The following is a 129,009-nucleotide window of genomic DNA, read 5'->3' on the forward strand; positions in this document are numbered from 1 at the left end:
TTCAAGAGAATTTTGTCAGCTTTCAGAATATATGGTCAAATTGCCGATTTGAGTTATTAAAATGGTCGAAATGATGAAAAATCCAAAATTTCGACCTAGGTCAAAATTTTTAAAAAACTGAATTTTTTTCCAAAAATACATATCCAAAATGGGTCTACTGTGGCTTAAAAGATTCACAAATGACTCAGCTTGCCTTTTAACCTATACATATGTGTTAATTGTACATATATTTGTGTATAGGAAGAAAAACCTAGGTTTACCCAAGGTATGAACAACACAAAAACACACTAAAACCTACATAAATTCTACAATTCTTCACCAAATTCGATCAAACCTAGTCTAAATTCAAGAGAATTTTGTCAGCTTTCAGAATATATGGTCAAATTGCCGATTTGAGTTATTAAAATGGTCGAAATGATGAAAAATCCAAAATTTCGACCTAGGTCAAAATTTTTAAAAAACTGAATTTTTTTCCAAAAATACATATCCAAAATGGGTCTACTGTGGCTTAAAAGATTCACAAATGACTCAGCTTGCCTTTTAACCTATACATATGTGTTAATTGTACATATATTTGTGTATAGGAAGAAAAACCTAGGTTTACCCAAGGTATGAACAACACAAAAACACACTAAAACCTACATAAATTCTACAATTCTTCACCAAATTCGATCAAACCTAGTCTAAATTCAAGAGAATTTTGTCAGCTTTCAGAATATATGGTCAAATTGCCGATTTGAGTTATTAAAATGGTCGAAATGATGAAAAATCCAAAATTTCGACCTAGGTCAAAATTTTTAAAAAACTGAATTTTTTTCCAAAAATACATATCCAAAATGGGTCTACTGTGGCTTAAAAGATTCACAAATGACTCAGCTTGCCTTTTAACCTATACATATGTGTTAATTGTACATATATTTGTGTATAGGAAGAAAAACCTAGGTTTACCCAAGGTATGAACAACACAAAAACACACTAAAACCTACATAAATTCTACAATTCTTCACCAAATTCGATCAAACCTAGTCTAAATTCAAGAGAATTTTGTCAGCTTTCAGAATATATGGTCAAATTGCCGATTTGAGTTATTAAAATGGTCGAAATGATGAAAAATCCAAAATTTCGACCTAGGTCAAAATTTTTAAAAAACTGAATTTTTTTCCAAAAATACATATCCAAAATGGGTCTACTGTGGCTTAAAAGATTCACAAATGACTCAGCTTGCCTTTTAACCTATACATATGTGTTAATTGTACATATATTTGTGTATAGGAAGAAAAACCTAGGTTTACCCAAGGTATGAACAACACAAAAACACACTAAAACCTACATAAATTCTACAATTCTTCACCAAATTCGATCAAACCTAGTCTAAATTCAAGAGAATTTTGTCAGCTTTCAGAATATATGGTCAAATTGCCGATTTGAGTTATTAAAATGGTCGAAATGATGAAAAATCCAAAATTTCGACCTAGGTCAAAATTTTTAAAAAACTGAATTTTTTTCCAAAAATACATATCCAAAATGGGTCTACTGTGGCTTAAAAGATTCACAAATGACTCAGCTTGCCTTTTAACCTATACATATGTGTTAATTGTACATATATTTGTGTATAGGAAGAAAAACCTAGGTTTACCCAAGGTATGAACAACACAAAAACACACTAAAACCTACATAAATTCTACAATTCTTCACCAAATTCGATCAAACCTAGTCTAAATTCAAGAGAATTTTGTCAGCTTTCAGAATATATGGTCAAATTGCCGATTTGAGTTATTAAAATGGTCGAAATGATGAAAAATCCAAAATTTCGACCTAGGTCAAAATTTTTAAAAAACTGAATTTTTTTCCAAAAATACATATCCAAAATGGGTCTACTGTGGCTTAAAAGATTCACAAATGACTCAGCTTGCCTTTTAACCTATACATATGTGTTAATTGTACATATATTTGTGTATAGGAAGAAAAACCTAGGTTTACCCAAGGTATGAACAACACAAAAACACACTAAAACCTACATAAATTCTACAATTCTTCACCAAATTCGATCAAACCTAGTCTAAACTCAAGAGAATTTTGTCAGCTTTCAGAATATATGGTCAAATTGCCGATTTGAGTTATTAAAATGGTCGAAATGATGAAAAATCCAAAATTTCGACCTAGGTCAAAATTTTTAAAAAACTGAATTTTTTTCCAAAAATACATATCCAAAATGGGTCTACTGTGGCTTAAAAGATTCACAAATGACTCAGCTTGCCTTTTAACCTATACATATGTGTTAATTGTACATATATTTGTGTATAGGAAGAAAAACCTAGGTTTACCCAAGGTATGAACAACACAAAAACACACTAAAACCTACATAAATTCTACAATTCTTCACCAAATTCGATCAAACCTAGTCTAAATTCAAGAGAATTTTGTCAGCTTTCAGAATATATGGTCAAATTGCCGATTTGAGTTATTAAAATGGTCGAAATGATGAAAAATCCAAAATTTCGACCTAGGTCAAAATTTTCAAAAAACTGAATTTTTTTCCAAAAATACATATCCAAAATGGGTCTACTGTGGCTTAAAAGATTCACAAATGACTCAGCTTGCCTTTTAACCTATACATATGTGTTAATTGTACATATATTTGTGTATAGGAAGAAAAACCTAGGTTTACCCAAGGTATGAACAACACAAAAACACACTAAAACCTACATAAATTCTACAATTCTTCACCAAATTCGATCAAACCTAGTCTAAATTCAAGAGAATTTTGTCAGCTTTCAGAATATATGGTCAAATTGCCGATTTGAGTTATTAAAATGGTCGAAATGATGAAAAATCCAAAATTTCGACCTAGGTCAAAATTTTTAAAAAACTGAATTTTTTTCCAAAAATACATATCCAAAATGGGTCTACTGTGGCTTAAAAGATTCACAAATGACTCAGCTTGCCTTTTAACCTATACATATGTGTTAATTGTACATATATTTGTGTATAGGAAGAAAAACCTAGGTTTACCCAAGGTATGAACAACACAAAAACACACTAAAACCTACATAAATTCTACAATTCTTCACCAAATTCGATCAAACCTAGTCTAAACTCAAGAGAATTTTGTCAGCTTTCAGAATATATGGTCAAATTGCCGATTTGAGTTATTAAAATGGTCGAAATGATGAAAAATCCAAAATTTCGACCTAGGTCAAAATTTTTAAAAAACTGAATTTTTTTCCAAAAATACATATCCAAAATGGGTCTACTGTGGCTTAAAAGATTCACAAATGACTCAGCTTGCCTTTTAACCTATACATATGTGTTAATTGTACATATATTTGTGTATAGGAAGAAAAACCTAGGTTTACCCAAGGTATGAACAACACAAAAACACACTAAAACCTACATAAATTCTACAATTCTTCACCAAATTCGATCAAACCTAGTCTAAACTCAAGAGAATTTTGTCAGCTTTCAGAATATATGGTCAAATTGCCGATTTGAGTTATTAAAATGGTCGAAATGATGAAAAATCCAAAATTTCGACCTAGGTCAAAATTTTCAAAAAACTGAATTTTTTTCCAAAAATACATATCCAAAATGGGTCTACTGTGGCTTAAAAGATTCACAAATGACTCAGCTTGCCTTTTAACCTATACATATGTGTTAATTGTACATATATTTGTGTATAGGAAGAAAAACCTAGGTTTACCCAAGGTATGAACAACACAAAAACACACTAAAACCTACATAAATTCTACAATTCTTCACCAAATTCGATCAAACCTAGTCTAAATTCAAGAGAATTTTGTCAGCTTTCAGAATATATGGTCAAATTGCCGATTTGAGTTATTAAAATGGTCGAAATGATGAAAAATCCAAAATTTCGACCTAGGTCAAAATTTTTAAAAAACTGAATTTTTTTCCAAAAATACATATCCAAAATGGGTCTACTGTGGCTTAAAAGATTCACAAATGACTCAGCTTGCCTTTTAACCTATACATATGTGTTAATTGTACATATATTTGTGTATAGGAAGAAAAACCTAGGTTTACCCAAGGTATGAACAACACAAAAACACACTAAAACCTACATAAATTCTACAATTCTTCACCAAATTCGATCAAACCTAGTCTAAACTCAAGAGAATTTTGTCAGCTTTCAGAATATATGGTCAAATTGCCGATTTGAGTTATTAAAATGGTCGAAATGATGAAAAATCCAAAATTTCGACCTAGGTCAAAATTTTCAAAAAACTGAATTTTTTTCCAAAAATACATATCCAAAATGGGTCTACTGTGGCTTAAAAGATTCACAAATGACTCAGCTTGCCTTTTAACCTATACATATGTGTTAATTGTACATATATTTGTGTATAGGAAGAAAAACCTAGGTTTACCCAAGGTATGAACAACACAAAAACACACTAAAACCTACATAAATTCTACAATTCTTCACCAAATTCGATCAAACCTAGTCTAAATTCAAGAGAATTTTGTCAGCTTTCAGAATATATGGTCAAATTGCCGATTTGAGTTATTAAAATGGTCGAAATGATGAAAAATCCAAAATTTCGACCTAGGTCAAAATTTTTAAAAAACTGAATTTGTGTTCCAAAAATACATATCCAGTGGGTCTACTGTGGTTAAATAGATTACCATGGTTGTGGTACCTAGCTTACCGTGGTTGTGGTTACCTAGGTTACCATGGTTGTGGTAACTTAGGTTACATGGTTGTGTGTAACCTAGGTTACCATGTTGAGTTACCTAGGTTACCATGGTTGTGGTAACCGAAGTAACCACAGTTGAGCTTACTAAGGTTACCATGGTTGTGGTAACCTAGGTTACCATGGTTATGGTAATCTGGGATACCATGGTTGTGGTCATCTAGGTTACCGTGGTTGTGGTAACCTAGGTTACAGTGGTTGTGGTTACCTAGGTTACCATGGTTGTGGTAAACTAGATTACCATGGTTGTGGTAACCTAGGTTACCATGGTTGTGGTAACCTAGGTTACCATGGTGGTGGTAACCTAGGTTACCATGGTTGTGGCTACCAAGGTTACCACAGTTGAGTTTACTAAGGTTACCATGGTTGTGGAACCTAGGTTACCATGGTTGTGGTAACCTAGGTTACCATGGTTGTGGTAACCTAGGTTACCATGGTTGTGGTAACCTAGGTAACCGTGGTTGTGATAACCCAGGTTACCGTAGTTGTAGGAACTAGGTTACCATAATTGTGGCTACCTAGGTTACCATGGTTGTGGTAACCTAGGTTATCATGGTTGTGGTTATCTAGGTTACCATGAATTTTGTCAGCTTTCAGAATATATGGTCAAATTGCCGATTTGAGTTATTAAAATGGTCGAAATGATGAAAAAACCAAAATTTCGACCTAGGTCAAAATTTTTAAAAAACTGAATTTTTTTCCAAAAATACATATCCAAAATGGGTCTACTGTGGCTTAAAAGATTCACAAATGACTCAGCTTGCCTTTTAACCTATACATATGTGTTAATTGTACATATATTTGTGTATAGGAGAAGAAAAACCTAGGTTTACCCAAGGTATGAACAACACAAAAACACACTAAAACCTACATAAATTCTACAATTCTTCACCAAATTCGATCAAACCTAGTCTAAACTCAAGAGAATTTTGTCAGCTTTCAGAATATATGGTCAAATTGCCGATTTGAGTGATTAAAATGGTCGAAATGATGAAAAATCCAAAATTTCGACCTAGGTCAAAATTTTTAAAAAACTGAATTTTTTTCCAAAAATACATATCCAAAATGGGTCTACTGTGGCTTAAAAGATTCACAAATGACTCAGCTTGCCTTTTAACCTATACATATGTGTTAATTGTACATATATTTGTGTATAGGAAGAAAAACCTAGGTTTACCCAAGGTATGAACAACACAAAAACACACTAAAACCTACATAAATTCTACAATTCTTCACCAAATTCGATCAAACCTAGTCTAAACTCAAGAGAATTTTGTCAGCTTTCAGAATATATGGTCAAATTGCCGATTTGAGTGATTAAAATGGTCGAAATGATGAAAAAACCAAAATTTCGACCTAGCTCAAAATTTTCAAAAAACTGTTTTTTTCAAAAATATCCACAATGGGTGTACTTGGAACCATGGTTGACAAGTTACTAGTTGAGTTATAAGTTACACTGTGGTACGTTACGATTGTGGTAACCCAGGTTATCATGGATGTGGTTTATCTAGGTTACGATTGTTGTGGTACCGAGGTAACCACAGTTGAGTTCACTAGGTTACCATGGTTGTGGTTATCTAGGTCACCATGGTTGTGGTAACCTAGGTTACCAGGGTTGTGGTAACCTAGGTTACTATGGTGGTGGTAACCTAGGTTACCATGGTTGTGGTAACCTAGATTACATGGTTGTGGTAACCTAAGTAACCATGGTTGATAGACCCAGGTTACCGTGGTTGTAGAAACCTAGGTTACCATGGTTGTGGCTACCTAGGTTACCATGGTTGTGGTAACCTTGGTTACCATGGTTGTGGAACCTAGGTTACCATGGTTGTGGTAACCTAGGTTACCATGGTTGTGGTAACCTAGGTACCATGGTTGTGGCTACCTAGGTTACCATGGTGTTGGTAACCTAGTTACCATGGTCTGTGGTAACCTAGGTTATCATGGTTGTGGCTATCTAGCCTACCATGAATTTTGTCAGCATCAGAATATATGGTCAAATTGCCGATTTGTGTAATTTCAAAAAAAAACCAAAATTTCGACCTAGCTCAAAATTTTCAAAAAACTGAATTTTATTCCAAAAACACACTCCAATATGGCTCTACTGTGGCTTAAAAGATTCACAAATGACTCAGCTTGCCTTTTAACCTATACATATGTGTTGATTGTACATATATTTGTGTATAGGAAGAAAAACCTAGGTTTACCCAAGGTATACACAACACAAAAACACACTAAACCTACATAAATTCTACAATTCTGCACCAAATTCGCTCAAACCTAGACCAAACTCAAGAGAATTTGGTCAGCAGTCAGAATATATGGTCACTTTATATATGGTAACTTTGGCCTCATGCTTGACCTTGACCTCTAACTCGACCCCGACCTTGACCTCTAACTCGACCTTGACTTGACCTCTATCTCGACTTTGGCCTCATTCTAGACCTTGACCTCTAACTCGACCTTGTTTTTTGACCTCTTCTCCGATTTTGACGTCGTTCTTGACCTTGACCACTAACTCGACATTGACTTTGACCTCGACCTCGACTTTGACCTCTTTCTTGACCTCGACTACATTCTTGACCTTGACTTTGACCTCTTCTTTAACCTTGGCATTGACCTCGACCACTTCCCTAACCTTGACTTTGACCTCGAACTCAGCCTTTACCTTGACTTAGACCTCTTCCTTAACCTTGACATTGACCTCGACCTCTTCCTTAACCTTGAATTTGACCTTGACTTTGACTTCTATCTCGACTTTGGCCTCATTTTTTGACCTTGACCTCTTCCTTAACCTTGACTTTGACCTCAAACTTAGCCTTGACCTTGACCTCTATCTTGAATTTGACCTTGACCTCTAACTCGACATTGACTTTGACCTCGTTCATCACCTTAACTTCATCTTTAACATTGACCTCGACCTGGTTTTTGACCTGTACCCCATTTTGACTTCATTCTTGATTTGACATCCACTCCGATTTTGACCTCATTCTTCACCTTGACTTCATCCTCAACATTGACCTCGACCTCGACTTTGACCTCTACCTTGACCTCAACCACATTCTTGACCTTGCCTTAATCCTTGACCTCTTCCATAACCTTGACTTTCACTTTGAGATACTTCCCTAACCTTGACTTTGACCTTACCCTGACTTAGACCTCATTCTTGACCTTGACCTCTCACTCGACCTTGACTTTGACCTCTTCCCCGATTTTGACCTTATTTTTCACCTTGACTTCATCCTCAACATTGACCTCGACCTCGACTTTGACCTCTTTCTTGACCTCGACCACATTCTTGAACTTGACTTTATCCTTGACCTCTTCCTTTACCTTGATTTTGACCTTGAACTACACCTTGACCTTTACTTTGACCTCTTTCTGAACCTTGACATTGACCTCGACCTCTTCCTTAACCTTGAATTTGACCTCGAACTCAGCCTTGACCTTGACTTTGACCTCTATCCCGACTTTGACCTCATTCTTGCCTTTAACTTTAACTCGACCTTGACTTTGACCTCTACCCTGACTTTGACCTCATTCTTCACCTTGACTTCATCTTTAACATTGACCTCGACCTGGTTTTTGACCTCTACCCCGATTTTGACCTCATTCTTGATTTTGACCTCTACCCCGATTTTGACCTCATTCTTCACCTTGACTTCATCCTCAACATAGACCTTGACCTGACTTTGACCTCTTTCTCAATTTTGACCTCATTCTTGACCTCGACCTCTACTTCTACCTCGACTTTGAACTCATATATGACCTTATCCTTAACAATGACTTCGACTTTGACCTCATTCTTAAAATTGCCCATTTAGACCCAGCTCAAAAATTTCGAAAAAACTGAATTTTTTCCAAAAATATCCCACTAATTGGGCTGTACTATGAAGAACCATGGTTGTGGTTACCTAGGTTACTATGGTTGTGGTTAATAAGGTTACCACAGTTGTGGTTACTGAGGTTACCATGGTTGTGGTTACCTAGGTTACCATAGTTGTGGTTACCTAGGTTACCATGGTTGTGGTAACCTAGGTTACCATGGTTGTGGTAACCTAGGTTACCATGGTTGTGGTAACCTAGGTTACCATGGTTGTGGTTATCTAGGTTACCATGGTTGTGGTTACCTAGGTTACCATGGTTGTGGTTACCTAGGTTACCATGGTTGTGGTTACCTAGGTTACCAAGTTGTGGTTCTAGGTTACCATGTTGTGGTAACCTAGGTTACCGTGTGTTGTGGTAACCTAGGTTACCATGGTTGTGGTAACCTAGGTTACCAATGTTGTGGTACATAGTTACCATGGTTGTGTACCTAGGTCACCATGGTTGTGGTACCTAGGTTACCGTAGTTGTGGTTACCTAGGTTACCAGAATTTTGTCAGCAATCAGAATATATGGTCAAATTGCCGATTTGAGTGATTTAAATGGTCGAAATGATGAAAAAACCAAAATTTCGACCTAGGTCAAAATTTTTAAAAAACTGAATTTTTTTCCAAAAATACATATCCAAAATGGGTCTACTGTGGCTTAAAAGATTCACAAATGACTCAGCTTGCCTTTTAACCTATACATATGTGTTGATTGTACATATATTTGTGTATAGGAAGAAAAACCTAGGTTTACCCAAGGTATGAACAACACAAAAACACACTAAAACCTACATAAATTCTACAATTCTTCACCAAATTCGCTCAAACCTAGACCAAACTCAAGAGAATTTTGTCAGCATTCAGAATATATGGTCAAATTGCCGATTTGAGTGATTTAAATGGTCGAAATGATGAAAAAACCAAAATTTCGACCTAGCTCAAAATTTTCAAAAAACTGAATTTTTTTCCAAAAATATCCCACTAATGGGCCTGTACTATGAAGAACCATGGTTGTGGTTATCTAAGTTACTATGGTTGTGGTTAATGAGGTTACTACAGTTGTGGTTACTGAGGTTACCATGGTTGTGGTAACCTAGGTTACCATGGTTGTGGTAACCTAGGTTACCATGGTTGTGGTAACCTAGGTTACCATGGTTGTGGTAACCTAGGTTACCATGGTTGTGGTAACCTAGGTTACCATGGTTGTGGTAACCTAGGTTACCGATGTTGTGGTTACCTAGGTTACCATGGTTGTGGTAACCTAGGTTACCATGGTTTTGGTAACCTAGGTTACCATGGTTTTGGTAACCTAGGTTACCATGGTTGTGGTAACCTAGGTTACCATGGTTGTAGAAACCTAGGTTACCATAATTGTGGTTACTAGGTTACCATAGTTGTGGTAAACTAGGTTACCATGGTTGTGGTAACCTAGGTTACCATGGTGTGGTAACCTAGGTTACCATGGTTGTGGTTACCTAGGTCACCATGGTTGTGGTAACCTAGGTTACCATGGTTGTGGTAACCTAGGTTACCATGGTTGTGGTTACCTAGGTTACCATGGTTGTGGTAACCTAGGTTACCGTGGTTGTGGTAACCTAGGTTACCAATGTTGTGGTTCATAATTTGTTACCAGGTACAGTGGTTACTAAGGTACCATGGTTGTGGTAACCTAGGTTACCATGGTTGTGGTTTCTGAGGTTACCATGGTTGTGGTCACCTAGGTTACCGTGGTTGTGGTAACCTAGGTTACCATGGTTGTGGTTACCTAGGTTACCATGGTTGTGGTAACCTAGGTTACCATGGTTGTGGTAACCTAGGTTACCATGGTTGTGGTAACCTAGGTTACCATGGTTGTGGTAACCTAGGTTACCATGGTTGTGGCAACCTAGGTTACCATGGTTGTGGTAACTAAGGTTACCATAGTTGTGGTTACCTAGGTTACCATGGTTGTGGTAACCTAGGTTACCATGGTTGTGGTAACCTAGGTTACCATGGTTGTGGTAACCTAGGTTACCGTGGTTGTGGTAACCTAGGTTACCATGTTGTGGTAACCTAGGTTACCATGGTTGTGGCTACCTAGGTTACCATGGTTGTGGTAACCTAGGTTACCGTGGTTGTGGTTACCTAGGTTACCATGAATTTTGTCAGCTTTCAGAATATATGGTCAAATTGCCGATTTGAGTGATTAAAATGGTCGAAATGATGAAAAAACCAAAATTTCGACCTAGGTCAAAATTTTTAAAAAACTGAATTTTTTTCCAAAAATACATATCCAAAATGGGTCTACTGTGGCTTAAAAGATTCACAAATGACTCAGCTTGCCTTTTAACCTATACATATGTGTTAATTGTACATATATTTGTGTATAGGAAGAAAAACCTAGGTTTACCCAAGGTATGAACAACACAAAAACACACTAAAACCTACATAAATTCTACAATTCTTCACCAAATTCGATCAAACCTAGTCTAAACTCAAGAGAATTTTGTCAGCTTTCAGAATATATGGTCAAATTGCCGATTTGAGTGATTAAAATGGTCGAAATGATGAAAAAACCAAAATTTCGACCTAGGTCAAAATTTTCAAAAAACTGAATTTTTTTCCAAAAATACATATCCAAAATGGGTCTACTGTGGCTTAAAAGATTCACAAATGACTCAGCTTGCCTTTTAACCTATACATATGTGTTAATTGTACATATATTTGTGTATAGGAAGAAAAACCTAGGTTTACCCAAGGTATGAACAACACAAAAACACACTAAAACCTACATAAATTCTACAATTCTTCACCAAATTCGATCAAACCTAGTCTAAACTCAAGAGAATTTTGTCAGCTTTCAGAATATATGGTCAAATTGCCGATTTGAGTGATTAAAATGGTCGAAATGATGAAAAAACCAAAATTTCGACCTAGGTCAAAATTTTTAAAAAACTGAATTTTTTTCCAAAAATACATATCCAAAATGGGTCTACTGTGGCTTAAAAGATTCACAAATGACTCAGCTTGCCTTTTAACCTATACATATGTGTTAATTGTACATATATTTGTGTATAGGAAGAAAAACCTAGGTTTACCCAAGGTATGAACAACACAAAAACACACTAAAACCTACATAAATTCTACAATTCTTCACCAAATTCGATCAAACCTAGTTAAATCAAGGAATTTTGTCACTTCAGAATATATGGTCAAATTGCCGATTTGAGTTATTAAAATGGTCGAAATGATGAAAAACCAAAATTTCGACCTAGGTCAAAATTTTTAAAAACTGAATTTTTTTCCAAAAATACATATCCAAAATGGGTCTACTGTGGCTTAAAAGATTCACAAATGACTCAGCTTGCCTTTTAACCTATACATATGTGTTAATTGTACATATATTTGTGTATAGGAAGAAAAACCTAGGTTTACCCAAGGTATGAACAACACAAAAACACACTAAAACCTACATAAATTCTACAATTCTTCACCAAATTCGATCAAACCTAGTCTAAATTCAAGAGAATTTTGTCAGCTTTCAGAATATATGGTCAAATTGCCGATTTGAGTGATTAAAATGGTCGAAATGATGAAAAAACCAAAATTTCGACCTAGGTCAAAATTTTAAAAAACTGAATTTTTTTCCAAAAATACATATCCAAAATGGGTCTACTGTGGCTTAAAAGATTCACAAATGACTCAGCTTGCCTTTTAACCTATACATATGTGTTAATTGTACATATATTTGTGTATAGGAAGAAAAACCTAGGTTTACCCAAGGTATGAACAACACAAAAACACACTAAAACCTACATAAATTCTACAATTCTTCACCAAATTCGATCAAACCTAGTCTAAACTCAAGAGAATTTTGTCAGCTTTCAGAATATATGGTCAAATTGCCGATTTGAGTGATTAAAATGGTCGAAATGATGAAAAAACCAAAATTTCGACCTAGGTCAAAATTTTTAAAAAACTGAATTTTTTTCCAAAAATACATATCCAAAATGGGTCTACTGTGGCTTAAAAGATTCACAAATGACTCAGCTTGCCTTTTAACCTATACATATGTGTTAATTGTACATATATTTGTGTATAGGAAGAAAAACCTAGGTTTACCCAAGGTATGAACAACACAAAAACACACTAAAACCTACATAAATTCTACAATTCTTCACCAAATTCGATCAAACCTAGTCTAAACTCAAGAGAATTTTGTCAGCTTTCAGAATATATGGTCAAATTGCCGATTTGAGTGATTAAAATGGTCGAAATGATGAAAAATCCAAAATTTCGACCTAGGTCAAAATTTTCAAAAAACTGAATTTTTTTCCAAAAATACATATCCAAAATGGGTCTACTGTGGCTTAAAAGATTCACAAATGACTCAGCTTGCCTTTTAACCTATACATATGTGTTAATTGTACATATATTTGTGTATAGGAAGAAAAACCTAGGTTTACCCAAGGTATGAACAACACAAAAACACACTAAAACCTACATAAATTCTACAATTCTTCACCAAATTCGATCAAACCTAGTCTAAACTCAAGAGAATTTTGTCAGCTTTCAGAATATATGGTCAAATTGCCGATTTGAGTGATTAAAATGGTCGAAATGATGAAAAAACCAAAATTTCGACCTAGGTCAAAATTTTTAAAAAACTGAATTTTTTTCCAAAAATACATATCCAAAATGGGTCTACTGTGGCTTAAAAGATTCACAAATGACTCAGCTTGCCTTTTAACCTATACATATGTGTTAATTGTACATATATTTGTGTATAGGAAGAAAAACCTAGGTTTACCCAAGGTATGAACAACACAAAAACACACTAAAACCTACATAAATTCTACAATTCTTCACCAAATTCGATCAAACCTAGTCTAAACTCAAGAGAATTTTGTCAGCTTTCAGAATATATGGTCAAATTGCCGATTTGAGTGATTAAAATGGTCGAAATGATGAAAAAACCAAAATTTCGACCTAGGTCAAAATTTTTAAAAAACTGAATTTTTTTCCAAAAATACATATCCAAAATGGGTCTACTGTGGCTTAAAAGATTCACAAATGACTCAGCTTGCCTTTTAACCTATACATATGTGTTAATTGTACATATATTTGTGTATAGGAAGAAAAACCTAGGTTTACCCAAGGTATGAACAACACAAAAACACACTAAAACCTACATAAATTCTACAATTCTTCACCAAATTCGATCAAACCTAGTCTAAACTCAAGAGAATTTTGTCAGCTTTCAGAATATATGGTCAAATTGCCGATTTGAGTGATTAAAATGGTCGAAATGATGAAAAAACCAAAATTTCGACCTAGGTCAAAATTTTTAAAAAACTGAATTTTTTTCCAAAAATACATATCCAAAATGGGTCTACTGTGGCTTAAAAGATTCACAAATGACTCAGCTTGCCTTTTAACCTATACATATGTGTTAATTGTACATATATTTGTGTATAGGAAGAAAAACCTAGGTTTACCCAAGGTATGAACAACACAAAAACACACTAAAACCTACATAAATTCTACAATTCTTCACCAAATTCGATCAAACCTAGTCTAAACTCAAGAGAATTTTGTCAGCTTTCAGAATATATGGTCAAATTGCCGATTTGAGTGATTTAAATGGTCGAAATGATGAAAAAACCAAAATTTCGACCTAGGTCAAAATTTTTAAAAAACTGAATTTTTTTCCAAAAATACATATCCAAAATGGGTCTACTGTGGCTTAAAAGATTCACAAATGACTCAGCTTGCCTTTTAACCTATACATATGTGTTAATTGTACATATATTTGTGTATAGGAAGAAAAACCTAGGTTTACCCAAGGTATGAACAACACAAAAACACACTAAAACCTACATAAATTCTACAATTCTTCACCAAATTCGATCAAACCTAGTCTAAACTCAAGAGAATTTTGTCAGCTTTCAGAATATATGGTCAAATTGCCGATTTGAGTGATTAAAATGGTCGAAATGATGAAAAAACCAAAATTTCGACCTAGGTCAAAATTTTCAAAAAACTGAATTTTTTTCCAAAAATACATATCCAAAATGGGTCTACTGTGGCTTAAAAGATTCACAAATGACTCAGCTTGCCTTTTAACCTATACATATGTGTTAATTGTACATATATTTGTGTATAGGAAGAAAAACCTAGGTTTACCCAAGGTATGAACAACACAAAAACACACTAAAACCTACATAAATTCTACAATTCTTCACCAAATTCGATCAAACCTAGTCTAAACTCAAGAGAATTTTGTCAGCTTTCAGAATATATGGTCAAATTGCCGATTTGAGTTATTAAAATGGTCGAAATGATGAAAAAATCCCAAAATTTCGACCTAGGTACAAAATGTTTGCTAAAAGACATTTTTTTTTCACATTGTCAAACCAGTTATCAAGGAATTTTGTCAGTTCAGTTATGGTAATTGCCATTTGGTATTAGGTCGATGATGAACCAAAATTTGACCTAGGTCATTTTAAACTGATTTTTTTCCAAAAATATACCATGGGTCTACTGTGGCTAAAAGATTCACAAATGACTCAGCTTGCCTTTTAACCTATACATATGTGTTAATTGTACATATATTTGTGTATAGGAAGAAAAACCTAGGTTTACCCAAGGTATGAACAACACAAAAACACACTAAAACCTACATAAATTCTACAATTCTTCACCAAATTCGATCAAACCTAGTCTAAATTCAAGAGAATTTTGTCAGCTTTCAGAATATATGGTCAAATTGCCGATTTGAGTGATTAAAATGGTCGAAATGATGAAAAAACCAAAATTTCGACCTAGGTCAAAATTTTTAAAAAACTGAATTTTTTTCCAAAAATACATATCCAAAATGGGTCTACTGTGGCTTAAAAGATTCACAAATGACTCAGCTTGCCTTTTAACCTATACATATGTGTTAATTGTACATATATTTGTGTATAGGAAGAAAAACCTAGGTTTACCCAAGGTATGAACAACACAAAAACACACTAAAACCTACATAAATTCTACAATTCTTCACCAAATTCGATCAAACCTAGTCTAAACTCAAGAGAATTTTGTCAGCTTTCAGAATATATGGTCAAATTGCCGATTTGAGTGATTTAAATGGTCGAAATGATGAAAAAACCAAAATTTCGACCTAGGTCAAAATTTTCAAAAAACTGAATTTTTTTCCAAAAATACATATCCAAAATGGGTCTACTGTGGCTTAAAAGATTCACAAATGACTCAGCTTGCCTTTTAACCTATACATATGTGTTAATTGTACATATATTTGTGTATAGGAAGAAAAACCTAGGTTTACCCAAGGTATGAACAACACAAAAACACACTAAAACCTACATAAATTCTACAATTCTTCACCAAATTCGATCAAACCTAGTCTAAACTCAAGAGAATTTTGTCAGCTTTCAGAATATATGGTCAAATTGCCGATTTGAGTGATTTAAATGGTCGAAATGATGAAAAACCAAAATTTCGACCTAGGTCAAAATTTTCAAAAAACTGAATTTTTTTCCAAAAATACATATCCAAAATGGGTCTACTGTGGCTTAAAAGATTCACAAATGACTCAGCTTGCCTTTTAACTATACATTGTGTTAAGTACATATTTGTGTATAGGATGTGGATTCTAGGTTACGATTGTTGTGGATACCGACGTAACCACAGTTGAGTTCTACTAAGTTTACCATGGTTCTGGTTATCTAGGTTACCATGGTTGTGGTAACCTAGGTTACCAGGGTTGTTGTCACCTGGTTCAGTATGATGGTGGTCAACCTAGGTTGCCATGGTTGTGGTAACCTAGATTACCATGGTTGTGGTAACCTAAGTAACCATAGTTGTCGACCTAGGTTACCATGGTTGTAGAAAACTAGGTTACCATGGTTTTTGCTAACTAGGTTACCATGGGTCTCGTGGCTTAACCTAGGTTCACCATGCCGCTTGCTGGTAACCTAGGTTACCATGGTTGTGGTAACCTATGTTACCATGGTTGTGGTAAACCTAGGTTACCATGGTTGTGGCTACACTAGGTTACCATGGTGTGGTAACCTAGGTTACCATGATTGTGGTAACCTAGGTTCATCATGGTTGTGGTTATCTAGGTTACCATGAATTTTGTCAGCAATCAGAATATATGGTCAAATTGCCGATTTGAGTGATTAAATGGTCGAAATGATGAAAAACCAAAATTTCGACCTAGGTCAAAATTTTCAAAAAACTGAATTTTTTTCCAAAAATACATATCCAAAATGGGTCTACTGTGGCTTAAAAGATTCACAAATGACTCAGCTTGCCTTTTAACCTATACATATGTGTTAATTGTACATATATTTGTGTATAGGAAGAAAAACCTAGGTTTACCCAAGGTATGAACAACACAAAAACACACTAAAACCTACATAAATTCTACAATTCTTCACCAAATTCGATCAAACCTAGTCTAAACTCAAGAGAATTTTGTCAGCTTTCAGAATATATGGTCACTTTATACATGGTAACTTTGGCCTCATGCTTGACCTTGACCTCTAACTCGACCCCGACCTTGACCTCTAACTCGACCTTGACTTTGACCTCTATCTCGACTTTGGCCTCATTCTAGACCTTGACCTCTAACTCGACCTTGTTTTTGACCTCTTCTCCGATTTTGACGTCGTTCTTGACCTTGACCACTAACTCGACATTGACTTTGACCTCGACCTCGACTTTGACCTCTTTCTTGACCTCGACTACATTCTTGACCTTGACTTTGACCTCTTCTTTAACCTTGGCATTGACCTCGACCACTTCCCTAACCTTGACTTTGACCTCGAACTCAGCCTTTACCTTGACTTAGACCTCTTCCTTAACCTTGACATTGACCTCGACCTCTTCCTTAACCTTGAATTTGACCTTGACTTTGACTTCTATCTCGACTTTGGCCTCATTTTTTGACCTTGACCTCTTCCTTAACCTTGACTTTGACCTCAAACTTAGCCTTGACCTTGACCTCTATCTTGAATTTGACCTTGACCTCTAACTCGACATTGACTTTGACCTCGTTCATCACCTTAACTTCATCTTTAACATTGACCTCGACCTGGTTTTTGACCTGTACCCCCATTTTGACTTCATTCTTGATTTTGACATCCACTCCGATTTTGACCTCATTCTTCACCTTGACTTCATCCTCAACATTGACCTCGACCTCGACTTTGACCTCTACCTTGACCTCAACCACATTCTTGACCTTGCCTTAATCCTTGACCTCTTCCATAACCTTGACTTTCACTTTGAGATACTTCCCTAACCTTGACTTTGACCTCTACCCTGACTTAGACCTCATTCTTGACCTTGACCTCTCACTCGACCTTGACTTTGACCTCTTCCCCGATTTTGACCTTATTTTTCACCTTGACTTCATCCTCAACATTGACCTCGACCTCGACTTTGACCTCTTTCTTGACCTCGACCACATTCTTGAACTTGACTTTATCCTTGACCTCTTCCTTTACCTTGATTTTGACCTTGAACTACACCTTGACCTTTACTTTGACCTCTTTCTGAACCTTGACATTGACCTCGACCTCTTCCTTAACCTTGAATTTGACCTCGAACTCAGCCTTGACCTTGACTTTGACCTCTATCCCGACTTTGACCTCATTCTTGGCCTTTAACTTTAACTCGACCTTGACTTTGACCTCTACCCTGACTTTGACCTCATTCTTCACCTTGACTTCATCTTTAACATTGACCTCGACCTGGTTTTTGACCTCTACCCCGATTTTGACCTCATTCTTGATTTTGACCTCTACCCCGATTTTGACCTCATTCTTCACCTTGACTTCATCCTCAACATAGACCTTGACCTTGACTTTGACCTCTTTCTCAATTTTGACCTCATTCTTGACCTCGACCTCTACTTCTACCTCGACTTTGAACTCATATATGACCTTATCCTTAACAATGACTTCGACTTTGACCTCATTCTTAAAATTGCCCATTTAGACCCAGCTCAAAAATTTCGAAAAAACTGAATTTTTTCCAAAAATATCCCACTAATTGGGCTGTACTATGAAGAACCATGGTTGTGGTTACCTAGGTTACTATGGTTGTGGTAAATAAGGTTACCACAGTTGTGGTTACTAAGGTTCCCATGATTGCGGTTACCTAGGTTTCCATAGTTGTGGTTATCTAGGTTACCAAGGTTGCGGTTATCTAGGTTACCATGAATGTGGTTACCTAGGTTACCATAGTTGTGGTTATCTAGGCTACCATGGTTGTGGTTACTGAGGTTACCATGATTGTGGTTACCTAGGTTACCATAATTGTGGATATCTAGGTTACTATGGTTGTGGTTATCTAGGTTACCATGGTTGTGGATATCTAGGTTACCATGGTTGTGGTTACTTAGGTTACCATGGTTGTACTGTGGCTTAAAAGATTCACAAATGTCTCAGGTTGCCTTTTAATCGACAAGTAATTTCTAAACATATTTTAAACATGCACAATAATAAAAAAATGGGATGTAGTTTGTATTTAATTTTTTGTGCTGTTTAACTAAATGTTATGCAATGTGTTATATCATATTATATTATTTAAAAAAAGAATATTGTGTTTATATAAGTGAAATAAACTCGCTTTCTTCGCCAACGACCATACCACGTTGAATACACCAGTTCTCGTCCGATCACTGAAGTGATCACTGTGCGGCCGGCTTCCGCGCGTCAGTCTGGACCCAGACCAAGCAATCAGAATATATGGTCAAATTGCCGATTTAAATGATTTAAATGGTCGAAATGATGAAAAAACCAAAATTTCGACCTAGGTCAAAATTTTTAAAAAACTGAATTTTTTTCCAAAAATACATATCCAAAATGGGTCTACTGTGGCTTAAAAGATTCACAAATGACTCAGCTTGCCTTTTAACCTATACATATGTGTTAATTGTACATATATTTGTGTATAGGAAGAAAAACCTAGGTTTACCCAAGGTATGAACAACACAAAAACACACTAAAACCTACATAAATTCTACAATTCTTCACCAAATTCGATCAAACCTAGTCTAAACTCAAGAGAATTTTGTCAGCTTTCAGAATATATGGTCAAATTGCCGATTTGAGTGATTTAAATGGTCGAAATGATGAAAAAACCAAAATTTCGACCTAGGTCAAAATTTTCAAAAAACTGAATTTTTTTCCAAAAATACATATCCAAAATGGGTCTACTGTGGCTTAAAAGATTCACAAATGACTCAGCTTGCCTTTTAACCTATACATATGTGTTAATTGTACATATATTTGTGTATAGGAAGAAAAACCTAGGTTTACCCAAGGTATGAACAACACAAAAACACACTAAAACCTACATAAGTTCTACAATTCTTCACCAAATTCGATCAAACCTAGTCTAAACTCAAGAGAATTTTGTCAGCTTTCAGAATATATGGTCAAATTGCCGATTTAAAGTGATTTAAATGGTCGAAATGATGAAAAAACCAAAATTTCGACCTAGGTCAAAATTTTCAAAAAACTGAATTTTTTTCCAAAAATACATATCCAAAATGGGTCTACTGTGGCTTAAAAGATTCACAAATGACTCAGCTTGCCTTTTAACCTATACATATGTGTTAATTGTACATATATTTGTGTATAGGAAGAAAAACTAGGTTACCAAGGTATGAACCAACCACTAAAGGCTACTAGTTACAATTTTCACTTCGTACCTGTTAAACTAGGAATTTTGTGCTTTCAGTAATGTCTTACAAACCACATTGAGTTTACAAGTTACCAGGTTGTGGAACCTAGTTACCAGGTTTGGTTATCTTTCAGGTTGTGGTCAAGTTACCGGTTTGGTATAGTTACATGGTCGAAATGATGAAAAATACCAAAATTTCGACCTAGGTCAAAATTTTTAAAAAACTGAATTTTTTTCCAAAGATACATATCCAAAATGGGTCTACTGTGGCTTAAAAGATTCACAAATGACTCAGCTTGCCTTTTAACCTATACATATGTGTTAATTGTACATATATTTGTGTATAGGAAGAAAAACCTAGGTTTACCCAAGGTATGAACAACACAAAAACACACTAAAACCTACATAAGTTCTACAATTCTTCACCAAATTCGATCAAACCTAGTCTAAACTCAAGAGAATTTTGTCAGCTTTCAGAATATATGGTCAAATTGCCGATTTGAGTGATTTAAATGGTCGAAATGATGAAAAAACCAAAATTTCGACCTAGGTCAAAATTTTCAAAAAACTGAATTTTTTTCCAAAAATACATATCCAAAATGGGTCTACTGTGGCTTAAAAGATTCACAAATGACTCAGCTTGCCTTTTAACCTATACATATGTGTTAATTGTACATATATTTGTGTATAGGAAGAAAAACCTAGGTTTACCCAAGGTATGAACAACACAAAAACACACTAAAACCTACATAAATTCTACAATTCTTCACCAAATTCGATCAAACCTAGTCTAAACTCAAGAGAATTTTGTCAGCTTTCAGAATATATGGTCAAATTGCCGATTTGAGTGATTTAAATGGTCGAAATGATGAAAAAACCAAAATTTCGACCTAGGTCAAAATTTTCAAAAAACTGAATTTTTTTCCAAAAATACATATCCAAAATGGGTCTACTGTGGCTTAAAAGATTCACAAATGACTCAGCTTGCCTTTTAACCTATACATATGTGTTAATTGTACATATATTTGTGTATAGGAAGAAAAACCTAGGTTTACCCAAGGTATGAACAACACAAAAACACACTAAAACCTACATAAATTCTACAATTCTTCACCAAATTCGCTCAAACCTAGACTAAACTCAAGAGAATTTTGTCAGCTTTCAGAATATATGGTCAAATTGCCGATTTGAGTGATTTAAATGGTCGAAATGATGAAAAAACCAAAATTTCGACCTAGCTCAAAATTTTCAAAAAACTGTTTTTTTTTCAAAAATATCCCACTAATTGGGCTGTACTATGAAGAACCATGGTTGTGGTTACCTAAGTTACTATGGTTGTAGTTAATAAGGTTACTACAGTTGTGGTTACTGAGGTTACCATGATTGTGGTAACCCAGGTTATCATGGATGTGGTTTTCTAGGTTACGATTGTTGTGGTTACCGAGGTAACCACAGTTGAGTTTACTAAGGTTACCATGGTTGTGGTTATCTAGGTTACCATGGTTGTGGTAACCTAGGTTACCAGGGTTGTGGTAACCTAGGTTACCATGGTGGTGGTAACCTAGGTTACCATGGTTGTGGTAACCTAGATTACCATGGTTGTGGTAACCTAAGTAACCATGGTTGTGATAACCCAGGTTACCGTGGTTGTAGAAACCTAGGTTACCATGGTTGTGGCTACCTAGGTTACCATGGTTGTGGTAACCTAGGTTACCATGGTTGTGGTAACCTAGGTTACCATGGTTGTGGTAACCTAGGTTACCATGGTTGTGGCTACCTAGGTTACCATGGTGTTGGTAACCTAGGTTACCATGGTTGTGGTAACCTAGGTTATCATTGTTGTGGTTTTCTAGGTTACGATTGTTGTGGTTACCGAGGTAACCACAGTTGAGTTTACTAAGGTTACCATGGTTGTGGTAACCTAGGTTACCATGGTTATGGTTATCTGGGATACCATGGTTGTGGTCATCTAGGTTACCGTGGTTGTGGTAACCTAGGTTACAGTGGTTGTGGTTACCTAGGTTACCATGGTTGTGGTAAACTAGATTACCATGGTTGTGGTAACCTAGGTTACCATGGTTGTGGTAACCTAGGTTACCATGGTGGTGGTAACCTAGGTTACCATGGTTGTGGCTACCAAGGTAACCACAGTTGAGTTTACTAAGGTTACCATGGTGGTGGTAACCTAGGTTACCATGGTTGTGGTTACCTAGGTTACCATGGTTGTGGTAAACTAGGTTACCATGGTTGTGGTAACCTAGGTTACCGTGGTTGTGGTTATCTAGGTTACCATGGTTGTGGATATCTAGGTTACCATGGTTGTGGTTACTTAGGTTACCATGGTTGTACTGTGGCTTAAAAGATTCACAAATGTCTCAGGTTGCCTTTTAATCGACAAGTAATTTCTAAACATATTTTAAACATGCACAATAATAAAAAAATGGATGTAGTTTGTATTAATTTTTTGTGCTGATTAACTAAATGTTATGCAATGTGTTATATCATATACATTATTTAAAACAAAATATTTGTTATATAAGTAAATAAACTACGTTTCTTCGCCAACGACCATACCACTTGAATACACAGTTCTCGTCCGACACTGAAGTGATCACTGTCGGCGGCTTCCGCGCGTCAGTCTGGACCAGACCAAGCAATCAGAATATATGGTCAAATTGCCGATTTGAGTGATTTAAATGGTCGAAATGATGAAAAAACCAAAATTTCGACCTAGCTCAAAATTTTTAAAAAACTGAATTTTTTTCCAAAAATACCTATCCAATATGGCTCTACTGTGGCTTAAAAGATTCACAAATGACTCAGCTTGCCTTTTAACCTATACATATGTGTTGATTGTACATATATTTGTGTATAGGAAGAAAAACCTAGGTTTACCCAAGGTATAAACAACACAAAAACACACTAAAACCTACATAAATTCTACATTTCTGCACCAAATTCGCTCAAACCTAGACTAAACTCAAGAGAATTTTGTCAGCATTCAGAATATATGGTCAAATTGCCGATTTGAGTGATTTAAATGGTCGAAATGATGAAAAAACCAAAATTTCGACCTAGCTCAAAATTTTCAAAAATATCCCACTATTTGGGCTGTACTATGAAGAACCATGGTTGTGGTTATCTAAGTTACTATGGTTGTAGTTAATAAGGTTACTACAGTTGTGGTTACTGAGGTTACCATGATTGTGGTAATCTAGGTTACCGTGGTTGTGGTAACCTAGGTTACCATGGTTGTGGTAACCTAGGTTACCATGGTTGTGGTAACCTAGGTTACCATGGTGTGGTAACCTAGGTTACCATGGTTGTGGTTCTAGGTTACGATGTTGTGGTACCAGGTAACCACAGTTGAGTTACTAAGGTTACCATGGTTGTGGTAAACTAGTTACCATGGTTGTGGTAACCTAGGTTACCATGGTTGTGGTAACCTAGGTTACCATGGTTGTGGTAACCTAGGTAACCATGGTTGTGGTTACCTAGGTTACCATGGTTGTGGTAAACTAGGTTACCATGGTTGTGGTAACCTAGGTTACCATGGTTGTGGTTACCTAGGTTACTCATGGTTGTGGTAACCTAGGTTACCATGGTTGTGGTAACCTAGGTTACCATTGTTGTGGTTTTCTAGGTTACGATTGTTGTGGTTACCGAGGTAACCACAGTTGAGTTTACTAAGGTTACCATGGTTGTGGTAACCTAGGTTACCATGGTTATGTAATCTAGGATACCATGGTTGTGGTCATCTAGGTTACCATGGTTGTGGTAACCTAGGTTACATGGTTGTGGTTACCTAGGTTACCATGGTTGTGGTAAACTAGATTACCATGGTTGTGGTAACCTAGGTTACCATGGTTGTGGTAACCTAGGTTACCATGGTGGTGGTAACCTAGGTTACCATGGTGTGCTACCAAGGTAACACAGTGAGTTTACTAAGGTTACCATGGTTGTGGTAACCTAGGTTACCATGGTTATGGTAACCTAGGTAACCGTGGTTGTGATAACCCAGGTTACCGTAGTTGTAGAAACCTAGGTTACCATAATTGTGGCTACCTAGGTTACCATGGTTGTGGTAACCTAGGTTATCATGGTTGTGGTTATCTAGGTTACCATGAATTTTGTCAGCAATCAGAATATATGGTCAAATTGCCGATTTGTGTGATTTAACTGGTCAAAATTTAAAAAAAAACCAAAATTTCGACCTAGCTCAATATTTTTAAAAAACTGAATTTTATTCCAAAAATACCACTCCAATATGGCTGTACTGTGGCTTAAAAGATTCACAAATGTCTCAGCTTGCCTTTTAACCTATACATGTGTGTTGATAGTACAAAAATTTTTATATAAGAAGAAGAACCTAAGTTTACCCAAGGTATGTCCAACACAAAAACACACTAAAACCTACATAAATTCTACATTTCTGCACTAAATTCGCTCAATCCTAGACTAAACTCAAGAGAATTTTGTCAGCATTCAGAATATATGGTCAAATTGCCGATTTGAGTGATTTAAATGGTCGAAATGATGAAAAAACCAAAATTTCGACCTAGGTCAAAATTTTCAAAAAACTGAATTTTTTTCCAAAAATACCTCATCCAATATGGCTCTACTGTGGCTTAAAAGATTCACAAATGACTCAGCTTGCCTTTTAACCTATACATATGTGTTGATTGTACATATATTTGTGTATAGGAAGAAAAACCTAGGTTTACCCAAGGTATGAACAACACAAAAACACACTAAAACCTACATAAATTCTACATTTCTGCACCAAATTCGCTCAAACCTAGACTAAACTCAAGAGAATTTTGTCAGCATTCAGAATATATGGTCAAATTGCCGATTTGAGTGATTTAAATGGTCGAAATGATGAAAAACCAAAATTTCGACCTAGCTCAAAATTTTCAAAAAACTGTTTTTTTTTCAAAAATATCCCACTAATTGGGCTGTACTATGAAGAACCATGGTTGTGGTTACCTAAGTTACTATGGTTGTAGTTAATAAGGTTACTACAGTTGTGGTTACTGAGGTTACCATGATTGTGGTAACCCAGGTTATCATGGATGTGGTTTTCTAGGTTACGATTGTTGTGGTTACCGAGGTAACCACAGTTGAGTTTACTAAGGTTACCATGGTTGTGGTTATCTAGGTTACCATGGTTGTGGTAACCTAGGTTACCAGGGTTGTGGTAACCTAGGTTACTATGGTGGTGGTAACCTAGGTTACCATGGTTGTGGTAACCTAGATTACCATGGTTGTGGTAACCTAAGTAACCATGGTTGTGATAACCAGGTTACCGTGGTTGTAGAAACCTAGGTTACCATGGTTGTGGCTACCTAGGTTACCATGGTTGTGGTAACCTAGGTTACCATGGTTGTGGTAACCTAGGTTACCATGGTTGTGGTAACCTAGGTTACCATGGTTGTGGTAACCTAGGTTACCATGGTTGTGGCTACCTAGGTTACCATGGTGTTGGTAACCTAGGTTACCATGGTTGTGGTAACCTAGGTTATCATGGTTGTGGTTATCTAGGTTACCATGAATTTTGTCAGCAATCAGAATATATGGTCAAATTGCCGATTTGTGTAATTTAATGGTCAAATAAAAAACCAAAATTTCGACCTAGCTCAAAATTTTCAAAAAACTGAATTTTATTCCAAAAATACCACTCCAATATGGCTCTACTGTGGCTTAAAAGATTCACAAATGACTCAGCTTGCCTTTTAACCTATACATATGTGTTGATTGTACATATATTTGTGTATAGGAAGAAAAACCTAGGTTTACCCAAGGTATACACAACACAAAAACACACTAAACCTACATAAATTCTACATTTCTGCACCAAATTCGCTCAAACCTAGACCAAACTCAAGAGAATTTGGTCAGCAGTCAGAATATATGGTCACTTTATATATGGTAACTTTGGCCTCATGCTTGACCTTGACCTCTAACTCGACCCCGACCTTGACCTCTAACTCGACCTTGACTTTGACCTCTATCTCGACTTTGGCCTCATTCTAGACCTTGACCTCTAACTCGACCTTGTTTTTGACCTCTTCTCCGATTTTGACGTCGTTCTTGACCTTGACCACTAACTCGACATTGACTTTGACCTCGACCTCGACTTTGACCTCTTTCTTGACCTCGACTACATTCTTGACCTTGACTTTGACCTCTTCTTTAACCTTGGCATTGACCTCGACCACTTCCCTAACCTTGACTTTGACCTCGAACTCAGCCTTTACCTTGACTTAGACCTCTTCCTTAACCTTGACATTGACCTCGACCTCTTCCTTAACCTTGAATTTGACCTTGACTTTGACCTCTATCTCGACTTTGGCCTCATTTTTTGACCTTGACCTCTTCCTTAACCTTGACTTTGACCTCAAACTTAGCCTTGACCTTGACCTCTATCTTGAATTTGACCTTGACCTCTAACTCGACATTGACTTTGACCTCTACCTCTTTGACTCTCTTCACCTTGACTTCATCTTTAACATTGACCTCGACCTGGTTTTTGACCTGTACCCCGATTTTGACCTCATTCTTGATTTTGACATCCACTCCGATTTTGACCTCATTCTTCACCTTGACTTCATCCTCAACATTGACCTCGACCTCGACTTTGACCTCTACCTTGACCTCAACCACATTCTTGACCTTGCATTAATCCTTGACCTCTTCCATAACCTTGACTTTCACTTTGAGATACTTCCCTAACCTTGACTTTGACCTCGAACTCAGCCTTGACCTTGACTTACCTGACGCCTCATTCTTGACCTTGACCTCTCACTCGACCTTGACTTTGACCTCTTCCCCGATTTTGACCTCATTTTTCACCTTGACTTCATCCTCAACATTGACCTCGACCTCGACTTTGACCTCTTTCTTGACCTCGACCACATTCTTGAACTTGACTTTATCCTTGACCTCTTCCTTTACCTTGATTTTGACCTTGAACTACACCTTGACCTTTACTTTGACCTCTTTCTGAACCTTGACATTGACCTCGACCTCTTCCTTAACCTTGATTTTGACCTCGAACTCAGCCTTGACCTTGACTTTGACCTCTATCCCGACTTTGACCTCATTCTTGGCCTTTAACTTTAACTCGACCTTGACTTTGACCTCTACCCTGACTTTGACCTCATTCTTCACCTTGACTTCATCTTTAACATTGACCTCGACCTGGTTTTTGACCTCTACCCCGATTTTGACCTCATTCTTGATTTTGACCTCTACCCCGATTTTGACCTCATTCTTCACCTTGACTTCATCCTCAACATAGACCTTGACCTTGACTTTGACCTCTTTCTCAATTTTGACCTCATTCTTGACCTCGACCTCTACTTCTACCTCGACTTTGAACTCATATATGACCTTATCCTTAACAATGACTTCGACTTTGACCTCATTCTTAAAATTGCCCATTTAGACCCAGCTCAAAAATTTCGAAAAAACTGAATTTTTTCCAAAAATATCCCACTAATTGGGCTGTACTATGAAGAACCATGGTTGTGGTTACCTAGGTTACTATGGTTGTGGTAAATAAGGTTACCACAGTTGTGGTTACTAAGGTTCCCATGATTGCGGTTACCTAGGTTTCCATAGTTGTGGTTATCTAGGTTACCAAGGTTGCGGTTATCTAGGTTACCATGAATGTGGTTACCTAGGTTACCATAGTTGTGGTTATCTAGGCTACCATGGTTGTGGTTACTGAGGTTACCATGATTGTGGTTACCTAGGTTACCATAATTGTGGATATCTAGGTTACTATGGTTGTGGTTATCTAGGTTACCATGGTTGTGGATATCTAGGTTACCATGGTTGTGGTTACTTAGGTTACCATGGTTGTACTGTGGCTTAAAAGATTCACAAATGTCTCAGGTTGCCTTTTAATCGACAAGTAATTTCTAAACATATTTTAAACATGCACAATAATAAAAAAATGGGATGTAGTTTGTATTTAATTTTTTGTGCTGTTTAACTAAATGTTATGCAATGTGTTATATCATATTATATTATTTAAAAAAAGAATATTGTGTTTATATAAGTGAAATAAACTCGCTTTCTTCGCCAACGACCATACCACGTTGAATACACCAGTTCTCGTCCGATCACTGAAGTGATCACTGTGCGGCCGGCTTCCGCGCGTCAGTCTGGACCCAGACCAAGCAATCGGTTACGATGTCATTATTATTTAAAATGTTTAAAATTATTATATTTATGTAAAATGTGTATTATTCCGTAATCATGAGCCACTGTATAAGATTCAAATAAAAAACTCTGTTCTTATCAGCTTAACATCTGATACACCTCACATCGTGGGGTTAAACTAATTTTTTCAAATTGGTGGAGAATTTGGGGCTTGCTCCTACTGCACCGCGGGTTGACCCGGTATTGCAGTACCACCGGGAACGGCCCAAATAAACGACCAATAATTTTTATTATATAAATTATAATTGATCATTACAAAATGCGAAAAACCAAAAGTATTTTGGAAAAACCCAAAATTATTTAGCAAAATTCTAAATTATATAGGACAACTCTAAAATAGTTGGATTTGTTCAAAATAAAAAGGACAACTCTAAAATAGTTAGATTTGTTCAAAATACTTTTGGACAACTCAAAAATATTATGAAAGAGTCAAAATCCATAAAATAATTGCAGCTACAGGCGTTGTACATTTAATGGTTTTTGATAACTGTAAATTGTTTCGTTTTCCAAAATAAATGTAGTCTTGTCGATGAATATGTTTAAATCGCAGTATAATATTTTGTTCTAGACTACAAAAATGTTTTGTTTAACACAGTACTGTAGTAACTAAATTTGAAATAACAGCTGTCGTTAGTTTTCAAAATTATCGTCACATGCTTATGCAGCAGCAGCCTAAAAATATAAGAACAAATGACTTCCAGTTATTTTGAAAATGAAAAAGTGACGCCATGGAAATCAATATAATATAAAATACACACATGACACACTTATTTAAAAACGAATCCTTACAGCCGACATTTACTTTTGTAAAATTGAATTCAACTTCAAAAAAATTGTAATCACTTAATATGCTTACATGTAGTGTACGTCGTCGAAAATTCGAAATGCTCCCTAGGTAAACATTTAAAATTTCAGATTTAATAATTACTTTATTTATTTGTTGCATTGCAGTATGATGTAACTTGTTCAATAATTGTATCATAATATACTTTGCCATGATTCTTAATAATCAAATCTCAAAATTGTTTCATCAATACATTGTTCAACACATCAGTATGCCCATTTATCTACAAATAATGTATTAAGCAAATTATTTTAAGCGTGCATAATATAATATTAATGTGATTTAGTTTGTATTGTGAAATTTTATTTTATTTTTTGCGCTGTGGAAACTAAATTGTACGCAGCGTGTTTAGAATCGTGTAATATTAAAAAACAATAGCTATAGTATTGTGTTTAAATAAGTAAAACAAACACAATTCATCCGCCAACGACCATACCACGTTGAATACACCAGTTCTCGTCCGATCACTGAAGTTAAGCAACGTCGGGCGTAGTTAGTACTTGGATGGGTGACCGCTTGGGAACACTACGTGCCGTTGGCATTTTTTTGTCTTTTTTTTCAAAATTATTCACTTAATTATATTGTTAATTATGATTTTTAATTATTGTCGGTACAACAATTGGAACAAATATATTGCTATTGATGTATTTTAAGAACAATCTTTAATTTTATTTGCCTTTGCCAAGTTCCAAACTGGTTTCAAAGTTGTTTGAAACTTTGGAGGCCATTAAAAAAATTCTACAAAACATATACACATATTTTGGGTTTCGTTCCAAAAAAAATATGCGAAATATTGTTGTAGAAATAAATGCAATTTAACTTAATTTCGCAGACAAATAATAGAACTGACAAAAATTGAGAAATAATGAAATAAAAGACGGAAATTAAACAAAAAGCATTAGAACGTAACAATAAATTTATTATTTACATTTCTTTAGTCATTAAAATAAAAATAAAATTATAAGCTCTCGTTGTGTTCAGTCAGTACAACTTCATCTACGTCCATCGCTTCCATTTCGTCTTTAATTTCGTCCTTCGATTCGGTAGTTTGTATGCTAGCAATTCTTTGGACTACCATGCTTGTGTATTTGTTAAAATCGCATCTAAGAAAAAAATTTTTAAAAATTAATATTGCATCGTTTTAGGCTTGTTGACCAAATTTTGGTTTTAAAGACAGACTCTTGGACAATATTTATTAGCTTAGCAATTTACAAAAAGAATAATTTGTTTTACTTACACTTTAGATAAATCTGTATATCTCTTTGTTAAATTTTTGTGTAACATTAAAATAACAGTTGGATGAGGTTGGTGGGAGTTTATTAACGACTTTATCCAGCGGACATAAAATTCTATGTGTTGTGTAGTTCCAGTCGAAATGGCTACATGTTTTAACATTTTTTCTATGTACAGCTTAGGCAACGAAAGAACCGTTAAATCGACTGTAATTTTAATAAATATTAAACACACATTATATAAAATAAATTGTTATTCTTATATAACTCTTTTGGTACTCACTATCTTTTGTGGGTACAGACTCGAGCACTTCGGTAATTAGCTCGGGTTCGTTTAGGCGTAACGCCATCATCAGTGCTGCAAAATTTTAACTAATATTAATAACGTCATTGATATTCAAAATATAAATTTTACTTTTTTTATAAATTAGATTAAGCAAACAACAGAAAATGAGCCACATTTTTAATAGGTAGGAACACTGGTTTTCGACCTGTTTAAATACAAGTGGTCATTACCGTCAAACAAGATGCTGATAAGCGACGACAATAGCATACCACAAGTCATGTTAGACTAAGTATTTTTTATTTTTTGATAATTTGTAAGATAATGTGTCAATTAAATTTACCGGTTGCGTATTCTTTTTCAGATAATTTTTCTTTAGTTGCAGTCGGCGTAATACCGATTTCCAGTTGGAATGGATCGAACACAAAACCACTGTCAAGAGAGTACACCAAAACACCTTCTGTGGTCGCCGCAGCCCATGATAATCCTTATGTCGTAAAAAAAATTACATATAAATTATAAATTCCACTTTTTTGTTTTGTTTTAAATCTTCAAAATACCTGTAGGAGAAAACTTAACGTCAAAGACGTTGATCTCAGGTTTGAATGTCCTCGCTGCTAAATCACCTTTGTGCACACCAGGTAGTTTCAATTTTACGTTTCCGCCTTCTCTCGATTCTCTCTGTTCGACTAAATCTTTGTTTCCAAATTCCGTCATTTTACGCCGATTGATAATGTCCTACCAAAAAGCAGTACCAATCGAATAAAATCAAAAAGTTAAATTGGTCTGTTAAATTAAATATGTACTTACGAGTACAGCATCGAATGACTGGTTTTGCGTAATGACAAACTTCTTAATGAGAATCGCTTCGGCGACATTATAAATACAAACATTTTTTGATTGGCCGCCAGCTATAACAAATTGTCCATCGGCCGAATAACAAACAGAATTGAAAGCTCTGGAGGAATAAAACAGTTATAACAATTATTATAATACAATCAATTAGTAAGGTAATGAGTATATACTTTGCTTGGAGATTTTTTTTTGCCGTTATGAGATCGGTATCACTTCGGCCACTACCCAAGTCGTTTCTACCTTCAATGCTTCCTATTTGAGTCGCTGTTCGAACGTCAAAGAACAACAATTGGCCATCCAGCGTGGCCACTACTACTTCTTTGCCGTCAGGGCGAAAAGTGACACATAAACCTGAACGGTAATATGCAATTAGCATCGATATAATGTAATAAAAATGAACTGATTAAAATTACCGTCAGCAAATAACTGTATAGTTTCGTGGTCTGAAGCATTTTCAACTGCGTTCCAAATACGTAATGTTTTATCCCAACTCGCTGATACTAAAGTAGTACTGGACATCGTAGGACTAAATGCCAAACTTACTATAGGACCTTCGTGACCGGTTAAAACCTATAAAAGCATTTTGTAACTTCTTCAAGTACACATTTATGATAATATAAATTAATTACTTCTAAAAGTCTGCCAATTTTCATTGACCAGAGATAAGCCTCAAACACATCTTGTCCACCAGCGGCTACAAACTCTGCAGTAGAATCAATGGCTAAACAAGCAAACTGCACTGGTCGCGGTGATACAAACGTTCTGAAGTTACGATATCTGCACAAAAATTGTTGGATGAAATCAAAACTGTTACGATAAAATTATAAATAAATATTTTACCTGACTAAATCAAAAGCTCTCACGGTACCGTCCAACGATGCGGACACAATAAATTTTTTATTTAATGAAAATACGACATCTGTAATCGAACTTGTATGTTCGGAAAACGTTACAATGCAAAATCCTGTTTGAGTATTCCACAATTTCACCTTTTTAAAAATTAACATTTGATCATTAAACAAAATGGCCCATTTATATTCTCGTTATTCAAAAAAAGTTGTATTTAATGATATAGACAATGTATGGAAAGATTACGTTAAATAATAAACACATTATTTTATCACATAGTTCATAAACAATTTATGAGTAGATAATAAATTTTAAATTACCGAAAATAGTAATTAATTGTTTTATTTTTTTATGTAGAAAATATTATGTAGTTTAAAAGAGTTATCACAATTCATTTTTATTTTATAATGCACAATTTTATTTGAATTTATTAAGTTTTTTATCGGTTTAAAATTGTAAACAAATAATATAATCCTCCGTTGGAAAAAAATTTTAATATTTCAAAATAAATTTGTAATATATTTTTTTTTATCAGAAATTTAATGTCTCATAAATATCGATTACAAATGTTGTCAATAAATTAATAAACTCCTCCATTTTGTAACAGACTGAGGATCCGTTCCTAACAACCAATCGGTTCAGTTAAAATAAACAAATGTATACTTTTCCGTCTTCACCGCCGGTAACAATGTACATCGAATCTGGCGAGTATGTCAAGGACGATATTTCGGAACCGTGAGCTTGTTGTTTCATAACGTACGTTTCACTTTGCCATTCCCACACCAACAGTTGACCGTGCCCTTCACAGCCTAACGCGACCCAATCACCGGATTCGTTCAACGCTATCGTACTGATACTGGTGTCTGAAATACTGAAAATGCATAACAATAGTAGTACCTGCTATAAAGAAAATATAGAAGACAAAATGAAATTACTAAAAAACTTACTTCAACGAATGAATAAGAGATATTCCAACGGTTTCGAAAATTAAAAATGATCCGTTGTTAAAGCCAGTTATGAGCACTTTCGTTTTTTTATGATAATCAGCTGCGGTCAATTTTAAATTACTATGTTCTTCTTTTAAATGGTCGTTAAGATAATGCCGTGACAATTTCGATAACTTATTAATTCATTTTCGTTCCTGTTTAGTGTTTGGTGGTTTTTCAGTTTTCCTGCAATTCATACAAAGAAATATTGTTATTAACGACGCTCTTTTCAAAAAAAAATATGAAACATAACTCAGTTTGACCTAAGGACGCTGTTCTTGTTTAAAAACTGCTTTCTTGGGACGATCCTATGTGGTTCATAGTATCAAATAGCAATTAAAGTATTTAATTCATACCTTCTCGCTCGGTTACAAAACGCTCTTGATCTTCTCCTTTGGATATATCAATATCGTCCTCACTATCTTCATCCGTTTTTGATTTTTTACACAATTTTAATTGGCTTTCGTCAGTTAACTCTTCCAAGTCCAACGAACAGTGCCATAATGTTAAATGGCCATTCCTGGATTAAAACCAAAAGCATTAAATCCTGATAGTAAATTATTATTAAATTTTAGTCTCGCATACCTGCTGAGCGCCATTAGGTCTAGAGAATGTTGTTCAAAAAATACGCTCACAATCGAGTCCGTATGTCCCGTTAGCGAATAAGGACGAAAATTATGGTAATTTTCTAATGTGTACAACCTGACTGTGGCGTCTTTGCTGCCCACCGCAAATATACTTGAAGGGGAAAAAAGTTTTTACATTTAGATATGTAAGTATTATGTATTTATTTTTATATATTAGTAATATTAAATATTATATAAATAAAATATAAAAAATATAATGGGTATGTGTTTATATAATATTAAATAAAATATATATATATATATATATTTAATGCAATATTATATCTCTTGGGTATTTTCCTTACCGGGAGTCGTCGGTCCATGCGACAAAGGTTGTATCGCCAAGTAAATCGCTGAAGACGCGTTCCAACGCAAACTGATTAAACTGGCCAATGAAGTGACCCGGCGTTTGCAGTATGAAAACTAAAATAAAAATTGGTTTTACTTGAATGCAAACGACGTAATAGACTTTTCGAAATACCTTTATTCAGTTTACAAGCGGCTATATGTTTTCCATTGGGACTGAATTTTATGTGAAGTACTTTATCGTTAAAACGATACTTGTGGATAACTCTATTGCTAATTAAGCTAATCAAATCTGCTTCTCCGACTGAAAAAAAAAATGCCAAAATTGTAACCACAGATACTTTCAAACCCTTCAATAATAATTACCTTCGTTGACGGCAAACAAGAGAGTTCCGTCTGGAGATACAGCGATCTGCTCATAATTGTGTGAACTCTCTACTGGTAAGGTAGACGACAAATTGCTAGTTAATACAATAAACAAAAAAATTTGAGTATGAGAAATAAAATAAGTATTTAGTCGTCAACCATGAGGGACAGCTTACTTTTTTAAATCGTACTTGGATATACGATTTCCGACTGGACTTACAACAGAATTACCATCTGGTGAAAACGTTATATTTCCTTTTCTATACACCGTTCCCAGGACATTGGAAAACTAACAAAACATTTACAAAACTTATAAATAAACAAATTTTCTATGTATTATTTCACTTGCAATAAAATACCTGATAATTAAATCTCATTTTGTATAAATTGTAATATCTATAAACCACTACACTTTACCGTAAAATAATATAAATAATGCAAGCGGAATTCAAATTTAATATTTATTATTTTACATAAAAATAATAATAATACAACATGGTTCAAAACACGTGTGTAGCGGTGTGGACTGTTAAATGTTCAATGATAAGAATAATCGAGATCGAATGAAATAATCGATTATCGAAATATTCGGTTAATCGATTATTATAATGTCTGCACAAGTTACAAAATACAATAAGTGAGATTACTTAATATTGAAAATTATTTTAAAAATGTAACATGTATTTAACTTGGTTGTTTAATTTAGCTAATGAAAGTAAAATATCGCACAATAGTTGTAGTACCTTTGTGTTTTATTTTTTTAATTCTTTTAACTAGGTATAATAAGGACCTTAGTAGGTACATAATTTTACCATTGAATTAATACAAATTTGTTTTTATTCAATGATTTTACTTATAAGTTCCACTGTAGAGGAATAATTATAATTGACATTTGTATTTGTATACAAATTATCTGTTATGTTTGAAAAATTAAGTGAAAACCATAAAATAATTTTCAAGCCTAGTCTTCTGATTTTAGTTTATTTCAAAATCAATATTGAACAACTTACTATTGAATTTCAAAACAACTATTATTCGTAATGCTGCACAAATTCCGATTTCCAACAATTTATTCTACACAATGATAACACGATTTTTGGAATAAGAACCTAAGTAAATGTATTTTTTTCTGAACCCGAATATATTCTCAAGTTTGCTGCTCAGTCAGTCATTATTATCGATTATTATATTTTATTCGACAATCGGTTAATAACGTTAAGATTAAGCGTAAGCGTTATCACATTTCGCCATTGTTATCAGTAAAATTTAAGCATTTTACATTTTAATATTATGAGTTATTTGGCATTACAAAATTATTTTTCTTAATTATTACCAATAATTTATAAAACAACAATTACTAATAATAAATTGTTTTTTTTAATTTTAAGGCATTGTAAAAAAAACCTTAGTGAAGAAACCTCCCACTAAGAGTGAAGACAGCGAAGCTCTTAAAAATGGGTTGTTTAAGTAAAGGCATTTTTTTTAGTATATATTTATTTTATGTGATATCGTCTTAGATTAGATTTAAGATCACATCGGGTTTAATTAATCACCACTAACTGCTAAATCTAGAATTTGGAAAAAAAAAGTAGCATTTTTTAAACCGGCCAAATGTAAAAACGAGCGTTGTATAAACATGTATTGGAAAAAAAAAAATGTATTTTTCGTCTGCTCTGCCGATGGTTTGTAAATATGGTGGAAATTCTGGACATACCGCGTTATTGAATTAAGTTAAAATCAAAAATTGTTTACATAAATATAATATATTTATAAAATAGTGGTCATATTACAGTATAAAAATAAATAATACAAGTATAATTTATCATGACACACAATTCATAATTATTCATATCTTTAAGTACGTCTAAAACAATCAGTACATTTTTATAATAAGTCTTAATTCTTATAAGTTTAAAATGATGACAAAAAAAAAAAAATTTAGTTAACCAGTGAGATTACATATTATTAAGATGTATAAATGTATACAATTTTTTAACCAAGATAAAAAAAAAAAAAAAAAACATCAATGTATAATGCACAAATGACAACAGGACTACAGTTAAATTTGAATACAACAGCAATAATTAATTGGTGTAACAAAATAGTATAATTTGTGACATATGGAAACAATTAAAAATAGTTATCAGTATGAAAATCATGTACAGTATTATAACCGTATCTTGTTGATTAAAAGTGTACTCTTATAAATAATGTGACAGCAGTGATAATATCAGATTAATTACAAAACAATTTTGTACATGACATAATACTAATTATTAATTACTAGTTAGTCATTTACATTGAATGTAATTAAATAATTATCGTAAATCCAAACAGTCAATCATTTGGTTTTAGTACAAACTTTAGAAAAAGTCATAATAATAAGTCAGTTTTGAACAAATCGAGAAATAAAAATAATAATAGAGATTTTTAGTTATTGTATAAAAATTGTTTTCCTTAAATATTATTACACGTTCTATCTATGTATTAATATAAAAGTAGGGTAACTAAAACAATAATTTAGGATTTTTTGAATTTTAATAAAAATAAAATAAAAAATGTCTTAGTACAAAATATATCGCGTTCTCTATTTATAATTATGAGTCTAAAAACTAAAAGTTGATTATGATTAAATGCTGTAGGTATCTTTTACGGTGTTTATTTAAGGCGTCTGTTGTTGAATTTGGGCTTGCATTTTAGCAATTACGTCTTGCATACGTTTTAATTCGGCTTCTTTTTCTTGCAGAATTCGATCTTTTTCGTTTCCGGCATTCTTTTCGTGGTCAGGAAGCGAACTGAAAAAAATAGCAGTTTTTTTTTTTAATATCATTTAGGCAATATTATTGAGTGATCCGATATATCATATATTTCTAATTCTATAAACATACGTAGTTCTCTTTGGCACTGGTATCCCCTTGGCCAAACGTTCCGAGCGATAGTTTTCATAATGCACTTCTTGAGTTACTTCCTGGAGATCTTGCATATGAGTGCTGGAGGAAAAAAAGGACTGGCATGATTATTATTACTCTTGTTATAATGTTATGATTATTAAGCACTTAAATTATTTTCGAGCTATTAATGTATATATATAATAACAAACAAATTTTGATTTGTCAAGAAAGCTGACGTTTAATTATTTAGATAACTTAACTTGATTATTGTTTATAGAAGTACTGGGTTTAAAATATCGAGCCGTCAATTATTATTATAAATTTTAATTACAATACTTACATGAGCATGGTACGTAATTTGATGAAGTCGCAATGATCTGGATTTTCAACTTCAACGACGCCCCACGGATAAAATCTACCTCGAACTTTTTTACCACGAACTTCTAAAAGTTGATTGGCCCCGCAAACTGCAAACGGCACTGCCTCTTTTAACTGTTTTACCTGTAAAACAATATCAACAGAATTTCATTTAGAAAAATAGGACTAATCGTTTTTTAAAATAATCTATACTTGTTCTTTGTAATCTTCATCTTCATCACTATCACAATCGGGCAGAGGATAAATTTTAATACCATTTACTTCTATTTCTTGCAAGATCTATAATAAAAAAATATCAAAGTCATTAAAAAATATACTAACAGTTACACAAGAGATGATTCAAATGATAAACCTTAGTCTTCAACTTTTGTATCTCTTTTTTGGTGAGGACATCAGACTTGGCAATAACTGGTACTATATTAACTTTGTTATGCAATTTTTTCATTAATTCTATATCTAATGGTTTTAATCTGAAAAAAAAAAAATATGAAAATCATATAATCGTATTTTAAACTGTTCTCGTAAATATTTTTCTTAATATTTTACATACCCGTGACCAAACGGAGAAACAAAATAGAAGCAACAATGAACACGGTTGTCAATTATGTGTCGTCGATTCAAACCACTTTCGTCTTTCAAAAATCGTTCATACTGTTCATCGATGTAATGAATAATTGCACGGAAACTAAATGGGCATTTAATTAATAATAATAATCAAATAATTGATATCTCAGTAATATAATATTCTACTTACTTATCTGAATTGTCTATAGCATCACCAAATCCAGGTGTATCGACTACGGTCAGCCGTAATTTAACACCGCGCTCTTCGATTTCTACAGTCGACGCATCCAACTTAACTGTCTGTTTGGTTTTTGCTAATATACAAACGTAATATAGAATATGTAATTTTAAGCTACACTAATATTGTTTATAATTATAATTATTACCAACAGCGTCCGGAATGTTACGCTCTGGATACAAGTCCGTTAAGAACAAACTGTTGACTAACGTCGATTTGCCGAGTCCTGATTCGCCAACGACCATTAGTGTGAATTCGAATCCTTTTTTAACCGACTTGCGATGCACTTGATTGGGCAAATTGGCAAAACCGACAAACCCTGGAGTTTCGACGCTGTTGAACTTTGAAGGGAAAAAAAACAAGGCAAAATAAATGATAAGTATTATAATTTTTTGTCGTCAGCATCATCCGTTGAATTTTAACTCTTGTTGTTTTTCATTAAAATAATCGTAATGATATAAATATATAGATTTTTTCTTACCGATTTAATCGAGTCGCTTGACATTTTGAAATATTGCAGTTTTTTTTTAGAAAATCAAAAAATCTTCTTCACGAGTACAAACGAGGGCTGTCCAGACAATTACTTAATGTTTAAACTTTAAAGTCTGTGTTCAATCATCGGGAGTGCCGAATAAGATAGCAATATTGCATGCAATATAATTCTATGTAAGGAATAGGTTGTAACAAAATAACATAACAACAATGGGCAATCACTGATGATAAAATGTGGAATACCGGGGTCCGGGAACTGCTGCGGCTGTCGAGATACCGGATCAGCAAAGTACACACAGGTACGCCAGCATCTCGTGTTATCAATTTCCACACAACATGGCCGCTGCTGTTTTCCAGTGAGCAACAGACAGCCGCCCGAGAACGACGGCTGCCATTTTGCGGTTATCACAAGTTACCGGCATACCTATTAGTTAGTCACGAGACAACGTTGGTGTACGCGCAGTGTTACGGCGGTAACACTGTCAGAAATTCGGGAAATAATAATTAAATTTTCAAACTTCGTTTTAACGTATTTAATAAAAAAAAAAATAAAACAATACACCATCATCGGTATTTAGTTGAACCTTTATGAAATATTCGTTCTAGGACAAAATAAAAAAGGTAACCATACAGCATACTTAGTATGTAAGGAACAGCAAACACAAATTCAAACTAGGGCATAGTGAAAAAAGTCAATTTTCAAAATTGTATCTATAATACCACATAAAAGTACCGTCTTGGTGTATAGCAACCTATAGTTAAAAAAAAAAAAAATTTCAATACTATAGAAACGAAAAAAAATAATTTCTGTAGGGAATTGAATTTTACAAAATATACGTAGATACATTTTTTTATTTTTAGTATTTTTTAGAAATCGCCAAAAAAAAAAAAATAAATAAAAAAAAAAGTTATTTGGCTTACTCTTTATTATTCGCGATTGTGATTAATCAAATCTATTACCGAAATCGTTTCAAAAAGTTTTAATTGTGTATTTACCCTATATATGATTGAATTTTCTAAGGTGAACATGTCTCTTTCGTATCACATATTGTGTATAAAATAAGTCACAAATTTGAGGTGTATACAAAAAGTTAATCACCAAGCGTAACTAACAGTGACGGTTTTGGGCGTGAGGCAAGTAAGGCACCTGTAAATTTCCTCGCCTGTAATTTTTAAAAAATAAACAAGGTTTTTTTTATAAAAGTTCTATTTTAAATACGTATTTAAAAATATAACGGATGAGCTATGTAAATCCCTTACATAAATTGTTGAGAAATTGTTTTTAATCCAACTCGACGCATAATGGAGTTCCACTGGATTTAAAATGGGTAGGTTTTCTTACCAAAAAAAGCTGATACAGAGGCCAATATTTATTTTTTAAAAGCAGCACAGTGGGAGGGGTTGGAGCATTGTGATAGCGGAACATGTTGGGTAGGAGAGGTCACAGGCCTTCAGAAATTATTATAAATTAATTATTAAGGATGTTCTCTATTAATATAAAATGTGTAAATACAATTTGTTTCATTAATTTAAATATGAAATTAAAAAAAAAATTACAGCCTTAAACAATAAACAAAATTGAGCAATAATTGCTTTTAGATATACAGATAGAAACTATAATATAAATAAATGTACATAGAGGAAAAATAGTATTGTTAATTTTCAAGCAAAATTATAATATTATGTCAATAGTCAATATTATTATACAATACGACTTAAAAATATTTCAAGCAACATATCTCTGAAAACTTTGATGATTTGACATTACCGATGTCTGGATGCTATTAGGAATAGTGCACAATTTCAGAAAGTAGAAAGTCATCATGTTAATGGATAAAATTACAAGGGCGAGGCATATTGATATAATATAATGTTTGTGAAAGATGTAGAGAACGGGAGTAAAAAAGCGTTAGGAGTTGAATGAATTAAAGCAGCGAAAAGAGACATTGAAGAAACATGACTTCGGAAAATAGGTATGTCTAAAACAGAAAAATTTGACTGTTTTTCAGAATAAGATACATTAACTGTTCATTTGGAGAGCAAGTGGCAAATATAGTAAAGAAATTAAGTGTATTTTGGAATTCGGAATCAGTTATGATAGTGAATAGAGGAATTGAAGAAGACAGTACAGTTGAAATAACAATATCGGGTAGGTTTGTCAAGAATGACTGGGCTAGATAGAACTAGGAGGGATCGTATAAGAAGTGCTTCAAGAAAATATCTAATGAATTATTAGTCAGACACTTTTATACAATCTATTATATAAACTATGTATAATTATTGTATAAAATGTAAATTCCAAGCGGTTTTCAAACAGCTTGTATTTCTTCCCGTATAGCTTCAGCCAATAAAGATATTCCCTGAAATAAAAAGACACGTATAAGTAAGCACAATAGTTCGATAACGGAAGGGTTAGCTATAGCTTATAGGCAAGGGTGCATAACGTAAATTATACACACCCGGTCTACGTCTTCGTGGGATGCGATGGAAAACGAAACTCGGATGTAAGGCGATGGCTTCTTCGGATCGATCGCCAAAGCATAACCAGGTGCAAGAATAACATTTTTCTCCAAACATCTTGCAGTGACTAGGCATCTGGTGTCTTTCAGGCCGATTACTTTTAGCCACAGGAACATTCCTCCGCAAGGCACATACCATTCGGCTAGACCTACATCGTGTACGGTAAAAATATATAGAGCTGTAACATCGTATAATGCCTTGTAGTCGGCAACGAAGTAATCAAGAGGGCGAGCGACAGCGTGACCACTTTAAATACAAATAGACAATTTTTTTAAAAAGTCGTATCTCGCGTTCTACAAACGACTGTTGCACACCCTGCGTGTCCCTTCTTTCCCGTGTCTATGTAAGTCATATATGTGTTTGTAGTACATGGTCGCTGTAGTGAAACAAATTTCAAAAAAAAATATATGTACCAAAGAAATGTAATTTCATCATTCTGGTCACACTGCAGCTGGTCTTTTCGCTTTATTCATAACATTGTACTTATTGCCACCCCCTGACCTGTACCGTTGACCAGTGTAAAACACAACATAGTTCAACGGATCACTTACCGCTGAGGTGTTTTTTTACTGCCAGCAGCATGTGATCCCTCTTTTGTTTGTAGAACTTCTTGACTCGCAAGAAGTGCGAGACCAAACCTTCGTTGTCCCAGTGCGATAGCAGTTTATGGACCAATACCTGTGAAAGGGACGACGTGTGCATGGACGAAGTTTGCATGTGCAACTCCATTTGTCGTAGCAACCGGTTGTGTCCTGTGACGAATCCAACGCGCAAACCGGAGCTCATGATTTTTGAAAGCGAATCGAATCTCAGTACTCGACCCTCGGTGTCCATCGACATAAAGCTGGTGGGATGGACCTAGAAAACGTGCAACGGTGTTTTTTTTTTTAACTGTAGCTGTTCAATGGCTTGCAACCAACGTTATGGACAGCTATTGCATTGCCTTACGTTTTCGAAACTCAAATAGTAATAAGGATCGTCTTCGAGTATTAGCAAATTGTATTCACAAGCCAACCTATATATTTCTCGTTTTCTGTTTGTCGGTATTGTAGTGCCGCAGGGATTGCACGCGGTCGGATTGAGATAGATTACCTGTTCAAAACAGAAAATATCACTTTTAGAACTAAAAATGATAACAATATGTATTACACTATGAATTGTGTATTGGTTTGTGTTTTACTTTGGGCATTAATTGATTTTTCTTTTTTCTCGACGCCAAAACTTTTTCCATCTCTTTCACAAGAACTCCCTGCGAGTCTTGTTTGATTCCGATGATTTCCGCGTCATGCAATCTAAACTGGAAATAAAAATTCGATTGAAAAAAATAAATAGCACAGTGGGGTTGGGGAATAGTGGAGACGGGTAGGTCACAGGTCTACGGGAATTATTGTACAACCGAAAGTGATTTGAAATCACTTCTAAAAAAATGCTTCGGTGCGAAATTGTAAATGGTATAAATAATTTTACTGACAATATATGTAAATATATTACCGGTCACTCTGAAATTCAATTTTTCTTCTAAGTTACTATTTTGTATTAAATAAGTAGTACAACTAAAATGCTTAGTAATACTTCAGTGGAAATGTAAATGATTATTCAACTGAAAAACTTACTAAATCAATTGCGCCTGTGTATGTTGGATCTGGCATGATCACTGCATCGCCGCATCTCATACACATATCCACTGCTTTTGACAATCCCTCTTGAGCACCACTGGAGACCATAATACTTTTAACTTTCCAATTTTGTGCTCCATGGTATTGATCTTGAATTTCTTTTAACTTATTTATAAGAGGAGTGTATCTAAGGATAATAATAGTAAAATAAATTAAAATGCCAAACGTACTTCAAAAAGGTGTACCGTGAGAAAGTTTATACAATATTATAAAGGCCGAATTGGGGCTATCAACCAAACTAAGCTTTGTATAAAAGCGAAAATTAAAAAAATTGTGTCCTAATGTTGTTACGTTACACGCACTAAAAAAATGTACAGCTTTTATGGAAATCTGAGAATGATATTCATATTTTATGATGCATTTTTTTTTCTTAAAAAACGATAGCTATTTATGAGATAACTATTTTAATCCGAATTCTTTAATCAATATCTCGATCGATTGCAAATAGTATATAGTATGTGGGTAATTAGTAAGGTCAAAAATAAAAATAAATATTTTTCCTAAAATTTGTAACATTCTGAGAATTTATCAAGAAGGAGTCAAACAATTTTCTGACGTGCGTTTTATCGTTAATTATTTTTTATATAATTTGGTTTTTTGTAATATAGTTTTAGTGAAACGTGTATTCGCCGTATTAATACAAAATTATAAGTGATGGTGTTTTAAAACTTTCACGCTTCTTTTATTAATTAAACAACAAATTACAATCTAATAAAATATCAGTTATGACTCTTTGATCTTAAGAGATCTTGATATGTCAATGTTTTATTACTATAAGCATTCATTATAAATTATATAATTATATTATTAGTTAATAAAAAAATATTATTAATAATTATTATTATTATAATCAATTCTAAAAGTAATAGATAAATCTAAAATTTTACACTAGAAAGGGTTTGCGTTAACTTTCAATAGTTTTTTTTTTTATAATTATATGATTTAATAATGTTAGAGATAATTAGAATATTAGATACTTATTCTACAATTGCAATATATTAAGTTTGATAAAAAAATATTGTTATTTTTTTCATTATTGAAATTAAAGATTAAATAGTAATAATAATTCACTAATGATAACTTACTTGATTAAATTTAATTTTTGTTTACTACATTTTAGATAACAAAATTAGTAATCGACCATTTCCTTTGTCGGTCGAAACTAGTTATATACAAATTTTCTTAGAATGAGATGGGCAAACCTTATATAGCTGCTTCCGTAAAACAACGTTTGAAGTGCAAATTTTGAAAAAGGGTTTTTGCGGTTTTGATGACATGAACAAGTAATTTCCTAATGGTAGATAATTAATAATAGGTACGCTATTCACTACACATTTGTTACGATTGTCTATCTTTGTTAAGCGAATAAAAAATGTTAAAAAAACTTATTTTTCAATTGACGTCCTTTGTAAAATTTAATTATTTGCGGTTAGGTTAGTTTGTCCTTAAGAAGCCGCGATGAACAGTCAACACTGTGTGAAGACGATTCTAATTACCTTAAAAACTTGTATTACGTTGAAAGATATGCAAGTCCCAACGGACTGTTCATGTTATATTTAACAAAAAATAAATAAAATTTGAAAAAAAAACCGTTAATACTTAACCGGAAATACTTAATAACTTATGACTAATAATTTATTACAGTTTACCCATAAGTATGATTTTGTTATTACTTGTTTATTTAGTAAATTATACCGTTATAACTATATTGGTTGTTTCAATATGAATTAAATACTTTTAATGGATTTTTTAAATTATTATTATTTTGGCGTACAACAAAACGGTTTTTTTATAGTTTTTATTCCATAGAAAATGTGCTACAAAGGCCAAATATTATGTTTTCGTAGTCGAATCTAAGATAAAATACATAATATATAAGATTATATATGTATATGTATATATATGGCAATTAGCGTATTTACTTTATCTATTAAATAAACGATAACTTACAATTCTTCAAAATTATTTTTAAAAAAAAAATAATATATATATATTTTAATGCATTTTTTCGACTGCCAACATTTAAAACAATTTTAAAGAATTGATATTTATCGTTTACGTAAGAGATAAAGTAAATATGCTAATTGGTATTTATATATTTATTTATATTATATAATACAATTAGAATATTTAATGCTAACTGGCTATTGTAGTACGTTTTGTATAAAATGATCACACTATATAATAACATAATATCACTATACTATTAATATTACTATAATTTATTTAATAATATTTAATGCTACGTAATTTATCGAAGATTGTAAATTTTATTCCGTGTGATGCAATCTTTTTAGCATGTTGCAGAAGCTAAGAATACAAATGACCTAGTCTTTTGGTAGGGCACAATGGCAGACTGATCTATCTCTCCTAATTCGCCAATAAAGTAAATGGCTATAATATAAATCTCCAGAGTAGGGTAAAAATAGCATTTTTAAAATTTTGAAAGTATCGCAAAATAACCCAAAAATTGTATAATAATAATTTCAGTTTAAAAATTAAGTTTAAATTTTCATAATCGTATTTTAAAGATTACAGATTGCGGATCATCGAAATACTAAGAATTCGTATTTTGCCTAACTATGTAGCTTTTTTAAATTACACATTTTGGGGTATTTTCATACACAAACAATCACAGAATCCTAATGGAATAACTTTATGAAGGGTAGTATGTAGTCCTTAATGTACTTTGCCTCTGCTCTTATTATTTATAAAATACTTACCCAATTGATGGTAAATATTGCAACGCTGCAGCTAGTTCGCCTTCGTTGAGCTTAATAACTTCCCCGGATGCTAGTTCTACGTCGAAACCTTTGAAAGGAAACGTATGTACATTAGGAACACCTACTCCTAATTTTATACTTCCCGGAGGCAATTGGTCAACCAACCTAGCTGCAATGATCAATAATAGTACCCTTTTTAGTATTGAGACATATTCATATTATGATAACTTAGGTTTTCGTAATTGAAAAGCAAAGCGTTGTAGTTTAATTTACAAAATACATTATTTTTTTTTTTTTTTTATTACAGTTTTACATAATTTCTTGGCGTCATAGGTTTTCATAATTTTTATAACTTACACAATTCTCGGAGTTCAGAAGGTTTTCGTTTGGCTGTAGTGTCGTTAAAAAAATAAGTATAGTCAATTTGTTTCGGTTGCAATTTCATAGCAGGCGAATATTCGGGTATCGAACACTCTTTAGCGATAGCCAAAGAACCATCTAGGATCGGACAAACTTGTGATTGAGACATGATCTGAAAATTAGATAAGACTAAATCTAACACCAATCAATAAAATATGTAATATTAACGGCTAACTGATCTGCCGTTAGCGCTGAAGATAACAATGATGTTGCCGAACCACACGATACGCAAAGAATGTATTATTTTATGATATTAATTTCTTTATTATAGTTTATATATAACCATAAGTTGCTAAAGTTTTTTAAATGATTTTCCTAATCAGCAAAAAAAAATATATTTTCGAATTATGATAAAAAAAGTTAGTTAAAAAATGTGTTATCATAAAACATTTCGTTACTAATTTTTTTTTTAATTTAAAAATTCATCAATGGTACTTTTCGGCGATATTTATAATAGTTTTCAATAATGTTTTTTTTTGACAAACTATATAATTTTATTGTTCTTTCAAACATGTTTCAAAGTAGTTTATACTTATTAATTATAAACTTTTTTGATTTATTTAAAAACATGTTTTCCAAATAGTATATATATAACAAACAAAAAGTGTGTTTTATTATTTTTAGTTAATTTTTTTTAAAATTAAGGTTACTTTATGCTACATAACATTTACAAAATATCTCATGTCTTAAATATATTTCAGAAAATGTTGTTAAAACACAATATTAATTATTTAAACTATTAAAAATATGTAAAATAATTGTTGACACTATTGATATCAAATGATAATGTTTTTTAATTTATTTTTAACCACGTCAATAATGTAAAATACATTTTTTAAAAATGTTTTCTTTTAATACCGTTTTAACTTTAAATATATTCTGGTCGTAATATTAATGCATATTACAGTTTTATACTTGCTACGTGGGTCTACATTATTAACTTGATAAATTCACTTAAATCTTAATTAAAAAAATTACAAATTACCTATATCATCAATTGGTTTTCGGTTTTATGTATTTTAAAATGTTATTGTTAAATAATCGAAAATGTATTAAAACAATAAGTGTTCAATGAAGTATAAAAGTAGGTCCACGTAAACACAGCACACGACGATCACAGCAACATTAAAATGTATGAAAAGGTATATTTAATATGTTAGTTTAATTAAAAAATAAGTTTACGTATTTGTTTTGTCAAATTATCAGTTTTTCGGTTACGATGAGAATCGGTGCAACTCCGAAGCGAACACTCAAATGTATTAAACTGTTCTAAAACAACAACACTAACGATTCAAAGAGATGTCCAAATTTATTCTGACGATGGAAGAGGTTAGTGATCTGCTTTATATATATTTAGACGTGTCGATTTGTATGTATTAATACTAATTTTAATACGTTACTAAATATATATTTATATATTATTCAATTAAATATTCATACAGTATATCTATTGAGTTTGATAAGAGGTAATAAGATAATGTGAGTGACCATTAGTCATTTGGTTCTTAGATTAACGTAATTGAGTACCTAGAGTTTATTCAAAACGCAATAATAATAGTATTAGTTATCAGATTTCTAGTAGGCGTAACCTGAGGTGAACGTGGAATGTACAAATTTTATCTGAGTTTTTCAGTCTGTGTCATCCGCGTAAGGTTTCATTTGGTACCTTGAATATTTTAATTACAATTTTCTTGAATATGAAAAAAACAAAAACCCACAAGTCGTTATTTATTTCATGACTTATCAACTAAGTTAAATCAAATAATATTGTATTGATTAAATTACACGTTTAAGTTTCATCACGCCCGTTACTCCGTAGTTAAATACATATTATTATCTTGATGAGCTACTTCATATTAGTGCATTAAAAAAGCCAACACAAAGGGGATGGAGAGATCACAAGTCTTCAAGAACTATTATAACTGAAAGCGATGTCAAATTAACGTTTCGAGGCGAATCTGCATATGGTAGAAGTATTAAATGTCAATTAAACCATTGTAAATGTAAAAATGTGCCTGAAAATATTTTTTTAGTATAAAGGTGGTACTATAAGAGCTGATCATTTTCCTATGATAATTCGTCGCCCATTTTATTCTTCTATCGTTATTAACAGTATAATGAAAATGTTTTTCGGATACCTTTTGACTGTTGATTCATTCATACATGGAAATTTTGCACGTGTGTGATCCCCCTTTCCTTTTTTTTTGAGTTTTTCTTTAATATATATTAAATCTACTTTCAGTTTAGACTTTAGTCGTAAAACTTCGCTTAAAAAAGAGAAATATAGATAGTTTCCACTCCTTCTAAGGAAAAGAGTCTTTTAAATTCGTTTGTTTTGTCAACATATACTATGTAATAATTCAAGTAAAAAATATTCCATACAAATTACTAATTCCACTATTTTTAAAAAAAATTATGGGGCGCCTTGTTTTTAAGTTGATAAAATGTAATTTTTTCCCGTATTTTCCTTAGTTTTGATGAATAAGAGGTGAACTTTTATATTTTTGGATCATTAAAGCGCCATTAAGATACGATTTAGGATCTATAGACTGGCTACAAAATGAGATCTGTTAAGACATTAGTGGTTCAAAATATATCGTGGGTCCAGACACAATAACAAAAATCATGGTAAAATCGGTAATTTCTTAGCCAAGCTAGTGTTAGTCTATTTTTTACGATCTACATTTTTACTTGACTTAAGTATAGCTATAAATTTGTTTTTATTTTTAGACTTTTTTTTTAAATACAACTATTGAGTTAATCTAGATAACGTAATTGTTAAGTTTACTACAACAAATAATAATAACCTTTTAAGTCAGAAGTGACGCGTCCAGTCTTGTTTATCAAGATAATGTGTAATAACATGTTATGACTTACGAGGGGCTTAAATGTCAAGGACCACAGCAAAAAATAAATAGGAAAACAATGTATAATGTAGTGATATGTTATATCTTGAATTATAAGTACCTACTTAATATTTGAATGCAAATATACTACAATTAAACAAAAATCCAGCACAGTGGGGTCGGGGCATAGTGGGGACGGAGATGTTACATGTTTACAGGAATTATTATATTTGAAATTGATAAAATCACTTTTACATAACCCCTTCGATGCGAATCTGTGGACAGTAGGTTCAAACCAGTACAGTTCAAACCAAGCACAGTATAAACCAGCACAGTAAATAAAGTATTATACGAAGAGACTAGTAGTAGCTGTAGTAATAGTAAGTGAGTAAGTAAGGGAGGTCCAATATTCACAGATAAAAATACAAAATTTATCGATAAAAGCATTATTCCTAATGACAATTATGTGCTTAAAAATTGATTTATAGTATTAGGATGAATAGGATTAGGGTTGATCGTCTGTCTATAAAAATGTATTGTCATAGTTACCCATATATCGTAATTAACAATATAATGAAAATATTTTCATTGCTTAGGTACTGACTGTTGATTCACTCACACACAGTACTATGTTTAAATAATATTCTATAGAAATTTGAAACTCATTCAAATATTCTCAGAAAAGTTCTAGAGCATCGTAATTTTAAGTTGAAAAATATGTAAATTTGTTGGTTGATTTTCTCGAGGATTAAGGGGAAGGGGTGATTTTTTTAAACTTTTAGCCCGATAAAGTACCTTTCAAGCACGATTTATGATCTATAAAAATGCTACACGAAGAAATCGGTTCAACGGCTTAAAAGAAATCTTGGGTCCGGACAAAAAAATAAAAAATACACATTGTAAAAACAATATGTTCTCAGCTCCTCATCGAAGCTAAAAAAATAACACAGTTTAGTACTATTTTAAAACAGAACCAAAATACATAATTTTGTTTTTTTAAGGAAAAATTACGTGCTAGAAAAAAATTAAAGCTACATTTGGAATTTGAGAAAAAAATATTTATATTTTGGTTCTTTATACAAAAAATATAAAATTTTGTTATACGTTTTAATTAATCACCTACAAACACACGTATAAAATATATCGAGTTTATACTTACAGTTATTTCCGTACAAGTGCGAGTAGTTTGAGACGATCAACCGTTAAACAATAATCAATGTTTTAATGTTATAAGACAACCATGGTACTTAACATATTATGTTTTTATTGCGTTACAAATGAACACTAAAATAACATATCGCCAGACACGAGTAAACGTATAATATTTCCTACAAAAACCGTTCACTAGATTATAAAATTGAATTTTCAGAATTTTACTAAAAGTGTTTACTCGATTGGCGATAATAATATTTAAGTATGTTAGTTTTTAGAATACAAAATACATTTTCACGATTATACCTACAAAAAGTACCTACCTAATCTAACAAGGAACAACACACGTGGTCTGTCGACAGCAACCATGAACTTTGAAATATATAACACCAGCTTAACATTATAAATCAGGTGTACTCATTTATTACATTTTTATCATTAAAAAGCGTAGATAGTTGTTCAGACAGATTGATGGGTGTTTTATTTTTGCACAACAAAGATGTAGGATCTATTGTATTGGTGATTTTTTTTTGGATAAGTATAATTTGAGTTTGAGGGATTTTTGTTTGGTCGGTTGACGTGGTAACATCAACTAGTAGCACACAGGTCGGTTGATGTAGTATAATATATTAATGTAGTAGTATTGTTCTGTTTAGGAGATCTGTTTTGGCCGGTGTGTTCATTTTATTATAATTGTTCATTCCGGGGAAGTTTAACCGGTCGTTCTTACATGTTGGACATATTACCTGTTTCCCGCCGTGATGAAAGTGCTATCAGAACCTCGGTAAATGCGCTCTCGTGCTTTGATAACAAACGTACTGTACTGTCGGCTGGCAAACACGTACTGCTGGCTCCTGTTCTGCAAGGACAAGTTACAGTGATTAGCTTCAGGTACTCTGATCGTGAACAAACATTTTTTTTAAATTAGTTAATACCGTTTTATAAGAAAAAATATACAAATATTATATATTATTGAAATCAGAGCTTAAATGTAGGTTTTTTAAATATGAACAAAATAACAATTAAAAAAAAACAATGTTTTTTGATAAAAATTATCGTTGGTTTATTATTAAAAACCATAAAAAAAATGTAAAAAAAAAAAGTTGTTCGAGTACTATCTATTTTACGTTATGAACGCATCACAAACCTACTAGGTTTCAACATAACAGGTCGATTCGTTTTGGTAGCATTATCTTGGTCGCAATCCTTGAAGATTTTATTTTGAAAAACTGCTCCTATGATGGCATTAGTTTAGCGTTGGCCTAAAATTATTATAACTTCATTGAGAGTTGTTGCAATCGCTTGATAATTTTTAATAAATGTTTATAATAAAACAACATTTAAAAACATTTTTTTTAATCATCTAATGGACCTTTTCCGGTGCTTTTTATTTTGCTAAAAAAAATGTCTTACAAGAAATAGGATGATGACCCTTGAGTAATCACATTTTGATATATTTTATTTTTGTTTGCAAGAGGAAATATTTCTTACAGACCGCATTCAATTTCGTTTTTAAAAGTACAATTTTAATGCAGCCAAGTGATAGTTTAAAAATTACTAATTTTTTAAAAAATTGTTTTATTCACACTTTGCAACTACAATTAGTCTTAACGGTTACATACTAAATATCTTGATAGTGAATTAGTAATCCAGCTTAATGGTTTATGGTTATGATGTGTAATATTATTAGAAAATTGTGGATGAGAACAAGTTATCTTTAAACAATTCTCCGTATTTTGATCAATTTTTAAAAGTTTTTTTAAACTTATATTTTTATACTACAAATAAAATTGAAGTCTGACTGTAAAAAATTATTCTCTCTCCCCACAAAAAAAAAAAATAATAAAAATCGGATAATTTCTAACTAATTTTATTACTAAAATAGCTATAAATTATACAAAAATATTATACGTTTAAAGTTAAATCCTAAGGCTAATCCAAACTAATCTGAAAAATAAGTTAACGTGCTCCACATGTTTACAGTAGCATGTTTTTTTGACAAATATTGCCGGTTTTTGCAATTTAGTAGATTCTAATATCAATAGTAATTAAAAATTATCTATTTAATACTTACTATACTCTCATAAATATTATGTAAACTCTCTAATATTTTCCATCGTGTATGTTCTATGTTAGGCATACCGCTTGGTTTCGTGTATAATATTATTGTGATAGTTGATATCTTTTGTAACATTTATGTTAACTACACAGCAAGTGATATCGGTTATTATTGTAAAATTATTTATTTGTTTTTAAATGAAAAACGGCATTTTGTACATTGCCTATAACTAACGTGTCATATATCAGTTTCTATTAAAATTGATTATAACATGTGTGAAAATGAAATACTTAACTGTTATTTAGTTTGGTAAGTGAGTTAGTAAAATAGTATACACATACATACATAAATAGTTAATTTTCGATAAAATTATAAAAATAAATCTATATTACACCTACAAATAAATATAACAAATATTGAGCTAACATAATTTTTAACTTGATAAATATTAAGACTTGGACTAGGCACTATGTATATTATTGTAAACATTTATTTTTCAATCGAAATGTAAACGTGATCGAAATCTAAGACTTTTAACAAACAAAAAAACTGATTCATAATATTACCCAATAAAGGCTATAAAAAAACCGGATTTTATTATTTAATTAACGATTTTTTTTACAGCTAGTACATACACGCAAGCTAGATAAGTAAAACCGCTGTGTATATTTAAAAGTGATACCCTAAGAAGAAGGTCGTATCAACACTCAACAGTACTATTTTACAATACACGTGTGTGTACCTATTCCAAAATTGAATTTTCGATTACTCAACTCATTTATTTCCTAATATACACACTTCAGTTTACATTATAGTCTACTGTACAAAGTTGTTAAATTCGTGTAATATTGCATCAGACGAATATTCAACACGAGTTATGTATGTATTTTTATAATATCATTAGTTGTAACACATGGTAAGGAGCCTGGATACATTGCATATTATATGGGGTGTCCACATTCCCCTGATAATCCCCACGTACACAACACATTGTATGAAAAACATAGTGCGTACTTAGGTCAGAACAAAGTTGAACTCTTGTATGGTAAAAACAACTCTATCGCACAAGTCAGTATGTCTAGCTTCCTTGTTCAGCATCTCAATTGATTCATAATTTACATTTACAAAAAATCCATTTATGGCTTACGTTTTTACACTACTATTATTATTATTCTACATTTCATCAAAAAGGTTAAAACCGTGGATCCGTAACTCAATCTCCGATGATAGATTAAATGGGTTTGCTCTATTGTAGATACATAAAAACATTGTTAAAAGGCAATAATAAAAAGTTATTGAAGGGGTTTACAATTATTTTGTAGCACCCAAGGCGCGTATAATTCTTATTTTAACAAAATTAATAAGTTTAACATGTACAAAACTTGCTATGACTTATGAGTATAGAAATATCGAATACGATAACTAAATACACATGAATTATATAAGATAAAACATTTATGTATTTATTAGTAATTGTTACTTTACTATAATATAAACTTACAAATATTAGGCTCTTGTGTAATCTTGTGTTGATTATCTTTTCTTGTAGGGTACCTATGCTATACTATAATAAAGACACTAGAGGTTTACCAAAAGAACTTAATCAAACATTTTACTTTGAATTTTGATCTTGCCCCAGGTGGGATTTTATCCTGCGGGCGCGTTTGCTTTCTCCTAACAACTTATTGATTGCGTCTGATTCAATGTCATGTATTATTTTAGTTCTCATCTATCTGTTCTCACTACGTATGCACTATGCATAAATCGAGTAAACGATAAAATAAGAGATTGTTGTATTGTGTATTATTATTTGTTAAAATATTTGCGCATTTAGCGTGACGCAAATAAAAAACGCTTGCAAAATATTTCACACATTTTCTCAGTTGACCTAAAAAGCCTAAAAACATTATCTTGTTAAAAATGGCGTCTATTGTATTATAACATATTATATTATTTAATGATAATTATTATTTTCATTGGCCATCATTCAAGTACACATTAAAATACAGTTGTCACTTTTTGCACAAGACAGCAGGACCACACTTCATCTTAATCCGGTATTCTTTCACAGTGTCTGGAGAGGTATTTCTTTTGACTATTCGAGTCCACTTATTTGTATATTTTTTACATGTAAATAGTTATGACTTATATTACATAGGGTCTACACTAGATTATCTATGTCTAGTATATACCTATTAATACTTGGGTACCTATGTAGTATTATTATAAAATACCTACTGCGCAACAGCTAACAAAGGATAGATATTATGTCGACGACCGACGGGTCATTATTATTGAATGAAAATGTCTAATCTTTCCGAATAGAATTTATTGGATTGCCGTTAAATTAATTGTACTTTGCTACACTTATTTAATCAACGAGGTTTTTTTAAAATTTATTTAATAGTATGTCCTTAGCTCTTGCGTGATGAACTTTGTATTTGTTTTCAACGCGGTTCTTTATTCCAAACGGGCTTACGCTTTTATCTTAAGTTAACCTATTATCCCAAGTGTGATTTAAATACACATGATATTTCGTAATGCCCGTAGACCACTTGAGAGAGTATTGTCTATGTTCGTTTTTAAAATTAAACTATTAATTATTATCAATCGGATAAAATTTAGTATATTATATTAATATATTATTGTTAACATATTACAAAGTATAACATCAGAGTGTGATGAAATATATAAAAATGTGTACATATACGATTTTAACGTTTTCTTCAGAGATTTTTTTTTTTGTAAAAAGCGTTTGAAAAAAGTCGGCTAATTTTTACAAATTAAATGTATTTTTGTCGCCATCGCAAAAATGTATAATAATGAAGGCAGATTATTAGAGAATTAATTCCAGAATGGAAAACAATAATTACAATACGCTCTTTATTATTTTCAAAATCTACAAATCACACTTCCACTACTGTCAGAAGAATGACGTAATGCTGTATACATTTCATTACATTGAGTATACAACAATACAAATTACTATTATAACAGTTCTAATTAACTTAGTTGTTACAATACATTTAAGTATAATATTAAATTTAACATATTATTTCCCTAATAATAGTTTTATATACATCTATTACTGTTTTGAAGGTAAATATAATATTATCATACAATGTATAGATAAGTGCGTTAACGGGTTAACAAAACAATAACAACTTGATTTTTCCAAAATTATTTCACATATTGTATTGCAAAACTATGCAAATGTTTATCACATATCTATAATTTGATTTGTTTAAAAATAAAAAATATATTAGACAAAAAAAAATCATATTCACTTCGCACTTTGGCACACATTATAAATTATCTATTCAATTATAAATTTATTAATAACAGATGTAGAGTTTGTAAGAATACTCATTAGCCACTTGGCTTATTAAAATAGAGCTAATGACTTATACGAAAAACTGTTTGAATTTTTAATAACGATTGTCACTTTTTAATTTTACCTTATTATAAAAAGTGTAGTTTTACTTAGTAAAACTTAAAGTTTTAGAACTTTATGAATTTTTAAGGGTTTCCACTTTATTTTTCCTGAACATTTGCTTGGGCCCGTTTTCTATTAAACCACACTAACTATTGTTGTAACTACTGTCTACTAGTAATCTTTTTATAACATAAATAAACATAAAAACAAATTCTCTCACAAAAACTTAATAAGCACTTAACCTATAAACTCAACAACAATTTCTGTTTAGATGTATGCAAATGTATAAAAAAAAAACTTAACCCCGACATTTTTCATATATAATTATGTTTTTTTACAATTAAACACTGTGTATTTACTTTAAGTACGCATTATAAGTTTTGATTTTTTAAGTATTTTACAAAGATTTTTTATGTTATTTAACATAACAAAAAATAATTTTAGTGGTCAAGCCCCAATTGAAAAAAAAATTTTTATTTTAGGTCATTATGATTAAAATTTAAAAACTGATATAAAAAACAAAAGTTTTAGGATATATTATTCAGTAAACATTGACCGCGGATGCAGATTGGTTAACAGCCTTGGTAACGTTTAATACACAATTGTTTTCCCAGATTACATCAGCCATTAGATAGCAGCGTGAGGTTATATTTTTGCAAGTGAACTGAACTCGCTTAGAGTTTAATATAAGAAATCAAAAACAGTAACCTTTAGTTGTATTGTTTAAAAGATTCCCTGTAGTCGTATCATATGATTCAGATTAAGACGTATGTATCTTATCTGTTTATTTTACTATATAAAATCAAATTAAAAACACTAGTATATTGCTCATAACTTTCACATAAGTATATGTCGACAGTAGTTTTTTTTTAATGTACAATAAATACATCATAATTAACAATACATCAAACTGGAAGGTAAATATCTTAAATTTGATTGGTACACAAAACTTAGAGTTCGCGCTGAAATTTGTTTTTTACTTGATAAAATTATTTATACATCACCGTGGAGATATTATCTATTGATTTCTGGTACATGATATACAAACACACACACACACAAACCGCTTTATATATTTTTAATGAGTGTATATATTATACACTTAAACTAATAATATTCAAAACACATGATATAAATCAACTTGTTCAATAACAAAAACGGCGCCCCTATGCAGGCGCTTTTCTACTAATGTCTAACAATAGCAATATATGCATTTACATAATAATAATATAATATAATAATATAGTATAACATGATAATAATATAATTTACTCTATAAACTATATACTTAGCACAATATATACCCGACGTAATATTGTTGTACAAATAATCATATGATTATAATAAACGGTTAGGCTATGTTATAAATGAACCCTGTTCCCGTGATAAATTATCTCGGTAGAATTGAATTCGTTAAAACGACTGCATTCTATAAATATTATGATTCTCATATGGACGAGAGATAATCGACCACGGGATGATTGGTAAAAATCATGTGACTTATAACGAAACACGAAAATTGCCTACAATAACAATATAACGGCGGAACGAAGAAAATATAAATTATTCAAACGGAGTTGTGCAAATTCTTATTCGAATAATAATTATCCGAAAAAAAATGTATTAGAATGAAAATGTTTATTACCATATTACTGGTTTCGTGTATTTTGTAAATGTAGTATAAAATATTATATTTATACGAAATAATGTTTTCAAATAAAGTACTTACAAACTATTTAAATTATAAGTTTGAAAATTATTCGAATGATGCACAACTCTGTAAATTAATCGTTAAGTCCTTCGCGGAGACAACGGAGTTGCCGATACATTCTAAGCCAAAAAAACAATTTTACACTCAACGGGTCGTTTGCAATGTTTATTTATAAAATGAACAATAAATTGTATTATATATATATATATATATATTTTGAGGATAGATTTTGAAGAACGATTTTGTATAATTATTAAAACCCAACACGTAGAATTGAATATTTTCAGAAAAACCGCATCATAACCTACGAAATTGACAAGTTTTAATAGATCACATGACCTTCCCAGAAGAGGATTTATGTCAAATTTTAACGTGGGAGAAAATTAAGAAATTTGGAAAATATTCAGCTGGTAATAATTATCCGGAATGGTATTGAATGGGATATGTCTTAAGTGAAGTTATTTAACCAAGAACGCTGTTCCATCGAACCAGTATTTTTATAGGAAATTAATTGGTTTGTGGAATACTAATTTATCTTGGACGGTAATATATTTGAAATAATATACTTGGAATGACAATATTTTGCAATTGTGTGCACTTCGAAGTTATTACGTAGGAAAATAATTGTTGATAGCAATTTATAATTAAAAAACATTAAAATTACTTATTTTGTAAAAACATAAAAAATAAAATACAACAAAATATTTGCTTGGAATAGAGTAGAGATAAAGTAATGTAATGTAAAATATATATATCTAATATCATCATAATTGAAATATAAAATTACTGTATACTATTACTTGTATAACATATTCCAACTTATTATTATTCTGAATAGCATATTGAACTAGTAACATTAGAAGGTTGAACTTAAGAACATTAAAATGAAATATTGTTCGCATCTAATTATTAATTTTGGCTTAATACTTTCTCAATTTTTATAGTTGCCAATTCCATTAGAACATTATTTTTAAGCGATATCTTATTCAGATAATTTTTTTCCCAATTTAATATTGTACAGGACAACGTAGGTAATGAATATAATTACATTTTAACTATTCAAAATCAATGTTATTCCGAGTATTTTTTTTCTATCAAAACATATACCAAATAAATCGTGTTTTGACATAGTATTATGTAAATCACTTGCCAATAAACAGGTTATTTTAAAAACTACATTCCAACAGAATTTTGTTATTTTTAAAAAGGAATTCGGTGATTATGTATTCCAATCGTGTACGTTCTGAATCAATAAAATCAAAATTATTTTACGCCTCCCGCATCAATGGCCCCACAATAAGTTGATCGAGCTTTAAGTCCCCCTTAAGTACAAGTAACAATTGGTTTGTTGGTTTATTGACAAAAAAAATACAGATAAACCGATCGGTGTATGCCAATGTTTGACCACGAGTTGATGGTTGACAAGTCGATGATCGAGATGTATTAACCGATCAGTTCGACGATGAAGAAAAATATGTATACAATAAAATAAGTGTCCGCCATGATTTGTCTGTACTTAAAGACGTGTGTTATTGGTACGTGCTTTCAGACTTTTTAAAAAGTCCAAACTTCCACAGCCCCCCTCCAAATGTGCCTCTGGCCAACATGGTCTAGAACAAGTCTACGTCAAACTAAAATATTACCAAAACTTGGCATTTGTCAACAAATCGACAAACCGTTCGTTAGTGTACTGGGAGTTATAGGCCATTTGTAAAATTGCCGTTTACTTTTACGGTAACGGCGCGGCTCGTTTTATCGATATTTTCTTTATCATGTCTTGGGATCGAACAGTGTTTTTAATAGGTGTACGTTTAACATTCTTAAAGTGGTAACCCTGATTGCGCGTCGGCCGGTTAGGGCCAGCGACACGCGAGTTTTTAAAAACAGCTTATAACCTAGAACAACGTTTCTTTGGACGCGTCGTAGAGCGCGCGTAGAGACCCTGACAAAGAGTTGGCGTTGACGATTGTGTCTGCGATCGGATGGACGTCGGCCTGCACGAAGATGACGTTCTTACCGGCCGCGACCGCGTTGGACGTCGCGGCCGACTGTGCCCTGTGGAAATCCCGGAACGACCGCCGGCTGCCGTCCGTGTCGTCCGACGGCCGGTGGCCGCGACCCGTCCGGCTGCCGGCCGTGGACGACGGAAACCTACCCCTGGCATACCCGCGCGACCGACCCAACAGCGCGCTGCTCTCCGACGGCGTCTCGTCCAGCCCAATGTAGACGCCGCAATCGCCGCCGCCGCCGCCGGCAAAAGCGGTGACGCGCAATTAGTGCAGTCGTCGGCGAACACGGACGAGTCGACAGTGGTGCCGGTGGACGTGTCGTCCTCGCTGCAGCTGCTGCACGACGTCCGGATGGACGCTATTGGAGCCGTGGCCGACGTCAGCGGGTCACGGGTCCGGCGTCTGCCGGCTCGGGCGGCCAACAGTTGCTGCGTGTGATGGGGCACGTCCGAGAAACTGTCTTGGCTGCCGCTGGGCGTCAGGCACGGCGTTGGCTGAATCACCTGCGAAACACAATAATTTTTTCACAGTGATGGCGCAGATAAAATAGAACCAGCGTAGTGCACTCTAAAAAAATCGAAAAAAATATAAACAAACTTCAATAATTTCGGGTCAGTTTGACCTCCGTTAATCGCTCAAATTATATAATAAACTAGATTGCTAACTGCTGTGATAAGAATGGAAATCGACATCGGTCATTTTTTCGGGATAAAATAATTTATACATATACACCTGTGATTTTGTGCTATCAGTTAAACTTTAAATTTGTATAAGCAGTAATAACAGTTATAAACATGGGATAAGGTTTTAATTCCCATAAAGTTGGCGGAAAATGGTAACTTCAATTATGACTATTGGCGGCCTGTACTCATAGAAATCTAATTTATTATGTATATCTGTGGTTAGTCGACTATGTGTAATCAGTAATCCTTATCAGTTAAAGTTGTTATTGTAAATACTAAATAGTGTGTACAATATTTTCGGCACTATAATTTTGCTCTACTGAGTTAAGTTTAAACCAATCAAAAATCATTATTTGAAGATCTATTGTTTTACTAGGGAGTGCACTATCTGGTTTTATTTAATCTGTAGTGATGGGTTCCCTAATAGGGCCAAATTTTTTGTTTACAAATTAACATTAACGGCCGCGAGCACATTGCGGACGGATAGGTCACAAGTCTTTAGGAATTATTGATAACATCAGTTTCAACATTTTAATGCTGAGATGATAAGCACTTTCCATATAAATTATTTTATTCTCGGTTTTTAAAAGAGAAAGAGTAAACTTTTTAAATATTTGGCTAAAGCAAGTACTATAAAGGTACAATTTCTGATCAATAGAATTGCAACATAAAGAAATCGGTCAAGCGGTCATATCGTAAGTTAGGCCAGTCACACCCATAAAAAAAAAAATAAAACCAAATATTTGTAAAAACAATACTTTCTCAGCTCCGAATTGAAGCTAATATTATAATTGTTTGAGAATAATGTGTTATTTGTTGAAATGCACGTCTTTTATTCAGCGCATCAAATATTTTTTTATTTGAAACAAATTTGTACTTGAAATACATTTTTATTTACTGTTTCAATTGATACATTATTTGAGTTCATTTATTATTTAGAATTTCAAATAGTATTTTTATTTAAATAATGCCCGAGTCTGTTGGGAAATACCCCGCTCTTCGAGCACAACAAAATTGCAAGTTATCTTTGCGTTCCAATGACGGTTTAAAAAGTTCTAAAACTGTCAAGGAAATACAACGGGGACTTTCTGAACAATTTTAAGCTATCATAATTAATGAGCAACAACTGAACTGCGAGTAGCTTGCTTAATTTTTGTGTTAAAAATGTATCAAATTGAAAAACAAATATTAAAACTCGAGTTGGCAAATAAATCTTGGGTAACTTAACTCGATATATACCCACGAATATTTACCTACCTGTTGTTTAGGTTAGGGAATACACGGTCGGCTAACATTAGTCACACAAACAATCTCCAACGTTTAAAAGCAAAAAAAAATGAATTATTTTTTTATTTATATTAAGATTTTATAAGTAGTGTAGAATAAAAGTTCATAATATGTGGAGCACTTTTTCTGTACCAAGTAACATATATTGTACTGAAAGATATGCCCAACTATTTGATATTATTATAAAAGTATATTTTTTTCGGAGCACCGAGAAGTTAGACCGAAGATTAGCTGACAAGGGATGATTTAATGACAAGTAAGAATCAGCTGACAAGGGAGGATTATTTATAACAGAGAAACATACACATATGATGAGGGAGGATCGGCTGATAAAAGTAAAGAGAGAAGTACAGTTTTGTATAAAACTTGAGGTTTGCAATAAGGCGATACTACATTTTCTGTCAATATAGTTGGAAGAAGTACACTTAAAGTAGCTTGAAGAATTATTGCTATAACGTGATACGAGGAAGGATATAATTACTGACCTGTATATCGATGGGATAGTAAAACTCCCACGGTGGATCTCCGGTGGATGATGGATGATTTAAAGGCGACGGTGGGTGACCCACTACTAATGACGACCCTCTAGCCTCCAAGTAGCTGGTATCATTACTGCTGACTGTGATTGCGCTATTACCCCTTGATATAACATTTTTTTCATCTGGCACTTCTAACCACTTGGCTATCCGGTAACCATTAGTTCTTCTGAGATCTTCCATTTCTTCATCTTCATCCTTTCATTCAATCAGGATTGTTATTAGACTTGTTATAATTAACTATTCCCACATAGTGAAAATTGTGCCAAATTAAAAATAGACCAATATAAACATTGTAAGATAAGTTAATGAAACGTTAGTTGACTTTCTGGACGTCATTTTACGCGATTGATACATAATGACTTGTTGAAACCCCAATTGTTAGCAAGTGTTAACGTAGTGGTGTGTAATGGTTTAGGGACAACCGAATTGATGGAGTTGACAGTCAATTCTAATAACTGAGTGTATGGTTAGTATGAAACAGGGCTGGAAATTAGCAGCCAATGTAACAGAAGCGAATAGCGATACTAGATAATCGACAGATATCACTCAAGTACTATGTAGAGAATCTGGTGTCAGGGTGATGATCAAAAAACGTAAAATCTTTCCCTTGAACGATAGCCCCAAAAAAATAAGTGGATCAGGGCTTCGTTTTATGATTAACTGATTTTCCTTGTTTTTAGATTTCATAAATACATCTTCCCTACTCTATTTGTCAGTGTATCTAGGGTATACACTGACAAATAAGTAGACAGACTGACGGCACGAAGGTAACGATGGACGGATGGACGGCCAGACAAAAAAACGTTTTCAATATTTTCCTTGAAGGAAACACATAGAGTGAGATGCATGAGTTTTGTGGTCAGTTGATTTTTCTTATGGGCTTATGTTCCAGGAATGATAAATTTTCAATAACACGGTATATTATTGTTGAAAACTTACCTCTTCAAATGAGTATTCCAATACCGGTGACTTCATAAACCTGTCGTTTCTTATCTGGTTGGCTGCTGTGTACGGATGGTATTGAGTTTCCGAAAGGTAAGCTCTAGATTTGCGATTCCAGTTATTGCAATCGACCGTAGATGCGTTTTCAGGGATGCTGTACCCTGAATGAAATCCCAAAAAACAAGTCCACCGTTTAGCGTGGTGAAATAAAATAGAAAGTTTATTATTTTTTTGTTTTACAAATCTTACTCCGAGAACACCGGCAGATACCGTGGCCGGAACAATAACTGGAACTGGAACTTCTCTTAGCAAGAGCGACCAGCTGTTCCTCTTGGTCCACCGCCGCCTTGATGACGGCCTCGAGGTGCTGATCGGAGAGTGACCGAGTTTTACATTTGCTTTTGTACAGTACCAACAAGACCATCATCAGAAAGAATCCGCCTAACGTCGAGGCAATTCTCACCTACACAACAACATTGAGCACGTTTAGCGTTTTTCAGCAATTACACATTTTTTTTTCACTCTGTCGGATTAACTAATCACTATACTCTATCCCGTGTAAGAACATGTCTTATATGGGACAGCGTATAGTTAACACTAGTTACTAGTGTGCGGATTAATCGACGTTCACACTCTTACTCCGGTCATAACGTCGTATGTCCTGTAGAATTCGGCTCTTATCATTTCTCTTTTTATCAAGATGTCTGATTTTGTGGAATTGTTAGCGTCGCCGGCGCTCTCTCCCATCGCTTGGGGGCTGTACCCCGCTCTGACATACAATTACTTTCATGTCATTTCTATCGATAGCTCTGCAAATGAAAACGTTAAAAATAAATAATTATTACAAGTTAATGCATATTAAGATGACAAAATTGAAGTCTAGCGTCAACGTGCTGAGTTACAATAAAAAAAAATCTGATGACTCGATTATCATGTGTATATAAATATCATGACAAAATTTCGGCAAAGTTGTTCCCGTTTAAGTAAAAAAGTAGAAATCGAACAGAAATAACTCAGGATTAAACTAATCAATATTTACAACATAAATCGGATTTTATTTGGTTAGTTTTACTCAATTGTACGTGAACTGTATTGGAAACGTTTTAATAAGCTTTAATAATTTTTTTTCTGTTGTATGCGAAATAACACCGTGAGAAAAATTGAAAAATTATAAATTAAATAAACCAACCCGTGTACTCACTAAAACGGTTGTTTTCTACTGCTAAAAGTTGTATATACCTTAGTGTAGTGAAATTGCCTACACTATGTGCCGCGTTGTTTAAAAATAATTAAACGTTCTTTAATAAATCCGTAAAACCAATGTTTAACTATAATATTACTATGAATTTTAATATACATATACGTTTTTTTTTACAATGGATTTTTTTCTCCTCATAAGAATGACTAATATAAAATAAAATAGTCCGCCTTTATACAGTGACTTTTTCTCGCACAGTATTGATCTTTTTTGACAAAAAAAGCCGCCTAAAGCCATCGCCGCACTCCATTCGAAAACTGCAAGCACTTTATCACAACTTGTGCGCTTGCAGATGTTTACTCGAAGGATAAACACAATTAAATAAACATGGAAACAGTTTCGGCGCGCATCCTGAACGTTCATAATAACTGTCAACCGAGAAACGCAATTTATCAGTCTCAAAATGTTCTGTCAGCGGCCATTTAACATATTATTGCTACAGACCTAACTCCTAATGTACAATGCGATAACCGTATGTACGTAACAACGACTTTTTGTACTTGAAATTTAATCCTAATTGCCCAAATTGCAAAATTTTCGACGGTAAAAACTAAAATTATACATCTTTACCAGTTCCGATTAAAACGTTCCAACGACTTAGAAATTTAAAAAAATAATGAAAGGTTTTGCAGAAAAGCTACCGCAAGGTTCGTGGGATTTATGATGTATAGTAAAAATATGAATTAAAAGTTTCATACGGTTAACGACTAAAAAAACTAGTTGAAATATTTATTTCATATTTTGTCTGGATAAAGTATAATTTCAATTTTGTAACAAGTACAAAAAAAATATTTTTTCATCCAGCCGAGACAAGTTCAACAAAACTCACTCCAGATTTCCAGGACCTTAAGATATCTAAGAATTTGTAACAGGCTTTTGATAATCGAAGGCATATTATTTGGTTGTTTAGGATAAGGCGTCCATTAGCGATTTCCCGTCCTAAGCCCATAAGCCGATTTATTTTGTACATACTCGTATATAATAATGTTTGACATTTTTATTTACACCAAAGTCGTTCCAAAAAGTGCAATGAAAGTAATTTGCCGAATACACTTAAGTATTTCAAGCTATACTCAACCGAAAACATCGTCTCGTTTTTTAAGCGCATTTGTACCCACAACGAAGAACCTTTTAATGTATTATGCATAAGACTTAATACAAATACTCGAATACTGTGAGTCTGTTAAACGAACTTGTGTTCGAATGTATCAATAATAATTTAATAGGTATTTGCATTTATCGGTATATTAAACCAATATATATATATAATTCGTTATAAAATGCATTTATAGTATAATATATATGTATATCGTTTATAATGATTACATTATACGGTAAAAAAAAAATATATATGTATATAAATTCTATTATTTGTTAAAGTACAAATGTTGCAGTTTGTTATGCAATCATACTTTTATAGTATTGTAGTGTGATTTGTTTTAATAGATTTCCGTTGTTTTATCAATAGACATTGACAATTTTACATAATATCAGAAATATATATTTGTTTAAAAGTGCACACGCTATTTTTAGAATAAACCCAAGTAGAACTTAACCAAGTAAAAAAATTCAAAATATAAAACAGTAAAAAATTTCGAGTGAACATGTACATATTTATAGTTAATATATTATGTTACTTTGTATTACTATACAATAGCGACAATTGGACATGCAAGTTTGTTGTCAACGGTAGTACTAATAGAAATCAATTATTTAAATTAATTTTTTTATATTTAGTTACTTCTTTAATTTTTAGACATTTATAAAAAAATATAATGCATAGTGTTGTGCGCTTTATGGTCAGTGTTATAGGTGAGTTATACAACTAAAATGGTAATGTAATTTTGTACTATATTGTTTTTTTTTTTAGATTTAGACACTATCAAGTGAACAAATCTAATAGTATTTTAAATTTCACAAAATAATAAACTATTTGATTTAAATAATAACTGCGTTCACGCGATATGGCAAACGCCAGCGTTATGAAATAATATTTAACTTGTCGTGTATATACATTATTATGAAAATTGTTTGTTATTGTTACTACTGTTATTTACTTAATTAACTATATATATTAGGGATAGCAATTGACATTCGTCTGCATAATATTTTCTGGTTGAGGGCTTTCAAAAATATTTACTTAAATGCAAAATCCTGTGAAATGTTTATAAATGGATTTCAAGTAAACTTTTTGTATAATAATATTATAAACTATAAGTTTATTATACAGGCAAACTTATCATAGGGTTAATAGCCGCAAGTTGTTGACGCATTGAGACAATTCAAATTAAAAAAGTATAAAATTATTAAAAAAAAAAATCTGCACACACACACACTAGTTACCATTAGTCTGATTTTCTGACCCCTAGTGCAAAAAACTACCCCCAAAACAAAACTTTGAAAGTAACTTTACAAAACAAAATTTCCCTACAAAATACTTTTAAGTGTTAATAGATATTTAATGTTAGTGCCTTGACTTCTAAGTCTTAATTAAACCAATAAATCGACTCTTGTTGTAAAAATACTGTTTGAACCTATGGTTGAAAACAATACAGTTTTGTATACAGGATGATGTGAGACACTCATTTTCTCGAAAAATACGAGTATTTTACAAATTATTTCCCCCCATACTTGTAGGTACATGTTTTACTATATTTTTCAGTATATAGAAAATTGTTACCTTCGTCCTTTGTACGTAAAAGATGTATGGACTTTGTTTTTTAAATGAAATATATTTTGTTAATTCTATACATTTGTGTAGACAGAAATATTGAAAAACGTTAGTGTTTGAATTTTCAATTTTCATAAATCTGTTGGTTTTTATGTAATAACTGTAAAGGTTTTAATTTAGGATCAATATTCGGTGATTTTTCACAACTGTAGCACAGCAATTTTCCATTAAATAATATTGACCCCCGTCGATAACACAAGTCACAATCACTGTGTTTGAATAAGAATCACTTGTCTATCATTATCTCAAAACATTTCATTGTGCCTAGTTACCTTTGTTAATTTTTTTTAGTATTCTAAATATTATAAAAATTCTATTATGTAAATAAAATTAATTGCCATAATATTGTACTTGTTCGTTAATTATGATTTATACTGCCGAAACAATAATTATACCTTACAAATTAGTGTAGCCTAGATTTTTAGTTTAGATTTTTCTAAAAAAACTAAACTAAACTAATAGAATATTAAACATCATTGAAACCATCATAATGGTATAAGCATTTAATTTCGTTTAGGTATATTATTATTAACCACCAAACACGTTGAACAAACACGTGATGACCTTTTCGTTTGCATACAATGTTTGACGTTTTTGTCTACGTCTGACGATGATACCAAATCAGTAATCACTAAACCTATATGTTTATTACACATTGTATTATTTTAATTAGATGTTGTTTATTAACTTATTGTTGGCATTGATAAGATCAACATAATCTACTTTCGTACAAAACCGATGTAGATTTGGATTTACAAAGTTCCATGGAAACGACGAGTCTGCTAGTTTTTAAATACACAGGATAATAAAGTGACTACAGTTGTACAGAATATAGATATTAGTATAAATTTATTAGATATTAGTAAAAAAATAACTGATATTGATATATACAACACCGGTTTGCGCATAAAACCTTTTGGACAATTTTTAATAATATTTTGAGGTAGATGAAATTATATATTTTTTCCCAGTTAATTTAGGGCAGGTGCTGCACAGAGACTCGGGAGAACTAAAAAAGTCTAAGGGGACGTAGCAAGTAAAATAAAGTGATAAAGTTGATTGAAGTTATTAAAGAAGACATGGAAGTATCAAGTATGTCAAGTGCACAGGATAGATGCAGTGTAGACGATTGGAAGGGCTAACCTCATTCGTGTGAGAATAAAGCGAAGAATAAGAGACTCCGAAGGTTATAACGTTATATAGACAACTTTATTTTTAGAAAAAAAACTACTAATAAATAGGTTTTATTACTGCGTACTAGCGTCTATTGGTCATAACATTTGTTTGATTATAAGATATAGAAAGTACAGCGCGGTAACGCATTTAAATAATACCTATTATCGAACATATTATGGCTTCCATAAATGTGTAGATAATAATAAAAAACTTAAGATACTTGATTTGTGGTTGTCTGTTTCCAATAATAACGAGTAAAATTATTGTTTGTCCTAGTTACCCAAGATGTGTAATAACTAATAACGAATAATGCCCAATTCTAAGAAATAAAAGCACTTTTTTTAGTAATTGAATAATTATTTTTATCATTTTTTTCATTCGAATAGCTTTATTAAAAAAAAAGGTTATTTGTAATTTATTCCAATAACAGTTTATTCAAATAGTGTTTATTGAAAATTAACGAATAAAATATTATCATTTATTTATTTTAAATTAATACGATATTCGATTTGTTTCAGTTATTATTCGTTATTTAATTACATTAAAAAAAGACTAAGGCCTAGTAATCTCAATTTAACGGATATTAAAAAATATATATTATCAGTTTATGTAAACATGTACACTTATTAACCTACACTACTTTAACCTAACCTAACTAAATTAATTTGGTACGGGCTGCATTAAATATTGTTAAATGAATGGTACATTGTACGTTTGAACATTATTAAAATTGTAAGGGTTATAAAAAAAATAGTAAAATAGTTAACAAATGGGTATCGTTCGATTAACATTACATGAAGGCAACAATATGAAGAAAAAGGATAAAATACCTTCAGATTATTGGCAGCCTCCTGCTGAGTCGATATTACAAAAGAGTGGGCGATTCCAATTTCCTAAGGTTTTTGTGATAAAACCCTATGTACGATACAATTTCAAAATGTTGTGGTTTATAACATTTTTCTCAAAAAATATTATACAACACATAAACAGTCCAGCTTGTAGTTAATCAAAAAACAGTTATAACAATGGTAGTATTCAAATTACTAATAAGTATACATTTTAGTAAAACAAGAAATTCGTTTGGAATATATTAATTTATTAAAAAGATTATACTAACTACATTTACAAACAGTTTTTATTAAAAACTATTTATAGGTATTTAATAAATTTTTTATTTTATTTATTGATCATTTGTTCTATTTTGTTACTCAAGAATTTGTTCGTTATTCTTAATTGTTTGTTATTTTATTAATAAAAAATTATTTGTTAAGAGGATAATATTTTGTACATGTATTAATCATATAATGATATTATGTTTCAAATTATCTGAAGAAGTGATAGGAATTATTCTGCTATTCCAATAATTCAAATAAATCATAACTCTTTTGCTGAAAGTTTAAATTGATACAATTAATTGCCAAGTTGCTTAATTAAAACCAGAATACAATAGCTGGATGTTAGAAGTACTTATTATCTTTTATTAACTAACTTACTCAAACAGCATAGTCAAGTTAAATAGCTAAGTTACGTTAATAAGAATAAAATCTAGATATAGATTGTATTACCTTACCCGGTAATGCAATGTTAATAATTTGTTTTTGTATCAAATACACGTACGGTAATGTCCTTTAACTGAATCATAATATATAATTAACTAAAACTTTATTGTACTCTAAACTTTACAGAAAAAAAATATATACATGAAACTACTGAATTTCAAGTTTCAGTTCTCGAGTACGGTTTGAGGTATGCATTTTAGTAATTAATAATCACTGTAAGGTTAATGTCATATTATATTGTTCTAGACAGTGCACGAAAGTGTTAATTAAATATGACATTTACAATATAAGGTCTCACGTTTGATTAATGTGCGCGCGGAAAGTGTGTTTTGCTTCACATAATATACATTATTAAAAATAAACCTACAATTTTACATATTTTTAGAATTTATTCTAAAATGCTACCTTGCTGATCCCAAGTATTGTGTTAAGGGCCGAAGATAGTTTTTGGCAACAAAAGCTGAGCATTTTTTTTATTTTGAATAATCTTTTCAAAAATATTTCTTTAATTTTATTATTTGACATATATTTATTATTATTTAATAAAAAAATAATATACATGTATAATAACTACTACCAATGATAATCGAAAATGTTTTTTTTTTTTGTAATAATTGTAATTTCAAGTAACTACAGCCAATCGGGTGTGTTTCACAGTATACAGAATAAAAATTGTATTTCCAATTGGAATAACATTGCCTATTAATATAAAAGGTAAATTTAAGAAAAAAATGGTCTTATTGAATTTAAGAGCGTTTGTAAACAGATTTCTGCATCATTCGAATAAAATGATATCTAAATAATAATCATCTAGATAACACATTATTTAAGTAAAAGTTATTTAAATAACTGTTTTATTCGAATAAATTATTGTGGACAAATTATTCAAATAAATTAAAAAAAAAAAAAAACGTTCGAATAGAATAGATGTAAATTGGTAATTCCATATAATATACTAAAATATGGACGAACGCTTATAAGGTATAAGAAAAATATTTCACGTCATGAGGCAGTGTTGTTGCTGATGTTCGAGCCCATCAAAATACTTGGGGGTGTCGTAATCTTTGTTCGCATCCCACTATAATACCTGTCGCAAAAACGGTAACAAAAAAAAAAAAAAAAGAAAGAAAGAAAGAAACGCATTATTGAAAAATCAATATTATGTTACCGACTTTGCAACGGCTTACAGTAGCTTGCAACGGAAAGGTGTTCCGAAATCGATTTAATAAAACCGTTGAGCGATAACAACGCCATTTGCTTGAATTCGATAAGCTAATGTCTTAGGCGTTGGGGCACTTGAAATTTGTATGCAACCAGCCCCCATCGAGCAACCCGTGTTAAACACAAAAACAAGAATATTTCATCTAAAAAATAATCCATAAACACGTGTGACTAATTCGATTATATTTTTTAAAAAAATGATAGCGCACCACAACATTTAACATGAGATATGTGTGAATTTTTGGGGTTTTCCTTTTGATTGTGTACAGAAAGTGGTGACTTTTTAAAAAAACTTTTGGCCCAATAAAGTACTTTTACGGCACGATTTCTTACCTGTAATCTTACTACAGACTTAAAAATAAAAGCACATCATTGCGTAAAAGCGATACCCTCTCGGATGTACACAGGTACGCGTGCATTACAGAATGGTTTATTCGGCGTTTTGCAAGTGTGCTTGTACGTGTATACTTACATTGTATGTACACACATTTTAAGGGGCTGTGTGATATTACGGTTAACGATATTATAAATAGGCGCGTGTTGCGGCCGGAGATAAAATAGATTGACAGTAACACGTTCGGTTATATACATCTGCACTCGGCGTTCGGCTGGCAGATGAAATATTGATCCACTATACAACGCAAACGGCATGTGCCCCGTCGTCCGGTCTCTGTGCGGCACACGGCCTTTCCTCTCCCGCGTCGACCTTCCCCTCGGCGCCCCCGTATCTCCTCTCCTTCCTCCCCTCGTCTGCCATCCGCTCTCGCCGACCCCGTCGTTCAACCAGTGGGTTCGTGACGTATCGAGCGCACTTTGTGCTGTTAATTGTTATGCTAATGTAATAATTAATATCTCGAAAAATAACGTAACGCAAACATCCTTTGCGGACCTCGTGTGTATCGCAATAACGCTACACCGTTGGCAGAGTTGTGCAAATTCTTGTTCGTATAAAAATCGTATTCCAACGATAATTTTGTCCGCAATTTATATTGGAATGAAAAATGATTTATTAAATTAATCGGATAACAAATGTTTTCCGTATATATATATATATATATATACATTTTGACTTTTGTAATATATGTATTATACACATATTATGTATATGTGAAATAATAATAATTCCTCAAAAAAAAAAAAAAACACTTAAAAACTGTTAAAATAATATGTTTGAAAATTATTTTAGTAAATATGTTTAGAATTATAAAAAAAAAAAATTGTTTTTGAATTATTCGAATGACTTCTACTTGAATGATTTGTTATCTAGATAGATGGCTATTTAGATAACGTTTTATTCGAACAACCCTGGGTACACGTCAATCACGAACCCTTTGCCATTCGGCGAATACATACTATGTAGGTACACGTGTACGGCATATTGTGCCAAAAGTCCTGTGTAACGACCAAAACGAATTTGATTTATTGTCCAAAAAAAAAAAAAAAACGTACTCGAATTACCCGAGGAAATGGCTAATAATTATATGACCCTGACCGAATTGAATACGGTTATATTTGTGTGTCAAAGAACCACGTTTCATCTTTGATGGCTTGCTAGAAAGAAAACAAATTACATTTAACAAACAGCCCATAATATCTCTCGAAACTTTTGGCAGACGTATTCTCTTTAAAAGGCCAAATATAGCAATAAAAAAATTATCATTCAAAGGGTTTTCGACCTCATAAACATTGTTACTGTCGCATACCAGTCGACGCAGAATAGAGTGAATATAAAGAAAATAGATGTAAAGAAAATTGCTTGTGAAGTATTGACGTGCAAAGCTAAATTATGACAAAGTTAAGGTATTTTATAATAAGTATTTTTTTGTTCGAAAAAATATTATGGAAAAAAGATAAATAAACTAAATTTGGGGTATAACATCCTCTTCTAAAGTTTTTCTAGTTACATAACTTTTAAAGCAATTTTATTCTAAGCTGGCGGGAAAAAATTGATCGAAAAACCACACATATTTTAGAAATGATTTCTGGAGTAAACATTGAACGGATTTATTTATTTTCTTTTTTCTACGGTAAGCCTATGACTTCCCATAGGCAAAATTTTAACTATGTGATTAAAAAAACCATACAAATGTCTTATAATACAATTGTATTATAGATGAGTTATTAAACTTTAAACAAGAAAACAATGTTTGAAATCAGTTTGGTATAAAAAATAATATTAATAAAAAAAAAAATTACTGAATCTACATTTCTATTAATTAGGTATGGTCATCAATACAACATTATAAAACAAAGATATATTTTCATAATGTACTTTGTACATTCGTCATTCATCATTATTTAAAAATATTTAATGTTTATAAAATTAGGTAAAAATCACAATTAGGTAGTTTTTATAAATTATTAGGATAATAATTGATCAATCAACATGATTGATATATTATATATTTTTTTATCAATTATATTTTAAGTTTGAACGTTTGTCACATATAAAATAATCACAAAAACCTTAAAATATAATACAATATTGAAATATCTTACAAAGGAAATGTTTTTTTTCTGGATGAGAAGTATCAAATTTTTAGTCTTTTTTTTTTTTTATCTAACTACCTTTAAATTATTAAAGCGATTTAAATGTATAACGTTATTACAATAGATAACAGCAGATTATAACTGGAAAAAAATGATTAAAATTACATTCATATAAAAAATGTTTACACTATGGTGTAGGAGGCAAGTGCCCCTTACAAATGTGGTTTTGCTCCAGAAGAGTGGCACGTCTGTGTTTGATGCAATTTAATTATTTAATTCATAATAAATGATGAAATTGAAAATGTTTGTATATTATAGGCGGGCCATTTTTATCGTGGGTCTAGACAATAAAATGAAAACAAAAAACAATCTTCGGAACAAAACAAATATTTTAAGATTTTAATAGTGGACGCTAAGATTTACAGCTTCGGCGTCTGCTTGTATTCGCATAAACTGTACTATGTAGTGATCCAAACGCGTTTGTGTGTGAAATGTACCATTTAATACTGCAGCGGATTGTCGCTATTGAAATGTATTGTAATATAAAGCGATTCAAACTAAGTGGTAAACTTAATGCTTGTGGTATTACGGAGAATCCCGTGCTGTGAAATGGGAATCCGACATGTTAAGTTCTATTAATCTCAATCTATCTCTCTGTCTTCCTTTTACTTCTATCTCAATCTGTTTCTCTCTCCATCTCTGGTCGTTTATTTGAACATCGACACATACTGTCTTACAAGAAGTCGTTCTATTACTTACTTTATTTTTGATATTTAATGCCATGATAGTTAATTCAGAGTTGGCTAACAGTTCAATAGTTGTTGTTTTAAATAGTCATAGCGTTATTATTATTCGGTATGTAATCAATATTAAAATACAATTCTTTATTCGTAGTATATATAATATATTATATATACATATATTTAAATAACTATGATATTCGAATAATTTTAATTTAATTATTCGCGAATAAAAATGCAATAGGAACGATGCGAAGAATGATTTGATCAATAATTAGTTTTAATTTTAAAAACATTTATTTTAATATTATTTAACTTATGAATAGTTAATATATATTGAAGTGAAAAAAAATACTAAACAAAAAAAAGGTTAATATTCATAATTTAACAATAAGTATAAAGAAAGATAAAGTTTTACTCCAGTAATTTCTGTATGTGATGAATAACAAAAATTGTCCTCTTAAAAAAAAAAATAGAGTTATTAATAAAATCAAATTCAAGAAAACGCTTCGATGCGAATCTGTGGATACTGGACCCACTTTTGTATATTCTTATAGTGCTGGTTTGGACTATGCTAGGTCAAACTGTGTTCGTTTGGGTTGTCTTTAGTTTAGACTGTGCTGGTTTATACTGTGATGGATTCTTCTTACTACAACTATCAAGGCGTTTTTTGATTGTAATGAAATCACATTAAGATTAAAATATTTATTTGACCCAAATTTCTACAGACTTGTTCTGTATCTGATTGATACTTGATTTCAGCCAAACCTTTTTTTTGCAAAAAGTATAGCAAATCAAATCTGACAGGCTGAAAACCCGGTAAATTATTTTTTCTTGGTTCAGTGGACTAAGGAGTTGACTTTATCTACTTTTTACCCATCAAAGTACCACCAGTATACGATTGAGGTGCTACACGAGTAAATCGGTCCACAGGGAAAAAGTTATCGTGTCTACAGCAAAAAAAAAATATATAAAACCGTCAATTTAAAACCAATAGATTCTCAGCGAAGCTAAAAGGAATAATCGAATGACTCTGTTGATCGTCAAGTCATTTAAACAACATTTCATTCGAACGATGCCCAACTCTGTTGTTAACATGGTATTTATCTATTATTAGTCAGTACGTTTCTGTTTAATCTAACCTAGCCCGCGCGTTTACGTGCCAAATTTTGTTAGATTTTTTTTGTAGAATTAAGTATAACATATACATGTGTACATTGGTATAATTATATGTACATATTTTTTTGTCTTTATCAAATCATTGATAAATTAACGCAATATTCGTATAAACTACATCGGTTGCTTTTGTTATTATAAAATAATATTTCAGCCGACGACAACCGTCTATTAACGTTTGACGTTACAACAATGCGGTTAGGTATCGACAATATAGCAATGACAATACAACCGCGACTTTACCGTGTTATCATAATAATAATATACATTGTCAATGTTGTAAGCTATATATTATTATACTCTGTGACCTAACGCCGTCGTCGTCGTCACTTTGTTATTAAAGTTAAAAAATATATATACTTAGCCCGTGTGTCACACAATTTGAGGAGAGTTCGAGTGAGCTTAGCACCCCTATCATATCAAAATATGATATGATAATATGGCACCAACAGAATTTTAAAATATTCTCTTTATATTCCATTCAAACACTGATGAAAAATGTTTAAAAAAACGCTCAAACCCGAAAGTAGTCTCTAATCTTCAAAATATGGTCGAATATGAAAAATAATATTTTTTCAACCAATTCGTGATCAATAAGTCTTCCCCATTTTTCACCCTCGTAGAGCTGCAGAAAGCCAAAAAGTATATTGTGTGTGAAAAACTAAAAAACCGCTCTCAGACCATAGCTACATTACAGTGAGTGTTTGGAAAGAATGCATTCATAGGAGTGCATTCATTGAATTTCATTCCTTCTCAGAAAAATGCATTATATTTATTATTTTTAAGGTATTAGGAATGGGAATGCATTCGTTTTATGTCCGAATGTGGTTGCAAATAAAACGAATTCAAAAAGTATATACATTTTCCGTTTAAAAACGAGAAATAGTTCACAGTCTTAGCAAAAATTTGAATTGCTTCAACGTACTAGTTAGTCAGTGGTCACCTTCGGGCCTATCTTTAATCTACAGCTATACACTGTCTGTACATTTAGTAATAAAGCATATTTTAATACCTGATTAGCACAAGAGTAACCTTGTTTTTTTTTTAATACACTAGGAATGCTTTCCGTTTTTTTTATCAATGTGAATGCGAATGCATTACTTTTTAAAAGGATTGAAAACGATCTGTTTTTTGAAGTTTTAGCACAAAAAGCCTGACAAAATGTCGACTACTTAGGAAGGTCCTATTTAAATTCTGTAAGGAGATATGAGTTCTTTGGCTAATTTACTAAGTTATGTCGGAAATGAGTTTTTGCTTTTCTTATGTAAAAATTGTATTTTTTAATATTGAATAATTTTTTAATTTAATTAATAAAAACCGAATTTTTCAAATGAAAATCGGATTTCTCCATAATTTAGTCAAAGAACTCGTGTCTTTTTCCAAAAAAATCTGATCGTCTTAAGTAGGCGTAATTTTGTCAGGCTTGTAGGTTTAAAATACCACCAAAATGGCTTTAAATTAACAATCAGGATAAACTGTGTAACGAACTCACTTTTCGAGTACAGCAGCAGCCGGGTCGACGACAAAGTGTATGATTCGCAAACCGAACGACTCTGTTTTGGAACAACCGAACGACCGGCCATCATCGTGTTGACGCGTGTGCCCGACGACAATCTTGCATTGCCTGGAGTGTGCAATAAGTGTACAATAGCCGTAGTCGTGTGGCGGTTTTCTGTATTATAACGATAATATATACATATGAATATATATCCCCGAGATGTAACGCGGCAATATGTTTGGGGGGGCAGGGGGGGGGAGAGATTTAAACGACAAAAATCGAAACGGCGTTGATCACAATATTATGACAATAGTAAAACGGAAAATGACTGTGGCAGTAGTAGACGGCGGCGCGTATTCGGACGTGCGACACTGACGGCACCGGACGACATCAGCTGTGGTCGAGCACGAGAGGCCCACTAAAGCTCGACGCTTGTATCCGTCGAGCTTGTAAACAAAAAGGGGAATGATCAATATTTTTGCCCCGTCCGGCGGCGCCGCCGGCGGCGGCTGTAAAGAACTTTCGGGCTTTCCGAATTCCAGCTTTACAACAAACAATGCTGTTATTATTTTTAAATACAATTTACTGTCGTTCGGGACCGGAAGGCGCGTTTTCCGGGTATACGGCCCAACTCGAGGGAGGGGCGGGGGACCACCGGGGCTTATATCTCCCCTGACTAAAAAATTAGCCTCCCGAAAAATCGTCTTCGTCGACTTGAGTACTCATTTGTGTACATCCTTTCCTCTAAAAATTGAAAAAACCACCTTAAAATGTGCAATTTTTTTTACTTAAAATTACAGCGCGCTAAAACTTAAAAAAATATATATATATATATCAGAACTACTTATGCGAGATCTTCTTTCTCGGTAAAATTAGTGGGGTGCTTGGGGGGCGGACTTCAGTACACCTAAATAATGTCAGCATATTACCAATAGAATTGGTCATTTTTCTTGAGCTAATCGTCAGTAAATCATACATGCTCGCTGTTTCAGTGAAAACGGGACTCCAGAGTGTTTATTACTTTTTAGGTGACATTTTATAAATTAACTGTAAGACTACCTGCTAGGCAACTCTAAATCACACGTTAGGTGACCCCTAAAGGACCGTTTGAGTTTTCACTGCATTATAATACTGTAACAATATACACCGTACTAGGTGAAATCATTAAGGTCGTATGGAGCTTGTTGTCTCGAATTGGTAAGTTTTTTTTTTTTGCTTAACTAAAATAACCGTTTTCGACAATGACAGCTCGGTTAGGCGTGTGTTTTAAGAGTTAATCGTTGTAATGATTAACGACTGGATGCATTCCAAGAGACAAGAATAATAATATGTAGCTTAGAGTAAAGTTAAGATCAACCAGCGAAATCGCATAACAAATGTTATGTGTTATGTTACAAAATAATAATATTTTCAACAAACAAGTAACTGGTAATTTAATTTTAGAAGATTTTTACCAAAAGATGATCGAAAATGTTTTTTTTAATAGTTTTTAGATATATTTTAAATTGATGATTTAATTCAAAAGCACGCCAAAAAAAAATTATAAAACAAAACCAGTAGTTAATCGAAAATCCCTTGATGGATCAAAACGATTTGAAATCATGTTAATTGCAATCTATAATATTATTTATTATCTTTTGAAACAAGTGGATAGTAGATTTTTCTAGCTGGTTTAGTTATTTTTTTTTAATCGCCACCATTGTTAAAAAAAACACCTTTTTGTGGTCAGTGTGTGCATTAGAATAATTTTTTATATTTTATAAGATTCATTTCGATATTCTATTTTTCTTTGATGATTTCGGAACTGGTATCAGAACTAAAATGTGGAATTTGTAGTTTTTTGTTGATTACAAAAAGAAATGTTGATTTTTTTTTTTGTTGAGAAAAAAATGAAAGCCATTCTAAAACTTAAAAAAAAATAGACCGCTCTCAATCCAAAGCTCTTAAACAGCTGTATGCTTGCGGCTAACTAGGTTTACACCAAAACACTATTTCGCTCTGCTGTGGCCTGTGAATAGAATGAAAACGACAGCCTAACCACGTGGAGTTGGCCGAGGTCCAACTATTTGTCCCTATCGGTTCCACATAAAGAAGCAATAAAAACATACCAATTATATATATAGACATTATGTACAATTTAGAGAGAACTCTCTCTTTTGTTGTTCTTTTTTTAGTAACGAGTTCTTACTGCTTTATACACACGGTTGTACGCCCACAAGCCATTTAGGTATACTAACGTGTTGCGCGAAAGGTCTTTTTTATTAGTGTGGCACTGTTCTTCTATGTCTATAACTACTGAAAAAAAAAATTAATTGAATGACAATAAAATGGAAATGACTAGAATAAAAGTCTGATAGCAAGATACAACTTACAAGTTCGAGTTTAATTAAATTTGCACGAGTCAAAAAATGTTTTATTGACTTAATAAAAAAACTCGAATTTAATGGGAAAAATAAATAAAGCGTTTCACAATTAATAAAAAAAAAAAGCCAGTATAGTGGGGTCGAAGCATATTGGAGTTGGGTATGTCACAGGTCTTATTGAGGGCGCAGAATCTTGGTAAGTGTACACAGTTAACAACACACAGCACACTTCAGATTTTTAATGCATTTATTAAATCATTGAAGTCATTAAATCCAAAGATTTTCTAAGACATCTGATAAAAATTAACATGACAAAAAACTGGGTACTATTTTTTAAAAAAATGCAATCAATAAAATACAAGCCTTTACTAATTAAAACCAATTTACAATATTATCTATGTTTCTATAGGACTGAAAGAGCTGTTTGTTACCAAGGAGTTAGCCGAAGTTTGGTCAAGTGCCTGTCGATGAAATCACTGTAAGAATCTAATTCGGCTACGTAAATCAAGTAGGTAACGTCTGTTTGACCTTCGGCAGCATATGCATTTTTTATTCCCTCCACGTCGAATAATGGGTAGTTGGGCTTACACGTAGACAACATAAAGTCTCCTAGGGATTCAGCACCTTTCTTGAGCAAATCGTTGAATTTCGAGCTTCCTGATAAAATTTCGGGAACAGGGATTTGTCCCCTGTAAAAATCGTCGAGCTGCGACAGTGTTTGGTAAAATCGATCTTCGTTGAAATCGTCAAGGATTACAAATATGTGTATGTACTGCAATGTTTGCATCAGTTTCACTACAGCATGCTCACCTTTTTCGATACTTTTGCTAAGTTTGTCCCGGCAGTCCTCGAAAGCATCTTCGTTTTGTGGCAACTGGCTACAAGTGTTAATTGATTCAACGGTCAACAGTAGAAACCATTGTACGTACACACCGTAAATGCATCCCATCATTGGAGAGACCATTCGCAGCCTACTCATCGTGCCCACTGTAGAATCTTTAAGCCATATTGTATTAAAAGGCATACAGCTGAACTCTTCAAACCATATCGGTTGCCAAAGTGTTTCTTGTGTAACGCGTTTGAGCATTCTTTTTTGATCTCTTGTCCCGTCTGCGCACACATTTGTTCCGTCGTGTAAACACAGCAATACAAACGGAATAAAAAACTTGGTAAACACATTTTTGTCCATCTCGAGTCTTTTAGATTTGAAAAATTGCAAACTATCGAACACAGCACGACGAACGTAGTCTATATGAATACTCAAAATGTCTTTAAATTTTCGGTTTGTGCCACATAGTAGACAACTGTATTTCATATAAACGCACTGACACATCCATAGTTTGCTTAGAACATATGGACACACCCATAGTTTGCTTAGAACATATGCAATATTGATGGGTGTATAAATGACATAATAAATTAATAAACGTCAAATTGTATTAGTAAAAAAATTCATTTAATATGGATTTCTCAAACTGGTTGTTAATAACTGTTATATGAGTAATTATTTAATTATTGTAACTCTGTTCGTGTATAAGCATTTTTGTGTTGCAAATTTAGGGAACTTTATACTGGCCCAGCTACCGTCCAAGTTAAAAAAAACTATGTGCCGTATTTATAGTCAGTTAACCTTATCTTAAGTTATACTTTTAAAAGTAAAGCTTAATCTTAAGTATTCATAAACTGGCTTCAGTCATGCTTATATAAGTTTTATACTTTTTTGAGTAACCGACATCGTGGTTACACATGGTCACCGTTTGTTATCACTGTTATCATCGAGTATCTTGTATCTTTTACCCTTTTTAAAGGGTTAATGATATTTTTTTAGTTTGTCAACGTTTATAGGTAGTTCTATGTTAAATTAATGTTCAACACAAATTCGGAACTAAACCGACTATTTATAAAAAGGCTATAAAGCGCCGTTATTTTAAGTTGAAAACTATGTAATTTTGTTGAATGATTTTCTCGACTTTTAAAGGGAATGACGAACTTTTTAAATTTTTTATCTATTTTTTCTATACTTTACTTTTTAGGTACGATTACTGATCGATAGAGTTGACACATGAAGAAATCGGTTCAGTAGATAAGATGGGTCACATAAAAACATTTTTTTTTTTTAATTAAGTCAAATTAGTTCTCAATAATATGCGTGTGATGTTGTTTAGATATACCTATTGTACTAAAAAAAAAAAACAGTGAAAACCCAAGAAAATATCATAAGCCCATTTACCCAGAAGTGGTGAAAACTTTGGGTTTTATTATATAGTATCTTTGGTTTTCCTTATCAATCTACTGATAACGTTATCATTGCTTATCAATGTCGGCTAAAAATCAGCTATATTCGCATGTTTTTTTTCTACATGTGCATAAAATTAAACAGCAAGTTAGTAATTTACTAATTTACAATTTCCGCGTTTTCAGTATTTGAGTACTGTTTAAATTCGTTTTTAATCGCTTACTCTCAATAACCGCCAATCGAAATCTGAAACCATGAACCAAGCGGAACTGGGACCGTTGATATCGAAACTTCGAATACGCATAAACCCCCGTCACAAGAATCTCAAACAGCCTGAAGGTCCGCCTGGACGTTTGAAGAAGTTACGCAAAACCGTCACCGCTCTGTTTAAATACGAACGCATTGAGCTGGGCTATACGCTAGCCGACGAGTCGAGGGGTTACGCCGAACGGGTAAGATCGTTATATAATATTGTTACTATTGTGCTGTACGTTCGGTGTTTTGAATGATTTTTTTCCGTCACAGTTAATATCCGAAGCTATTCGACACGGAGACACCCACAAACCCACCATGGAAATGGCAGACTTTTGGATCGAAGAGAAACAGTTGATCCACAAGCTGTTCAAAGTGCTCGTGCCGCGTTACGTGGATTACAATACGTCCTACACAATGTTGTATAGAGCTCCAAAAGCTTATCCGGAAATTGTTTTGCCTGGATCCGTCTTGGAACTCAAAGGTGATTATTTAGTTACTCGAGAGAGAAAAGCAGCAGTCGTAACACACTAATCTAATTTTAATCATGGTATTTTTTTTTATTTATTCATTTAGGAAACCCGTTTCCCTCTATTCTGCCATTGCAATCGGACAAAAGAAATTTTATACACAACGTTCTACTGGACGAAGCAAAAAAAGCTTACAGGGCTGAAAAATATGAAGAAATCACTAAATCTCTCGATCAAAATCATGAAGGAGACGCGACAGAAAATTAATTGTAGATTTTGTTTGGTGTTTTATATTTATATATTATATAGTAAGGATATCTATTTAGGTATAGAAATTATGTTGAATAAATTTCCGACATGTATTTGTTTCAAATACTGTTAAAAAACTATTTCAAAACACATTATTTACGAGCCAAACAAATATTGGCAAATAGATGAATAATAATGGGTATTAGTCTGCGTCATTAATATTTACTAATATACTTTTTGTTTTTACAAGCAATTCTACAATATTTAATAAATTTATCGATAAAATTGTTTGTAGTTGACAATAAAAAATGTAAACTTTGAATGTTTACAAAAATAATAGAAAGGATAATTAAGTTGCTCATACTAGTTTGAAAATAAGCATCGCACAAATTTTAGAGATATTAGTCTTAGAAGATGCGGTTTAGCAGTACTCGCTTTATTTGGCCAAGCCATGTTTATTTTGTTATGAAAATAATTGTATATAATATTTCGGCAAAGGAATTTATTTGTCAGCAAATTAGTTTGTTTTATAATTCTTATAACAATTTTTTAAACATTAACTTCAATCATATTTTGGCTGTAAATCAAAATTTTAACAACACAAATGTTCCCTTGAAAATTTGTTGACATTATAAAACAACTATAGAGTATTTAGGAATTATTATTAAAAAGTTAGTCCTGCACCATTAATGTATATTACAAAGCAAACCTAGGCATTTTTTAATTAAAAATAACAAACAATAATTATTTGAAAATTTTTTATTTGCTGTCAAAAAATAAATTGTTCGAAATAATTTTTTACTTAACAAATTTATTCGATTTTTTATTTGTTAGATAATTAAATTAGTTTAAATAGAATATTTATTTGTAATTATTAATTGGTATTTGTTCAAATAACAAACAAAATTTATATTATTTGAGATTTATTTAAATAATAATGCTTCGGTTTGACTGTTGCAAACTGTGATCGTGCAATGAAAACACCACAATTCTGATTCTACAAAAATACTATTGTAACATAACTTTATTTAAATTAAAAAATTCCTTTAGGCACAATATTTTTCTACAAATGAAAGTTTTGTTTTCCATAAAATATTTGTTAAATATCGAGAAAAAACAGCCAAAAAACACGAGAAGGAATACTTAGAAACTAGACAATAGTCTAAAGGTTTATTAAAAAAAAAACAAATTTTTTATTCAACATAAATTACATAAAGTATGGTTCATAACAATTAAGTCGTTTTACAGTTCATCACGTACCCGAATGGAACATGTGTATTTTCTGATCCGAAGTCAACATATACCTGGCTCTTTGTGTGCCAACGACCGACGTCAACATACAAGCATCGTACTGCGAATAAATTGCTGTAATATTACGAGCGCCGCAATCGCTCTCAATGATAGAGTTACAGAGTTCGCTGTAGAATCCGGCAATCGTAGGCAACTGATAGAAGACGATAGTTTCGATTCCACGGATTTTGGCCCTGTTGTAAAAGTGATACCGTTCCGAGTACAATAGAATTTCACATTCGTTATGGTAAAACAAGTCTCGGGCTCTAGCCACCTTGCCGGGCTTTGTGTACTCGTTGATCTGAACGAATCTGTAATCTTCGGTTTTCAAATAGTTCCTAATGCACACAAAATCGAAATATGACGGTATGTACACTAATACGTGTTTTTCGTTGGAAGCCCGAATCTGCGTCAAAATTTTATGTATGAAATAATCGAATCGTTGACTAATAGATTCGGTCGGTGTTTTCGAATCGAGTTTATGGTAGTACTGTTTTAAATTGCACACTACGTGGCTTATGATGCCGGTTACGATCGGATTAATCACGTTTAGCGATCCGGCGTAATTCAGGCACCTGTTTTTGAATATTGCCATTAAATGAGGTAACCGACAAGACGACAACATGATTGTCTGACGATAGTGTTTGGACAGACCGTTGATGGACCAGTTTCGAACTCGTTGCAGGTCTGTGCCGTGCGCTTCTTTTGGCTGAAGGTGAAAATGGTTCATGATGTGCAACACGTGATCCCAATTTTGCATTAAAAATATTTCTGCTTGATCGAATATCAGCATTTCTATGGACGACAGAAAGTCGTAATCTCTGGACGATTCACCTTCTACACCGATGATCATACGCAAGCCCAACGGCGAAGCTATAATGATGTCAGCGTTGTAAAAATTTTCGTACAACTTCAAACTACTTTTGGTGACCGCCATACCTATTCTAAAAGCGTCATCAATGTTGCCGACAAAAGTTTTTTCGAAATCTTCCGGTTTTGGATTCTTTTTCGGCATAGCTAGTTCACCACCCGTAAATTCTTCAAGGAATCGGTTTTTATGTACAACGTTGAAGTTTTCTTTAGGCGACAATATCGATATCATCATGTTGATAATACGATAAGCGCAATCTTTAAACGGAACTAGAATCAATACTTTAGGTCGAGTCAAGCCTTGGTCGCGCATTTCATCATCACTTTTATCTTGCTTGTTGTTGTTTTCTACGACGATATCTCGACTTTTCACGACATGGTTGATGGCGTGAACACTGTAACAGTATCTCAGTTCTTCGGCGTTGTCGAAATTCCTCTCGGCATAATTAAAATCGTGGTAACGGCACATAACGGACAAGACTTCCAATTGAAAACTGTTGACGTCTTTGACGGTCGACACTAGTTGTTTGTGAAGAGATAGTGTGCTCACATCGTCCGACAAGACGGGAACATCCGGTATTTTGGCGTACGGTCTTATTTCTTCCAACGCTTTGACGGCGTGCCGGTTCTCTGGAACGATTAATTTTGGTTTTTTGAACGTTAACTTGCCCAGTTCGGGCCATTCTAGTTGAACGGTTTCTTCCAGCGGAGGATTGTCGCCCAGACAAGTAATCAATTCGGGCGATAAATCGTACGAATAATGCGTCAAAAACGGATCGTCGTCCGTCATTTTCACGGATTCAAGAAAAACAAAAATGCTGTGTACTCGGTTTTTGGAGAAATTTCAAAAATCAAGCACTAGTTGTTTAGTAGCAAAATTTAATTATTGCACATGGCAGTTGGCACATGTTGACTGTTGTTGTGAATGATATGTTATCAACAGAATAGATAACGTTATCATTCGTATCGTGTAAAAAAAATAATAAACTCTCGTTTACATTTATTCTCCTCCATGTTTATTTGTATTTTTGTTATCAGTACCGTGTATTGATAAGTGTTCTACGCAAATTAAATTTTGCGGCAATTCCTGTGCGGCCTAACCGTTTTTGAATGTCGTCTAAAGTGACTTAACCGAGTAAACAAGTACATAAACAAGTAAGTAGTAGGAAGCACGGGTGTTATACGACAAAGATGGTATGCGTTTGGTAAAAAAAAGCACAACACGCGCGGAGGACATCATGGGAGAAGAATCGGATTTCATTTGCGATTCTGTGGTAAGGATTGACTGCTAGTGCAAAGATAGGTATATACTAATTGATATTTTACGTTTATTATTGTTTTGGTTTTTAAGAACCTGTTGACGGAAGGATGTCGCTTGTCGGTGAGAATGCACAGCAGCGACGATTGGCGTAAGTAAACGTTATACCGGAATATATCCGTGTTGTTTATATTATTCGTAACGCTTATTCGGTGTTTTAGCGCTCGCCGAAATAATAAGTATCAAAGACGTGGGAAACATGCGATTCTATTACGTCCATTACATTGATTGTAAGTGTAAATCGTCAGGTTGTTGTTCTTAACGAACAACACTATTTTTTTTTTACAAGACCTTTCGTTTTATTAACTGTCCATTCGTAAACGCCATATTAATTGATTCGTCAACGTTTTAGATAATAAAAGATTAGACGAATGGGTGACCGAAGAACGACTGGACACTCGCAAAGTGCAGTATCCCAGAAAAGATGGACAAACCACCGGTACAGCCGGAAACGCTGGAGGAGGCGGAGGTACAGGCGCTAGTACGCCAAATCGTAAAACGGAAAATATTTCCATTTTATCGCAAAGCAGACCGGCATCGCCTCTGAGCGTACCCCCTGTGCCTACACAGAACGATCCTACAGTGCTAACAGCCGCTTTGCAAAAGAAAATTGCTAGAAAAAGGAAATTAGTCGATACAGAAGTAGGCTCAATAAACGATACATTTGTTTTATATGTATTCTAAAATTAAGTACATTTTTTTTTAGGAATCCCAAGAAGTAGCCACAGCTACACCACGTCAAACGGGTTCCATGGTTATGCAACACGACGATGTCGTTACAAGAATGAAAAATGTAGAGATGATCGAACTTGGTTTGCACAGAATAAGTCCGTGGTACTTTTCACCCTATCCACAGGTTAAAAATTGACTGTATAATTAATATTATGTATTTGCAAACAACGGTTAACTTTTAACGTTTGGTACTGTCGGTCTAATTCACAATTGCCGTAACTTCAAAATTACTTATTTTTGGCCAAGGCTCTATTTTTAATACATGGACAAGATATGAATTAAGCCAATGATGAGTGTTTATCGGGATGACTAACATAATTGTCACAATGGGCTAGTAAAAATGATTAAAACATTACATTTTGGATTTTAAGTTAGAACGATAGTTTAAATTAAACTAAATACTAAAAGTAATAGTTTATTTAAAAAAAAAACTCAAATAAGAAATAAGTTTGTCCAAATAATAATTTCAAATATTTTTTTTTATAATAATAGTAATAACTCAGATAAAATAATTATAAAAGTTTAAAAAACAAAATCAAATGTTTTATTTAAAAATTGTTAGGTTTATAAAAATGTGTTTAAAATATCTCATTATTTTCAAATAACTATTTGTTGTTTAAATAAAAAATGATCAGGTTTGATTTAAATGTTTATTTATTTTAATATCTTACTTAGTGACAATTTATATTTTAAAGCTTTTAATTTTTTACAGAAGTTTATTACCTATATATTAAACATATATACATTTATTTTTTTTCCAGGAAATGGTTAACTTAAATTGTATTTACATCTGTGAATTTTGTCTCAAGTACAAGAAAAGCAGAACCTCTCTTTACCGACACAGCGTAAGTCATTACTAAAATATTTTCATGCTATAATTTTTTTTTGGTGTAATACATTTTATACAATGTCATGACATGGCTTGTACTTTTTTGCTTTGTTTTTTTTTAAATATATTAGTTGCCGTAAAAGGTGTTGACTATCAGTTTTAGGTAACGATGCAGCCTGTCGTAATTAATTTGTCTACTTATTTTAGATAAAATGTAATCTAAGAAATCCGCCTGGAACGGAGATATACAGAAAAGAGTCAATATCGTTTTTCGAAATTGACGGTCGCAAGAATAAATCGTACTCGCAAAACTTATGCTTGTTGGCCAAGTTGTTTTTGGACCATAAAACGCTGTACTACGACACCGACCCGTTTTTATTCTACGTCATGACAGAGTACGACCTAAAGGGTTACCACATAGTCGGCTACTTTTCTAAAGAGAAAGAATCCACCGAAGACTATAACGTTGCGTGTATTCTCACATTACCTCCGTACCAGCGTAAAGGCTACGGCAAACTGTTGATCGAATTCAGTAAATATCACTGCAGTGTACTTTTGTAAAATTGTTGAGGGTAATTTAATATTTCTATTTGGTAGGTTACGAGTTATCGAAATTTGAAGGAAAAACCGGCACACCCGAGAAACCGTTATCGGACTTGGGATTGTTGTCGTATCGCAGTTACTGGAGTCAAACGATATTGGACATACTGTTGACTGTTAAACCGACACCGGACAACGAAAAACCCCAGATAACTATCAAGTAAGCGAATCCAAAAGTTTAAAAAAAAAACATGGTTAAGGAAGAAGCTTTACGGATTTTTGAACTTTTTTTTAGCGAAATTTGTGAACTGACCAGTATTAAAAAAGAAGATGTCGTGTCCACGTTGCAAATCCTCAACCTGATCAACTACTATAAGGGACAATACATAATATCCATCAATAAAGATATAATAACTACTCACATAGATTCGTTTCAAAAAAGGAAAGTCCGAATCGAACCGAAATGTTTGCATTGGACACCTAAAGATTGGTCTAAACGTGCCAAGTGGTAAAAAATAATATAATATATGTATAGTCATTTTTTTTAGTGACTGTAAACTGCTTTTTTTATTGTGTATATATATATATTCTCATATTTTATGTTTGGTACACGTGTGACAACTTAATGTTAAAATTAAATTTGTATAATAATATATATATTAGAAAAAAAAATTTGAATACACTTAATTTATTATTAAAACAAAAAAAAAAACATTATTGATTCAAGGGAATCCATCGTCGTCCTCTTCGGCCATTTCCTTAGCGAGTTCTAAATCTTGTTGTTCCCGCTCACGGCGCTCTTCGGCCGACTCCAAATCCTTACCGTACGATTTGGGAGGATAACGCATAGCTTTGACACTGTCGTTGTGCAAGTTCAAACAAAACGAAATACGCTGATGGAACGCCATTTGAGGTTCGAGCGTACAATATATATCGACCGGTTCTTTGCTCTGGACGTGGCTGTGTACGGGATCGATGGTGGCTTGAATAACGTCATCTCTGATGGCTTTTGAAATGATAAATTCAGCGTCCTTGGCTGAATCCAATCCAAGTTTTTCGGCAATATAATCTACCGATATACGCGAGTAGGACGCGCCAATAGCTCGAATGGCCGTCTTAATGACGTTGTGGCGTAAGCGAACAATCAGCATGTAAGTGTGGTCGGCGAGGAAGTTTTCTTTGAAGTTCTCCAATGTTTCGCTAAACATGTTAAGGTTTCCTAATCGCACCGACTGAGTAAGGCGGAAATACGGAATGAGCGCTTTACGTAAACTCGCTTGGCGGAAAATATGCCTTTCCGGAATGTCTCCCAACAACAACTCTACCGTAACGGCAAGCTTTTGTACGGTCTGCCTAAAACCAACAGCGGAATTTTGAGGTGCTTTGCGTAATGCTTGAATTAGATTTTTATGTGCCGTAGAATACTCGAGACGGGCGGCTTTGATACGCCCTTGGTAATACAAGAAGCGAGCACACTCGTTGTTGCTGGCTTGTTCAGGGAACACGGATTTTTGTACCAACTTGTCAGCTTGGTCGTACAAGTTATAATGTAAATAATTACGCAGTAAACAGTTAATGAGCACGGCTTGTCCTTCGTAGTCTTTTTTCAGCGTTGCCGTCCTCAACCGACTGTAGAGGAATCCTTTGATTTTGTGTAACTGGTCGGTGAGTTCATAACATCTCATGTGATAGAAATACGCTTTGGCCGTGATCAAATCTAATGTACGTCTGTTTTTGTCAACTAACTTGACCATTAGCGAATCGGAAAATTCCACAGCCTTTTGGTAATCTTCTTTGTCGATGAGTTGAACCAACACCAATAGGCGAATGTACCCGTCGATTTCCGGTAAAAGTGCCCCCGTGGCGTTTTTACCGGTGCGCATTTTGATCGCCTCAGGTATATCTGTTGGCGTAGTAACGTAGGACAACAGCAAATCTTTGTCGGACGAGGAATGCGTGTAAAACCCATTGATGACTGACCACAACACCGCTGCATTGAGCTTACGACGTGTTACGGGCCATGATCTCAAAACGCGCAGTATGAAACGGGTTTCTTTGGTTTGCACGGCTTTCTCTATTTGACGAATGTTGTCTCTAATCTCTTGAATGACGGCTGCGTCTTTCTTTTCTTGAGAATCTGATACGTCTGTCATTTCGACGTCTGGAGCGGGTTCCACTGCAGCAGTTGCCATTACTAATAAACAGAAATATCATACACATAATTGTAATATCGACAACGAAATGATTCGAACAAAATATTGTGAAATTATGTGTTTTATCACCTTCTCGCTGGTAGCAATTGAAAAAAAAAAAAAAAGAGTTAACTTACTTAATCAATTGTCGACGAAAAACGTTTAATCCGTTGAAGTAAATACAATATGACTTTTTATTGGTTTTTTGTTCAATAAAAAGTGAAACAAATTTCAATACAAATTTTGTGAACTTTTTTATTAAGTTAAGCAGACGATGACAATGATAAAAAATGATTTAAGTTTAAATTAAACAAAAATCAAACATAATTGCATGAAGTTACAAACGACACGATACGAATGTAATGTGATTTTTAAAAAAAAACGGATCTAACTTCATACCATATACGAGTTGAAATAATATACGGGCGCACTTCCACCGCATAACGGTAGGTATGTCAGCATTTTGTGTTATCAATTTATACAATATGGTTGCCGGTGTCCTCCCGTAAGAAATACACGGCCGCCCGAGAAACCGGTTATCACAAGTTGCCGACATACCTATTGGCTGTCTATTTGCCAAATGGAAATATTTATTCTGCTTTCATTTATTCTGTACTCTGTAGCTCAGCTGTTGATCGATGGTTTTTTATTCTTTGCTTTTGAGTTTTATCTCAGTTAGTGATAAATAAAACACAATAACGCGCAATAACAATTCCAGTCAACAAAAGTCAAAATTTGACAAAAGAGTGTTGACGTAAATCATAATATATATATATTTAATAGAGAATTATTATTATAAAATACAATAATAAGATAAAAAAATGTATGAATAAATAGTTAAGTGAACACCGCAATAATTACAAGCCATTGTTAAACGTATTTTTCGGTATTATTTGCAAGTGATGAGACTAGAAAATTGAGAAATTCACTCGTTAAGCCGTATACAAATTTGTTGCCAATTCATTTAAATTTGACAGCGTTTGCCATTTGAAAAAAAATTTGTATTATCCATGTGAAAAACCAAGTTGAGCGTACAAAAAATGTACTTTATACTTGTGTTTGTTTTCTCAACACTTTACAATTTAAATGTGGCTGATCCTCTCGTCCGATACCAACCTGAACAAATACATTTGTCGTTGGGCGGTAAGTTGAACTGATGTTATGTATTTTTTTTGAAAAGAACAACTTACTGATGTTTTGTACTATCACTTTTTTGTTGTAAATAGAATCGGTCAGTGAAATTGTTGTAACGTGGACAACCTGGAATAACACTGATGAGTCTATTGTAAAGTACGGCATAAACGGACCGATTCTGAAAGCTTCCGGCAGTTCTAAATTATTTGTAGACGGTGGCGATCTCCATCGCACGCAGTACATTCATCGTGTTAGACTTCCCAACTTGCAGCCTTCGAGTCAATATGGTAAAAATTGAGTAATTATTATTAAAAAAAGAACAAACATGATCCATTATTAATGCTATACATTTGTTCAGTTTATCACTGCGGTAGCAACAAAGGTTGGTCTTCTCAGTATTCATTCAAAACCGTTCCCACGGACAGTGATTGGTCGCCTAGTATTGCTTTTTTCGGTGACATGGGTAACGTCAACGCTCAGTCGCTTCCTAGAATCCAGGAAGAAACTCAGCGAGGATTATATGACTTGATACTTCATATTGGTGACTTTGCTTATGACATGGATAGTGTAAGTATAGGCCCAAAAAAAAAAATCATTTTTTAATATTTCAATGTTCAAACAGAACGATTGAATTATTATAAATTATTATTTTATTCACACATTAAAATTAGCAAACAGAAATATTTTTGAAAAATGTTCACTTAAAAAGTTTTGTGTTTATATAAAAATTGAAATAATAGCAAAGATAAATAAAAGTAGATTGAAATAAAATTTAAAATAACAAAAATTGAATTTTTAAAAAAATTGTGTATACAATTGAAGATGTATTTAAATATAATACCAAGTTCTAAGTAATAAATAATTTTAAATAAGTCATTAATTTACTAATTATTGTTTGAAAACTTAAAATAAAATTATCCAGAGTTTTCTAAAACAAGGATTACCAGTTGAAGTGAAGAATTTATTAGTTTTAATACAATTTGAATTTTAAATTATTGTGATAATAATTGTAATAGTAAATTTTTATTTAGTAATTTTTGTAAAAAAATATTTAAAAAAAAGTTTGTAAATAAACGCAGCAATGGTATTTTAATATACTAAAATCTATCTGCCAACGCACAAAACTAAAACTTTATTTAATTTTTTTAAAAACATTATACGAAAACGAAACACTTGTAAAAACTATTTGGTTTGATAGTATTTCTGTTTTGTCAAAATTAGGACTGCGAATAATTATTTGTTTGCGATTAAATTTCTACAGGAAAATGCCAATGTCGGAGACGAATTTATGCGTCAATTGGAGCCGGTCGCTTCGTACGTTCCTTATATGACGTGTCCAGGCAATCACGAACAAAAATAGTAATTAAATATATACAATTTCAAAAACACATTTAAAATGTGCTATTCATTCATTAAACATTTTTTTTCCCCCCCCAGCAATTTTAGCAACTATAAAGCTCGTTTCAGTATGCCGGGTGACTACGAAAACATGATGTATAGTTTCAACTTGGGTCCAGTGCATTTTATTAGTCTTTCGACGGAGTTTTATTATTTCCTTTATTACGGTATCAAGCCTGTGGTGTTACAATACGAATGGCTAGTCGAAGATCTCAAAGTTAGTACATCGAGTATTGTGATACATTTCGACAACGACACGACCTAGTGTTGCGCTGCTCAACTGTTTATTTAATTTTGTTCTCAGCAAGCAAACGAACCGGAAAATCGCAAACTCAGACCTTGGATTATAGTGTACGGACATCGGCCTATGTACTGTTCCGACGCCGACAAGGATGACTGTACCTATCACGAGACAATCACGAGAGTTGGTCTTCCTCTGTTGCATTGGTAAGTATCGGCAGGTCTCTAAACCCGATTTTAACAGCGTGATACAACTCGACCAATCATCAGCGGGTGCGAAATAGTGGCTAGTCTTTGCCAACACGGTTATATCGCCCAAATTTGATTTAGCGTGACATTGTCGTAACTGATGTTAAAAATACATGCCAAACTGATACACAGATTTACATTTTAGGTTTGGACTGGAAAAACTTTTTTACGACAACGGTGTCGACTTATGTCTTTGGGGACATGAACACACCTATGAAAGAATGTGGCCGGTCTACGATCATCAAGTGTACAACGGAACTTACACGGCTCCTTATACCAATCCTCGTGCGCCTGTACACATCACGTCCGGTTCGGCCGTAAGTAAATTTAGGAAATACATCATATTTTATTAAACCGTTAAAAAATAAACTAAATTGTATTGTACAACTCTAGGGTTGCCAGGAAAGAACTGATACTTTTATTCCAAATCCACCGGCATGGTCGGCGTTGAGAAGTAGCGATTACGGTTACGGTCGTATGAAGATCTACAACAGTACACATTTGTATGTAGAACAAGTGTCGGACGATAAGGTGAAGTATATATATATATATTTAAAACTTTTTAAAATTATAATTTAATATTTTTAAAATTTTTAACTCGAACCTTTTCTGAGATGTGAATTTTTGAAAACGATGGTAGTAGAACTCTCTAAAAAAATAACTTTTAGATATATTTTTGTCCATGGTTGAATTATATTTAAATTACAATAAATGTTTACAAAATCTCTTGTCATCGTTCTTTCGCAACGCAATACCTTTTTTTTTCTTCAACACTTGGACTGTGTTATTTTCTTTGGTTACGTATCAACTTGATTGTTTTTTTTTTCCTAATCATTTGAATACTTATTTTATTTTAGGAAGGCGAAGTCATAGACCATATGTGGCTAATCAAGGACGAACACAAACCTTACGGTCAAACAATTTTAAATAATTTGTAATAAATCAATGACTCAACCGTTTCAATACGCGATTAACATTATTTTATGAACGATTAATGTTTTATCTGTATTTATATATTATACTATACTAAAAAAAAATTTTTTTTTATAAATTTATTATTGTTACAAAGTCATAAATGGTTTTCAAAAAAAAAAAACCTATCGTAGCTTATACTTGCACATACAATTATCTAGTCTTACGGTTTTAAGCGTAAAAGCAAACTTTTATTTGAATTTGACTAAACAATATTTATTTATGTAATTAAGTTAAAATTATAGCACAGTGTCAAAGTGCCGAGTATACGTTTCATTAAAAATTATTTTTGAGATGTGTTCTTGTTGTATTTTTTTTGTCTGTAATTAAACATCAGATTTATTGCTGGATTTAGTCCACAAGGTCCACAGGAATAATTATTATAACTGAAAATAATAAAAGTCCAAACCAAGCACGATATAAACATATTTTTATAATCTTACATAAACACAATATTAAGTATAGGTCATGAGTATACTTGTAAGTTGTAAACTTGTGTGCACATATTGTTATAATTTTTAAATTGTATTTTATCAAATTTACACGGATAGTTTATATTAACCTCTCTTGCCCCCTTGTTCCTGTGTTTAATTGAGAGACTACAAAATTTCGATAACTCTATTTGTTTTTGTGCTTACACATTAGTAAAAAGTGAAAACACTTACATTTTTGAAATCTATATACCGTTATTTTTGTATGGCTAATTTCAAATGTTTTTATTTATTATACACTGGTAAATTCATTAAAACAAAAATGTAAAGGTGTGTTTTTTTTTTGGTAGGATGTTGTTTGAATTATCATTTTTAAAAATGTGTCTTATGATTCACATAGGTAATTAATTAATTAATTCAAATATTAAAAATACAAATAAATAACCACGTCTGTAATAACAAACGAAAAAACAAATCGTGTTAAATGTTTTGCTGTAAAAATTATTTACCGGTTTTTTTTTTCACGCATATCTATCCCCACTCTTATTCCACGGACATGTGGACAATCGTGTCTAAACCGTATGGCTTTGTTTTTCTAAAATACAATACAAGTAATAAATAACAATAGTACAACAAGACATTATTTTGTGGGTTTTAAGCAAACAATTTGGTTTTCTTCTAGTCATTCGTTCACTTGTTTCAAACCTCCATTGCCACCGCAGTTTGCGTTTGGGTGTGTTCTTAGAGCCGTCAGCTCCTCCAGTATTATTGTATATTTCACTTTTTAATTAAATTTTGCAAATAAAATTAACCTTTTTTTAAATTCTACTGTTTTCAAAATGTCTTGTAAATGCGGAGTTAAGTGTGCGGCGAGTATTATGATTTATGGCTGTGGTAAAAGCGCAATAGATCTTAAATTGATATCAGTTTCCAAAAGACCAATCTATTGTGTTCAGAATGGGATTTTTTAACTCGGGTAAGAAGCTGAAATTGATTTTTATAATCCGAATTCGTAAGCTAAACAACTCATTTAGTCTCTTTCTCGGAGCACTAGGAAACATTCTAGGTTGTATAACAATGGCAATAGTCGGTGTGAATTTATCCCAAAATTTGCACTTGGGACCTTACCGAGGTCGTCCAGAGCCTAAGGCAATTAAAAACTTAGGACATAAGTAGGAAAAAAGTTTAACTTTTTAGACCCCAACCTCAAACCGAAACCGAAAAGTTTCCAATTCATCCATCCTGGGTAAAATATATTGTACTATATTATCTAAAAATATTCCATTCAAACTTGGATTTAATTCGGCTGTTTAAAAAAAAAAACATATAAACTAGAAACAAAATTGACATATACCTACTAGAAAATGTAAAAACTTTTCAAAGTAATTAAACGAAAAAAAAATGTAATAACAAACCAAGTAACGACATTTTCGAATCGTTTTTCCATCAGGTCTTTTATTTTCTATCTTATATTTTTTTCTGTCACACGAGCAGTTTTGAATGCCATCTTTTAAAATATGACAAATCAAATCGTTATTATGATAACAATTATTTACACTTGCACCTATTCAATTTAGGTAATTGTGGTAAGGACTTAAAATATCTTCAATTAATAAACAACAAACCAGACAATAACCAAACCTTAAATAGTAATTAAAGGTTTGGTAATTGGTTTTCTATCCAGTGCAATAATCAGCTATAAAAATATGGTGATTTTTAACTTGCATAAATTATTCGGCTGGATACAAGACATACCAATTCGCTATTTTCACCACAGAATAAAACAGAAGGGAATCTTAGAATTTATTGCAAAAAAAAGACATGAGAATTAGGCAGTGACGCCAGAACGCAGATATTTCCTTTATTTTTTTATTTTTCTATGATTAATGGCTACACTTTTTATTTGTTAAATGTCTTACACAATGTCGTCGCCATTTTGAACAACACTCGTAATACAGATTGATACAGATGTAATTAATACAGATTAATGGATTTTTATTGGTATAAATTCTTTTATCGTATTAAAATTAACATGGAAACGTTTTTATGTAATGATTTTGTCAACGTGCTTCCACCAACCCATTGTGCGCATTTTTAAAATAATTTTCTTTTAAATAATCAAAGAACCAGTCGTTATATATTCTACGTTAGATGAAAAATTTAACCACTACAGTCCAACAACAAAAATAAAAATAAACAACTTTGTTTCAACTAAATCAGTTAGAAGACAAGACAGTGATGTATGTAACTCACAAACACTGTTAAAGGGCTCATAATAATTAATTATTGACGGTACAGAATCGTGGTAACGAAAAGTGAACACAGTCAACGACATCACTTCAGATTTTCATTATTATATTTATTTAAATCATTATATCCCAGCATTTTTTTTTTAAAACCCCTCATAAACATTAACATGATTAAAACAATAACCGAATACGTAGTAGACAACCGTATTTCACATAAACGCACTGGCGCACGGATAGGGACGTATGCAAATGTAATAAAACGTCGTAAATTTCGCAAGTAAAAAGTTATAATTAGTATAGTACGATTAAACGGGTGTTGTATTTCTAATATACAGAGAAATGCAGTGGCCCGACGTGCGGTATGTCAACAGACAGAGCGCCATATAAATTATAAACTGTTTACACGCAGTGTTAAGTTACGTCAATAGTGAACAGATTGGTTTTTGTATTAACGAGTGGTGTTTACATTTCATTTTAATTATTTCACGGCTTTGTTTGTGGCTGAAATGTTTAACTTAAAAAAAGTTTAATAGTATAAGATTGTATAGCATCACTGTAAAAAGTAGGTATTATAGATACAGTGGGATCAATCGGTATAGTTAGTATGTTCAAACCAGTACAGTCCAAACCATGCACAGTGTGAACAGTTTACAAATTAGCATCAAAGCGTTTATCTGAAAGTTATTTTAACACTTTTATATATAATTATTTTTTGTACACCTGTGGCATCTCCGCTCCCACTAAGCTTTGATCCCATAATGCCTCGACCCCACCGTACTGGCTTACACGGGTAAATTCATCGTAAATGAAGATAAAAAAAAAAGGTCTTAAAATTACGGCTAAAAACCATTAAAAAAAAATTCCATCTACCGGTGGGAAGAAATGGATATAGTTAATTTTCAACTTGATCCGACTCTTTTTCTCGAAGTTACAGTCAGTAAAAGTTGAAACTTTAAAACTCGGATAGTGTTTTTTGTTTTTTCAAATTTCAAGAGTGCATGAAGTGAACTTTTTCAACTCTTATTTCTTAAAACATTTAAAGCTAAAAAAGCTAATGGTTTTATTTAGTCGAAAACTATTTAGTTATCTATCTAACCATTAAGCTTCTTCTTCTTTGTGGGCTTTAACGGACCATTTAGATCCATTGCAGCAACAACCAATTGCTTCCACCCATCCTTATCGTGAGCCAGTTTTTCTACATTGTAAAAAAAACATTAATACAAGGATTAGTTAAATACACGTTTGATTATTATTAAAATAATAATATATTATGATCAAAAATAACTTTTTAAATATCAATACACAAAGATGCACTAAATATACATTATCTAGATCTAAAAACAATCAATTTTATACTTCTGGAGATACTTAGTATGCTTTTTATTTATATACATTATTGACATAGACATTTGTATGTGATCCTAATAAGAAATAACTATATTATTTATATATTTTATTTTAATCATATGACACAATACATATAATTTACTACAATAAATATTCCAGTTAACCTGGAAAATTCCTCAACATGTGCTTCGACCCCAGTGTGCGGATTTTTAAAATATTTTTTTTTTGTAATAATCAAACAACGAACCGGTCATTATATTTATATTACATGAAAAAACTAACTCCACTGTCAAACCCCAAACATAAAAACAATGATGTAACTAAACACTTTTAAGGGCTAATAATAATTAATTATTGAGAGTACAGAATCGTGGTAACAAGAAGTGAACACAGTTTACAACACCACTTCAGATATGATACTACATTTATTAAATCATCAAAGACATTAAACCCAAACATTTTTTTTAAAAACACTTCATTAAAAATATAAATATAACAAAAATCATCGAATTTTTTAAAATAAAGATTTATACTACTTATATAAAAAAAAAATTGCAATTACTAAAATACAAAACCTTTAATATTTATCACCAATTTGAAGTATCTGTATTGCTATAGGATTGGATAAGCTGTTTGTTACCAAGGAGTTAACCGAAGTTTGGTCAAGTGCTCGTCGATGAAACGTGTGTAACTATCTAATTGGTGCACATAAAATAAGTAGATACCACTTGTGTACCTTTTAGCAGCATATACGTCTTGTAATGCCCTTAAATCGAATGATGGGTAGTTTGGTTTACACGTAGACAACAGAAAGTCTCCTAAGGATTCAGAACCTCTCTTGAGCAAGTTGTTAAATTCCAAGCCTCCTGGTATAACACCGGAAAATATTTCAGCAGTTTCTCCCGTGTAAAATGCACTGAGCAGCGACAGCTGTTGGTAAAATCTATCTTCATTAACACCGTCGAGGATTACAAACAAATGCACGTACTGCAATGTGCGCATCAACTTTTTTATAACATGCCTACCTTTTTCGATACTTTTGCTAAGTTTGGCCCGGCAATCCTCGAAAGCATCTTCGTTTTGTGGCAACTGGTTACACGTGTCAATCGTTTCAAGGATTAATTGGAAGAACCAATCTAAGTACACACCGTAAATGCATCCCATCATCGGAGAGATCATCCGCAGTCTACTCATCATCCCGTCTGTAGAATTTTTACGCCATATTGTATTAAAAGGCATACCGCTGAACTCACCGAACCATATCGGTTGCCAGAGTTTTTCTTGTGTGACACGTTCGAGCATTCTGATTTGATCTCTTGTCCCGTCTGCGCATATATTTAATTCGTTGTGTGAGCACATCAAAACAAACGGAATAAAAAACCTAATAATCGCATTTGTTTCCATCTCGAGTCTAATAGAAAATTATATATTTTGAGTCTAATTTGAAAAATTGCAATTGATCGATCACTACGACAAACGTGGTCTAGATCAAAATGTCTATATATTTTCAATTTGTGCCACGCAGCAGACAACCGTGTTTCACATTAACGCACTGACGTATCCATAGTTTGCTTAGAGCATAATATGCAAATGTAATGACTGTATTAATACCATAAATTTATAAAACGTCAAATTTTATAAATAAAAAGTTATAATTAGTATATCGCCGAAAAAGTATTTTTTTTTTAAATGTTTCAGTTGTATTTCTATAACTATAAATATAGCTGCACATCAATCATGCGTCATGCCAATAGACAGAGCATCACATACATTATAAAGTACTACACTCAATGTTTAATTACATTAGTAGTGTACAGCTAATATAAATATAAATTAAAATATTTTTAGCCGAGTCTCTACGGCGAATTAAATCAAATTTAAATATAAATATGTGTAAATAACTATTTATTCATTATTATGTGGATATGCCCAATTAGTTTTTAAATTGACAAGTATTATTCACATTTATAATTAAAATTTATATTTGTATACTTTATAATGGCCCAAATCACAACAATTAATTTTAAAATTAATAGTCCTGGAGCTAATTTGTGTCATTGTGTGGTACATTGTTATGTTGTATATTGAAATAAAACATCAACATTTCATAACTATTTCACTATTTATAGAAATAAGACTTATTTAAGTATACGCTCCACCTCCGCCCTACTTATATCTGCCAAATGATTTATTTCGTCAGTTGCCTACAATATTATTGTTCCTTTTATAAATTAAAAAAAAAATTCACTATAAAGTCTATAGAAATACATCGGTTTGGTGTTTAGCAAAATAGTTAAATGGCTATAATTTTTGGTCTTCTTCTTCTTGTCAGCTATGTCAAATTCCTTTTTTGCGCCAATAATTAATGAGTTTTATTACTTCGTTATTTGGTTCTCTAATGAGGTCGCTTCTCTCACATTCCTGAGGTTATTTTTTGATCTTCCTACTTCTCCTTAAGTGATTTAAGGTTTTCCATTGGCCGTGCTTCAGGTTCCTTCCCGGGGAAGGTTCTCTATTACCCTTGTCCATTTCGGTTCGTCTGCTTTGCACCTATCGTTCCATACTTGTATGCGTTCGCCAGGTTTTGATAGTAAAGTTCCAATAGTAGTACTTTGTAGGAAACTATGCCTCGACTTCAATCTATTGTTCCGTTGTAGGGTCTGCGCCCCATTTTGTGTGAACTAGTTTTTTCAATAAATTGTTTCTAGTGTTAACTTTTGCTTTTGTATTTACGAAATGTTTTCTGTGTGTCAGTGAGCTATCGAGAGTGACTCCAAGGTATTTGGGAAATGGTGAGTTATTTAAGGAAATTCCCCGCCATTTAACTTGAAGTTTACGTTCTGCCTGTCGGAGTTTTAAGTGTAAGATCCATGATAGTGTTTTGGTAGGATTGGGTTTGACCTGGTTTTCTGCATAGTATATGGAAAGATCATCTAGGGCATGCGTAAGGTCATGCATTTTGCATGATTAAGTACTCAGAGTACAGAATAGTGGTAACAAGAAGCGAACACAGTTTACAACATCACTTCAGATATGTTATTACATTTATTAAATCATCAAAGACATTAAATCCAAACATTTTTTTATAATCCCTCTTCAAACATTAACATGACAAAAATCAACGAATATTATTAAAACAAAAACTGGATATTATTTATATTAACAAAATGATTGTAATTACTAAAATACAAAACCTTTAATGTTTTATTGGATTGAGAGCTGTTTCTTACCAAGGAGTTAACCGAAGCTTGGTCAAGTGCTCGTCGATGAAATGTGTGTAACTATCTAATTGGTACATATAAAACAAGTAGATACCACCTCTGTACCTTCTGGCAGCATATGCGTCTTGTATTGCCCTTAAATCGAATACTGGGTAGTTTGGTTTACACGTAGACAACACAAAGTCTCCCAAGGATTCAGAACCTCTCTCGAGCAAGTTGTTAAACTCCAAGCCTCCTGGTACAACTCCAGAAAATATTTCAGCAGTTTCTCCCGTGTAAAATGCACCGAGCAGCGACAGTTGTTGGTAAAATCTATCTTCGTTGACATCGTCGAGGATTACAGAATGCACGTACTGCAATGTGCGCATCAATTTTCTTAACACACGCCTACCTTTTTCGATACTTTGGCTAAGTTTGGCCCGGCAATCCTCGAAAGCATCTTCGTTTTGTGGCAACTGGTTACACGTGTTAATTGTTTCAAGGACTAATTGGAAAAACCAATCTAAGTATACACCGTAAATGCATCCCATCATCGGAGAGATCATCCGCAGTCTACTCATCATCCCGTCTGTAGAATTTTTACGCCATATTGTATCTTTAGGCAAACTGCTGAACTCATCGAACCATATCGGTTGCCAAAGTTTTTCTTGTGTAACACGTTGGAGCATTCTGATTTGATCTCTTGTCCCGTCCACGCATACATTTGTTTCATCCTGTAAGCACACCAAAATAAACGGAATTAAAAACATTATAAGCACATTTTTCCCCATCTCGAGTCTTTTGGATTTGAAAAATAGCAATTGATCGAACAGTACGACAAACGTAATTTATATGTAAAATCAAAATGTCTATGTATTTTTGATTCGTGCCACGTAGTAGACAATCGCAGTAGACGTACTGGCACATATATAATTTGCTTAGAGCATATGGAAATGTATTATTAATGACTATATTAATACAACCGCCATTTATTTAAACGTCAAATTTTAAAAGTAAAAAATAAGTTTATAAAATATTTAGTACATCGTTTAAATGGGTTTTTTGTTCTATTGTTTGTGCTATATTTCTAACATAGAGAAATATAGCGGCTCACCGTGCGGTATGCCAACAATCAGAGCATCATATAAATTATAAACTATTTACATGCAGTATTAAATTACATTAATAGTGTACAGATAATAAAATTAAAAAAAATTTAAAGCCTAGTCTCTATGACGAATTAAAACAAATTTAAACATAAATATGTGTAAATACCAATTTATTTATTATTATATGGACATAGACAATTAGTTCTTACTTTAACAAGTAATAATTACATTTAAATTTAAAAAAATATGTTAATAGTGCCTGCGATTTTAAACGTGTTATTTAAATGCACGTGTATTTACATATTATGTCTAGAAACTTAAAGGCCCGTTAAGCTTGATGAAAACTGTATAAATAACAAGTTATTTATTATCATATGGATGTGCAGGGGTTTTTTTTTTGTCAGAGTTGCATTTCTTTTTTTCTTCTTCTGCTATTACTTGCCGTCTTATGTCTGGTGGGGCTATGCCACTGAGTGTAAATAGTTTGTTAATGCTTCTTGGTTTTAGACAACCCGTGATGATTCCACAGGTTTCTTGAACTGCCACATCTACTTTTACTGCCACAATTTTTCAAAACATTTTTTTGAGGTTAAAAAATAAACAATTTAAAAAAAATATTTGCTTATATAAAATTCAAGCTATGTTCTTATGACCTATATCATCATTGAATCAATTAAGTTTTTTTTATAAATGTATCAAAATGCAATATTATAGATTAAGTGCATCTAAATTAATTTGGGAAATGGTGAGTGACTTAAGGTAACTCCCTCCCATTTAACTTGAAGTTTACGTTCTGCTTGTCGGTTTTTTTTAATGGACACTTGATTGTGTTTTGGTAGGATTGGGTTTGAGCTGGTTTTCTGCGTAGTATATGAAAAAAATCATCTAGGACTTGTGTAAGGTATTCTTTAGTTTTTTTCAAAAAAGTGCATTGTGCTGTTATGGCTACGTCATCTGCATATAGGAAATGCTTGGTATTAGGGCTTATTGCCCAGCATACTTGCGAGTTTGAAATCTTTAGTCATGTTGTAGATTTTGTACTTTAGTATTTTGTGGTTAATCGTGTCTTAGGTCCAAAAATTAATTATTGAGAGTACAGAATAGTGGTAACATGAAGTGAACACTGTTTACAACATCACTTAAGACATTCTAGTACATATATTAAATCATAAAAGACATTAAATCCAAGCATTTTTTTTTTTAAAACCACCTCATTAAACATTAACATGACAAATATCAACGAAAAAAAAAATTGTAATTACTAAAATACAAAACATTTACTATTAATCACCAATTTACAATATCTGTATTGCTATAGGATTGAACGAGTTGTTTGTTACCACGGAGTCAACCGAAGTTTGGTCAAGTGCTCGTCGATGAAATTCGTGTAAGAATCTAATTGGTATATATAAAACAAGTAGATATCACCTGTGTATTCTTCAGCAGCATATACGTCTTGTATTGCCCTTAAATCGAATAATTGGTAGTTTGGTTTGCATGTAGACAGCACAAAGTCTCCTAAGGATCCAGCACCTCTCTCGAGCAAATTGTTGAACACTGAGCCTGCTGGTTCAGTTCCAGAAAATTGTTCAGGAGTTTCTCCCGTGTAAAATGCACTGAGCTGCGTCAGTTTTTGGTAAAATTTATCTTCATTGACATCGTCGAGGATTACAGAATGCACGTACTGCAACGTGCGCATCAATTTTCTTAACACACGCCTACCTTTTTCGATACTTTGGCTAAGTTTACACCTGCAATCTTCGGAGGCATTTTCGTTTTGTGGCAACTGGTCACAAGCGTTAATTGATTCAAGGGTCAATAGGAGAAACCAATGTAAGTATCCACCGTAAACGCATCCCATCATCGGAGAGATCATCCGCAGCCTGCTCATCATCCCTACTGTAGGATCTTTAAGCCATATTGTATTAAAAGGCATACCGCTGAACTCACCGAACCATATCGGTTGCCAAAGTTTTTCTTGTGTGACACGTTGGAGCATTCTGATTTGATCTCTTGTCCCGTCTGCGCATACATTTGTTTCATCCTGTAAGCACACCAAAATAAACGGTATAAAAAACTTAATAATCGCATTTCTGTCCATTGTCTTTTAGATTTGAAAAATTGAAATTGATCGAACAGTGCGTCAAACGTAGTCTATATGTAAATTCAAAATGTATATATATTTTTTATTTGTACCACGTAGTAGACAACAGTATTGCACATATCTCCACTGACGCATCCATAGTTTGCTTAGAGCATAATATCCAAATGCAATGACTGTATTAAAAGCATAAATTTGTAAAATGTCAAATTTTATAAATAAAAAGTAATAGTTAGTATATCGCCAAAAAAAGCATTTTGTTTTAATGTTTGAGCTGTATTTCTATAACTATAAATATAGCGGCCCATCATGCGTTATGCCAACAGACAGAGCATCACATACATTATAAAGTACTACACTCAATGTTTAATTACATTAGTAGTGTACAGCTAATATAAATATAAATTAAAATATTTTTAGCCGAATCTCTATGGCGAATAAAAACAAATTTAAACATAAATATGAGAAAATACTAATTTATTTATTATTACATGGACATGGAGAATTAGTTTTTATTTTAACAAGTAATAATTACATTTATATTTAAAAAAAGATGTTAATAGTGCCTGTGGTTTTAAACATGTGCAAGAAGCACGTGTAATTAATTGCATACACGTGTATTTACATATTTCTTGTTTTTATTATAAAATTGTGTTTAATTTGTATAATTTAAATACACGTGATAATAAAAATAAAACTAAAATACCAAACAAATCTTTTGTTTGTCAAAAAGTTTGTAAATTATCCGGTGTTTGAATAATGGTTTAATTATTTCCCAGCCTGCTTTGTCTACACGTTTAATATTTGATACAAATTTCAATTAAAGATAAACAAATGTAAAAGTGCATGAATCTGTATTAATTTAGTTGGCTTGAATATTACATATTTTATAACGTCTAAATCAGGATACTAATTGTAAAATATACTACTAGTCTTAGCGAAAGAGGGTTGAGATTTTGGGATTAAAAATATTTATATTAATAGTTCACTTAATAGGTAAAAAATATATATTAAAAGGTGTGAGCAAATTCACAAATAAAGTGATGAGAAATGCATGAATAATATTTATCAGAACTAATTTTATATTATTATTATAATTATACAATTTATACACGTAGTTCAAAGACTCATATTTTGACATGTTTATATTAAAACAGGTCAATTTGTTAAAATTTAAAAAGTATTTAGGTACCAAAGTTATTTGGTTAGATGTACCGGCTGATTGGTTATGTATGATAAAGATATTACTCAATTAATTTTTTTTTATACTTTTATAGTTATTAGTTGGGACAAATTAATATATTTTTAATAAATATATAACCCCATCAGCTCTTATACGTTAAACCGCGTAAATACAAGTTTTTGGAACGGTAACGTATATATTTAATTTTTCAAAAAAAACACTATGCGCAATTTAATTAAATTTCATGAAAATCAGTATCTTTTAAAAATCTAAACAATCTCATTAATTATATTGAAAACACTTGTAACACCTGTTGTAAAGGATTTTTATTAATGTTATCATAATAAAATTCCCGTTTTCAGAAGCGTTTTGAAAAAAACAGTCATTATATTTCTATTAGATGGAAAATCTAACTACAGTCAAACACTAAAAATCCAAAGGGCTCATAATAATTATTTATAAAGGGTACAAAATCTTGTCAACACGAAATGAACACAGTTAACGCAACACTTCAAAATTTATATTACATTTATTTAATCATTAAAGGCAATAAATTCAAAAAAAAAAAATTGTATAATATAATATAAGATTTATATATATATATATATATATATATATATATATATAATACCTCATTAAACATTAACATGACAAAATATCAACGAATTTTCTTGATACTATTTATACAAGGAAAATAGATGTAATTACTAAAATACAAAATCGTTATAATTTAACACCAATTTACAATATCTGTATTTCTATAGGATTGAACGAGCTGTTTGTTACCATGGAGTCAACCGAAGTTTGGTCAAGTGCTCGTCGATGAAATTTGTGTAAAAATCCAATTGGCTTATATAAAACAAGTAGATACCATCCGTGTGCCTTTGGAAGCGTATACGGCTTTTATTGCCTCTATATCGAATAACGGGTAGTTTGGTTTACACGTAGACAACATAAAGTCTCCTAACGACTCGGCACCTCTCTTGAGCAAGTCGTTGAACGCGATGAGCCTCCTGGTATAACTCCAGAAAATTATTATGAAAACTAAAGTGTCAACCCGGCTTCGCATAAACGCACCGACGTACCTATTGTTTGCACATGGCATATGCAAAAATTGCATGTAATGTATAATGTCTGTATAACGCCATAAATTATTAAGAAGTCAATTTTTTCGAGTACGTAAATAGTACTAAGTATATTGTTCAGACGTGACATTTATTTTTAACTAAGGGTTGCGGTTGTAATATTACGTTTGATGTACACTAAGTAAATGTTAACGATATTTTTAGCTTTACAGGACTTACAATACTGGAGTTGTTGAAGTTTCAAGTTTAGGACAGGAGGAAAGGTGGAGTGTAGTATTATTTTTATCTGCGCGCACTTCCTCTCTCTTTCTAATTGTTGTTCAAAACTGGATATGAAACGGCGAAAATTTTAAATACATTATTGATTATTTTCAATTTAAAAACATAATGAAATGTATGCGTTACAATTTAAGTTTAAAAGTTGCTATACAAAAAAAACCAAGTTGGGAAAAAAATTGTGAAATTTGAGATTACATTTTATAATAACAATGTGAAAAAAAATGTCTTATTAATCATTATGAGATATTATGTGGTTCACGATAAAATTATCACCTTGTGTATATATATATTATATTATATACACATTGTATAGAAAAAAATTGGTTTGCTACCCCTTAATCGTTTTTATTCGTCAAAAACAAGTAATATATAAGATTTCAGAATTTTATGACACTCTAAGTGGCTTCTATTAGAGCAATCGGATACAGAGGGTATTATATTAATACACGTATGTTAAAATTTCATCGTACTTAACTCCTAATTATTACAACCCGAATTTTTAGTTTCAACCTGAGCCCGGCTATGTTAGGTTCATATGGCTTATAAACAATATTGAAATAGATAATGTACTCAACATTAAAATATTGTTTTAAAGAAAAAAGACTGCCTACTGTGTGAATTTGTTGTGTATTTGAATTGGTATAGTAAAATATAAAATATTTATTGTTAATTTAAAACATTTTTAGTTTTTTTAATTATTTACTTTTATAATACAATTAATGGTGTGCCTATTATATGTGATTTTGGGGAATGCGGGGAGTATGGCCTCCACTGGTTAGTGTAAAGTTTGTTTGCTCAGTCTGAACCACCTGGCATAAAAATTATTTAACTATACCAGCAACACCAGTTGTAAGTTTAGAGTGTTGTTTTTCAACAGCAGGTAATTATTTTTGAAAAATGTGTTAGGAATTTATGTCTATACTTTATAATAGCTGTTAGCTTGGTTATACTATATTGAAAATAATTTGATTTAATATGAAAAATTATGACATTTTTTTTATTCTTTTGTCAATAACAAACATAACTACATTTGTTATAATTAATATTTATAATTTTATTCTATATTAAGGATATGGTATTTAACTACGTTCTAATAAATGTATGTCCGCTCCTCATCTATAAGTACCTACCTCACAATGCTAGGATCTCAAATATGTTTTTGAAAAAGTTGTTACCAAATATCGACCACTATATATTTATAAATTATAACATTTTTCATCCATTAATCAAATTATATACATATAAAGATAATTTTTTGATTACTCAAAAATTGAAGGATTCTTACAAAATTTTGAAGTCGATACTATGTTGTATACTATTGCCAAAAAAGTCTCAAAAAACAATTTTTCACATTTGTTCTCACTATTTACTCATCCAAAAGTGACTTAAGGTAGTATTTTAGTAACTCTAATAATTTTTTCCACAACTTTTAGCCGATTGATAAAACAAACTATTTATTGTAAAATAAAGTAAGGCCACTCTGCGATAACGACGATGACATACTTGGCAAATATTTTGTCTTAACTAGATAATATTAATAAGTATTAATTTTTTACACAGTATGATATTAAATTTATTATCATGAAAACGGGTGTCTTTCAAAATAACTAAACAATCATAAACACTTGTAATACCTGTAATAAGTGATTTTTATTAAATGTATTATATTACAATTCCCATCGAAACGTTTTCAATAAAACCAGTAGTTATATTTATATCTAACTGTTCAAACATCAAAAATAAAAAATAACATTGTCATAACAAAATTTGTTAGAAACAAATACAGTGATGTAACTAAACACATTTAATAATAATAATTTAACATTTGAGGTTGCAAAATCTTGGTAACACGAGGTGAACCAAATTAACAACACATTTTATATTTTTATTAAATTTATCAAATCATTGAAGACATTAAATTCAAACATTGTTTTTTATAATACCTCTTTAAACATTAACATGACACAAATCGACGAATTTTATTAAAACAAAAACTGTATACTATTTATGTTAAAAAGAAAAATTGTGATTACTAAAATACAAGACCTTTAATATTAATTTACAATACCTATTATGCTAAAGGTGGATCTTGAATGGATGGTTTATAAGGAGTTAGCTTAAACGCGACCAAGTGGCCGTGAAGGAAATCTATGTAAGAATATAATTGTTTTAAATACCACAAATACATTTGATCTGGGTTATCTTGATCAGGATTTGCATTTGTTATATCCGATATTCTGAATTTTTCGTACCGTGGTATACATGTACACACCAAATAATTGTTTAAGGTTGCAGCACCTCTCTCGAGCAAGTTGTTGAAGTCCTCGCCTCCCGGTAGATTTTCAGCAAATTTTTCAGTAGTGGTTCCCTCGTAAAAATCTTTGAGCACCAACAGCTGTTGGTAAAATATATTTTTATTAATATCGTCCATGATTACACATGTATCGATGTACTCCAATGTGGCCATCACGTTCCTTATAACACGCCTATACATACGGATATATTTGCTAAGCGTGACCTTACAATCTTCGAAGGCTTCTTCATTTTGGCCTACCAACGTGTCGCATTCGCTGATTGTTTCGATGATCATCAGAAGGGAATATTGTAATTCTGGCCCGTAAAGGCATCCCAGCATCGGAGAGATAAACCGCAGCCTTTGCATTGGCTGTAATGGAGAATCTTTAGCCCACATCAATTCTGCACGATGACCGTTGGCCTTTTTGAACGATATCGGCTGCCAAAGTCCTTTTCGTTTAACTTGTCGGAGAAGTAGGTTTTGGCTTGGGCTCATGTTATGGCATGTTACATATTTTGTTACGTTGTACACCAAAACGAACGAAATGAAAAACTTCAAAAACACGTTTGTATTCATCTCGAGACTTTAAGATTTGAAAAATTCCAATCGACTGAACAGCACGACCAACGTAATCTATATGAGAAATATAATAATGTAATAACCGCATTCCATATAAACCCTGTAACGTACCCATTGTTTACTTAGAGCATATGCAAATGTAATATCTATATTAATTTATGGTAGACATACAAATATTGATAAAACCATTGTACGTATTTAACAACAATAATCAACAATGTACTTGGACACCATAAGAAGAACAAGAAGAATAATGTGTTTAAACATGTATTTTCCTTTTAGGGGATATACGATAAGGATTGATCGTTTGTCTATAATAATATATTGTCATATATTATTACCCTTATATCGTATCTAACAATAATTAATGAAAATATTTTCAAATAAGTGCCTGTCAACTGTTAATTCACATAGCAAAGTGTAGGTTATCGTTTTTCTTTTTGGGGTGGGGGATCCTAAATTAAAAAAAAACTGTCTAGTTTTCTGACCTCAAACAAAAGAGTAAAATCAAGAAAAGTGTCCACCCCATCACTTTCCAAGGGAAAAAGGTTTATAATAATTTAAGTTGAAAATATGTAAATTTGTTTGGGGAAGGGGTGAAATTTTTAAAGTTTTGGCCCGTAACATACCTTTTAGGTACAACTATTTCTAATCTATAGAGTTGCTACATGAAGAAATCGGTTGAGCAGCTTAGAAGATATGGTGTGTCCAGTCACAAAAAATAAAATAAATAACACATCATTGTAAAAAACAATAACTTCTCAGGTCAGCATCGAAACTAAAAACGATTAGCAAATTAAAATTTTAACGATTTGATAAAGTGATTTAAGTAATTATGAGTGATGATCATGTAAGTATAATAAATACACGGTGTAGGTCTTTAAGCGTAGTAGATTACACAAGACATCCAGTATTGTACAAAATATAGTTATAATTATTTATCATAACATGACATGGATCTGTGATGTTTCAAAACTGTACCTAGTGTAATGTGTTTTTTTTTATTGAGTACTCTATTCGGATTATTAACACGACATAGAATATAATATTCATTCAGTCAGAAAACAGAATTTGGTAGGGTAACTTATTAGTAACTCAAATTGGAACGTAAACACTTAATTAGTTATTTAAATTAAGAATAATTTTCTGAAAAAGGTTCACTGGCCGATAACCAGTTTCGACTAACTAGTTTTGATATAAGGTCGTCTAACTTTACAAAAAAGTCTAACTTTATAAAAAGTACAGTGCGAGATATTGTGTACATTCGCTGCGATTCATCTTTTCGCGTTTCTAAATAGATAATTGGGTTCTTTCAATATTTTAGTCAAATCTTCTGTTTACTCAAAAGCCAACAACATGTTTTCATACATTACAGTATAAAGTATTTTTCCACAGTTACTTTTGTTTACTAATGTTAAGAATTACACACACACACACACATCTTTAGGTACCTACATACACTTGTTTTAACAATTTTATAAGATATCTTCGTCGCAGATTTACAAACAATACCATACGTTTGTCGTTTATTGAAAACAAGAGTGTGTTTTTGTTTTTACGTATTTTGTTTGGTTTGTTTGTCCATTCAAATGTTTGAACTAATTTATTGCACAGTAGAACCAGTTAAATTTTTTTTAAAAATGTGTGTCCCTAACAGCAGTTATGTCTTGTTTTTTGTTTACATTATCGAACGACACAAAGTAGAATTAAAAATGACAGTGTAATTCGTATAAAAACAGATTAACATTTTAAGGGTCATTATATTTATGTATGTAGCCTTTTAAGACATTTTTAGGGTGAACAAAAGCATAGTTATAACTACTATTAATCCCGGTTTACTGGATTATCTTAAAATCAATTAAAGTAATCTAGGATTACAGGATTAAAATTAATCCATTATTCAAATAGTTCGGATAAATAGATTACAAAAGTTCTGCCAATCCAGCAAAACGGAAATACTGATAAAAAGTAATCCTAGTGTTTAGGCTTATGCCATTCTTTCGAGGTAAAGATTCGATTTTTACATTTTTTTTTTTTAATTTTACACATGCTATGGAAATTGTCGTTCTTGAACCTCCTGGTCAACGAGCCCGGGTGTTTCATTTGTTCAAATCCAGTTTTTATTGAAAATATTAATTCTTGAAACAAATGGACAATATTCAAACGAATGAGGAAATAATTTTTAATATTGTAACAACCTGTGAATAAGCATTCACATTCAATTTTTTTTAATTTATTAAAATTTTAGAAACGGTATGTATCATAAGTAAGGTTGTGCAATTTTACTAAATTGATTTTTTTGACATATTCCATGAATGTTTTATAAAACATTATAGTTAACATACAGTTTTTTAATTTGCTGAGAATGTCGACTAGTCGATAACCAGTTTGGAGTCATTACTTTTAAAGGTATTAGAGCTTGAAATTTTAAGACAGTAGGTGGGGTGCGGTTGTGTAATGTGCGTAGGTGGAAATAACACTAAACTACACTTCACCTTTCCTCCCGTCATACATTTTAAACTCTAAAAACGTTAAAAGTAATTATTCAAATATATTTGTACAAAAAAGTCTGTAGATTACAAATCTATTACTACTGCCGAAGCAGGAGTCCTAACTAGAGACCAGTTTTATTCTATCCAAATTAAAACCATCGGTGTAGCCGGGATTTCGTTTTAGGGGAGAGTTAATCCTACCAGTAGCCCCGATTTTTCCCCGGCTTCCCTGCATATGTTATATTATATAACCTACTTTTTGACTAATTTTCAACTAAAAGGTCTTATAATTGTGGCTAAAAAACGCAAAAAAACTTTCATGTCCCTGCGGGGAGGGGGTGTGAAATAGGTATAATTTAAATCCGAGGCTATTGCCGTATAGGAGCACACCACATAATTATTCCTTATTACATTTCAACTAGAATACAATGACTGTATGAATTTGTTTACAATGACTTGTTTACAAAAGACAAACGCCCACGGGTAATGTGTCATTTGTTTACATTGCAACAGTTGTTGTGGAAATATACTCGGTTTAATGTAAAACTAAATGTATGGTTGGCTTTTGTCCAAAACAGAAATGTTAACTAAAATTAAAACAGCAAGTTGAATACACATAATTACTAGTTAAACACTAATGAGCCCCCGGGTGTGTTTTAAGGTATTAGACATCAGACCTGTAACCCCCAAAATAATAACTTAACCTGTACAGATTTATTGTTGTATTTTACCAAAAGCACCGTATTTTCCACAATATCAATATCAATGTCTGTTGTAATGTAAATAAATAACTAACATAAGTTAGTAAGTAATAAGTTTTAACATATTATAATGAGAACACATACATTTTTACAATTTTTTTTTTTTTAATTACTAGTTACTTCAATAGAATTGTATTTAAGTTTTTACAATTAAAAAAATTGACAATTTTAGTTAAATTTTTCTTTAGAAGCCGACAATATAAACAGTTGTTATAGTTTTTCACAGTTAGTTTTGCAATACTAACAATAAATCACCAACGCCTGTAGATACCTATCACAGTATACTTTTAAGTTTTATGTCATAACATATTTAACATTTGTATAAGCTACATTCATTACGTCATTGTGTTTGTGTACTCGAATGCTTGAAATATTTTCTTACATAGCATTGGAACACTCATAGTTCAAGAATTAAACCATAAAAGGTCTAGCAACTTGATTCAATGTTTTACTATTAAAAATATCCAAGTTTGTCGGAAACGAATACTATGCGAAATAAGCTATTAAAAAAAAAGCAATAATATAGCAATATTAAAATGTAAATAGTTTTAAATAGTTGCCAGTAAGACGAGAAGTGTAGTTAGGTTTGGGTCTGGTTCGTCTGATTGTATTTTGATAAACTCTAATATTCCCTTCTGTTTATTCTGTGGTAACTTGATAAAAAAACAATCAATATAAAATATCAAGATAGCGTTTTTCCATAGGTCTTGAATAACCTCAGCCGCACTTGGTGTGTTTGGCTTTAAAATAATTTTTTGTTGTCTACGTAGAAAATATATCATATTTGTTTTATTTTAATTTCAATACATATAGATGAAAAATATTTAAAATGTTTAAATACTTAAAGTTAATTAATATTAAATCTATTAAAAACCTTTAAGATAAAAGGTTGTTTAACCAGGCTGCCTCTCTCTTAAAGTGAAAACTCTAAGTCGATTGATGTTGTCTCCAGCTGAATGCTCTTTGGTTTTTTTTAGTTTTTTCATATAAATTATTTGAATCTGATATGTAATTATGACGTTATGGTTCTAAAATCACCCAATATTGTAACACATCAATTATGTTATTAACGGTTCAACTCACGTTGATAAAATAGTTTATATAAATAGTATATTCTTTCCCGGCGAAGACATTTCGTTAGCCAAGTGTAGGAAAGTTCGCTAAGTAGACAAACTACAGAAAGTCTCCCTACAGTCTTATTATACAGTACACATTTTGCAGGTAAAATACAATAAAATTTACAAAATATAGTAAAAATAGTATGTAGATGATACTTCAGATAAAGACGGTAAACCGGTAACAAGCACTCACCACAAACCGCAAAACCGATACCAGTTAAGTATACTGTTATATTACTAATCATTTTCAAATTGGACTAATAGATATACAATTAAAGCAATTTAAAGAACAATCTATTAATCCTCACCTGACTGATAATATGATTAAATACACACAACATGCTCATATTTAATGCAATTTTTTGGCGCCATGTTCAAAGATTATACTAATAGAGAGAAATATACCTAATATTTTTTTGGGGGTTCACTGTATAAACTAATTTGTTATGTAATATTTACTATTGACTTTACTAAGTGAACTAAATATTTAATTAAATTGTATACTTTCTTTAAATATGTTCATTTAGGATTAGAACTATGTGCTGCCTTGACCAAGTGTTTCGCTCATGACCAAGACAATATCATAAAATAATGACTACGACGATTAAATATTATAATTTGTTTATATATTTTATTTGAAAATGTTTTAACGTACAACTTAGTGATGTTCTATTTATTATTTCAAAACAAACTAGAGTATAATCATAGGCTGTTCTATAAACTTTTGTCTCTCTTCTTTAATCTTATCAATTACCCACTGCGGAGTTGCTTCTCCAAGATATTTCTCCACAAGACCTGGGTAGTTTTTAGATCTAAAAAACATTGATTAATTCATATAATAAATATCGAAAAAACCAATACTTATCGTAATATAAATAATAAACAAAACTTTGACTTCTTTTTGGGTTGGAAAGAAAAATTACATTAGTTAAAAATTTTAAATTCCAATCTGAGCCGAACTTTTGGTGGATTTTAAATCGTTCGCTAAACACAGCATTGTTATACTACATCCTTCCTTAAACTAACATTAAAATATTGATTATAATATTATAACTTACGTGGGTTTGTAATATACATAAATATCTGTGAAAAAGAACATTTTCTAAAAAAGGAATATTGATGTTTATGTTACAAGTAAGTTAATTTTTATTAAAACCTTGTTGTACAACTAAACATGGGATAAAACGGAAATTTAAATAGTTTAGTTTAAGTTAGTATATTTATTAATATGTTATGTTCTTAATTCCAGTAATGGTTTAATTGTACCTTCATTTTCAAACGGATTTACACCATCTGTAAGAAAACAAATCAATTTTTTTATTTTAAATTTATCTAAATTGTAAATATCGGTGCATCATTTTTTATGCTTTTTACCTTGTTCCACCACTCCATATGTTAATCCAGGAGCTAAAATAAAAATAAAAACATCAGTTAAAACACTTAGTATTTTATATTTTTGGATTAGACTGTGTTGATGTAGTAAGGTAATAAAAATATGAGAAATTTGTAGGCTAAACAAATAGTTGATAAATTTAAATATTTGGCTCCATAATTCTAAAAAATAATATAATTGATTAACAATAGCTAAAAATATATGACATTTATCCCAACTTTTGTGTAATTAGACTGCGTATTCTATAGTATATACTATAGTGAGGCCTCATGAAGACTGGAAAATCTTTTGCTTTTTAAAACAATTGTATTATAATTGTTTACAAAGAGAAATTAATTGGAATGGGCCAGAATAGAAGCATATCAAATATTTTGAAGGTAGTGACAATATGTCATTAACGAACATTTTTTGATGCTAATCTGTGTACACAAGACCCAGCTTACTGTGCTTGTTTATACTATACTTGGTTTAGGTAATCTAGATTGCTACTAGAACTGTCTCCTTTACTATTTTTTATGTCTATAAACTAAATGAGAGAGGCATCCATACTTAAACTTTAAGTAAAATGTTATATTTTAGATTTTACGATTAAACTTTATTAGTTGTATAGCTGTTGGATTTGATTACTCGTACTTCTTGTTTTTTTCGGAATATTTGAAATAAATATATTATACTTACGAAAATCAAATATAACAGCGACTATGCCACCTCTTTCTAAACTACTAACAGGAATGAATTTCGATTCATATGTTAATCCATAAACTAAAAAAAAAAAATAACGTAGTTGTATTGTAAGAGTGGTCAAAAAATACATTTTGTAAATAATTTTTCTACCTACACAACTCTTCTCTGATTTTCAAAATTGTATCTTACTTCAAACTGTTTGAGCGTATTTTTAAAAATAATTTCTTTAATTACGTATAACTTACTGAACAATTTAGTAATAATGAAAAAACAAACTTCCTAAAAGTACTCCTAAGAAAATTGGAGTTCTTCATCACATTTACAAGGCGTCAATCGTGGCACAAAATATTTTCGTGGTATTACTTTTAGTTAATAAAAATATAGTTAATTTTTACCAAAAAAAACATAAGAAAAAATTCCTAGTCGTCCTTTATGGAATGTACATCGATCGATAAATCAAGCGATAAAAACATAAATATTATTTTCCTCATTATATATAACTATAAGTCGCTCAAGTTTTTTTTAAACATAAATATTTCTATATAATTGAGAAGAATTTTAAAAAGTTGGAACAATTAAATATTCCTACCTAGTCTATGTAAAGGTTTTGTTAGTTTCATTTGAAATAACATGAAGGTTAGGTTAGGTAAGGTTGTTGAAAAATATATAAAATTTAGACTGACTAATAAACATAAAATGTGAAAAAGAATACTTTTAAATGTCTTTTAAGTTTTACTGGTTCTAGTTAACCCATCATCCTATATATATATATATACATAGATATATATATTTATATCTGTTTTATAATCTACAGTCGGATTACGCGTATCAAAGTAAGGCTAAACTAGAATAAGCTGTATTTTAAAAATATGCAGATGTAAAAGCCCCTTAACAATTAATTATACATAATAGTTTTTTAACTTACGATTGTCTAAATATGGATGAATTGGTATAATGCGTGCAATCCTCCTTGCAAATATAGCTTTGTAATTGGTATCTCTAAAAACAATTCATTATTTATTGCATGAAGAAAATCTATTCAAATTACTTTTTGTTAAATTGTAAATCAAAATTTTAAATTTGATTTGTGTTTTGGATTAAGACTAAATTAATTACTGAGTTACAATAAATATACTTACAAATGACTTGTATATGAAACAATTTCAGCTGTAAATAAAAAACATTTCTTAAAAAATGTTGTTTAAGATTTGCATTTAAATATATGTATGCAGAAGGTAATTTTTTGAATTCATAACGTAAAGTTAATTACTGAACATAACCAACGTTAAAATGCGACTTTGAACGTCCTACGATTAGGTATTACAAGTTTATTACCAACTACTTAAAGTATCATAATAAAAACAAGCATTTGTATTTTTAATAAACCTATTGTTATTTTAATCATATATTTAGTGAACCTAACTTAGTATTCATTTTAGTACAATTTTTTGGCATATTTCTAAAACCAGTTCCATTAGCTACTTAACGTGTTTTTGTACTCTTTAAAATAAAACTGTCTAATGCAGCTTTAGATAAAGCATTACAAAATATTATTTTTATACTTCAATATAAAAAATGTATAAGTACCATCTTTTTCAAAGGGAGATACTCCTTCTATAAGAAAACAAACAGTATTATATTATATTTAAATATATTCTGGAAGCGAATAGAAGCTCATAACCTTTTAAGACCACATCATCTGTAATTGCACGCGCTAAAAAAAAAATAATCTCGCGTTATAATACATATTATTTTATAATCTGAGACTGTGCGAATGTAGATATTTCTATAAAAAATTAAAAAAAGGTAAAGTTTCACATTTAAAATCAACTGATTATACTTACAAATCTCATCTAATACTGCACCAACTATGTCCCCTCTATGAAAAGGGTGATCTGAAGATGTACTTGCGCCTAAAAGTATGAATAAGTTGTATTTAAAGATAAGGCTAACGATTTTGTTTAAAATTTGTTTAATTTTGATTGTATTGTAAGGTAATAACTAAAATTTTAAATATTTGAACTAACTTTACCATTTAAAAATAATCAAAAACGATGAGATCAATATAGTTGCTCTGTGAGTTTATAGCTGCCAAAATTCTTGGAGACCAATGGCGTAATTTAATTTTAAAATAAAATAGCCTACTTGTGATTTTTCAGTATTTAAAATTAACTGATTGTGCTTACTATCGTTATCTATTAATGCATTAGTTATGTCCTCTTTTTTATTGACACCTGATGTTGTCGCACCTAAAAAAAAAAATAATTAATTTGTAGCTTTCTGTGTCTTTGCTTGGGCTAATAAAACAATGGCAACAAAGTACCCACAAATTATACACCTAAACCATTCTCGTGAAACGTTTCTTTTAAACCTTGTAAAAACCTTATTTGGACTATTACAAAATTGTTTTAAATAAATGAGCCAAATCGCTCCAGCCGTGGTTAAGTGATGTTGGTAAAACAAACAGCATTTAATTTTTATCAGCAATTAATTTTTTTTCTAGATAATGATTCTAATGTTTATATTATTTTAGTGTTTAGACCAGGATGTCGCGCCGAACAGTTCTTTTACGTTGTGGATACAAAAAAAAAAAACAACCATCTGTGTCTACTTAAGGAGAAAATTCTTAAAAAAAAAAAAAATACTCTGATTTAAGTTTAGAGATAAAGTTCGTTAAGCAAGCATTGACAAATCCACAGGGTGATTGGCTACTTATGACCCAGTAAATATCTCAGAAGATATTAAACGTTTTAAAATTATGCTTTATTATATTTTTATAGTTAATAATTCATCCGTTTTTAAAAAAACGAACTACAAATTTCAATTACAATAATTAGTTTTGAATGATTACTTATAATAAGTTATTTAAAATTAAAAACTTAGGATGGCTGGATGGGGGGGAATGTATCGGTTTTCAAAACCTTACGCACTTCAGAGTACGGTTAAAATTACAATGAGCTGTTTTACGCAGATGAAGATGCTTCTTCAGTTAAACATAAGTGCCTAATTATTTTATACTTACCTTCTTGTACATATGAAAAAACATTTTAAATCCTTACTTTGATTAGAAATGTTATTACCTCCATCTACATAATATGATACAATAAAAATATAAAATAGTATTAGGAATATTATAGATTTCATCGTTGAGACTTTTTATTTTACACGTATGCAGAAAGTTTGAACAATTTTAACAGAATGGTTATTACGTTTGAACCGGTCTAGTACAGTATGCCTATTTTGATTTTAGAAAACAAAAACCTTACCACAAATGGGAACAAACGATAATATATAATAACGTTCTAAGAAAATATATACCGGGTGGTTCTTTTAACGTCCTACACTAGTTTAATCTTAAAATAATTACAATTTTGTAGTGTTACTTTTTGAAAACATTTTAACTTTTACCTTTTTAGTATTTCCTAAAATCCTATCAACTTATAAAATTTAATTTGCAACGTATATTATATTTAATTAATTTTTTAGAGCGTTAAAAGAATCACCCGGTATAATGTATTTAATGTGTGCTCTTTTCTGCTGCAGTAGTCAACACCCGTGTGTCTACAATGAGTAATTTTATATAAAAAAAAAGCCTTAAACACTTTCAAGTGGGTAAACTTTGCAAAAAACGGTATAACTAAGACTTTTATCGGTAATATTCACATTTCTTAAAATAATAACCTAACCATTTTTGTGTGTTGTATGTGGCCGCCCAACTTTAAAGTCTTCAAGTTGTCAGCTATTTTATCTAAAAAGAGAAGCTGGGGAAAAAGAAATTCTTCTAAAATATTATATTATGTATAGCTGTTTTATCACTATTATTTAAATAATGATGGTAGAAAAATGTTTAATGATACCCATACTCTTAAGTTCTCTCGTCTATGTAACAAATTTTTTTTTTTTTGAAGGTACGCGTACACGCAAAGTTTACCTTATAGAATTTTGTGGTTTGTCGGTTATCGAAAACAAACATTTTTTTTAAACTTAATTTTATTTATCGTTTGTGTAGATAGGTAAATAATCAAATGTTTAAACATTTTTCTTGCATGGCAGCAGAAGCCTGATGTTGCAATAATCATTCTCTATAATATGATACAATAATAGTATTCAATTAAATTGTCCCAATGTAAACATTTATAATTATAACATCTTAATTATATTACTTTAAATTCGACTGCATAGACAATTTATAATAGTAATATTTTCTTAACTACTATAAATTAAACAATGAAAACAAATTCAATTAAATGTAACAAGAAATAGAAATATATGTACACAATAATAAAAAAAATATGTTAACCAGAATACTAGTCGTAGGTGAAAAAACATTTGTTTAATGATTATTATTGGTTTTTATACAACATATTTTGCATTCTCTATGATGTTTGTAACAATAGGGTCTTTAGAAGCTAAACCTATTTCTGAGCAGATTAGAATTCTAAATCGGCCAATATGATATACCTACTACGTTTGAAAACTTTTTTTTCTCACGTTGGTACACAATACCAGACATTCGATATGTTAGCCTCTAGACATTTCTCTCTGTTTCAAACCATTGTTTACTGAACCCGTAAAGTAAGCAACTCCGGACACTCGATATTTTGGTAGGTAGATAGTTGATGATCTGACAGATAGCTAGACAGGATTCTGATCACTAGACTTATAGTACAGTTATCAGTACTTGCCTTGGAATTTTTTTTTTTTTCTAACCTAGGTATTATGGACTTTACTGAAAAAGCTGCACTATAGCCAGAGTGCGGGGCTGGTTCTTTCTTTGTCGTTTGGTAATTTTATCCATTTTCGCCTTGGCTGCTTAGGTAACTCCGAAACGAATTTTCTTACCAAGTCCCAGGCTTGTCGGCTGGAATGGGTAAATTTTAAGTTGGCGGTGTGTATAATTTGTTCATGATTTATATGTTGATTATTTGGTGTGTATCATTTGTTCAATGTTTATAATTTATTCTTCTATGCCATTAATTTCTGTGTGTAGTATTTGTTCTTCATTTATATTGCTATGTGATTATTTGTTGTGTATTATTTGTTCAATGTTGTAGTGTGATAATGTCGATGTTATTATCGGTGGCTAGCTTGCTCTACGATAAATAAAATGTTCAATGTTTATAATTTACACTTCTATGTAATTAATTATTGTGTGTATAATTTTTACATTGCTTATAATTTATACTTCTATGTAATTAATTTTTGTGTGTATCATTTTCTCAATGTTGTATTGTACATTGCTGTATACTACTTTTATGACCATTTTCAATATAATCTTCAATTTGCATACTATAATATTAATTTGTTGTAAATTATTATAAAAAAAAACACATGGGCATGTTTCATTTTCACACTTGTAAAATTTAAAAAAATATGTCAAAAATGTTGTACTTGTGAGCGCCTAGTGCCCTTGTATGGAATAATAGGTGTTGTAGACACCAAAAAATCTCTTAAGGATTCAGCAACTTTATTGAGCAAATCTAAGCAAATCCTAAGCTTCCTGGTACAACTCCAGTAAATATGACAGGTTTTTTTTCGTTTTGTTATTTGTGTTTTTTAAATGTTTGAACTATTTTCTTGCATGACAATTTAGTCAATTTCCTATTGTTCGTTAAAGGTATACATGATTTGTAAATAACATACATACTGAATACTAAATATTTTATATAAAAAAAACAATAAAAATGTTTTTTTTTGTAGAATATTTCAATATTTTTATAATATGTTAAAACTTAAACCCTTATGATACCAACTGAAGATATTTGTAATTTGTTTACATTACAATATTTTTGTTGTAACAAAGAAATGCTGTATTCAATGTACAAAGAAAACTATTATAAATTCATGATACAAAAATTTGATTTAAAATTAAAAAAGCTAGTTGAATACTTTGAGTTACTGATCATATGTAATAAAATATTTTGGAAGGAATTCCATTTGTCCCAGTTTTTTTTTTTTATTATTTGGTTTAGCTTACTTCACTTATATGACTGGATTAAATAGCTGAAAACTTAGAGACTTTGACGTTGGTCGGCCACATACAACTATGGTAGTCTGGACCTAACCTACCCCTCCAGAGACCATATTTAGGCATTAAAAACTTTTAACTGAGATTAGCGGCAATATTTCTTCATAATTTAAAATTATGTGTATACGCAAGTATAGTTTCGATTTAATGGTCTAATATCGGTTAATCAAAATATAGATTGACAAAATAACCGATGATCGTAATTAATTTCTTAATGTTACATCCAGTAGAAAAGAGATTGCTACAAATTTATTTTTAAAAAGTTTTCATCGAAATGTTGTCTCTTTCAATCTCTGATTTTTCTAAATAAGTGTTATCAAAAAATATTAATAACTAGGTCTTTTTCATTTCCAACCTCATTAGAAAAACATATATAAATGATTAATTAATTAAAACCGTCAAATATACGTTATGATTAAACAAAAATGTTTTTAATAGTAATATCCAGTACTGATAATAATACATTTCTTTTTAATTCAATAGTAACAAAGTAACTACTTTGTATGATTATTATTTAAACCAAAGTCTGATGACTTATTATCTTTGACATTGTATTATTTATAGAAATATAGCGTTTATAAATACATCTAAAAAATATCCTAAAAAATAACTACTTTTATCTATCTTATTTTATCATATCTCGTACAAGAAGTGAACACAATTACGACACACTTTAGATTTTTTTTGCATTTATTAAATCATTTAAGGCAATAAATCTAAACATTTTTTTTTATAATAGCTCATTAAACATTAACATGACAAAAATGAACAAATTTTTTTAACAACTGAATACTATTTTATATAAAGGAAAAAAATTGTAATTAATAAAATATAAAACCTTACAATATTAAAAACACTGATTTACAATAGCTATATTTCTATAGGATTAAATGAGTTGTTTGTTATCACAAGGAGTTAGCAGAAGTTTAGTCAAGTTTTTGATTATGAAATCTGAAATTCTAATTATTTGGCTACATTAAAATAGAATATACAATCTGTGTACCATTTTATTATTGACCCTATATCGAATAATTGGTAGTTTTTATTTTCATATAGATTGCGTTTTTCGTACTATTCTATCAATTGCTATTTTTCAAAATTTAAAAGACTCAAGATGGAATGAAATGTGTTTATATATAATCTTTTATTCCGTTTGTATTGTCGTGCTTACACAATGAAACAAATGTATGCGCAAACGGGACAAAAGATCAAATCAGAATACTTTAACGTGTTCAACAAAGATCACTTTGGCAACCGTTTGGGTCGATGAATTCATGCAATAATAAGGCATAAAGATTCTACAATTGGGATATTAAGTAGGCTGCGAATGGTCTCTCCGATGATGGGATGCGTTTACGGTATAGAATTACAATGGTCTATCCTTAAGATCTTTGAATCAATTGACGCTTGTGACTAGCCGCCCCAAAACAAAAATGCCTCCGAAAATTGCAGGTCTAAACTCAGAGGAAGTATCGAAAAAGATAGGCTCGTTATGGTAAAATTTATGTGTACATTTCAGTACGTCCATTCTGTAATCCTTGGCGGTGTTGATGGATATCGATTTCATCAAAAACCGTCGCGGTACAGTAATATTTAACACAGGTCGAACCGTGAAATATTTTCTGGAGTTGTACCAAGAGGCTTAGAATTCAACAAAATTGCTCTTGGGATGTGTTGAATCCGTTGGAGACTTTTTTTGGTGTAAACTAATTACTACCAATTATTCGACAAAGAGGCAAATACGCTGCTAATGGTATTTACTTGTTACGTGTAATCAAATTAGATTCTTACCCAGATTTCATCGACAAGCACTTGACCAAACTTCGCCCGTCTCTTTGGTAACAAACAGCTCTTTGAACCCTACGACGAGTATACGTTTGTTGATACTTCCTCTAAGTTTGCACCTGCAATCTTCGGTGGTATTCTCGTTTTGTGGCAACTGGTTACACGCATCAATTGATTCAGGATGGACCGTTGAAATTTTACACTGTAAACGCATGCCATCATCGGATAGGCCATCCGCAGCCTACTTAATACATCCCGTCTGTAGAATCTTCACACCATATTGTATCTTACCGCTGAACTCTTCGGACCATATCGATTGTTAAAATGTTGCTTGTCGATCACGTTTGAGGATTCTGGTTTTTATCTTCTGCCCCGTTTGTGCATACATTTGTCGCATTGTGCAAGCACACCAAAACAAACGGCATAGAAAACTTTATAAACACAGTTTTTTTCTATCGCGAGTCTTTTTGATTTGGTAAAAATTGCAATTGATCAAACGGTACGACGAGTGTAGACTTTAAGAAAAAAAAAAAAATGTCTATATATTTTCCATTTGTATTGCGTAGTAGATAACCTTATTCCACATAATCAACTCGGTCGCACCCATTATTTGCTTAGAGCATATGCAAATGTAGTGCCTGTATTAATACCATTCATTTTTAAGACGTACAATTTTATAAGTAAAAAGTATCTAGTTCAAACATGATATCTTATATGGTTTTCTCAAACAGTTTTTTTTACACTGTGCAAGATGAGTAAATAATTAATTGTTTAATCGACATAACTCTACTAGTATATAAATATTTACATACAGATACAATTTCTGATCTATAGAGTTCAAGTATAGAGTTTATAGGGTCCAAAAAATAAAATCAATTACTAACACATCATTGTAAAAACAAGCTGCGCGTTAAAGCTAAAAACTATTAGCAAATTAAAATCTTTGTGTTTTAACATCACAACAACTAACGTTCCATTTTCAAAAATTAAATACAGTAGGTTCGTTTCTACAATCGCTATGGTTTTATTATTGAATTTTTATCGAAAACAAGTTGTTTTCTACAATGTCAATATCTATTGCAATGTAAATAAATGACAAACACCCGTAGGTATCATATGCTTTTAAGTTATAACATATCATAAGAGCACACACAGTTTTACAGTTTATATACCTTAACATTTTTCTCACTAATTACTACAATAATATTGTAATAAAGAAACTAAACTTGTTGCCATTTTGGATGTTGAAATAAAAAATTTGACCTTAAAAACTCAGACTCTCAAAACTTGTTAAATAAAAAAAAAGGCAAACTGACCACTTTACGAGATTTTCATTTTCATTTGGTTATATTTTTTCAAGTACAAGTTTGTTGGCCCCTTTTGAAATAATAATGAAAAAACATTTAATATTTTAGTTTTCCCTACTTTATCAGCAAGTATTTCTACTTTAAACGCATAACATATAACTAAGACTATATTATCGTCATAAATCGCAAGGATATTATAGATCAGAAATAATCACTATTCAGGAGCCAGCAGGCTTAAGCATGTTCCATGTTTTATAATTTTAGCCGTTAGGCTTTAAGTAGACTGTAACTTTTTTGTACTGTAATTATAATATTATACTTAGGTTGGGTTAGGTTAAACTTGATAATTTTTTTTAACAGAAAAAAAGTGCTATTTATCGTGTTATACTCTTTTAGTGTAGCTTAAACTACTTTAATTATTTTTTTTAGATAGTTAGTGGATGTAATGCAATGTGCGCATCAGCTTTACTATAACAAGTCTACATTTTCCGATACTTCTGCTAAGTTTGAACCTGCAATCTTCGGTGGCATTCTCGTTTTGCGGCAACAGGTTACACGCATCAATTGATTCGAGGATCAATAGGAGAGACCATTGTAATTATTCTATGCCTTAAGTGCATCCCATCATCGGAGAGACCATTAGCAGCCTTCTTGTTATCCCGCCTGTAGAATCTTTACACCATGTTGCATCTTTAGACATACCGCCAAACTCGTGGATTCATATAGGTTGCCAAATTGTTTTTTGTACAACGCGTTTGAGGATTCTGATTTGATCTTTTGTCCCGTTTACACTTTTTAAACATATTTTTTCCCATCTCGAGACTTCGAAGATTTGATAAATTGCAATCGGTCGAACAGTACGACAAACGTGGTGCACATCAACGCACCGATGTACCCTATTGTTTCCTTAGAGCATTTGCAAATTTAATGTCTGGTATTAAATTAATACTATTAATACCGCATACTTTGTTAAAACGACACATTTTATTATTAAAAAAAAATCAAGTAAAAAATGTATGATATCGTTCAAAGATGAAATTTATTATTGTTTTAACAAAATGGTTGAATAATTGTACCATGAATCTATTACTATTTACAAAAGTATTAAAAATCCTTCAAACAAAAACTATAAATTAGAGAAAAAAATGACATGTCTATACAAATAAATACCCTAAAAAAGATTACAAACAAATATATTTAAAATTTGTTTATTTTAGTTTCCCAAATTCATTTGTTCAGTGAATACACTTTTACATAAATATTATTTGGAAATCGAATAACAAAAACACTATCGAAATACCAACGGTAAGTTGACAGCGCATCCCTAAAAATGGGAAGTTTCTATTTTCTTCAAATTACTATATCTGGTAACTAGTTGGTAATGTAAAATTCCCATTACAGGGGATGCTTAGCATTAATTTGGCATAGCTATTATACACGTTTAATATATGACTAGGTATTTTAATTTCTAGAATTAAATATGTTGTTCAAGAAAATAATTCCGGTGTTCATTGTGTATAGTAATGACATTGAATTCTGTAAACAACTATTGGATATAATGTTGTGTAGTGTGATTTACTATTTGCAGAGAACAGTCAAAAAATGATACTATATTATTTACTTTAAACGATAGCGTGTAGTGAGTAACACATTATATCCATAAGGAATGTTGATGTTCTTTTATCAATACCAAATAACGAGCAAACTTAATCAAATACAAATGCTTTAAAAAACACTGTCAGCGTGTAAACATTGCAAATACGAATTCAATGTAGACTTTTTCTTTGATACTAATATTTCTCGAAATTACTTCCAAATTTTTCGATAAGTATTTTCGTTTTCTATTTTCAACTATAATTTTATTTTTAATAATTGTCTTATAACAAAAAATAATTGTTGATCTTAAGGTTAACACAGCAAAATACCTCAAGTTTAAAGATCTAAGGCTTAAGTATCAGATTGAACCCTGGTAAATTGAATGGTATGCCCGGGCACACTACAGTCAAAGTAGTTTAACTTGCTCTGGCCATGGTCGACATAAAGTGTTGTACTGGAACAATCATAATTTTAATTTTCAAAACTCATAAAATCTGTTGAAAAAATATAAATATTTTTAAAAAACGCATCTGCATACCATGTGACATATTAGGAGGATTTAAAAACTTTATGAAATTTCATTGAAATAGTTCAATCATTTTCATGAATAATTATAGTAATAATAATTATTTTTTGTTAAACAAAAAGCTTACATAATTTGTCCATTCCGAGGGTTGCCTTCAATTACACACTAAATACATACCATTTAATTGGCATACAAATAAATAATAATTAGTTTGAAAAAATAACTGATAAAATTAACTTATTTAAAAAAATAAATTTAAAACAAAATAAAAATAAATTAAAAGGGGATTAATAAATAGTGACTATTTCTTTTATGTGAATAAAGTGTTAATAACTAATAGATAAACCATTGATTTTTTTCTATAACACAAACGTATACATAATTCAATTAAATCGGATATTAAAATAACAATGGTAATTACAGTAAATAAACCAATTTTGTACATATGTTTGGTCAGAAAAGTGTAATTTTCGTTGGAAATGCATTGTGCAAAAAATGTAATATCAATTTAATTCATCGTAAGACATTAGGCAAAAAAAATTAATAACATACATATAACAACTAGTTCTATACATTACCATTGGACAAGTTTGATGTTTTATTTTTTTTTTTTAACATTAATATGTTATTGGGGTGGATATAAGAATATTTCTTATCTCGTTGGAGAAAATTCTCTTATATGACAAGAGATAAGTGATAACAGATTATAGATTAGAGACAAGAGATGAGTGATAAGAGACAAACGATAAATGATAAGATATAAATGATATGAGTTAACGATAAGATATAAATAATAAGAGATAAGTGATAGGAGATAACATGTCGATGGTTCAATGTTTTTCCGTGGAGCGGAGTAATTA

The 129,009-nt window shown here is 31.9% G+C and overlaps 9 protein-coding genes and 2 non-coding genes across 15 annotated transcripts; 5 read left to right on the forward strand and 6 right to left on the reverse strand.

Annotated features, from left to right (window-relative positions):
- The first annotated feature begins 28,526 nt into the window (after positions 1–28,526).
- Positions 28,527–28,718, forward strand: LOC126847279 (U2 spliceosomal RNA). Its single transcript, XR_007687027.1, has one exon. It is a non-coding gene; the product is annotated as a U2 spliceosomal RNA (small nuclear RNA).
- A 1,052-nt stretch (positions 28,719–29,770) lies between these two features.
- Positions 29,771–29,889, forward strand: LOC126847252 (5S ribosomal RNA). Its single transcript, XR_007687005.1, has one exon. It is a non-coding gene; the product is annotated as a 5S ribosomal RNA (ribosomal RNA).
- A 356-nt stretch (positions 29,890–30,245) lies between these two features.
- On the reverse strand, positions 30,246–35,365 carry LOC126846361 (periodic tryptophan protein 2 homolog). The gene is given in 19 exon segments (XM_050585701.1): positions 30,246–30,451; positions 30,586–30,787; positions 30,864–30,938; positions 31,207–31,350; positions 31,424–31,601; positions 31,674–31,821; positions 31,889–32,069; positions 32,132–32,288; positions 32,348–32,495; positions 32,559–32,707; positions 33,231–33,438; positions 33,515–33,739; positions 33,918–34,073; positions 34,139–34,291; positions 34,485–34,602; positions 34,661–34,789; positions 34,852–34,946; positions 35,028–35,140; positions 35,211–35,365. Coding segments are annotated over 19 exon segments (2,742 nt in total). The 5' UTR covers positions 35,229–35,365; the 3' UTR covers positions 30,246–30,306.
- Positions 35,366–37,072: 1,707 nt separating this feature from the next.
- LOC126846313 (septin-1) lies at positions 37,073–39,652 on the reverse strand. The gene is made up of 9 exons (XM_050585624.1): positions 39,404–39,652; positions 39,071–39,263; positions 38,875–38,998; positions 38,671–38,805; positions 38,473–38,590; positions 38,313–38,399; positions 38,083–38,243; positions 37,740–37,841; positions 37,073–37,646 (listed from the first exon to the last, which is right to left on the reverse strand). The coding sequence occupies exons 1-9, from the start codon at positions 39,425–39,427 to the stop codon at positions 37,514–37,516; spliced, it is 1,077 nt and encodes a 358-aa protein (XP_050441581.1). The 5' UTR covers positions 39,428–39,652; the 3' UTR covers positions 37,073–37,513.
- Positions 39,653–40,769: 1,117 nt separating this feature from the next.
- LOC126846821 (kynurenine/alpha-aminoadipate aminotransferase, mitochondrial-like) lies at positions 40,770–103,600 on the reverse strand. 5 transcript variants are annotated; one of them, XM_050586624.1, is made up of 9 exons: positions 103,590–103,600; positions 46,691–46,865; positions 46,334–46,502; positions 43,548–43,737; positions 43,115–43,231; positions 42,883–43,026; positions 42,486–42,792; positions 41,874–42,082; positions 40,770–41,774 (listed from the first exon to the last, which is right to left on the reverse strand). In XM_050586624.1, exons 2-9 carry the CDS (start codon positions 46,860–46,862, stop codon positions 41,724–41,726), a joined length of 1,359 nt encoding a protein of 452 aa, XP_050442581.1. In that variant the 5' UTR covers positions 46,863–46,865; positions 103,590–103,600; the 3' UTR covers positions 40,770–41,723. The 5 variants fall into 5 exon arrangements, with proteins under 5 accessions (XP_050442581.1, XP_050442579.1, XP_050442578.1 ...); XM_050586622.1 differs by lacking the exon at positions 103,590–103,600 and adding an exon at positions 50,759–50,959; XM_050586621.1 differs by lacking the exon at positions 103,590–103,600 and adding an exon at positions 47,936–48,114.
- On the reverse strand, positions 56,096–77,671 carry LOC126846824 (uncharacterized). The gene is given in 7 exon segments (XM_050586629.1): positions 56,096–59,983; positions 59,986–60,469; positions 62,422–62,670; positions 63,415–63,578; positions 63,667–63,880; positions 64,057–64,226; positions 77,261–77,671. Coding segments are annotated over 6 exon segments (1,350 nt in total). The 5' UTR covers positions 64,165–64,226; positions 77,261–77,671; the 3' UTR covers positions 56,096–59,852.
- LOC126846823 (39S ribosomal protein L17, mitochondrial) lies at positions 81,953–82,976 on the forward strand. Its single transcript, XM_050586626.1, has 3 exons — positions 81,953–82,317; positions 82,391–82,601; positions 82,694–82,976. The coding sequence occupies exons 1-3, from the start codon at positions 82,120–82,122 to the stop codon at positions 82,852–82,854; spliced, it is 570 nt and encodes a 189-aa protein (XP_050442583.1). The 5' UTR covers positions 81,953–82,119; the 3' UTR covers positions 82,855–82,976.
- On the reverse strand, positions 83,804–85,912 carry LOC126846818 (U3 small nucleolar RNA-associated protein 25 homolog). The gene has a single exon (XM_050586616.1). The coding sequence runs from the start codon at positions 85,784–85,786 to the stop codon at positions 84,089–84,091; it is 1,698 nt and encodes a 565-aa protein (XP_050442573.1). The 5' UTR covers positions 85,787–85,912; the 3' UTR covers positions 83,804–84,088.
- LOC126846820 (histone acetyltransferase Tip60) lies at positions 86,045–89,133 on the forward strand. The gene is made up of 9 exons (XM_050586619.1): positions 86,045–86,270; positions 86,348–86,405; positions 86,476–86,544; positions 86,667–86,956; positions 87,021–87,170; positions 87,808–87,891; positions 88,083–88,407; positions 88,473–88,635; positions 88,711–89,133. The coding sequence occupies exons 1-9, from the start codon at positions 86,193–86,195 to the stop codon at positions 88,925–88,927; spliced, it is 1,434 nt and encodes a 477-aa protein (XP_050442576.1). The 5' UTR covers positions 86,045–86,192; the 3' UTR covers positions 88,928–89,133.
- Positions 88,959–90,910, reverse strand: LOC126846819 (probable 26S proteasome non-ATPase regulatory subunit 3). Its single transcript, XM_050586617.1, has 2 exons — positions 90,745–90,910; positions 88,959–90,609 (listed from the first exon to the last, which is right to left on the reverse strand). Exon 2 carries the CDS (start codon positions 90,605–90,607, stop codon positions 89,138–89,140), a length of 1,470 nt encoding a protein of 489 aa, XP_050442574.1. The 5' UTR covers positions 90,608–90,609; positions 90,745–90,910; the 3' UTR covers positions 88,959–89,137.
- Positions 91,310–94,895, forward strand: LOC126846822 (acid phosphatase type 7). The gene is made up of 9 exons (XM_050586625.1): positions 91,310–91,750; positions 91,834–92,028; positions 92,100–92,308; positions 93,003–93,100; positions 93,179–93,356; positions 93,444–93,586; positions 93,774–93,945; positions 94,022–94,159; positions 94,486–94,895. The coding sequence occupies exons 1-9, from the start codon at positions 91,648–91,650 to the stop codon at positions 94,564–94,566; spliced, it is 1,317 nt and encodes a 438-aa protein (XP_050442582.1). The 5' UTR covers positions 91,310–91,647; the 3' UTR covers positions 94,567–94,895.
- Positions 103,601–129,009: the final 25,409 nt, after the last annotated feature.

Source organism: Adelges cooleyi, unplaced genomic scaffold, assembly GCF_023614345.1.
Source record: "Adelges cooleyi isolate 19-005CV unplaced genomic scaffold, UGA_ACOO_1.1 ACOO_flye_CR_arks_rails_tigmint_CR_PRNA_9, whole genome shotgun sequence".
In the NCBI taxonomy this organism is placed as follows: Eukaryota; Metazoa; Arthropoda; class Insecta; order Hemiptera; family Adelgidae; genus Adelges; species Adelges cooleyi.

Excerpts from the sequence above, each read along its gene's own strand:
- LOC126846313 (XM_050585624.1), bottom strand. The coding sequence starts at position 39,427 with ATGTCAAGCGACTCGATTAAATCG. Across the intron at positions 38,244-38,312 it reads ATGAAGATTACAAAGAACAA|GTAAAACAGTTAAAAGAGGC; the intron begins GTATAGATTATT and ends ATTGTTTTACAG. Across the intron at positions 37,647-37,739 it reads CCAGTGCCAAAGAGAACTAC|TTCGCTTCCTGACCACGAAA; the intron begins GTATGTTTATAG and ends TATTTTTTTCAG.
- LOC126846821 (XM_050586624.1), bottom strand. The coding sequence starts at position 46,862 with ATGTCTCAATCACAAGTTTGTCCGATCCTAGATGGTTCTTTGGCTATC. Across the intron at positions 43,232-43,547 it reads ACACAGGCGCAATTGATTTA|TTTAGATTGCATGACGCGGA; the intron begins GTAAGTTTTTCA and ends TTTTATTTCCAG. Across the intron at positions 43,027-43,114 it reads AAAATCAATTAATGCCCAAA|GTAATCTATCTCAATCCGAC; the intron begins GTAAAACACAAA and ends TGTTTTGAACAG.
- LOC126846823 (XM_050586626.1), top strand. The coding sequence starts at position 82,120 with ATGAACCAAGCGGAACTGGGACCGTTGATATCGAAACTTCGAATACGC. Across the intron at positions 82,318-82,390 it reads CGAGGGGTTACGCCGAACGG|TTAATATCCGAAGCTATTCG; the intron begins GTAAGATCGTTA and ends TTTCCGTCACAG. Across the intron at positions 82,602-82,693 it reads ATCCGTCTTGGAACTCAAAG|GAAACCCGTTTCCCTCTATT; the intron begins GTGATTATTTAG and ends TTATTCATTTAG.
- LOC126846818 (XM_050586616.1), bottom strand. The coding sequence starts at position 85,786 with ATGACGGACGACGATCCGTTTTTGACGCATTATTCGTACGATTTATCG.
- LOC126846820 (XM_050586619.1), top strand. The coding sequence starts at position 86,193 with ATGCGTTTGGTAAAAAAAAGCACAACACGCGCGGAGGACATCATGGGA. Across the intron at positions 86,271-86,347 it reads ATTTCATTTGCGATTCTGTG|AACCTGTTGACGGAAGGATG; the intron begins GTAAGGATTGAC and ends TTGGTTTTTAAG. Across the intron at positions 87,892-88,082 it reads CCTCTCTTTACCGACACAGC|ATAAAATGTAATCTAAGAAA; the intron begins GTAAGTCATTAC and ends TACTTATTTTAG.
- LOC126846819 (XM_050586617.1), bottom strand. The coding sequence starts at position 90,607 with ATGGCAACTGCTGCAGTGGAACCCGCTCCAGACGTCGAAATGACAGAC.
- LOC126846822 (XM_050586625.1), top strand. The coding sequence starts at position 91,648 with ATGTACTTTATACTTGTGTTTGTTTTCTCAACACTTTACAATTTAAAT. Across the intron at positions 92,029-92,099 it reads GCAGCCTTCGAGTCAATATG|TTTATCACTGCGGTAGCAAC; the intron begins GTAAAAATTGAG and ends ACATTTGTTCAG. Across the intron at positions 93,946-94,021 it reads ACATCACGTCCGGTTCGGCC|GGTTGCCAGGAAAGAACTGA; the intron begins GTAAGTAAATTT and ends GTACAACTCTAG.